Genomic DNA, 122,714 nt, shown 5'->3' with positions numbered 1-122,714 from the left:
AAAATAATTAGGTAAAATGTACTTAAGTAAAAGTGAAATACAGTAATGTGAGTTAATGTAATTTGTTACTTCCACCCTTGGTATCCAGCCAGTGCGATTCCATCAAGATAGTACTTGCTCAGCATTGAGTTTCTTTTCAATAGTCATGCTAATAATTACTGGCATTTAACTGAGAAATTACACATTATAATTACAAACACTCAGTTTTACCAAAAATTGCCAGTTCCTTTCTCATCATTTCTATGTAATTACACAGTAATTACCTTGGAATTTGTGTAACGTACTGTAAAGTGTAAAGTGCTAACACTTTTTTTTAGTTGACAGTGTAATCAATCAATATACTATACATTTATTCTTTCTTGTGTTTATTTTTACCCTTTAGTTCCGTTAAGGTGTTCTTGGTAATTAATAGTTTATATGAGCTGTCTGGGACTGTACATAGCTGACTCTGACTCTCCTGTATCTCGTGTTCCTACACAAGACGCCATAAAACAGGCTACAGTTCACCCTCAGCATTGGGGGAGACAGGGAGGGGGGGGGGGGGGGGGCTAATAAGAACCAATGTTACATAAACACCTGGGCCAGACCTCCCAGTCTTACCAGTCAATCAATCACTAACCGTTCCCCACAGGGATTGCAAAGGGATATCAAACTTGAAGGGGAAACAGGCAGTACCTACTCAACCATCATGACTGGTGAGTTTGCAAACATGATACTTCTTTTCATGTAAACCTATTGACTAGAATTGTACATTTCTCTTTCACTGGGATTTTTTTTTATTTCATGGAACAGTGTTGTAAACTAGTGTCATTTTGTGCACAGATAATGAGGATCCCAAGAAAGGGAAGAGCAAAGGGACGGTAATAGAGACAACTTTAATTGATACTCATGCAGTATATTTCAACTGGTTATTTAGATTTAAATTTATAATAGTTTTAAAAGAATAACAATTTTGGAGCTATTTTTTCTTTAAAGTTATAATTCATATAGACCTACAGTAATTCATAATTCTCAGTATAAATATGACATTTACTGTATTACTGCTACAAACTATGGTGTTGTCTAACCTCTCCATCAGAACATAGTGGTGTGTGGCTACCCCCTCAGCATTTTCTTCATTGTTGTGAATGAGTTCTGCGAGAGGTTCTCCTACTATGGCATGCGAGGTGAGAATATTTTACGCACATTGGCCCAAAAAAGATCAAAGCCGTATCATCAGTCCTTTACAGTCTATTGAACAAAATGATTAGAAGCCTCCTTTCCCCTGCCTGTCCGCAGCTGTGCTGGTGCTGTACTTCAGGTACTTCTTGCGCTGGGATGATGACTTGGCCACCTCCATCTATCACGCCTTCGTGGCCATGTGCTACCTGACCCCCATCCTCGGGGCCATTGTGGCTGACTCCTGGCTGGGGAAGTTTAAGTGAGTGATGGTCTCAAGTTATATAGGTTGCAGTAGATTTAGTGTTTGAAGGTTTGCATTATTTTTCATCTTAAAAAGACATAAGTAACACCAGGATAGAAGAGTGATAGCCTCTTCACCTCTCCCTCCTGCAGGACTATCATCTACCTGTCCATTGTCTACGCAATTGGACAGATTGTGATGGCCATCAGTGCAATCCACGACATTACTGACACGGATAGAGATGGGACACCAGACAACATGACTTTTCACGTGTGGGTTTCTATCGCACTGAAACTGAGTTTATAGAATTGTGTCAAAATCTAGCTGACAAGCAGTTCTTACCACATATTGCTACAGCGCTCTGTGTTCACACAGTTGTTGTTCTCCACATTCAGCTCGTTGTCCATGGTGGGTCTCTTCCTCATTGCTCTGGGCACTGGTGGCATCAAGCCTTGCGTGGCTGCCTTTGGTGGAGACCAGTTTAGGGAACACCAGGTTAGCCCAATTAGTATATACAGTAAATAAGTATATATAAGTATAATATAAGTATTATAAAAGTATTACCTCACTGCTGTTGCTACCTCACTTTGTATCTTTGTGGGAAAAACAAAAAGTACCAACTCTGATTTTCCAAAACCCCTCTGATGTTCTAGCTTTGGTTGTTATTTGCTATGAGTTACATTGGTGTTAATTACTTGACTTTACTGACTTATTTCTATGTGCAGGAAAAGCAGAGGAGTACTTTCTTCTCTGTTTTCTACCTATGCATCAACGCTGGGAGTCTCCTATCAACCATTATCACACCAATCCTCAGAGGTAGATAAGAGTAGGAAACTTGTAAACTTGCAAAATACCAATAGTGCAATAAACATCTGTGCTTGTGATAATGACAAATAACAGCCTGAGCATAAGAAATATTTGATTGCTTTTGACAGACATAATTGTAGTTGAATGATTACCTCTGGTCCTCTTTTCCATTCCCATCTTCAGCCCAGGAGTGTGGCATCCACAGCCAGCAGAAATGTTATCCGCTGGCCTTTGGTGTCCCTGCAGCACTCATGGTGGTCGCTCTTGGTATGGTCACATTAACATTTTCTACACAAGATGACAATTGAGACTGCAGTTCTACTTACAAAGAGTAAAGGTTTATAAAAGCATGTTGATGATGACGTATTGTCTGTGGTGTCCTCACAGTGGTGTTCATCGTTGGGAGTGGTATGTACTACAAAGCTGAACCACAGGGAAATATCATGCTGGATGTGTGTAAATGTATTGGGGTAAGTCTGGATAGTACCATTTGTATTTACAACATTTGCATTAATGTGTATTTTCCAACAATGGCTTTAACTGTTGCTTAAAACATCTTGCTTCTCTCATTCAGTTTGCCATTAGCAACCGCTTCAGGCACAGAAGCCCGCAATATCCAAAGAAGCAGCACTGGATGGACTGGGCTGAAGACAAATATGATGTAAGTTTTTATACATTTTCTATTTTATCATGTTTCCTAGAGTTTTATAATAAGCTGTATCTTAAATGCAATGACAGCAGTTCATATTCTGCCTTTCTGTACTGTAGAAACTCCTCATTGCTCAAATCAAAATGGTGCTCAAGGTCCTCTTTTTATACATCCCACTTCCAATGTTCTGGACCCTGTTTGACCAAAAGGTAACTTAAAGCATTCAAGTTTCACATCATTTATCCAAAATATTGCCAGTGGAAACTGCTAAATTTAGCCTCTTCCTTAAAGGGCTCTAGATGGACACTGCAAGCTACCACCATGGATGGGAATTTTGTAAGTTGTTTTGATAAAACCACTTCATTAACAATTAACAACAAAACAGTTTGTTCAAATTCCTAATCACCTCTCTCTCTTTCTAGGGACAACTTGTTATACAGCCTGATCAAATGCAGGTAAGTTAAAAGAATTTTATTGTGTGAGTTTGGACCAATGTATTGCACTTTATTCAAGAAAAATTCTGACTGTTCAATTTATGTTTGAAAGACGGTCAACCCCATCCTGATCCTGACTCTGGTGCCTATCATGGACAGCGTTATCTACCCTCTGATCAAAAAATGCGGCCTGAACTTTACGTAAGTGCTGCAGGAACCCAGTCAGACAGTTGCAGGGCCTGATTCAGACATTGACTTAAAGGGGCAATAAATTTGATTTTTACTGCACCATAGTACAAAATGGCCATAATACATCTGTGGGACTTTATAGGGTTATTGATCAATATCATTGACACAATAATTACTTTGCCAGGTGCTGACAATGCTGTCTTTCAAAATTCACTCCCCACGTCTGTACTCTGTTTTTAAACAAAAACTCCCCGCCCATTTCAAAACACGTGGAGTGTTCCCACCTACTCGCATTGCCAACTGCTCAGCGATGGAGGACGGTGCTACAAGCGAGCAAATGGTGTCGCAAGACATTTCAGCTATGAAGGCTAATAAGCCTCATTCTCAAACCAAAAAAAGTCTGAATAGGAACAGCTCAAACTTGCGTATCTCAGCCACTTAAGATCCACATAACTTTACAGAGTCTGCATCGGGCCCACAGTGAGCATAGGATGGAGAAAATGTAATGGTTGTGGAAACACAACCATTGATGCTGTAGTTCTGCAAAAAAAAAAACCTTATTGCTGTATTACAATTAAGGCATTTTGCTGTTACAATGTTTTCAAATCTTGAACAAATCAGTAATTGAACTAAATGTTGATTCAACAGACCCCTGAAAAGAATGACAGTGGGGATGTTTCTGGCAGCCATGGCTTTTGTCTGTGCTGCTGTGGTTCAGATTGAGATTGATGTAAGTATTTCCACATAATCTATTATATTATTGTTTCCTTATATATATAAAACACACATTGATTGATTGATTGATTGATTGATTGATTGATTGATTGATTGATTGGTTACAGAATCATAATTAAGGTTAGAATTTTTTTTTTTAGCATAACCATATGAATGTTACATATTTCATAATGACTGACTTTTTATTTTGACTGGAGTTCATAGCAATATGTGCTAATTTCTACATTGTACGACTTTTCAGAAAACACTGCCCACCTTCCCATCAGCCTCCCAGAGTCAACTGAAATTAGTTAACATGGGCAGTAATCCCTTGACAGTAACCCTGCCTCACAACAATCCAGTGCAACTTGGTGCAGCTCAGGTATGTCCCCCTATATTAATAATCATACCACAAAACTTTGCACAAAATTGGTGTTTACAACAAGCTAAAGATTTAGTGCAACTGATCTTCTACTCATAGTCACATACAATCCAATTGCATTTATGTGTATTTATTCTCACCACATTGACTTCACGATAATACCTATTTCTTTGTCTTGCAGGCCAGTGAGAATTACTTTGTATTTGAAGATAAAATGATCACAGTTTCAGCGGGCAGTCCTGCGGTATCTATAAGCCTTACTTTGACCATGGGAAATCGGCAAACACTTCTCATTCCCTCAAACATCAGCAATTACCGGGTGTTGGTGAGTTAGACCTCAAAATCACAAGGGTAAAGACACACAAGGCATTTTAAGGGTAAATTCAGTCTAAATCCATTGGCTCTAATCCTCCATTGCAGATTGGAGATTTAATTGCCAAGCCAGAGCAAGGCAACAATGCAATCAGGTAAGTTGAATTCTGATAAACCTTTAAATAATTACTACATTCATAGGAACAATGCTTAAAAGTGAATGGCATTCATTGGTTGGTTTTAAACAGCTTTTTTTTTATTTTATAGCATGATGTGTGAAGTTTTTGTTCAATATGTAACCATTTCAGATTTATTAATGGAATGAATACGCCAGTGAATGTATCAACTACTGGAGCACAATTTGGAATAATTGCACCATCTTCTCATTCCCAATATTCCCTGATACGAAATGGAAAGTAAGGAATTCTTCTCTCCGTTCTTTTTCATCTTAATTAATTTACTGCTTTTAATATTCACCAAACTAATTAATTTTTGTAAACAATAATGCCTTGTTTTTTCTAATGATCAGGGCCATCTTCACCATACATAATGGTGCACAGTCATGTGAATACTCCAGGGAGTTTGGATTTGGAAGTTCCTTTACTCTCCTTATCCCCAGTTCTTTCACCTTTGGACCCGATGTAAGTTTCACCTCCTCCAATATGTTGATTCTCATCTGGTTTAGGTGTGGGAAATCTGACTACTAAGTTGCATCCATCTATGTTAAATGCAATAGCAACATATGAACTGAGTTGAATCTTTTGAGAAAAAATCACGTATTAAAACATGTAGGCCTCTGCCAAATATATTATGTATATTTATATTGTTTATTTATTTGATGATATTGATATTGAGGAAAATGAAAATAGGTGCATTCATATTTGCAAAGTCCCAAAAACACCCAGCTAGTAGCTAGCTAGTAGCTACAGACTACATGACCCTCTTAATATGATGTATAATGTTGGAGTCCTTGAAATGTCAAAGTTTATTTTTATTTAGAGGAAAAAAGAAGAAAAAAATCCAAGGCACTCTCCTCTGTATTATTCTTGGCTATTTCATGTTAAAATGTTAGAAAACGCACCTAACATGAAATAGTCAAGAATAATAAAGGCTTTTTAACTTTATACAGAGGAGAGTGCCTCTAAAACTGTGGACTCTCCAGTGAACACGTTTGAAGTCCATGCAGCGTTCCTCTTCTGATCAACACAGTTTAATATTATTATTATTTTCATCTGTGATATTTCCAAGGATTCACAGTTGACCCCCGGGTGAAAAACTAATGATTTATGTAAAAATAGGCAATGTTGTCGTTTCCAAGAGCTCCAGCACTTCCAAATTACATGTTCACAAAAGGTCCCAAAATTGCAGAGGAACTGATTTAGTGACTAGTTCCCAATATTCTGTCAGAATTGTCCTGCTTCCCTCTTTTGAATCACATCCCACTGGTTCAGCAACACTGCTCTAAACTGTATTACTTTTACTGTTATTATTTTAGTGTCAGACATCCATTACTGCGATAGAAGACATCAAGCCCAACTCGGTTCACATGGCCCTCCAGATCCCACAGTACTTCCTCATAACTGCCGGTGAAGTGGTGTTCTCTGTCACTGGTCTGGAGTTCTCCTACTCACAGGTAAAGACAACAACATACATATAGACCTTTCTCTACACTTTGTTTCATGTTGAAAGCCATGTTCTTTGTTCGTGACATTGTTCATTTTCACTCATTCCTTCCTTGCCTCCAAGGCACCTAGCAACATGAAAGCTGTGCTGCAAGCTGGCTGGTTGTTCACTGTGGCTATTGGCAACTTCATCGTACTAATTGTCGCTGAGCTTGGACAGATCCCCAAACAGGTACAAAAAATACACTCCCACAAATTTAAAGTTAACTCAACAAATCCAATTTCTGGTGGATTTTTCAGACAGTGTTCGCTGTTTGTGTGCCATTTCAGTGACAGTGATAGTAAAAGAGAAAGTAAAAGCTGATGTATTAATGCAATGTTTTTCTCTCTTCTTCTCTCCTCCCTTTTCAAAGTGGGCAGAGTATCTCCTCTTTGCCTCTCTCTTGGTTGCAGTATGTGTCATCTTCTCCATTATGGCACATTTCTACACCTACATGGACCCTGCAGAAATTGAGGCCCAGTTCAAGAAGAGAGATGATGAATATGAAGAGACTGAGATGGTCAAGAAAAACTCAATTAAACTTCATGATGAAGATAATAATGCCAAACAAACCAAACTGTAAACAAGCTAGAAAGCCTGATTCAGTATCCATAATGGGTTTATAGCTGAACTATTGTCTACTTCTGTGTGTGTGTGTGTGTGTGTGTGTGTGTGAGTGTGTGCGTGTGGGCGTGCAAGAGAGAAAGTGAAAGAATGACAAGTAAGAGAGAGACAGCACACATACCTTTTTTATTGTTAATATTTTGATGTGAAATAACTAGTTTTGACTAGGGAAATAAAGGAGTTCTAAGACATGTTCAATAAGATAAATTAACACACTACCAGCTATAACATAACTACGTTGGACAAATGTAATTGCTCTTTTATATTATGTGTAAGTTATGTTTGAGTAAGCACTTTGAATAAAAATGAATCTTTTCTGTGGTTTTTCTCATTCACAATTCTTGTCATGAGACTTTGCACCTACAACCTTACAACTTTTGCTTCTGCTTTTGCTTTCATTTGATTGTAATTTCCTGCTGCACAGAGCCTGGATCCAAGAGTTAACAATCTTTCACTTTTTTACCATGTAATGTGGTGACCTGCAAGTAATAATCCTGGCTCATAACATTTTCCCCAACTGGTGTCAAATGTGAGTAGTTTTGTTTTTAGCATGCAAAAAATAGAACATGAACATGTGAGGCTAGTACTGAGTATCCTGCACCCGTTTCCTAAAATACTGCCATGTCAAAAGGATGGTAGAAAGGCCCTGGGATTCCAGGGGAGGGGTCCCTAGCTTACCAAATAAGAAATTGTTTCATCTCATCATTATTTAATTTCCTTAGCAGGAGACTATGCATGAGAATGTTGGTTTTGATCTTAGGTTTTATTCTCTACACTGTTGTCTCAGTAGACAGTTACGTAATTCTGCACTAAATCATATCTAACAACAACAACCTCAGATGGAGGTCTCTGGGACAAGATGTCATCCACTGGGGTTTTGCGGTCTAATACAACTCTATTTGGGGGTCTTTGACAAGAAATGCTTTGGCACCCTTGTTAGAAGTTATCACACCGAGAAAAAGCAAGTGTGGGTGTAATGCTATGCAACTCAATAAATAGGCAATGTGCTGGTGTAAAAAATTGACTTTACATTACAGGCATTTTCCTGTGAAACTTCATTAAACAGGACAAATTTTCAAGATTGACACTAAAGTGCACACTTTGGACCTGAAAGACCATGAAAAGGCTGATCGATATCAGTATCACATCAGGTATCACTCAGGATACCAACCCACTCAATGTGGCAAACTTGCAGCTATGAAAAGTATAAACGTATTTTATTTTTCCCAGTATATTTTTTATGCTCTATTGAAAAATATTTCAAATGTAGACAAATTCAACAACATATCATTACAAAATATAGGAGGATGACAGATGGCAGGAAATAAAATACAAAAATAAATAAAAATGAAAACAGAGGTAAACTGAATATAAACCAAAATGAGAAAAAAACGACAAAATAATAAATCTGGTTACAGAGTGACAAATAAGATACAACTGTTCTTTTTCTAGGAAAAACTTTTTCTGTTAATGTGTTAGTGTACGAATGACGACACGTGCACTGTTTTTGATTCCTCTCGATTCTGATTGGTTCTCCTGAAAATGAGAGTGACAGCAACCAAGATGGCGTTGGGCTACAGAGAAAAGTGATGAGGATAGAACAACAACAAACGATACAACTATATTACAGTGTACATTTATTTTTTTCTGCGAACATTTTACCGGAACTCTATTTTAACATCGGGAAGTGGTCAAACTTGTGCTTAGAGACCACATCGTGCTTCTGCGATAGAATTATTTAGCTAACGTTTGCTAACTAGCTGCTAAAGTAGCTAGCGTAGCTAACGTTAGCTAACTGTGAGTCTATCTGCGGAAGGCGAGTGAAGAGATACATTGTGCTGTAAGGCAGCTCGAAGTGCGAGACAACTGAACTAGCAAATTAAGCGAGGTTCCCCATTACTACGTTGTTCCGGCAATTTAAGCCTTACCATTTGCAGTTTGGAGCAGACCACCCTAACCAGCCATCGGTCAGGTAACTACAGCCATTTGCCTCTGATTAGGAAAACTGAACCAGCTGAAGTAAGGCGTCATCTTTGCTGATCTGACGCCATGGCTCACTCCCCTATTCAGAGTGGACTGCCTGGGATGCAGGTACGTAAACTATAAAAGTAAACTATAGAGGCAAGTTGACTAAGTAGCCAGCCACCCCACATTTTACTTACTTGTCACGTTAGGCTCCAAAGTTGAGCTGCCTGTATGTTCTTTCTTTCGTTCTTATCTAATCGCAAACTAGACTAACGTCACATCTAACGTTAGTACCTTTGTTAGCCAGTGATGAATGCACTTATTTGACTTAACGTACAGATTGACTGATTGATTGTCTGTGATGTGTGCCGCCTGTCTTGTTGCCCCTCCTGTACCTACAACCTATTAAATGAAGGCATGATGTTTTATCATGCATCTACTCTTTTTTTCTGATCCAGCTTGCTCCTCAGTTAGAAAAACAACATTCATTGCACTAAACTTTGCTAAAGACCTTCTTTCCTTGAAAAATGCTTGAACCCCATCCACATAATGGGCTAACTCTCACTTATCCCACTTGCATTGTTAAAGTTCATCAACGCCTTAATAGCTATATTACTTGAAGTTCTTATGATCAACTTCATTCTTGTTGAGTTGAACCAGCCATTAAGCTAGCAGTCAATACATGCTGTGATGGAAGAAATGGTATAAACTAGGTCACTTGGTCATTTCCCATTCACACAATGGATGTAAGACTGACAACCTCCTGGGGCGACATAGCCAAGAGCTGTATGAATCGTGCCATGTTTGAATGCACACAGTACCACTCCTCCTGAATGGTGAACCTTCAATTAGGCTACCCGCAGCCAGATATGGGTTTAGAGTGGAAAAAGCAGACCCAGGCCCAGAGGCAACTATGGAGAGGAGTGTTAGGGGCGGGGGGCTGGTGATGAGCCTCAAACCTCCAGGGCGTGGATGACAGTAGACCACACAGTTGTGTGGTGCAGATGGGCGAGGATCAAACACATGCTTTTAGAGGGAGGTTCAGGCAGCTTTAGTTGTTGCACCAAACCTGCTGACTGTGGAAATGGCAAGTACGTTCCCAACATGTGTAGTCTGTGGTCACAGTGCCCTTGTTGTTTTTCCCATTGTTTTTACAGAGGTCAGACTCAACATAATAATTTTCACCTGGATGACTGACCAAACCAGTGTTATGACAGTCTTTTGGTTCTGCTATTTCTACTCTGCTTTATTCTGTACCGCTCCCTCTCTTTGTCTTTGTTGTAAAGACCCTTTGCTATCAAAATTCAGCAGCCCCCTCTTTGCCACTTTTTCAAAGTGCAACAGCCTCTGTTCATCTCCCTCCCCATATAGGTCTACCCACCCTGCATTAGCAGTCTTACAGGAAACCATTCTCTGGGGAGATATGAAAGCAATATGCATAGCTAGCTGACAGATCATCGCCTTAGCGCTGGGTTATCTGGTAAATTTAGTATCATGCTAAATTGCCTTAGTTTGTTTCTTATTAAACCTACTGCAACAGCATAAATGGTTGCATTTTAATTTTTCAGATGAAATACAGTTCAATGCTTCCAATGAAACTAATTAGTCATTGGACTTATTTGTACTGTTTTTGTCATGTAAATTATGGAACTGCATAACACTACTAATGCTTCAGGTAGTTTAGGGTAATCATTGCCACTCGGGAAGGGAAATTGGAATGGCAAGCATGAAAAGCATTATTCACTCCCTTGTGGACCATGGGGAAATAAGCCATTTAGTTCAGTCAATAAGTCAGGGTGTAGTCCTTCAATTTGTAGCCTATCTGCTTCATCTTTATGCTGGAGGTCATTAAGCCTCAGCTCAGCTTGTGTGATATTGTCTCACTATTGAAGTATGGTTATTCACAGCTACTTTGTCTATTAAGCACAATTTGATCAGAAAAGGGTAAAAGACTGGTCTCACACACACAGGCCTAGCTGTTAGCCAGGCTGCAGTACAAAAATATGTAAAGGACTGCTTTGTTTGTCAACAAGGGGGGAAAAAACGAACATCTAAGTGTCGAGCTACTGTACGCTGTCTGTGGCTGTTTTTGAATTCACGATTTGAATTCCACACACCACTTAAAGTTTCTCAGAAGTGAGGATGATGTTATTGGCTTTGGCTTTTGGGTAACACTTACAAGACCTACAGTATAGCACATTCCTCATTAGCTTATACCTTGTCATTGTCCTAGTGAAGCAGTAGAAGATAGTCAAGATCACAGCCAGCCAATGGACTTGCCATAATACAGTGTAAGACAGGCTAGACTGTATGTCTGTGTAGTGCAAAGCTCGGAAGTTGTAACCCAGATCCTCTCCCCACAGCCAAATGAACTCTTGAATTGCTGCCCAACTTTTTGTTCTTGGTCAGCTGGAACCAACTCTGAAAGTAATTAAATGTTCTACTACCTGACCACAGACCTCATAAGCAGCTGATTCAGTGACACCATATCATGTTGGCTGTGCCACTGTCAGTTCCCTGTGGTTCCAAGTTAAATACTTAAATACATGTTGTTCTCTCTCTCTGTGTCTTTCTGTCCCACAGAATTTCAAAGCCGACCCAGAGGAGCTTTTTACTAAGCTGCAGAGGATAGGGAAAGGCTCTTTTGGTGAAGTTTTTAAAGGCATCGACAATCGGACTCAGAAAGTTGTGGCCATTAAAATTATTGACCTGGAGGAGGCAGAGGATGAAATAGAAGACATACAACAGGAAATCACAGTGCTCAGCCAATGTGACAGCCCCTTTGTAACCAAGTATTATGGATCCTATCTCAAGGTAAGCTTTAACCCCAGTTCAAATATCATTCAGTGTGGGAGTTGTAACAGTTTCATGTTAGACATAATGCATATGTTAGTAGTGTATTCCTGCAAGCAACTGTTGGCAAGTGCATGTGGGTCAATAAATTATGCATACGGGCAATGGAACAAGTCTCGCCTGTGTATTATTGCAAAGATTGCCGCAGGACAACCAGAAATAGGCCGACTTTACACGAGTATATGCAGCTAGTATTTGCACTTATACAGACCATGCAAGCTTAGAACAGGAACAATGTGAAAGTCTCAGGTATTTTGGTCTTCCGTAAATGCCTTGTTGACTGTAAGGGATTGCATCACTCAGTTGCAAACCATATGTTGTAAATAGATGTTCAGGCTACATGTGATGGTGCTTAAAGTGCCTCTCACAGAGCATTTAGTGTGAGTGGGTACTTAACAGCAGTAAGGAAAGAGTTAGTGGTCCATTAAGTCAAGTTATGCTGCTGGCTGAAGGAGGGAATCAAGGCTTTTTTTTGCATGTAGTACGTATGCATGGGATTTGTGCCTTGCTCTAAATGTGTGTGTGTTGATCCTCGGTTCTTTTTATTTTGGCAATATTTCATTGCTGTGGTGTTTTTGCACCGCACTTCCCATAGATCATTTGACAGTCAAACAGCATGTCCAGTACTGTGTCTTTTTCCTTGGATTTTATGTCGATGTCTGAGTTTCTGTAGGTGCCGCTCTTTTCTTTGTCTGTTCAGCCATGGTGGCTATTGCTGCTCATGCTAACAACCCAGTTATTGTATTTATTCCAAACAAACTGCTGTTGCTGGTGCTAGAAACAGAAAATGAGCAATCAGCAGTGTAGCAAAACAGACAATTCAGTGAGACATTATTATTTTGGTGTTAAGGCTCTCTTTTGAATCACTCCCTGCGAAGCATAAAGCCAGAAAAAGTGAGAGCAGGAAGCGATTAATTGCAACCCTCCTTGGGGAGCCATAAAGAAACAGAGCCCACAGGTGGATGCTGGGGTGGTAATGGGATGTGAGATGCATAGGTGGCGGCAGCAGCAGGGCGAGCAGCAGCAGAGAATGATTACCTAAGTGAGTTTGACAGCTTAAATACACCGCCCAATTGGCAGTGGCAATACGCAAGCTCAGCTGACACATCAGCTGATCTGGAGCTGTAGCACCACTCAAGTTGTCTGCCTCATTTATTCACTTCATTTATTTATATGAAAATGTTGCAGATTATTACTTTAACATTTCAGCAGGCAGCAGGTGTTACCCCAGGCTTCTGAGCACAACTGGATCAAGCAACTGAGATGTGTCTGGTCTTTCAGACAAGTATACAGCACTGCTCAGAAGCATTCAGCAACAGGGTTCACTCCAACCAGAAAGTCAGTCTGTAGAAGTGTACACTTGCCAAGGCTGTGTAGTTGGAGTGGAAGTTGAATACAATAAAATAAACCACCTGATGTTAGGTGGCTAATTGCTCTCTGTAAAGAGAATGCAGGGAACTATTTTTTTGTCAATATGTCCATTGATTTAATAAAGTGCACCTACACTGTAGCATTTTAACCTGTCTACTGTGATCAATGTTAAATGTAATTGCCTACTTCGTAATTGATGGTTAGTAGTCCCCGGCTGCCAGATAATGGTGCAGGAGCCAGTTTTAACAGTTTATATTTTAGAGAATTAAATACAGCAGTATTGATAGCAGCACCATTGTATATGGTTCTCTGACAGATTCAACACACATTAGCCTGGCCATTGGCTTGAATCCGCTAGTGCCATTTCATTATTTCAAGGCTACCATGAACCAGCCCACTCTAGAAATTAAGTAAGAAAGCCCATGACGATCTAATTGCATTTCTTCCTCTGCATCGCTGCATGAATATTATGTCCACTTACGACCACAGTGAAATTATTTAGGGACAGGCAGAATGAGGGAAATAATCTCCTGCCCTGACATTAGGCAAATTCTCTCTCAAGGCTGCAGCTAAAACTGTTATACAGCAGTTATCATTGTATGATTCAGGAATGATGGAAAACAAGGCTATTTGATTAGCTCTCCTCATTTGGATGGTGACTTACTGTACAATTTTGGGTCCAGTGGGTTTTGGAATATTGTTGACACTGTGACATTACTTGAGGCTTTTGGCTTTGGCTTTACCTTGTTCATTCTGTCTGGGCTGCAGACAAGGCTTTGAATTAAAGCCTGCGGCTATATGGCCATTTTAACTCTCTCACTCTCACACTGCTATACATGATTAGCATTTAAAAAGGAGAAATCAAATCTGACTTGGGGAACACGTCTCTCTCTTGCCAGGCTAATACATACTCTTCTAGTCCCTGTTGTGTTAGTACTGGATTTAAGTTAATGATTTCTGTTTGATACCTCTCCAACCATAGTGCTATTCATAATGAAATTGGATACATTGATATTTGTGTGTGAGCACTAACTGCTATGTCTGTTGCTAAGTCTGAATGTGACTTAATATGTTCTGGGGGTATCTTGAGGATACAGTGATAACCTATTCTGTCTGTTTGTCTGTGAGCCCAAGGGGGGCGTGGCAGTGGACGTGGGTTCTCACAAAAAGGCATATAATTTCAGAGCGGATTCATGTATCTCCATCAAACTTTGTGTGTGCCTATCAGCAGACATAAGAAGAGGCAGACCCTCCATTGTTCGTCCAATCAAACAAAATGGGGGCACTGGAGAGCTCATTTCCGGTTTAGACATAACCGCCCTGCCAGTTTTTCCAAAACTTGATACAGTGGAAGAAGGGCACACCTAATGGCCACTGAACAGATAGAGCTGATTGGCCATGTGGTGTTACAATTGTCGGCTAAAATGCTTAAAAGTGGCAAGAAGTTGAACAGTCATATCTCATGTCCCAATTCAGATACAGTCATGAAAATGTGTGCATCACCTGACATGAAACCAGTTGGTAATAGTGCATGGAAGAAATAATTAACTTTTGGTGAAAATCCGACATGTGGAACTGGCATATCTTGACTTATTGCATAGTGCTGGCAGAGGTATGTGCTCTACTGAGTGCCATCTAGTTTGCATTGTGTCAGCAGTTTACCACAGTGATGTAAGCTGTGCATAAGGTGATAACATTTCAGCTTTCTGTAGCTTGAGCTGTCAGTGTTGTCTTCATACAATACTCTAGGCCATGGACCACTACATCTGTTGAAAGTATGGTGTGCTTCATTCTCCTTTTCAAAGGGCTTTACTAATGTGCTATTGAATTGCACTTAGAATGAATTACTCAGAATTTATTGCCTCACATATCTTTAAGGTGTGGTGTACAGTATTTTACAATCAATAAATGCTTACCACATTAATTTTGCTAGTGCAGTGCCCGTTCACAAAAACAAAACACACAATAGGCGGAGGCTATCAGTCGCTTGCTTTGAGCCCCGCTGCTGCACAGAGTGCTGTTCACTTGTTTATTCAAAGTTTATTAATATTGAATGTGTCGCGTGTCCAATCCGACACTGCACGTCCTTGGGTCCCCAGCAATACACCCATCAAGTGTGAAGCAGATCGGACGAACGGTTCTCGAGATATGCGAAGGACCCACATACAGACAGAGATTTCTTGCTTTATAGTATGATTAATGTAAATGACAACACCATCGAAGATTGGCAGCCTCTGCCACTCTCTATACTGCATTTTACATTGTGTCTCACCAGATCAGATTTTTCTGGAACACTGCTTTGTTGCTTTATGGCACAAATTATTTTTATTTTTATTCCAGTTAAACCATTCTAACTCAACTTCATGTTAGCTTACTTCATTGGAATGCATATTTGCGGTTATAAAGGGCTGTTATCCACTCTTATCCTTCTTGCTTTATAAAAAAAACCCTCATACAGAGCGATGCCAGAGAGGGAGAACAAGTAGAAGTATCCTCTTTGCAGCAGGCAGGAGATTTATGGGAAATGTGGTAGAAACAAAATGCTACAAATAACACCTTTAAGCAACCTAACTGTGCATGTGACTAATTTGATGGTGTGTCTTATTGCATAGTGGTTTCTCTTGAATTAATTGATTTTATGCACTTTTCTGCAAAAGTTGGAATTTTGTATGAAAGGGGTCAAAAGTGAATTTAGACAGTTATTCTGTTTGTAGTGACATCTGACTTGCATCTGTGAACTCTATCTGGTCTAGTATAATGTCAGATTAGCCTTTGGGTTATATCAGTGCATGCCTGAACTCTAATTTAACTGCTGGTTTATTTTTCAGGGTACAAAATTATGGATTATTATGGAATATCTGGGTGGAGGATCAGCCCTAGATTTGGTAGGTGTAAGTTTATGTGGAAATAAAGTAATTGACCCATTTGGAAGATGATCCTACCTTTATTTACAGGCCCATTTATACTTAATGTGTAGGCCTAAATATTATCTAAAACCCATGCCATGTTTCAGAGTAGTCCAAAGTCAATTGATCACATATTGATCACACCACTGACATCCGTTCTTCTAGTTGGAACCAGGTCCCCTGGATGAAACGCAGATTGCCACAATTCTGAGAGAGATCCTGAAAGGGCTTGAGTACCTGCACTCTGAAAAGAAAATCCACAGAGATATCAAAGGTATGAGTGAATATGGGCTTGGTCTTTGCTTTAATGACAGGCCTAAGGCTGCGGCCACACTGATCAGTTGTGTCTGTTTGTCTCCGTTCATTTCAATTAATTTTCAGTGAGAGCTGTCCGTTGTCTGGGCAGCGCTGATGTCGCGTCTGTCTCCATCAGATTTCCGTCTGTTTTTCTGGACAGACGGATTCGTCACTGCAAATCAGAGGTGTTTTTTTTAAAAATACCATTAATGTTCCAAAACAACCCAACGGACAGAAATCTATCCATTAGTAATTCTGTCCGTTTTGTGACGGATCAGTGTGGCCGCGGCTTAAGAGACATACCACAGGAACATGGTATCTTGTTTATGTTGTTGAAGTGAGGCCTTTAGTGTGCACTGGCATCAGTGTTCGCCAGCTGTAGAGGAAATGCTCTCTTTGTAAACAGTAAATGCCATACTGCATGGATCACAGCCACATCCAGCATCTGGAATCACTTAGATTCAGTTCTCGGTGGTTGACGTACTTATTGTTCCTATCTTTCCCATTGGAAAAAATTTAGACACTTTGCATTTAAAAAATCACTATTATCAGTGCTGACAGGGAATGCAGCGCTAAGTTTTCTACAAAGCATCATTCACAAGAATGTAACGTGATGTATCTCATGTTGCTTGTTGACATATGTGTTTTTTCCTCATTGTTTTCAGCGGCCAATGTGTTGCTGTCAGAACAAGGAGACGTGAAGCTGGCAGACTTTGGAGTGGCAGGCCAGTTGACGGACACCCAGATAAAGAGGAACACATTTGTTGGCACTCCGTTCTGGATGGCACCTGAAGTCATAAAGCAATCTGCCTATGATTCAAAGGTCAGAATGATCTCAGCCTGTTTCATTATCGCACTCAAGGTTACTGTAGGAAAGGAGCATGTGTATTATGCCATGCTGGTTTATGGAATTAAAGTTTAAAAGTAGTATTCTATCATGGAATGACACTGAAATTAAAGGTTGTTGTACTTAAGATTAATTCCTCTCCTTTCATTGCTCTTTTGACCCCAATTGACCATATTCACACAGTGGGACAGTTTGAACACACAGAGTGGGAGACTAGTCCAGTGAGAAGTACAGCACAGCTCTGTCCTATTGTTGTATACCAAGATGCACATTATACAGACATTTATCATTTCACAGATTCCCCACTGAACATATTAGAAACAAATTAATTTCATTAATCCAGAGATACACATTTTGCAATATTTGTCCCATTATCGCTACCTGCTGTAGCTCTAGCCTAGGTAGCTAGCTAGTAACTTAGCTAGCTTACTAACTTGTAAGCTTACTAACTCGTAAGCTAGCTAACTAATTTCCCAAAATTCAAGCAGTCATTGTGGTTGTTGCCGACATTACTATCTGATCAGATAACTGGTCTATCTGTGTTGAAGTAATGCTAGTTTTCTCTATGACAGTCTTCTGGGTAGAGTTTCCCACCCTGAAAGTTCAAAATGTCTGCTGTGTGAATGAGGTCAATGTGCTTATTTTGTCTGCCATTTTCTAAGCTCATTTTCAGATGTGTTTTCATGACTAGAAATGACAGTATTTATTTTAGGAACAACCACATGAGTCACTGCAGCTTATCAGCAAAACCACTATGTCATAGTCTGAGTTTGCAAAAGGTTCCTCAAATACACTAATGCTGCTTTAGTCAGCCAGTGTCTCACATGATTCTTCTTTTAACATTATATGCTGTTCAAGCAAGTCCATTTGTGGATAGCTGTGCATGATTCTAATGTTTTAATAAGAAGGTTTTTTTTTGTCCTAAATTGTTTTGTTTTATAGGCAGACATCTGGTCGTTGGGAATAACAGCAATAGAGCTGGCTAAAGGAGAGCCGCCCCACTCTGAGCTCCATCCTATGAAGGTCTTATTCCTCATCCCAAAGAACAATCCACCCACACTGGAGGGAAACTACAGCAAACCACTTAAAGAATTTATAGAAGCTTGTTTAAATAAGGAGCCCAGCTTTGTAAGTTCAAAAGACACTTGCTTATACCCTTAAGAATAGTCCTTAAGTTTGCTCACTGTACAAAACCGAAGCTATGTTTTTAATATTCACTAGTTTCTTTTGTGTGTTTCCTTAGAGGCCAACTGCCAAAGAGCTGTTAAAACACAAGCTGATTGTAAGGCATGCCAAAAAGACATCCTATCTAACAGAGCTGATTGACAAATATAAGAGGTGGAAGGCAGAGCAGTCTCGGGATGAATCCAGCTCTGATGAATCTGACTCGTAAGTTGTCTGCACCATCTCCATCAAGTTCAACGGGAGACAAGACATGGCAAATGTATAATTTCAAAGTAAAATCTAGCAGCTGGCGCAATCCTATGAGGTTCTTAACTTTTTGTGTCAATGTAGGGAGCCAGATGGCCAGGCGTCTGGAGGCAATGACTCTAGCAATGATGACTGGATCTTCAACACCATCAGGGAGAAGGACCCCAAAAAGTTTCAGAATGGGGCACTACAGCCTGCTGAGCTGGAGAGAGAACAGGTAAGACTATACATTAATGTCAAAAAGAAAAAAAAATACAATTATTGTGCACCTTCTCATGTGCAAGAGCAGATCTTCTATGTGTCAAAGGTGTCCCATATTTATTTTTTAACCTCAAAATCCTGCTTAATTTTTCAGGTGCAAGAAAGTCCAAAGAGGCCTTTGTCACAAAGCTTGTCAACAATCTTTTCCCCACTGTTTTCAGAGGTAAGTGCATTCTTCTGTGTTAAATTATCCCAAGTTAAAGTAATTGCGATTGTTGTCTCTGTTCAGATGCAGTTGTCATCGTTGTCATCACCCTACAAATAGAATATTTAGGCAAACCACACTATATCATCTAAAAGCTGTCATTTTTGCAGTTGAAAGAGAAGGGTGAGGCAAGTAATGGCAAGCCGGAGGCTGCAGAGGAGCTGAGGGAAGCCATTTTCCTGGCTGAAGAGGCATGCCCAGGGATCTGTGACTCCCTGGTAACTGAACTAGTGCAGAGACTTCAGAGGTAATGGCAGTTTCCATCATTGCTTTCCACAGCATAGTGAGAAGTCGTTTTTCATTTCAGGACATGTAACTATGATTGAGCATTTTATTTTTAACCAGTGGCCTGTACAAAGGGAAAACTTTTAAGTGTTTTTTTTCTGTTTGTCAGGTTTTCTGCACCTAGGGCCGCCACCTCTCAGTGAGAAGAGTTATGTCCAGCTCTGCTCTCATTCTCCACCCTGATGGCAGCAGTCAGATCATTGCCTCTGACATCCACAGCCGAGATGAAATCTCCCAGGAAGGTCTCCATAACTCATTCGCCTAAAGCAAATCCTGGCCTAATTAATGTCTGTTTATACGCAAACACGCCGCAGAGGGTCCTATTCAGGACAGTCAGTGGCCAATTGCTCAGCTGCCACCATGACTGCCACCTGCTGTAAGATGTCCCTTCTCAATACCTCCTTCACAAATGTTTTATTTTAAGAGTGGAGTTAGCTGTCTTTCTGCAAAGACTCTTGAGTTTTTGGTGTGGCTTATTCTTAAAGGTTTACACTCGGCAACCTTTTGGAGAAAGTATCTAGCATTCTTAATTGTGTGCATGTGTGTGTGGCTGTGCGAGATATCCTGTGAAATGTGCAGTGAAGAGTGATGAGTGGATTGAAGCATTCTATTGAAAACTCAGGTATCCTGCTTTAAGTGGATTGGGTCCTCTGGGAGATGGAAAGAGCTCTATTGGGTGGTTGTACAGACTTGTAAATAAGCTCATTTTTACTGAAAATAATTGAGCGTGCATTAAGGAATCACTGTGTACAAATGGCCAAATTCAAACTGTAGATAATGGTTTAAAGGTAAATATTTTGAGAGACTAAAATGGCCATAATTGAGATTGCCTTGCCTTTATTACTTGTTCTTTTGTATATCAGTCTTTGATTTCTCCTGTTGTAAAACTTTTTTAAGTACTCATCCATTGAATGAAAATGGCTGCCCTCTATCCTATTTTAGTGTTGATTTATTTTGTATTACTTAATGCTCTCTGAGTTTTGGTTTCGCACTCTATGCTGTGGCTGTCATTGTAATGTTGAAGATGTAGAATGTAAAAAATGGCTGGATCACTCAAACCCCCTCCAGTTTTAAACACTGGATACTCTATTCCCAGCCCCAGTTCCATGAGGCCTCGAGTTGTGTTGATTGGTTGGATTTTCCCTCATCCTTTTTTGCCGATTGTGTTTGATTAGTTAGAAAAACTGAGGTTTCGTCCATTCATTCCATTTAGGGCAGTGCCATCATCTAGCTTAATTCATCATCAACAGATTTAAGTCTTCCTGGGAGCTGCAGTGGTACAATCTATTTCCTCAGCGTACCAACAGCTTTAATTGCACTTCGAATATAAATGCCTTTGACCATAAACAAAGTAGCCATAAGACAGTAGCATGAGACTTATTTTGCAGGTATGCGCCATGCTATCTGACAAAAATGTCCAACTGAAGTCTCACAGCTTGGACTCTATGGAGTTGGTCATGCAGTGTAACAGATTAACCTGGCTGTATCTTTCCATCTGGATTTACATGGTTAAGATACAGGTGAGAAGTTGTTCAGTCATACAGTAAATGCTTATAGGCCTAGACTTCTCATGTAGTAGATGACACTGCTCATAGATGTGTACAGTAACATAAAGCCAGGAGCCGTTAAGAGACCAACGGCACTTTTCTACTACTTCTGACTCTGTAGTTTAAATGGAATGTGCATGATATATAACTCCTATGAATTGACCTGCACAGTATGCGTTGTAGCATACTGCTCCAGGACCGGAGGAATGTTGAGTCCTGAACACAGAGTTGAATCAGCCTTAGAATCTTTGTGATGAATGGGGTGAATAGTATCAGCTTTAAAATGTTTGATCAAATGTTATTGTTTTGATTTATTTTTTCCTCTGGAATTAAAATGCATATGCAGCAATACTTAAAAAAAAAAAAAAAAAAAAATCTCAAAAATTATTACTTCCATGTCAAAATGGCATGTGTGAATGAACAAATGGACTCAAATTTGCTTCTTTTCAGAAAAGATGAATTTGCATAATTTTATTCTGTATGTGGTCAGAGGGTACATTGTTTTTGCCAAGTACATTGGGCAAATTAACTTTAGGTGTCCTCTTGGATTTTAATTCTTAAATTGCCCATTTACTTGTCAAGTTTTACCATTTATGTCCAAATACAATTGACATTCTCTGTCCTGCTAGCTAATTGTGGTAGAATACCCTGTTGAAATGAATGAGTAAAATTAGAATTCATTGTTGAGGTGAATAAGACAGTTGAAGTGATTGAGAAAAGGTACCAGACCCGTGTGTCACCCAATGCTATACGAATGATTGCCATTTTCATATTTTCCTAAGTGTTTTCTGCTCTTTTCCGACTTGACCCTTAGCTCTCTAGTCAAACTTCTCATACGTCAAAGTGCCATGTGCCCCGCCTCCTGACACACACAAACAAATTTAATACATAATTTGCACCTTTTAGACGGTCTAATATGACTCTATCTGTGTTGCACACGGATTTAAAGAGAAATGGTACTTAACTAGGCTACAACATGTTGTAATTACTCCAGTTTTTGTGTGTATGGCAATAAAGCAGTGTGATCATCAGGACTCATTTCTTAGCACAGGAAGGCATATATACTATGAAACAATATTTTTATAACCCAAAAGAGCAGTATTATAGAGAGAGTAAAATTTGGTTCTTTGATGTTTATCAATAAACATTGGATAGCTATCACTTAAAATGTACATTTCATTTTGTGTGGCATTGCTGACAGTTTATAGTCCAGTATATACCCTTTGCTCGTTCAGCACAATGGTACTGGACTTCTTGTAAGTTTTCAAATGATTGAGGAAAAATAAAAAAATCTAATACAAATTTGATGGACATTTTTGGTATTGTTTGACCGATACATACATGTACTTGGTTGTGACACCATTCGTTTATGACTGAACAGTGAGTAGTGCCTTCAGAAAGTATTCAACCTTGCAGTTTGTGGTGTTGAAGCCTGAATTCAAGATGTATCAGGATTTTTTTTGTCACCTATGCACAGTAACCTATAATGTCAGTGGATTTTTTAAAATTCACAAATTAGCTAAAATGAAAAGCTGAAATGTTTTGAGTCAATGAATAAGTACTCAATCCCTTTGCAGTGACATTCCACTTAAATTGAGTTCAGGTGCATCCAAATACCATTGAATGTCCTAGAGATATCTATCACCACAACTTGATTGGAGTCCACCTGTGGCTAATTCAATTGACAGGACATGATTTAGAATGAATCAGTTCCTTGGCTGCGAGGGGAGATCTTACCCAAAGGACAAGATCTTCACAAATCTAATCAACAAAGGCACATGACCACACACCTGGAGTTTGCAAAAAGGCACGTGGAAGACTCTTTAAGAGCATGAAGCAAAATATTCTGTGGTCCAATTAAATAATTGAACTCTTAATGTAAATTGTTAAGTCTGGAAAAACGTTGGCACAGCTCATCACCCATCTAACACCAGTCCTACCAGTCAAAATATATGGAATGACTTGAAGACAGCTGTTCGCAGATGCTCCCATTCCAACTTGACCAATGAGCAAATCTGCAAGGAAGAATGGGAGAAAATGTCAAAATCCAAGCTGGGGTTGAATACTTATTTAAATTACATCTCTATATTTAATTTTCAGCAAGTGTGTGAAAATCTCTAAAGAAAGAAAACCCACATGCTTTAACTTGTCATTATGGGGTATTTTGTTCATTGTTGACAAATCTCAATATAATCAATTTTGAATTCAAACTGCAACACCACAAATACAAAATAACTAAAGAGGGTTGAAAACTTTTGAAGGCACGGCATATAGTATTCTACATCATTAGAATTATCCATGTTCCTCCTGTATTTCAGTAGCCCAACTACAATTAACATGAAGCCCAATAATCTGTTAAAATGTGTAATTTAATCTTATTCCAGTATATTTATGTATGATTGAGTATATAATTGTATAGGCCTAACTGTCTACTGTAGATGAGGTGGAGGGCAGAGGAACATCTTACCAAAAGTTATTCTTAGACTTCCTCTTATTGTGCTGATGTCTATTGAGTGACATTTCTCATTTTGCTGACGACCCCCTGAAGATCCCTGGACCCCCGTTTGAACCACTGGGTTTGGGTAGATAATCCAGTTGCTGTTTGCATGTAAACATCTCAATGTCGATGTCTAGGTGCTCTCAAGAACTTATTTCCAGGAGAATGGTGAATAAAAATACTGTGCAACCTATGTCAGCGAATACCTCACAGCAAGTTTTATTTATACATCCAAAAACAAAAGGTCAAATTTGTCACACTATATACAGATATTACATACAGTGTTTATACACATATTACATAATTTGTACACAAGAAAAATATACATAAAAATGTAAACCTTTGTATACAAAAAATACCTTAGACAAATTAAACAAGGACCAATAACAAAAGGTGACTAGAATATTAGCTCATCCTATCATCTTTAAAAACAGTAATACAGTACATTCAATGAGTATAGGAATTTGTCAGCCATCTCTGAATTCAAGCAGTTACAAGTGCCTACGAGCCCTGTTAATTTTGTTCTATGTGGTTGTTGGGAGAGTAAACTGGTGCAGCGACTAATCTCATGCTATGTGAATACAGCAGTATTGCCTTGCTTACTTCAAACTCAAGAAACATTCCATCCTACCTGATTTTTAGGGGCACTGTATTTATGTCTACGAATGACAACACGGCGGTCACCGAGAAGCCCAGCTGTGTCCTGTGGAGCTACGGGTATACACTTCGTAACGTGCCGTCTCTTTGGAACTGAGAGAAAGAACTGGGCCTTCTCACAGCTGGAAGTGGGGTCTGGTGCAGGCTCAATGCTGATAATGATGGCAGCTGTTGCTTCTAATGAGTGTCCAAGCAAAAGGCAAGACAGATGGGGACATGTAAAAGACTACTGGCCTCATTCACTCCTGTGCAAATCTATGTTGAAATACAACAGATCTGGATCCGTTTTTCTCCACAAAAAGAAAAAGAAAAAAATAATGGTACACGATGCATATATTTGGATGTCATTTCATACCACCAAGAATGAAGCCAGTGGCCATAATTTAATGTTGATATTATGCTCTCAAACAAAAGGTTGTTGCCCCATGCAATCTCAGATTTTCAGCAGCGGTAGCTGCTTGCTGGAGTTTAATAGCTATCAAAAATATTGTCCTTCAGAATATTATTAAAAACAAACAAAATGACAGCATACACACAAACATCGATCCCTCCAACTTTATGAAAACTTACAACCATTTTGATAGCCATTAAAAACAAGAGACTCATTCCACAAAACACAGGTTCCACTGAATACGTTGCAAATAACAATTTCAATCCATTGCTACTCAATAATTCACCAATAAACCCCAAGGTAGAGATTGCTACTCTATATACCTAATACTCAACAATGTCCGAGAATCTGTCAATTTCTAATACAGTATCTATCAAAGCCCGTGGTTGTACTGCTGTATGAGAAGTTACCAGACAGGGGAGGAGTTCTCAGTTAGCATAGGCAGAATCCTCATTTTCTAAACGTACAGTTAAGATAGGAATCCAGGTTACCAAGCATCATTGACCTTAAAATTCATCCGATAATTGAGTTTTAGAGACAGACAGTGCTATACCTCAGTCATGCCCATCGCACCAGTTCATACTATGTCACGCAGACAGCTGACAGAGGGCAAAAGATGAATGTCCATATACCATATCACTGTATCCATAAACACCACTAACAACGCTTTCTCTTAGTCATTCACTGGGCAGGATGGCCTTGAATGTGTTTCCTCCCCAGCTGGATTCCTGAAATCGAGTTTGCCTCTCATGAAGAACTACATGCGTCCCTATGAAGACCATTGTATATGGGGACCAGAGAGCACCTTTCAGAGTAGACACTAAAAAGCCACTGGATTTAGCCATCATTACCCTTACCATTACACCGAAGCTCATTTACCTAGCCTTACAAACCCACTCACTATGACCCAAGAGAACTTGGTCTGACCTGATCAGTGGTCTATTTCGGACAAATCTCGAGTTCCTTGTGAAATTATTATTTTTAAAAAAAAGGTTTATGACAGTTATATAGGCCCAAACATATTCCTGGTCCACATCAGCCTGGATCACAAAGTGAAGCTACATTTAAGTGGAGACCAATACAATACCTTACAATACGAGAGTATGTCCATGTGTTTATTGCTTTAAGAAACCATATTTACCTTCAAGTGTCTACTAGGCCACCCAAATGGAGCCCCACAACCAATGGCGAGGTCAAACAGTTCTTGACGTCTGAGCAAACCAATAAAAGAGCAAATATATACACAATATAAAAACAGCTGTTTAAAATTATTTTGGTAAATTCATGTTTCCGTGAAATCTGACTGGATAAGATTCTATTTCATGATAACAGTTAAATAGCTTGAAACATAATGGGTCACAAACATTACAACCTATACTCTCGTGTCTTTCATAGGGTGACTGAAGCAGTGTATGAAACAAGTGGAAAAAATATGCAATGACCATGTGAGCAAGGCAGGACATAGTTGATCGTTTTAAGACAGGACTTAACTGGCGAAGCAAACAAAACTGACTGCTGATTGAGGCTTCTAAGTCGATGAATTCTGAGCACTGTTTTTGTCACTATGATAGAGATAATCTCTCCTAAGGTCCTTCTGCCAGTTTTCACCGGTTCATTCAACTATGGAGCCACCTCCACCACAAAATCTGCCTGACTGTCACCCCCTGCTGGTGAAACCACAGGGCAGCACACAGATCAAACCAGTGGACCCACACTGACTTGAAATCCTGGAGACCATCTGGCTATAGAAAAAAAACTTTTAAATAGTAAGGAAAATCTGAGGTTGTGCAAAATCATATCAAATAGTGCACTATTACCACATTGCACACATGTAGCAGATGAAGAAGGGTGGTCAATCAGAAGCCAGTCAATTGGATTGTAAGTGACTGTGAGTCCACCGACTATCATGCAGCCGCTGCAGGCTGCTTGCTCTCATTTACTTTGAGGGAAAGGGGGTGTGGCGCTGTTGGCACTTGCAGCAGTGGCACTCGCTATGGAGAAGCCTGCGGGGGGTGCTGTGGAGCTGTGGGTGGGCTGCACATCCTTCGGGATGCCGCTGTGGGAGGCCAATTGATGGCCAAAGGCCGCGCTGAACTGAGGGAGCTGCTGCTTGGGCTGCGTGGAGGTCAGAAGATCATGTGATGACGAGGGTGAGAGCGAGGGCGAGGGGGCGGGGGGAGTAGTTAAACCTGTCAAGCCACTCTGGGGCATCACTGAGAGGGCAGCCATGGGCTGCAGGGTCACAGAATGGGTGGTGGCAGGGGGAGTGGACAGCGAGGTGGATATGAGATGACTTTCCGATCCTATGAGGTTGCCAAACTGCGCAGGGTCGGTGAGGGGAAGAGGGAGATTGTTCCACGACGAGCGCGGCGGCCCTGGTACCCCACTAAGAGGGACTTCCAGCAGGAGAGGTGTGTCTGTCTGGAAGGAGCCAGCGTGGGGGGAAGATATGTGGTCACTGTATGGGGATGGCACATGCTCACTGCTGTAGTGGCTGCCTTGTGGAGATGACGTGGGTGCGTCTGACTTGGCCAGCACATGGGATGTGTGCGTCCGGGAGAACGTTCGCTCTGATAGGGGGGTCTGTGTGAGCAGGGCGTTGGTGGAGGAAGCTACTGTAGAGGAAGATGAGGTCAGGTTGGAGCACGAGGTTGGAGGCTGGTTAGCGGGCTGAGATGGCGGCGAGGGGGGAAAGTGACCCCCAGTGGACTGCAGTAGATTGTCCTCCAGTTCCAGGCTGGTGAAGTTCTCTGTAGGGATGCGGCTGTTCAGCAGGTCCCCCATGCCCCCCGGCTGGACCGGCCCAGGGAACACGGCCATGGCTCGGTGGTCCACTCCTTCAGAAGAGGCCAGGTCCCCCATGGAAGTCAAGCACACCAGAGAGTCTGGGTAGGACCCCATAGCCTGCAGCGCACGCACCAGCTCCTCAGCCTCCTCCGTGGTAGGCAGCAGCTCCCCATTCTTACCTACACATGCACACACATATCCAACATGTATCGTTAGCAAGACTGTGTACAAATGAAAGGCATAGTGATGCTTGAGAATGAGATGCATGACAAGAGGCACCTTCAAACAAGTCAAAGTCCTGCAGGTCATCAGGGAGTCTGGGTAACACGTCGGAGAAGTCCTCCTGGTTTAGCTCAAGGTCATTTGGAATGTCTGCCATTTCATTGGTGATATCGTCAGGAAGCTCCTCTGTACTCAGGTCTGGGGTTGAAGGGCTCCTGCCACAAAGACAAGACAACAAAAAATACTTACAAAAGAAACAGGATAAGCCATTATATAGATGGGACTATTAAACATAGCATGTGAATTGAAAGCCTGAGAATTACAGCATTCTCCTTGATTCTAGATCTGCATAGACTACATTTTTCAGCTCTCTGAAAACATCATGGGTTTAAGAGACAGATGAGTAGAACAGACCTGATGCTGGCCTGCGAGGGCATGGTTAGGCTGGTAGAAGGCATTCCCAGGTTCCCCTGGGGCAACGCCGGAGGGATGGGTTTCTGGGGCCTCCGTGGCCCTCTCCTCCTCTTCTTCTTGTGTTTTTTGGTGAGCGCCGGGGGTTTGGTCTTTTTGCGTGGCTTACGCTGCTGCTGTTGCTGGTGCTGCACTCGCCTGTTGCCGTCCCCACGCAGGAAGTTATCCTATGTGGAACATGCCAAAAGAACATTGTATTACGGAGTATGAACAATAACTTAAGACCATGTGAAATCAAGCAGAGCAATCACATAAATGGAACATGAAACAGTGAACTCACCATCTTTTTGGCATGCTCTTCACAGAGTGGTGTCTGGTGCGTGATGTCAAACACGGGGATAGAGCACTGCTGACCATCTGCAAATTTGGCTGTGCAACTAGAGAAGAGCTGCTGGGAACGATTTAACAGGATGTCTATAGGCAACTATGAAGGAAATAATACAATACAGCAGACAGAGGGCAAGTGATCATGATACTCCATTACAAAAGCATACATCACATATAATGTTGGGGAAAAAATCTGTATAACTCCCAATAGACAAAAATATATTCTCAACTAGGTAACAGTGCTGTGCGCCGAGTGTGAAGCTGTGCAAAGGATACGCTGAAAGCAGTGTCGAGTGAAGGGCAGAGCTCTGTTGTTGCAGGCCTGGCCCTTGGTGCTGCCAGTGCAGATTCCTGTCTCTGTGTTCTGCTGCCCTGCTGGAACCACGCTAAAGAGACACACAGACCAGGACTGAGCAAACAGTGACCATATCAACAACACTCCATCTGTGCTTCACATCAGAGCAGTGCCGCTTGTGTTATGTTCTGTACATTTCAAATTCAAGAGGAGAGGACCATCGCTATTGCAGAAAACGAGGACAGTGAGCCCTATCCATACAATGAGTGAGCCCCTCACACAGGCATTTTATTCTATGTTGAATGTCAGTCACAAATGCAGCACATTTTCCTAGTTACACTCTAATATTTACTAATACACTGGGTCTTATGTAACCATCTCTTGTGTTATCTGGGGAAAGCACATATATGGAAACCTGTCTTGGATGTTACGTGGGTGTATGCAGGTATGCCAATGGGTTTATCAAGTGGGCTCCTCCCTTCATAGACGTTTCATTTAGTTAAGCCCACAACACTTCCAGAAACTATCACATTAGTCCTCAGAGATTAATATAGTTTACTGATATGATATTAGTGTGGATACCTTGAGGAGGCCCGAGAGACACTGCGCAGCTCCTGGATGAGCTGCCCAGCAGAGCCGGGGTCTTTACTGGCAGCGTGCAGCAAGGCTTTGCGAAAGGCATAGCGGTATCTCTTCTGGCGGATGCTTGCCCTCTCCTGCCTGCACATGTGCTTGTATTTCTCCTGGAGGTACGAGCAAAGCCTGAGTAGCCGTGTTCTCCGCGAGGAACCACCCTCTTCTTCCAACCTATTTAGTAAATGATCGATAGCAGTCATGACAAGAAATGCAATGTCAAAATTCATGCTCTACTGTTAAGTATGAAGACGCCGACTAACCCGTCCTGCAGCCTCCAAGAGCTGTGAAAAGGAAGATCTCCTTCTGCCTCCTCTTCATCATCTTCTGCGCTGTCCTCTGACCAGTCCAGTCCTGGAAGAGAGCTTGTTAGAGCAGCTCATCTATCTCAGCAGGCTTATATCACAACAGCTATATCCAAAGTATCTTACACAGTCAGTCCTTCAAGAGTCTTGCACATTGACTTACAAGTAAGGATAAATACAAAAAATGTATGTATGGGGTTTGCTATTTGTTGGTAAATGCAGGTAGATGAGGCACCTAAATGAGGGAAGAGGTCTCCATGCTCCTGGTGTCTCTTGGTGCAGAGCTGCACCAGATGTTGCAACCTGGCCAGGCAGGCAGCAGGCGGTGAGAAGGCAGCGGGACGCATGACTACCACATGCCGCTGAGTGTTACTACCACTGTCCCTGCAAGTGGTGGGCAAGTGAGTGGCAGTGAAGGGGGGTTTTCTGCTGAGTGATGGCCCAGAGGGTTGCGTCGGACTGGGTGCTGCGTTGGCGGGCATCCCTGGAGGCAGAAAGTTGGGTGTCTGAGGTGGTGCTGCATTGCATAATAAACCCTGCTGCTGTCCTGGGAAAATGAAGGAAGTCACACTGGAGTGCTGGGGGGGCTGGAGAAGTCCTGACTGCTGACGGGGGAGATGAGTATTGAGCGGGGAGGAGGGGTGGACACGGGGGACAGGGGAAGGGCTAAAGTGCTCAGGAGGTGGCTGGAAGAGGTCAGTGTCATGGTAGAGTTTCTGGTTGAGCACCAGCCGGCTCTGTAGTTTCTTCTTCATGGTGGTGCCCTTCCGAGGAGTACCCGCCTCCTCTCCATCTGTGTCATCCTCATAAAAGGCAAAAGGGTCCAGGAGCTCCCCATCTGGAAGGGGTAACAGGCGTGTACATGGGGGAGAGGGTGGAAGCTCATCCAGACCATTGGGAGCTTTCAGAGCCAGGGAGGGCACTGTTATGTTGAGAGCCACTGACTCCAGGTGAGGCCGCGAGCGCATTTCCTCCAAAGCATCATGTTTCTTTTTCCGTTCCTTCTTGGGGATAAAACCGAGAACCTGCAGGTGACTGTTACAGTATCTGCAAAAAAAAGCATACATCATCAACATACTGTGCACATCTGTGACTGATATCCTTACTTTAAAGAATAATGGAATCTGCCACACACACATACCTGCGGTCCTCAGACTTGGGGATGGGGTTGGTACATCGTTGGCTGTTGTACTTGGCCACATATTCACATTGCTTGAAGGGGGCAGTCTTATCCTCCAAAACGTGCCGGATACAGAAAGCATAGCCATTTAGTCTGCGCTGCTTGCAGAGCTTGGGGCTGTATGAGCACAATGGCTTATTGTCCACCTCCGAGAAGTGTATGTGTTTGCCTTCATACATCACGTGACTCTTGTCCTTGAAAACATCAGCTGATGGGATAAAGTCAGGGAAAACAGAGAATTACACCACTAACACTTGACACCGAGGAAGTGACTCACATGCAGGGTGAAGAGACACAGAAATGTTCCTCCCTACTACAGAACATTGTTTATCCAGTCCTTGGGAATACAGGTATTTAGGGAGATTAAATATTCATGACACCAATTTTATCTAATTCTAGACCATTGTGTACTCAACATGTGAAACATGCATGGCATGCACAAACATACAGCTTTAGACTCTAACTTACTTATTGAATATTTTGATTCCATGTCAAAAACGAAATTCCGACACTTTGACAAGTACTGCATTGCAATATATCCCATTTTGCTCATAAACTAGCACATAAGGAAGTCTATGCTTTCGGTGATCAAGGTTTTAACGTGGCACAAATGTATAAACAATAAGCCAATCTGAATACATTTTGACTGAAAATTCTGACTAGTGTTAAAAGCCACGTTTTCATACCCTCTCATTTTCAATCCCACACAGAAACAGACGGGATGCTGTGACTTCCTGTTGTAAACACACAGCAGCATTTTATTCAAGAATCCATTCAATTATACTTAGTGCGGACACTTGAATGATAATATGATGGTGGTAAAACACTGTAAATCACATGACAGCTGTCTTCTAGTGCACGAAAAGAAGTTAAAAGCAAAAAACAGCATAGCTGGGTCGTGCATACAAAATGAACGTACACGGCTGGCTGAGCACTCATAAATAACTTCGTCAAAAGTCACCCTTTTCGATTCAAATAAAAATAAGCTGCTTTTTGATAATGTGACGCTTCATAACAGACTAGCATTCAAATGGGATGCTACAGGTACACCACAACATAGTTGTAACGTTAGCTGTCCAGCTATAGCAGCTAGTAGCTGTTAGCCAACCAGATAACTAACTTGCAGTTAATTTGTTTGCTTATTTGTTTACAAGTTGGTTCTGACAGCGCTACGGGATTTACATCTTAAGTAACCTAGCTATATGTTAGACACGCAAGGAGACGTTAGCTAGGTACCATCCATGTCAATCGGGTTAACAACTTAAACGTTAGTTAGCTATGTAGAAGTGTCCAGAAAGCTTGCACTGACTAACACTAGCCAACATTAGCCAACTACCGTTAGAGACTGAGGAGTTAGCTAGTCCACCATTAGCTAACCCGCTACCAACTGATAGTTATGGACGTTAATACTATATAATTGTAAACGTCTCCACATGAAACAAGTGTCCTCACTCTAATTCAGAGGCAACTACATAACCCCCCTGTGGTAGAAATACATTTTAGCGAAACAAGCCAGATATGAAGAGGCGGCAAAGACGCTAACTTTAGCTAGCTACCAAAGCTAAAAACACAAATTAGTAGGCGGTAGCTAACCAGGAAACGGAAACATCAGCAACTGACATTATAAACGTACACTTTCATTTTAATGTTATATACAAAAAACAAGTGTATTCATAAAAAAAGTAGCAATAATCGATCGCACTCATTCGTGGAAATTCACAGAATACAAACATTGCACATTATGGTCAAATAGTTCCAGACAAAGGGCCTACAAAGGAGGCTTGGGGCCTGTCCCAGCAGGCCTTCAAAACATCCTTCGATCTGAATAATGATCAATATCATTAAATAATTTTATATTAGCTAGCTAAACGACTTCAAATTGTCAAAAACGTTAAGTTGTTCATATTTAACTACGACATATATGTTATTTGGCTACATCACGAAGACAAAAATAAACGAGTCATCCATAGGCCTCTCAGCTTCGGAAACCAGGGGCCTCTAGTAGACAACGTGTCCGACCAGCGTCTATGCAAAATTGGGCTCTTAGAAATTGAGGTCCAGGCTGTAAACTGTTTCGCTTACCTTGAATTGGTATGGGCTGTGTTAGGTATTCGCTCCAGATAGACGGCCGAAATGTCTATTAGAATCAGCTAGGCTATTTGTGCATCGATATTCGATATTTTAGGCTACCAACAGTGATCTTCATCGAACTCGGTATATCTTGAAATACAGATGCATGTAAATATAGATTATCCACAGCAAATATTAGCAGTAGGAAGGCTGCTGAGGATTTTTGTTGGGTCCACAGCAGACTCCTCACAGCACCACTACAGGCACTGCGGGGACATGACAACAGTCCACTGAACAACAACAACCTCTCCTACCATATTGGAAATTCAACTTTGTAAAAGCCACAGCAGTGCAGAAGTGCAATGTTATCTATTGTAAGGGCAATGACATTGTGTGTGAGCGACAGTGCCGTTTCCATTCTCTACGTCAAAATACTTAGGTTTAAAAAACATGTTGGCTGAGAAGTCTAGCAAGTGTTAAAACTGTGATCCACCTGGACCACGGCTATCATCTTCTGTGTGAATGAGTTATCAACCCTGCCACACTGTTGCCGACTGTTGTTCACTGCTGATGGAGCACGTGCCAATCAGACGTCGGGGCTGGGAAAGTTGAAGCGGAAATGCCAGGACATGCCAGGATTGTATTGGTAAAATTGTCACAGTGCCAGCACACAACTTAATTGTTTTAATCTGACAGCAAATTAAATTATACGACAGCGCTGTTATTGTGATTTCACTAGGTAATTTTGGTACTGGATACAGACTGCAGGGTTTTAAAATAAGAAAAACACAATTAATATCGACTTTGCAAAGATGCATTATCTAAGTAGACTTGCTACAGAAAATAAGTTTATTATCAGACATACTTAAAAATAGCTATTACGACCACACTCAATATTCCTTGACGAAGATACACTCTTTACACTTTTCACATTGGTATATCGACATTATACAGGAGAAGAGGACAAAATACTTCCTTTAGCTCTGAAACACAATGATTTATAAAAATCTGGTCACAAGCATCTACTGGAATGTGGGAGTAATTATAACAGGTGGACATACAATTAACTGTCAGGGATACATCTAAATGAAGGTGCTACAGCAGATAAAGTTTACATCTTCTCGATATTGCAACTGCATAGACATCTTTCTGCAGGTTAGTATGCTAATTCAGTAATGTGTATAATTGGAGAGATACCTATGGTAAAACTCTACTACAAATAAATACGTTTTTATGAATGTGCAAATATAGGAGTTGTGCGTATCAATTTGTGCGCAAAAGCTGGATGGCTATCCACTGAGCTTTAGCATATGGCTGGCTCGTCCACAGCCTGCGCCCCCTCTGTGACTGCCTTCACACACTTCGCCATTGTCTGGGAGGCTCTGCTTATTGGATCTGTGGGTAAAGATTGAGAACAGCTTGTAAATTTGCACATCTGTACTACTGTGAGGAATACAAATAAATATAATCATGTCATTATGTTTAATGTCATGCAGGTGTGTAATGGCCACTTACAGACAACACAATAACTCGTGGGAAAGTACACTGATGACTTTTTTTTATTGTTATTTTACAGTAGGAATTTGACCTCAAAAGATGAATGTGGTAAAAGCTACAGACTACCAGCTTTTGACTGAGTTCATGTAATTGTTGGGATGGATTAACTTTACCGATGTTACATGTAGGATTCTCTTGTATTTGGCTGTGAAATGTATGGTGATTACATATTCTAATGCTAGCAAAAAACTACTTTTGTTACAGAGTTACTAACAAAAAATATGTTTTGTGCTTTAATTTGTTTCAATAAGGGAGTTCCAAGGCTTAATTCCTTTGCACAAGTCCTTTCAAGTGTACAGCGGACTGATAAATGAAGTATCAAAAGCAGTGCGGCACAGAAAAAGATGCAACATGCTGACAGAAAGCGGCTTACAGAGGCTACAAAATGTCACTCCATTGGTCATTATCGCAATGTATTCACTACTTTGGCAGAACAAAAGACACTCAATTATTGTTTGGTCACAGAACCATTATGAAACTGCTCAATCACTGCTTCATATGCCATTCAGAGAATAATATATGCCACTTGCTAGATATTTTTATCCAGTGTGTTTACAGTATCATGACTTACATGTGATCAGTTTGCAGAGACCATACCAATCTGCTCTGTACCAATCAAATCTTGTCATCTTCTTCGGTCATCTTTTAAATCCTTACTTACCTTTTAGAGAAAATCCTTTTTATAATAGTTTTATTTCACTTAACCCATTGTGGTTTTTACTGCGCTTACTTCTTTTGTCATTTTGACTCTGCTTTTACTCTGTTTTATTCTAGCATCTTTTGGCCTTTATTTTTATTTTTCTACCCTGTGCTTTTGTCTGATTATGTTTTACTTTCTTGTCTCTGTGAAGAACTTTGTACCTTTGTTTTGAAGTGCTATATAAATAAAGTTACTGTTTATTATTATACGTGGTGTCATGGAAAGGTTTTGATCCATCAACATCACAATACTCTCAATCTCTGGAAACCTCTGGTGCTAATATGGTTTAACAATGTGAGCAAAAAGGTGCATAATCAGAAATTATGTCTGTACCTTGGTTTCATATTAATTTAATAGGAAATATACAAAAAGGCTACAGTACTGTCCTAATACTCATGCTTTTGTTTATGTGTGTGAGTTATTAGAGTGAGGTGTGTATATTTGTTTGTGTCCAAGTATAATAATTATTTTCAAATTAAAGGAATAGTTCAGTATTTTGAACCCTGGGCCCAAATAACATGTTTTCCGTCATAATCCCTATTAGTAGAAGCCATAACTTCGCTAACACTGGGCGGCTCCCTCCCACTCTACTGCAATAGAAACCCAGGGGCATACGCGACAGTCTTTGAAAACTATGATAAATGTTGTTTTGCAAAACACGATGGTCACAGTATAATCATAAGTATGTAATCTTGAAAAAATTTGTAAAAAAAAAACTAGCTTTCTGTCAGCAGTTATTTTTGGATTCTTCTTGCTCTCATGGAGTTTACACCGGCTTAGAAGGTAGTGTGTCTTTGAGAAAAAATAGTTCCTATCCAAATAGAACACAACTATTGACAGAAAGCTCAGTTTAAAAAAAAAAAAAAAAAATTTGGGGCCCATGGCTCAAAATACCGAACTATTTCTTTGAGGAATTGATAGAATAGAGCAGTGTTTCCTAGAGAATTTTGGCACGATGGAAAGGCTTCTGGAACAACATTTAGATTAGCCTCTCCCTTGAATCCAATAACACTGAAATTCTTTTGAGTGTAATGGCAGTTTCTCTGTGGCAGTGGAGTCTCACTCCACATATTCAATAATAGGGGAAACACTGGAATAGCGTATTGGTGGCCCACCTGTCATATAGAAGTCTCTCACAGTGAGCTGTGAAGGGACTAACGGTTCAGTGAGGACAGCCTGGTTCACTGCCTGAAAGAGACAAGACAGAGATACTACCATCATGGGGAACACAGTGAAGCAAACAGAGATGCTGAATGTAACCTGAAACCTAAAGCTTAAACAGTGCCTTCACTATGATCAACTTTACATGTGTGGGAGGAAAATTATAGCCGACCTTAGACAGTTCATTAGCCTGCTTAAAGTAGTTGGCCTCCTCAACGTCGTCATATCGCACCAGGTTTGGGGAAACCTCAGCCAATCTATCACGCACTTCATCGAGGGTGTCATAGGGCAGAGTCACTCCAGCGAGCTTAAAGGAAGAACAAAAATACACAAAATTTAGTCTAATTTCTTACTACTAACTTACTCACTAACGGTTATCCTTTATTGTAGTTCACCTCAGATATGGCTCTGATGATCTTCCAGTCCTCCCTGGCCATGCCTGGAGCCGTCACAGCCACCCTGGTCTGCTGGGCACGACCCTCAGTGTTCACATAGGTGCTACATTTCTCTGTGTATGCAGCTCCGGGAAGTATGATGTCAGCCATCGGTGCACCGGTATCCCCATGGTGACCTGGGCAGTTATGGAACAGAGCGTTCATATAAATTCACCCTTAACAGGAACATACGTATCATCGCTGTCTGATGAAAACCTTGTACTTCAGAAATGTCAACAAAAACAGCCTTGATCTTAACTTGACCACCATGCATTTTTCAGTTTATCCAGTGGAGGTTTTAAATTATTTCATAAGCCCAAGTGTTGTTAAATTTTCTCAACCCATAGAGGACCATGTACTTCTTTGAATGCCGATAATACATGAAAATCACCAAAACCGGAGTTACAAGTTTTCCCATGACATCAACGATACACACAATATTATTTGCCAGTCATTAGCCTGCCTCATTCAAAAGCCTTATATCAATTAATGTTGTGAATGAGTAATGCTACTAAAGAGCTTCTGCTGTTGTGGAGTAATACTGCTGACCTTGATAAATGATAAAGCTATCCTTAGGGAGGTCTTGGCGAGTGATACAGCCAGCATCAGCGCCTAACAGGAACAGAACTTTAGGTGGGTTCTTCCTGATAGCCTCCACCCCTGGCTTGTACCCAAGATCAAGTGCAGCCACTTGACTGGCAACTCTGTAGAGACAGCCAAAGAAGAAGGCATATTGCTGTGAAAATGCCTGCCAAACATCACAGTGTTATCAAAAGCTTTCCCACTAAATTGCAGAGAGTATGACCTGTGAAGCACATTGAGAACCTTCCAGCTTTCCTCTACTCCGCTGCTGACCCGAGCGTTCTGAGCAATGGTCGACACAGCAGCCATTATCGCAGCCCCATCCTCTCTCTGCAGGGAGCCACTGCCAACCACAACAACGGGGTGCTTTGCTTTAGCCAAGACCTACAAGAAGAGATATTAGACGCAAAGTTAGGTAGGTTCATCCAAGTTGACTGATAATGAACAACGCATTACTGACTGAACTCTTTCAAGCACATAAGATGAATACACAATTACCTGTGAGAAAGGGTGAGTTCCCGATGCAATGTCTCGAAGAACCTTGGCAGACTCCCCAAGATGGTCATAGGTGTAGCTTAGGTCCACCTCCCGTCCCACTAGAGCCACTTGCAGCTCATTGTGAAGCCAGCTAAAGCAGAGATACCAAGCTCATATGAAACACCAGGCACTGCTGTGGCAACACCCCTCAGATTTATACGTTCCTCTTAAAACGAGGCAGTAAATCTGGAGCATGAGGCAATGCAGCAATGACTTATTTCATTTAGATTCAGCCGCCAGAGACATTCACAGCACTTAAACACCCCACTTCAGCCTCTAAACTACCTTTTTCTGATTCGTGCATTAAACAGCGGAGCCTCATAGCGTGGGTTGGTGCCAACCAGAAGCAGCAGGTCAGCTTCTTCAATGCCAGCAATCCCAGTGTTCAGTAGGTAGTTTGAACGCAGGTCAGATCTATAGAAGACAAGGTGAAAATAAGGAGCTTTACATCAGTGCTAGTAAAACTGGCTGTGTACCACATTCATTATTCCTCTTTGAATTAGGGCTGAACGATTTTGAAAAAATATCTAATTGCAATTATTTTGACTGATATTGCAATTGCGATATGATTTGCGATATTAGAGGGAATGATAATTTTTACATCATTATTCTCATTTTCATTGAAAAACGTATTAAAATGATTATGGTGTGATTTTTGTGGGGATCTGTACCAAACAAACAAAGATGTTTTCTTAAGTCTGTAGAATATGATGTATACTAGGCCAGGACATCTCTGCAGCATGAAAATATTTAATTTAAAATGGTATTTTGACACACATTTCGCCTTTAACAAATATTGCGCCTCCTGCGATTTGAAAATTGCAGTAGGCCATATTGCAATTTCGATAAAATTTCGTCTTACCCAGCCCCAATCATGGGGAACACCTCCTCAGTGCACAGGTTGTCACTGTTCAGACGGTTCAGCATGTCTTTCAGGGCAATGAGAGCCTCTGCATCCACCAAGCCTCCGACAACAGCAGCTATATCATTACCCTGAGCACTCTGTATCTGCAAAAGAAAACAGATGCTATTCAGGCCAGACTACACTGAAACCACAGGTTTTAAATTAGCGTAGACTGTTTCGATATCAACAGCAGAGGGAGGTCTAATATTGCGGAAGCCCATTTCATCATGAATCACGTACTGCACCAGCAACTCGAGTCAGCACATCTTCCCAGGAAGTGGCTACCAGCTGCCCAGACTCATTCTTCACCATTGGCTGAGTAAGCCTCTGCCGCTTGAGTCCATCATAAGCAAACCTGCCAGGAAGGAAGAATGCAGGAGTTCAGCAATGATTCAGACATCAAAAACAAATCACATTTATGTATATGATGTAGATTTTGTGTGACTGGAAAATAACCTGGTTTTGTCTGAGATCCACTCCTCATTAATATCCTCATTCAGACGAGGCAGAACTCTCATCACCTCACCACCGCGGGTACTCACCACAATGTTACTACCCACAGCATCAAGAACATCAATAGATTCAGTCTTCCTGCAAAAAACCAAAGATAACACACGGGTAAAAAGGGTAAAAAATAACTCGTGACCCCAAAAAAGCTTCTCAGTTGACTGTATCAAAAGGTCCCAGTGGCACAATATGTAGAGCACAATCCAAAAACCTGGTCTCCCAAGGGCGAGCAGTGAAGGCATATGGTTTGGAGGTCAAAGCCCCCACTGGACAGATATCAATCACATTTCCGGACAACTCAGACATGAACATCTTCTCCACGTAGGTTCCAATCTGCAAGTCATTGCCCCTGCCAGTGGTACCCAGGTCCTCCACACCTGCAATCTCACTGGCAAAGCTGTAGGAAGAAAAAGAAAAATTGCAATTTGATTTCATGCTTAGTTACATGTTGAACTTTACAGGGATTCAACTGACCCTACATATTTGAGTGTAACTCACCGGACACAGCGAGTGCATTGGATACAGCGAGTCATAATGGTTTTGATAAGGGGACCAATGTTCTTGTCTTCCACAGCTCTTTTTCCTTCTGTGAAGCGGCTCCTGTCACTGCCAAACTGCATGGACTGGTCCTTCACACATTAAAATTATTTAAAAAAAATAGAGGCAGTCATATTCACACTCAAACTGATAAACAGTCCTATAACAAACACGGAACAATCTACGGAAGCAAAGTGATTTTCAAAACACAATTATGTGACGTTTACCTGGAGATCACATTCTCCACCCTGGTCACAAATTGGACAATCTAATGGGTGGTTAGCCAGCAGGAACTCCATCACACCCTCCCTGTGGAAAGTTAAACACCATTTTTGAATAAAATTCTGTCATGTTACTCTGACAAGAGGGAATGTGAACTGAGTAACTTTGTTGTTTCCTTATGAGTAAGATAATGTAAAAGGAATAAAAGAGTGAAGGCTACCATATCACCTCAGTTAAAAAAATGCATCTCTGACAACTATGCATAATTACAGGCCAATAATAACTATAACATCAATGTCATAACATGAGTACCTGGCCTTTCTTGTTTTGTCAGAGTTGGTTAGAATGTTCCAACCCTTCATGACTGGCATGGCACATGCTGCCACCGGCTAGAAGATAAATGAAAATGATCTATTACTGACAATGTTATAACTATGCCTACCCAAAGGCAAAGGCTATACACACCTCTGTGGCTATCCAAATATGGGACTGAAACACTTGCAAGGCCACTCAAAGTAGAAACAACACACACATACAGACAACATCATACCTTAGGGACTTTCTCTATCTCCACCAGACACATGCGACAGTTCCCCGCCACAGACAGGCGCTCATGGTAGCAGAAGCGGGGAATCTGCATTCCCACCATCTCACATGCCTATGACAGGATTTAATCATAGTGTTAGATCCAATATTATGACTCGAGATGTCGACAAGAGTTTAACTACCTTGTAACACACAGAATATATGAAAATCCCATGCTAACCTGCAACACAGTGGTTCCTGGCTCCACCATGACAGGCTTCCCATCCACAAACACCTCCAAGAGGTTAGTGGCTGCTGCTGTGGCTGCAGTGCGAGCTATAAAAACAGACAGAAATCATTCTGTGACCCATCCCTTTTGTTCTTATGTGTTGACTGTTCCCATCACTTTTACTATAGACACTTGTAACACTCTTTATCATTCATATAACACCATACATTAAACTGAATTATTGGTATTCCATAACAATGACAGATTCTTGACATTGACTACTAAATTAGACAGATCAGATGTCCCACTTCCAGCAGCCGCCTGGTACCAAATGTGCTACCTGGCAAATCTGTAATCCTGCCTATAATCCAACAGTGGAACAAAGTAACAAGGGCTCCTTGGCCTTAGAATATTTAATGGAATATTTACACTCAATAACAAAATTGATGTTTTGCATAATATGAGTGACAAAGCATGATCAATTGATATAACTGTATAGTATTACCATTATTAGTGGCAGCCGCGCTCGCTTTGGTAAGAGCTACTCCTGAGAGACTCCGGGTCACGACGGGCAAACGCAACATGCTGAAAGAGAGGCAGAAGGTAACATCATTTGCGGCTGGCGAATGGATGGTTACTACTTGCCAAACCCGCTAAAGAAGCATCAACAGAAGGGCTTTAAAATACAGGCTAGCTAGACTTTAAGATAAACAAAGCTGGTGCATCTGTTAGAGCTGTCAAACCACGATACAGCCTTCATCCAACTACAAAAACAATAACAAAAGTGAAGCACGAGTTATCATTGGAGAGCCGACCGATAGCCCCAGACAATCTCTGTTGTGACACATTCAAAGCTGCGGCAAATTTCTCTTACAGTTTAGGTTACACCGTGCAAAGCTTCATGAAGATAACCTGACTCGTTTGACACCCGGCATAACGTTGGATACCCATCGAAACATCAGCCAAACTGTTAGCTGTTACTGCTACCTAGGACGCAATGATGGCCAAATAACGTGCCAAGCTAACGTTACGTTAGCTAAATTAACATTAATAATATATCTTGTTAATTGTGATAGCTGCATCATAGTCATTATTCTCGTTGATAAACACTTAGCTAGAAGAATTAGCAATTACAACAGTGTGAAGCGGCACAGACGCTGTTTAACGTTTTGTAATCACAAACTTGTGTTGATATTAGCAAGCTAGCAAACAAGCTAAAGTGAACGTTAACCTAATTTTAGTTTGGCTGACAGCTAAATCAAATGAAGCAAGCCATTTATACAGTTGGTTTAGTGGTGACGTTCGGGCTATACATGTTTACATATTCGCCTTTTAGTTGGCAAGCCACTTACCTTGCCAGTGTTTGTCCTCACTCCCCTAAACTGAACCAGTGCCTACTACGCAGATTGCGCACTGTGTTGTTTTCTGCTGCGTCACGGATTAGGTAATCCAGTGTACCATAATCCTCATTGGCAGGCTACTTTTTTTTAACTACTTATACTCTACTCTCACAGTCTCGACATTAGCCTATACAGAAGTTAATGTAAGCCCTCCCCTTATCAGAAATGCATCTGTATCAAACTGGTGCAGATGCCCGCGGTGATGTGGCAATAACAGCAGCAGTTGATGTTTCTTCAGACTCAGGTTTTGACTCCACATGTGGATAAAGATAAACACCTTGCCTTTTACAGCAACAGCCTGGAAGTGTAGCTGCAGAAGTAGAGAGGGTCACAGGTATAATCACACCTGGGAGCTGACCAGTACACCCAGTCTTGTAGTGCTGGCCACTGAACAAGTCCACTGGAGTTGTTGTGGGCACAGTGCCTTGCTCAAGGACACCTTACTTTGACTGTAGTTGTTGAGGAGAGTGTGTTTTGCTCACCTCCGTTTCCCAGATGTAAGTTTTTTAGTTGACTGAGGGATTCAACCCAGCAGCCTTCCAGTCACAGGATGTATCTCTAGCCTACCGTGGCCGCAACCTTTTTTGAGTTAGAGTTGACCAGTAGGAAATAACAGGAAATAGCTGCATTTTAAACAGACCCTCAGGAAAACAATGGGAAATGAACATTTGTGTTCATGTCAGGCTCCTGTTTACTTAGTAGGCCTGTGTTAAAAAGAGATATAGGCTTAGATCCTCTAGATCCTAAAACTTTAAACACATTCATTAGGTTACAAAGACAAAATCTGTTAACATCAAGGCGGTCAATAGAAAGAATACATATTCAAAAAAGGTATGCTCAGAAGAACAAATTTATTAAAGTATAGTCTGTTTGTATTTACTTTGAATATATTAGAATAATACATTTACACAACTCTGAAATATTAAAAAAATCTCTCCTAAAGAGACATGACTCTAGCAGTCTGTAGGCCTACAAGAAGCTACAAAAACACAGACAAGTAGAAGACTACAATAGACACCTGCATTGTATCTGATCTGCAAGAGCCATAAGGTATAGAGATTTAATGAGTAAATGCCCTTGATTCAAAAGAGTACAATATAAAATCTGTGAGTATGTAAGATACATTTGAACTTGCATGTTGCTCTGGAGATCGCCTGGGCTATGAAACAAAGTAATTTGTCAAATCATTGGAAAGATACTCATTCCATGTGTAAGTTATGCAGACAGTACTCTGGTTTTCCATTGAGGGTAATTGACAGTCAGTTGAAGTAGGCGTTACTGCTTTCCGCATGAAACAAATAGGAAAATCTTAACACTACAGCTGAAAAGAACAGTTATGATGATCTTCCACATCTGCACTCAAAACAATAGTCAATCTTACCCTCTGTGTATCATGGATAACTAAAAGAGTCTGGAGACTGTTGCAATCATAGAGCAGATGATTCAACAGGCTCCTCTGGTGGACTCTCTTGAAGACCCTCTGGCACAGACATAGTCTCAGTCGCAGAGATTGACTGGTTCAGCTCTCTCAGTGAACTCTTAGTTATGTCCAGGCATGCACGCTTCAGGATATGCCGAACCTTTTTGCCCAGGAGCATATAGAGCAGGGGGTTAATGCAACTGTTAAAGAAGGCTAAGCTGGTGGCAAGAGGAAAGCCAGTTTTCAGTACGTTGTGTAGGTGCAACGAGGAATGTGTGGATAATTCCATCAAGCTAAAGGTGTGGAAGGGAGCCCAGCATAAGAAGAAGGCCAGAATCACAGCAGAAACTGTTTTGGAGAAGCTGGACAGGCGAACCGAACCCTTGGACACATTCACTTTGATTGTCAAGAGTACACCAGTCACACTTATAGCGCTAAAGGGCAGGAGGAAGCCCACGGTGGTGCGGACGGCCACCATTATAATGTGTCTAACGGCCGCTGTGTGTCCATCCTGCGCATAGAAGTTGTTGAAGCACACCACCCTGTCATGTAAGCGCATGGTGTCACGAAAGATGAGAGTAGGACAGCTCAGGCTTGCAGATATCGCCCATGTGCAACCACACACGATCCAGGCTTTCTCTAAAGTGCGATACCTCTGGGACCAAGTGAGGTGGACCAGCGATACATACCTGTCTATACTGAGTACTGTGAGAAAGAGCACACTGGCATACATGTTCATCACAGACACAAATGAGTTGAGTTTACACATTACCAACCCAAAGCCCCAGTGGAAGTCCCGCAGTACGTAATCAATGGAGAAGGGTAGAAAAAGCACAAACACAAAGTCTGCTATTGCTAGATTGAGCAGCCATATGCTGTTCACAGTCCTTTTGCTTTTACACGCTGTCACCCAAATGACAATGCCATTTCCAATCAGACCAAGCACAAAGGAAATGCTATAGATGACTACTGAGATTATGTGCATAGTTTCCCTCTGCCTGTAGTCCACTTTAAGTTCTTCAAAGTCTCCGTACTCCAGGTAATCTTCGTAGGTGTAGTTTCCGTAATCCTCCCCAGAGTCGCCCATTGTTGCAAGGATGTGACCTTTGTGGTGAAGTTGTCTGTGAGAAGGAAAATTACATGATAAGATGCATTCCTTAAGGGGATCCTCATGCACAGTAAGGTTATAATCAGCCTAAAACACTAGTTCTCACCTGTGCTGTTCTCCAAGTCCAGCTGCCTGTCCTTTCAGATCATTCAGTCCTTGTGTTTGGGACTGGGTGTGTCCTGACCCTGGAACAGTGTCACCAGCCAATTGGATCAACAGTGGAGACAGTGAGATTTGCAGTATCTTTACCCTACACACAGGCCGAGAAAGAGAGGTTTCACAATGTCATGTTGTTTATTCGCATCCTGACAACTGTTGCGCAATTTACTAGAAATAGAAATAAAAGCACTATTTTTATTCCACAAGGAAAAAAACTCTTACTCTCTCAAAATGAATCTGCCCCAGGCAAGCCATTACCAACAAAAGCATCTGGGGCAAAGGTTGTATTCTTGCTCATATCAACAACATTATTATCATTATCAAGGCCAGAATGAGTAACATTTAGACAATGCCCACTAGCCTACTACTTTTGCAGAACCTTGACTTATATGACTGAAAAAATGAAATTTAAGGAAGAGAAAGCTGTGACTAAAAACAAATGGAAATCCCTCGTCTGTGGCGAATGTGACGTAGAATACATCGTGAGTTTGAGTCATATATATAATTTTTTTTTTACTCAAAACAATCAGACTAATAAGACTAATTACTAACTTTATACCTTAGTCAGAGATAGACAACAGGTCGGATTATTTATGGTCAAATAATCACTATGCACAAGGCTAGGCTTGCCATTGAATTTTGCTGTTACAGAATAAACTATTTATGAAGATATAATTGCTAACATAAAGAAGATTACATCTTAGGTTGTTATGCATAAATGCTGTCAACTAACGGAAAGAATTATACAAAAACTATTTTAAGGCCACTATATAAACATCACAGAAAAACAATAAACTACTGCATGCTGTATATAATAACATCTATAGGCTAGATAAGAAAATACCATAAAGTTCGAAAAAGTCACCATAAGCTCATTACTGAGTGCCACATACACACAATAAGCCCCTAATGGAATACTGTGGGAACTATTTTTCGTCGGGACAACAGAGAAGAGAGCGCGCATCGCTTACCTTCCTATCGCTGCAGCACTACCCTTTTAGTTTGTGTTTGGATCAAAAGACCGACAGCTTCCATTAGAAAGAAGAGTCTGTTAAGTTAAATGTAGCCCATTAGCCTGGGACGCCTTTTGCTGGGCCTGGTCCGTGAGTTGCAGGCTGTTTCATGTGCAGTCTCTCTGAGTCCATCCAAACTAAACTCCGTTAGGTAAACTGGGTTGAGATGTGCAGTGGGCACGCCTGGCTGACGCGTCATATGGACCACGGAATGAGGAGAACTTATTGGTCACCCTCATGGTATGAAGAATGCTTTCATTCACATGAGCTGCGGCCATCAAAAACAGTGCTTTCAAAGCCTAAACCAATCCCTCTAACCCTCCATGTGTAAACGGAAAGAAAGTTAAAAGTTTAACTCCTCTGTTGTTGACAGAGAAAAATTTTCCACGAAAGCACAGTCAAGCAGTGAGTATAGCCAAACTGTCTCGTCGGTTGGATGACGGACAATGCAGGGAAAGTTGAAGTGGGGGTTGGAGCTCTCTCTTGCCCCTGCATTTGCTTTGGTGTGTCCTTGAGCAAGGCACTGAACTGGAGGAGCTGGTCGGTGGCCATTGGAAGATGACTGTCTTGTAGTAGGGCTAGCTGCTAGCTCCGTGGTGTGAATGTGCATGCAGGCTTGACTGCACTGTAAAAATATTCACTAAAACAACTTAGAAATTCCAATGTTATTTAAAGCTGCACTGTAAGATTTTGCGTAAAAATACTCCTGTCTTTTCAGCCAGGGCTGGATTAACCAACCACAGGGCCCCTGGGCACACATGTCCTATTGGGCCCCCCACCTCTCGGTATGTACCCACACATTTTAACTTAACATACTAGCCTGTTCACAAACAATACAAATGTCAAAGTAATCTGGAACTCAGATTTAGCTATAACAAACTGCCATTCCTTCTATCTAGAGCTCGCTCATTCAATTTGAGAGGGATAACATTTGTCCAACCCCAAGGCAAGCTTCCCTTTGTTTACATTTTGATTGCAGGTTGTGGCTTTAAGGAGGCGAGGTGATAGGTGGCGAGAATGAAGGACCAAAAAAAAATGTTGAAATTTATTGAAAAGATTTGATTAAGGTATCCTCCCCGGGGTGCTGGTAAAGCTGTGCTTGGACCGTGGCAAGAGGCTCTCTTTGGGAACCACAGCCTTCATTTCAGACCAGTAGCTATTGGACGCTTGATGGGCGTGTTTGGAGGCTTTCTCTTTAGTTTATTTTTTTTCCTAGTTAATTTTCATAGTTTGGACCAGGTGGCGTGGCGGCTAGCGAACGCGGTTCGTTGAAGAGCTGGTGGTTGGTACGAAGAGGCGCCGTTCGTGTCCGGCTGAAGCCAACCTACCTCCCGCTGAAGCTAGCCTAGCCAGGAGCCTGCAAAAGGTGGTCTGGCGCTCGCGATTGAGGCGCGGTTCGTGTCCCGCTGAAGCTGAAGCCAACCTGCCAGCCGCTCCAAAGGAGTGGTCTGGCGGTTAGTGATGGCGGTTCGTTGAAGAGGTGGTGGTTAGTGCAGAGAGACGCAAACCCGCCACCCAGTCCAAACTATCAAAATTAACTAGAAAAAAAATAAAATAAAAGTAGCTTCACCAGCTACTTTTCCTGAATTTCCCCAAGGGCATTAATCTTATCTTATCTTATCTTATCTTATCTTATCTTATCTTATCTTATCTTATCTCACCTCTTATCTTATCTTATCTTATCTTATCTTATCTTATCTTATCTTATCTTATCTTATAGGGTTGTAAGCCCTTGTCAAAGTCCACAGTAAGAGCTTTACCAGGGGCTCCAGAGACCGTGCGCTGGGTGCTGCCGCTGCTGCTCCTGCTGCTGCAACAGTACCGTTAAGCCAGGTGGTATTAGTCAGCAGTGGCAAGCAACAACACTGCTGCTGCTGCTGCTACTACTACAGCTGCTGCAGCAGTACAGGCCTAGTAGTGGTAGTTCCAGTAGTTCTCATTACAGATATCTGAAATATTTTAAAGTAGCATTTTGGCTAGTCATAATGTAATGAGAGATATTGTAAATTAGCATTTACGCATTTAGCATTAAGCATCATTACATTACGACCAACCAAAATGCTAATTTAAGATATCTCTAATTACATTATAACCTGTCAAATGCTAATTTAAGATATCTTTTTTTTTAGTCCAGTTTGGGATGAGGTTGACAGTTAAATGTTGAAATTTATTGAAAAGGTTTTACTGTCTGTACCTAGACTCCCCTGCCCCACCAGTATATGATTCGTGCTCTGCACCTTAGCTGGATGATACTCACTAAATGCACTGCTCATAAACATACAAGCAAGAGGTGGCAGTTTAATAATTGTGATTGGGTCCTCCTCTGCATCAAATGTCATTAGAGGCTGTGACTTGGGCCCCCATAATCATAAACTGTGGCCTACGGGCCCCGCCTGACTGTACATTTCAATTGAAATTTGTGAAATGTTGTGAAATGCATTGAACACGGACACGGTACTTAGAATATTTTGGGGCCCCTGGTGGTCTGGGGCCCTGGGGCATGTGCCCTGCATGCCCGGTCAGTGATACAGGCATGTTTTCAGCCGAAATCACAAACTGGGGCTGCAACAGAGAAGAGTGTCCCCCTCCCTCCACCCCCCTTTACTGAAATGTTGTAGATTCACCCCAATAACCCAATTTTATTTTCAGGTGTCGGGTAATGGTCACTGGCCCTCCACCCCTAGCAGCCACTAACGAGAAGAAATTTGGTTGGAGGAGTACACAGGTTACTCAAGTTGCACAATTTCTTGGTAATGAAGTCTTTCAAACTTTCAAAATTGAAACAGTTATCTCTTGCTGCCACTTGGGGCCGCCAAAGTGCAAAGTTGCCTAACGCAGCTTTAACTTTACTTTAAGTTGCTTGAACTTACAGTCCCCTGTTTTGATATTACAACTGTTTCACTAGTTGTTTAATTACTGAGCAAGAAGTAAAACATAATGAAAATCAGTGAAATGCCTTGCCACACTGCTACATGTCATAGTAAACATGTGGTGAGTAAACATGTGAGTTTTACAGTGCATATTAAATATGGAGCACCATGTTATAAAACTGGAAAGGGACCTACCAAATATATTTCATCCTACAATAAACTTTAGGAGTGATGTATAAATTACTGGAAAAAGGATAAAAGATGTTTTTCAAAGCTGCTGCAGGTAAAACTAACAAAGACTTAGTTAGAGCATTCATGTGCTTACTCACCCCCTCTTGTTTCATCAGATAGCCAGACAGCCGTGTCTCAGTTCTCTTCATCTCCAGCGACCCAAAATGACCATCTCATCCCTCTGTGGACCATTCAGCCCTGAGGGGGGAGCTGTCACTTCCTCCAATAGCTCTGTGTGTGTGTGTGTGTGTGATCCGCATAGCTTTAATAATCAGGCCTCAAAGTCGTGCCAGGCACTGATGATAGGCCGTGCCAAACGGTCTTCTTAGAGGATGTTCTGCTGTATCAGAACGGGAGAGAGGACCTTAACTATCTAATGACAACTTAATGGAGGGGTCACTACTCAAACACCAGCATTCAAGTTTTTCCTCACAACAGCCTCAGCAGGCTGGACACAGACCCATGAAGCACTCATTTTCATTTTTTACTTGCACAATTAACCATGGGACTAGGGACTTTTATTCATGTGGCTAGTAGAGGTTTCTGAGGGGCTGTTCGAGCACACAGTCATCAAGAATTATTTTTAGACTGAAGCCGCTGACAGCTGATGTTTTGTGCTGATATTGACTATCTTTAAATCTGACCATCTTCAGTGTTTCCTCTGAATTTTATTCTCGTCAGGGTGGAAAAAGCCTCTGAAACAGCATTTATACAATCATGTGACACTAAACTCTCCACTGAAACCCTAATGAAATTCTGTCAGGGTGGTCAGTAGCTCCATAAGGCAGTTTGACCCACCGCACCTATTCAGTGGTTGGAGAAACTCATTAGGCCTTTCAGTGTAGAATTAATTTGCAAAAAAAATTATTGAACTATTAAATGTGCAAAAGAAAATAACATTTCAGGTTTTACACTCTTTTTATGTAGCTGTGGTCAGGGAGGAACCTCCCTCATATTGGATAACATGACAGGAGATATCCAATATTTAATAAAAGGACAATATTGGCTCGATATATTATTAAACCAATATATCAGTCTAAACCCAGTAGGCCTACTTACTGTATGTGAGAGAAGCACCTGTTTGCTACTGTGTTTGGTCTGGTATGTCATCCAACTCAAAATACAGGTATGTATGTCCAAATGTAAACAAACATTTAACTCATTTTATCTACTGTGAGATTTTGTATCAACAACTCATACATTGAATCTCAGGGTGTCTTCAATCTAATCACCAAGGCAAAAAAGCCAGTGGTGGGATGATGGTGTTTCAACAGCGAGTGTCATTGCAGATTGGGCCTTTAAATTGTATTACATTTCAAATTACACTGAATTACACTCATTTGACCTGAATTCTGGTCAGCATGCATAGCTGCTAAGAAAACTAAGTGGCTCTTTCTCTTTTCTCTGTAAAAAAAAAAAAGAAGAAGACAAATTTAGTCCTTTATGACAGTTGACAGACAAAATAAACATATAATAATTTTTTATTTTTTTTTGAAAATCATAGTCTGTATATCAATAGTTTTTTTTAATTTTTATAGAATTTTCCTTCGGATGGATATAGAAATTACTGCTGACTTATCTATTATTATTACTATTGTTGTTATTACTATTGTTATTATTATTACACCATCATCATCATCATGTGGTCTCACTATAATCCAATAATTTTAAAAAAAAATCCTAATTTTCTGTGCTGAACAAATTAAATGAGGGTCATTTTTTGCGTGTGTGTTGTCATCATGAATATGTTGTATTATGCACGTTTCCTTTTTTTTTTTTTTTCCTTTTTTTCCTTTTTTTTTCTGCCTGAAAGCCATGCCTTTGAAATCACCTGCCTGGGCTTCCTGTGCCCCGGGAGGAGGGAGGACATCTTTGTGCGCGTCGAGGAGGAGTCTGCTGTGCTCCTGGTTTCCAGTAGCTGCCTGGCCACCGCCTTCTTTCTGTCCGTCCCTCAGCCGCTACTGCAGCAGCCCGGCGCCTCCTGGATACATGAAGAAATCCCCCCTGCACGATGGGCCGCAAGCTATTCACTGCGTTGATGTGTTGATATTAAGATATTTCAGTTATCAAATATGAATCATGCATTTGCTTTTTCTGGCCAATTTGCTCGTCAGCATCCTTTCGCCTTGGCTTCATCCATCACTAGCGTCATTCGGTACGTATCGCAATAGCCTGTCTTGGCTGTATCACTTTCATCTGATTGAATCACTGACATTTTTCACTTTTTGTATTTTATTAAAATCGTATCTGCCGATGTAGGTGTAGAACAGCACGTTTTTTTTTTCCAAAAGGGGGATGATTTCTGACAGGAATAGCCCATACTGTATATGCGGAGTGCTTAACGTGATGGTGCATGGGGGCAGACTACAGCAGCTCAGCATCTTTTGTTCAGCATATAAGAAATAATGCACTGCATTTCCTATGATTACTTCAGTTGAATCAACAGTCACTGGGACTTTCCTCACTCAAGCCATGATATTCACCTGCTGTTGTTGCCTTAGGATATTTGGATTGGTAATACAGAAATGTCCTAATGAACATTGCATTTATGGCTGGTGCAGAGTTTCTTACTTTGGCAATAAAAATATGAACGAATTGAAGCATTTTATATTCTATTCTAATTCAGCCTAGTGGCATATATTGATAATATCAGTATAGTACAACATGTAACCAACAGTGGAATCTCACTAAACTGTGCCCTGAAGAATTGCAATGAAGCCATGGCCACTTCCTTCAGTATTTTCAGTGCGTTTCATGAAGGAAGGGATTGACAGCTGGCTCCATATATGTGTATTGGACCGATTTTCACGCTTGTGTGGTGGGATATTCTCTTGCAGTTTCTCAAGGAGTAGAGAACGAGGTTGAGAGGGACGCAGTGCCAGCACTGCTGAAGCAACAGGCAACTGCAGCACCTGCCACAGACAACACAACACACCATGCAGTAGAGCATGTGATCACCTACCCCTCTCGGCTGATCTACTACCTTAACGAGGACTCGGAGAGTACCTACCATGACCTGGACACACGGGCCAAGAACCAAGCCACAGAGGGCCAGGTGAGGCGGCACAGAGGTGGGATGGGCATGCCGGGTTCGGCTGTCGTGTCAGACAGAGTGGGCCAGGGGGTGTGGTTGGAAATTATCTCCTAGAAATACTGGAGTCATCAATAGCAGGAGTGTCTGGACTCTCCGTAGCTTAGTGGACTAAGCTCTGTGCTATGCTCTGTGGTCAAGGCATTATGGGGTTGGGTCCAGCAGGTTAACCCTCTTTTTGCTCTCTTGTCTTTACATACTGTTGACACACACACACACACACACACACACACACACACACACACACACACACACACACACACACACACATAGTACCGCATCTAACCAACATTGAAATTTTGCTGAACTGTGTCCTCAAGTACTGGAATGAAGCCATTTTGGAGGAAGTGATTCCCTCAGTATATTCATTGTGCTTCAGGAAAAAAGGAAGTGTCATGTTTCATTCTTGCACTGTGCTGCAGATGTTGTGGAGGCTGGACTCTGGCAGATGACTGGTGTGATAACTGTGGCTGCTATCTTGCAAACACTTTACATGCTGCCATTTCCTACACTTTACCTAGAATTGCACAGAGTTAAACAAAAATAGAAATTAAAACAGTGATTTGTATCTGTACTCCTTTTCTCTCTCCTATATAGGCGGTCCACCTCGCCCAAGCCAGCTTTCAATTAGAGGCCTTTGGCTCCAGATTTGTTCTGGACCTAACATTAAACAAGTAAGTCTTCCTCAACTCATCTAACTGATTCATGATTGATTTCATAACAAATATCAGCCACTGTTGATTATAGTGTTGCCTTGATTTCATTACAGTGAATCAGATTTACTTGTGATTCAGTTTCATGAGTAATGGACTGTGATTTAACTTTCTAAGTGCTTCCAGTGAGTTGTATGCCTCTCACTACAGTTGTCAAGGTCATGTCAACAGCGATGGGCAGATTCTGCACAGGAGACAGACTCTATGAGCAAGCAATATGTGGGTCATCTTTGAATCAATATTGATAACGTTTGTAGTTGCCGGGTGTTGTAGATGACTTTGTTGATTGTAAATGATATGTATTATATGTCAGGTCAGTGATTAATGCAGCGTTTGTTGAAGATAATTTAGTCAGTGGCATAGTGACCGAAGAGATCAGAGCCCTGGTTTCCAAAATCAACAACAGAACAGGAAATGGACAAAGATAAACATAGTTAGAAAATGCTTTTGGGAAACCAAGTCCATATCTTTAATGAAGCTTAATCAGTTTGTGTCAAACTGTGCAGACAGACTGTCTGTGGTCTGTGATCATTCTGCCCCGTTCTGAGATATGAAGCTCTAGACAGCTCCATATCGATTTGCTCCTCCTACAGAGTGGCCGGTCTACATGTGTGACGCCTTATCCATGTGTAAGGGCAGCTTAATGTGCGCATGTACAAGGACTTTAAAATGCTGATTAAGTCTAAGGTGATGATGATGTGATGAGCTCTTAATGAGCTATACACAGTAAAAGCTCTGTCGTATTATGCAAATATAGAAAGTTGGAGAATGTGGGAAAGGCTCCAGAGATCTTGTGGTAGTTATTGACTTCTGTGTAGCTTGGATTGGAAACCATGTATGAGACTAATGGGAAGAGCAATGGGAGTATGGTGTCATACTTTGCCATGATTGATGCCACGCATTGCTTAATTAATGTCACTCCAGAGGGTCAGATTTTGGTAAATGGCAAAAGTAATCAAGAGGCTTTATGGCTGGGTAGAGCACAGCAACACCTATAAAACACACACACACACACACACACCACACACACAGATCTCCAATCTGTCTGTCTCTCCTCACAAACGTACACTCTTTGTTCTAAATTTAATTTAATTCAAAGTGGTTTTGTTGACATGAGACATCGAGGAATTGAATCGAAATCATTGAATCAAAACATACTGTGAATAATCAACATTTTTAGACAGTCCATCTCGCTTGTATTGCATCCATGTTCGTGTCATGTGTGTGTCTCAATACCTCAAGAGAGGGTATTCTCTCTGTCCCTTCCTCTCATTCTCTCCCCCTTCCTCTCACCCATCCTCTCTCCCTCTCATCCCTCTCTCCCCTCCCCCACCTCTCCATTTCTTTTGCACCTACACACTTACCAACAACACAGCATATGTTAAGTCGCAGAGAGACAGACAGAGATATGAGGACCTGGACACACACCTCTTGTCCAGTGTCTCACTACGTCATTCCCTGCCCCAACCCGCACAAAGAAGACTGACATTTAATAGATGCTGTTCTATACATTGTCCTCGCCATCAGATCATAGAATAACAACTATAGAGAGGCTTGAAAATGTGACTCTGATTGCCTGCTGTTTGTTTGCTTGGTTATCTGTGAGATATGTAATGATCTCACTTTAGTCTGTGCCTTTTTTGTTTGAGTATAGGGGTTTGAATTCTGCTCAGTGTTGTAGCTGCGACAGTACTGATCTAAATATAGATAGGTCTGCAACCTGCCAATGGGTACTACTTTATCTGCTCACTTCTCCTCCTCTTGCTCTACCTGGGATGCCAAACCTGGATAAAGAGGAATTTGTTTTTTCCGCTCTAAAGGTTTCTATTTTGACTCGCTGTTTAGCGTTAATTAAATGAACACAATTCACATTTTGAGAGAAATCTATTTGATGATATTTACTTGGTTCAGTGTTAATGGGACCAGAAACTTCCCTGGAATGGATGTTAATTCCAGGAGTGTTTTTCTTGCTGGGAGTGTCTTAAGTGCTACTGACCCTTCCTCGCATCATCCCTGTTCATTTAGACTCAGAGCAGATTACTTCCATGTGCTGGAGTTATAAACAGTAATGACCGCATCATGTGTCGGCGGGGGATTCGGGGCCGCATTTTATCTGGCGCCAGACATGAGAACCTCATGCAGTTTTTTGGTCCTGCCCCTCTCCCCGGACTCTGCTTCCCTGTCCTCTACCACTGCATTGTGGCACTCGGTCTCCTGTGGACTGAGAGACCTCGGGGCAGGACTCCCTCCTCTTTGCCTCCACGCACAATCACCGCTCTCACACGCGCCGCCCATTAAACACACACACTTCGATACACTCACGTTCCAAGGCTTTCGCCCTCCACGCTCTGCAATGCTGCGCCTCCCTGTCCACACACACACACACACACACACACACACACACACCCACACGCACATAAACACTCATATACTCTCTGCTGTGGTCCACTCGCCTCTCCCTGCCTCATCTGTCAAGCTAAAAATAGCCCCTCACTCAGGAATCTCTCACAGACATTGTGTTGGTGCTTTGACTCTCCTCTCCCAACTGTGCACTTCCTGCTCACTTGCTGAGCATCACTCAAAAATGTCACAGTGGTGTTTTCACAAGACAGATCCTCCCCCCACCCCCCCCCCACCAGCCCACCCATTTTTTTTAACACATTTTCTGCTGCGAAGCCACTACATGTCCATAGATAGGAGGATGTTTTTGAATTACAAGGTTACTCAGAAAAGCGCCATTGTGGCAAAAATTGCAGTCTCTTGAAGCCAGTCGTCAGCTAACAGATTGAGTGTGTGTAATGGTGAGGCGCGCTGACTCAGACGGTGGGAACTGCCTGGAGGACAGCTGTGCTCAAGGTGAAGCTGAGGCCTCACAATCATTTATCACATTAGGCTTCATTGGCAGCCTTCATATGAGGTTACTTGTGTCGGCGCCTGTAATGTGTTCTCATTCTCAATCGGTGATCTAATTTGGGAAAATGTAACTATTTGAGGAAGAGCTGCGCGTGTAAAAAAGTAGATTTAGACATAAGAGCACTTTGCAAAAATATTTCTCTGAGTAACTGTACTGGAGCGTCCATTTTGCACGTTGCTGTGACAGCATTAATTGACAGGCTCTGAAAGGTCTTTCAATAATTAGCCTTTTATCAAATGCAGATTTGTTTGTGCAACCTCTGCCAGTTTGTGATACTTAATTATCCCCATGAGTGAATGCATCACAGTTTGTACAATTTTCCTGGTGGCTGGCACAATTTAACGTGTCCCTTGAACTTTTGAGATGTCATGGGAGTATTTGTGTATGGTTTCTGCGTAGGCTTACCCGGGCACAGCGGTGATGAGTGTTCTTATTTAAATGCTAAGCAAGCAGCACTCACCACCAGTTCAAACCACAGTGTAAACCATGAAAGGTGTGAGTCATAGCAAGACCAGACGGGCCCTTATGTGTTGGCTGTCATTACATCACGTCCTTCCTCCCTAACCATCCGCAATCTCTCTCTTTTGCAGTGATTTGTTGTCTTCAGATTATGTTGAGATCCACTATGAAGGGGGCAAACCTGTTCTATCAAAGGTAACATGTTCTCCGGCTGTGACTAAGTAGAAGCTGTTTAAATACCTGTCTTTGTTTGGTGGAGCCTAATTGGTTCCCTGTGGAAGTTACATGGCCTGCAGCTGGTACAAAGTGCCTTACTGTCTTCGTTCGGTACAATCAAGCAAAATGGTTGGTAAAGAAATAGGCACAAAAATGCTTTGCAGATTTCACTGTACTCAGCCGTCTCACCGCTAGGAGCTAAACTAGTCTTCTTATCTTTAACTGTTAACCATTAATCAGGGTAACGATGCCATTTTTCTAGCATCAGCAGTACAAATGCAATTTACTAGTTACATCAAGATAATCTTTTTTACAAATGAGGAGAAAGAACAAAATGTACGGGAAGAAGATTGACAGTGAGAAATAGATAGATAGATAGATAGATAGATAGATAGATAGATAGATAGATAGATAGATAGAAATACATAATACAGACTAAAATCATATACATAAATACATACTAAGAGAGAAGGAGAGAAACGACTTGGACAGGTTGATTGAAATATGGAAATATAGAATTTTAAGAAAAGCAAGAGGAGAGAAACAGAGGGAGAGAGAAAGAGAGAGAGAAGAAAAGAGGTTGGGAAAGAGAGCTGGCTCCTGCTGCTGCTGCTGTGCCTGCTGTTGCTGCTGATTCAGGCAGAGGGCTGGGCTGGGCATACTGTAGCTGAATCAGCAGGGTTTTGCTCCCCTGCAGCCTCCTGCTGGAACCCAGGTCACGTGACGAGGGAGAGATAGCACTCTGCAGTAGCAATGCAGCGTGGGATGGCTGGAGTGAGTGAGTGAGAGAGAGAGAGAGGGGGGGGGGGAGAGGAGAGAGAGATAGAGAGAGAGAGAGACAGGGAGAATGTCCTCTGCTCACCCTGGGTCTGACAGCTGAGTCACAGATAGTGCCAGGACCCACCTTGCGATGTGTTAACTCAACGTCTTACCAAGCATACATCACACCCCCTGCGGAAAGACATTGTCTGCAAATGTGTAAAATCGCCATCTGTGAGGATGGCTGCTACAGTGTCAGAAGCAGTTGCGAATTCAATCATGTCTTTCAGTTGCAGTAAAGTAAAAAACGGTCTCAAATTTACAACGCACAACAGGCAAAGCTTTATGTTTAGTGTTGCATCGGCTCAAATCTGACAGTATATACACAGGGATATTTTTGTCTGCGGTGTTGTTAGTAATGCTGCTCTGATCTGGGTTTGCTGTGATGTTGCATAAGTGTGGTGCCTGTCTTCCCTCAGGGCGGGGAGCACTGTTACTACCACGGCCAGGTGAGGGGGAACGATAACTCCCACGTGGCCCTATCTACCTGCAACGGGCTGCAGTAAGTGAATAGAGGAGCTCTGCATAATCCTCGCCGTGCTCAGAATATCTGTGGATACACTCATCTCTGCTCCTCGCCTCCTATTGACTCAGTACTGACTGGCTTCTTTCCCTCCTCTTCTCTCTTTGCCTGACAGCGGAATGTTTGACGATGGACTCTATGTATATCTAATTGAGCCCTTACAACAGACTCATTCGATTGTAAGTGATTTCTTTCAGTGAGGACCAAAATATGTGCTACACAAAATCTTTGCCCTACTACTCTTGTAGCATTTGCCGCAGCCACTCACTCATGACCCTCACTTTGTTACTGTACCATTATTAAGCCATCACTCTTAGTCGAGTTATCTATTGAGGATATCCTATTGAATACAAGGACATTCCTGTTTTTAAAGGAAGCACACATTCGATAATGAAGTATGTCTGACCTGAGTTAGCTGGCACACTTCTTTGGCTGTACAAACACGGATTTGGTTGCTTGCTCCACAGAGGTCACGTTCTAAAATGGTTAATGTGGAAGGATTATCTTTTATATGAATTGATATACTGAGGATAGAAAGCACAGATTCTCTTAGCTCCAGATGTCTGTCTAGCTATGTTAATTTTAACTTATGTTTGCACTAATCATATTAATTCCAGTTTGTTAAGCCACATTAAGCAATTGGTTTTGCTCAATATTGCATTCTTGATTGTTTGGTGGTTGTTTTTGTTTTTTCATTATCATTCATATTTGTGGTTGCTGCTGTTTTATTGTCATTATTATTATTATTAGTAGTAGTAGTAGTAGTAGTAATAGTAGTAGTAGTAGTAGTAGTAATAGTATTATTTCAATTTTATCTCACCAAGCCATGCTAAGCGATGTCAACATTATTTGTCCACATTACGTATCACATTTGTATAGTTTATAGACTTATTAAGCCGTTTCCACACTAAACATCTTAGAACGTCCCTCAACACTCCCAGTGCCAGTCTCTGCACCATGATGACACATTTTTCTCTGTAACTCGGCTCCTCTTCCCGCCACAGTCATCATTCACATTTTAACGCTCGGTGGTGTCGCCCCTACAGGATACAGCCGCAAGGCCTCACACGCTAAGGAGAACGCCCACCCTTCAGTGGAACAATGATCCAGAGGAGCAGGGTAAGTGTTACTGTCAGCCATCGTACATAACCTCCTCCATTTGTTCTTCACCTCTGACCTGCACCACTCCCAGGGCCCGTCTGTCCCGGCATGTTAAACAGAAGCTCCCTTACCTTGTCTGTCTGTTCACAACATGCAAGTACAGTGGTGACAGAGCTCCAGCCTGTCAAAGGTCAAGAATTGTAATGGCCATCAAACCTGTGTTTTCAACAATACCATACAAGTTAGATAGATTGTTTCTAACAGCTAATTCTGTGTGCATCCATCTTTGTATGCGTCTTTACCAAGAACGGGGGGGTTCCAAATAGAGGTTTTAATGCAGATACCAAGTTTCAAAGACACTCTGGGAACCCATTAAAATGATAACTTATTACGGGATAGGCCCCCTAGGTTGGTGCATTAACCAACCTAGGGGTTGGTTGTGTGTGATCGTCTGGTTTTGATGGGTCAAAAACTGAAAATGCCTAAAGAATTAACTGTATTGAATTTCATAGTGTTTGAAAATTTATATTTGTCAGACTTTGATGGTTCAGGTGGCAATTAGTTTCATATGCAGATGCCAATTAGTTTCATATTGCATCAATTGTTGCTTTGCAGTTTCATGTAGCATGTAGTACCTCATGGGAAGTTCAGTAAACAATTTTGGGATTTCTGGAAAAGATTACCAGGAAAACACGTCCCTATGGGTTCGAACTCATGAGATGGTACAAGGGCGTATCCTGTTGTACATATTTCAGTTGAAGTAGCAGTGTTTTCCTCAGTGTTTCTCTCCTTGCGTGTGTCCACAGTGGAGGAGGAGCAGCTGCTCTCAGAGCTGGATGACTTGTCCTGGCTGAAGCGCAGGAAAAAGCGAGCTGTAAGTCTCTGACCTCACCGCCCTCTTTAGTAACGCAGCCTAGGTTCATTCACCCTTGCTTGGTTACAGAGTGAGTTAAATAACTTAGCGGTACTATTCAGGGTTTAAATGTAGCTTGTGGTCATTCTGGGGCTGCAAAACATACGGTTGGTACAAAGTGCTGCACAAGGCTGTCATTGTTGATTGTGTCTGGATTTGTTTTGCAGATGCCTCGTAATATATTTGAGGAGATGAAGTACTTGGAGATCATGATTGTCAGTGACCACAGTATGGTATGTCCTAATGACCAACAACAACAGGAAATGTCTGTGGCCAGTTTTGGCTTATTTTATAAATGTCAGTTCATAACTGCTAGTTTCAATATTCATATAAATATTTAAATACTAAAACACTCTGCTTCTTCTTCACTCTCTGTCACTTTTGCCCACAAGAGGGAGCAGTGCCATTGAATGTAGCATATCGACCATTTAGAGTACGCACCGTCAAAACACTGCAGTGTGTTCATCTTTGTCTTTGTTCTTTTTCTCTGTGCCTGCAGTATAAACGCTACAGGACCAAGCAGCACACTAGGAATTTTGCCAAATCAGTGGTTAACCTTGTGGATGCTGTGAGTAAGCTCTTCACTTGCAATTTCAGAAATGTCTACTATGTGCTTCACCCCATTTCAGAATTTACATGCAAAAAAATGAGTTGTTTTAAGGCTCTTCTCCTTATAGCAGAATACAAAAACAGCCAAGTTTGAATATAACTATTTATTCAGAATAAATTAGAACAGGGCAGCCTACTTGTTGCATACTTCCATAAAACATTAAGGCTGTGGACACTGATAACCTCGAAATATGTCATTACAGTGTGTGCCCATTGATATATTAAGGCGCGGCTGAGCACCTCCTCATGTGTCACATTAGAGTACATCTCTTGAACCCTGAGTTGGCCCCATACTTGTCTCTGTGCTGCTCTGATTCTGTCTCAGAGTCATTACTGTGCTGGTGTTTGCTCTGTGTTGTTGTCACGTGCAATAACAGTCCCCTTGTTTCTCCCTGCTCCCAGTGTGCTACATCCCCTCGTCCGTCCTCCTCAGACAGTGTAGATTCTAATTCACACCCAGTGTCGTTCTCCTGTCCCTGTGCTGTTGCTTCTCTCTCTCTCTCTCTTTCTCTCTCTCTCTCTCTCTCTCTGTCTTTCTTTATTCCTCCCATTCATTACATGCTTCAAATGGCAGATCTTCAAAGAGCATCTACATACACGCGTGGTGCTTGTTGCTGTGGAGATCTGGACAGACAAGGATCAGATCCCCATCAGCGTGAAGCCGCTGGAAATGCTGCGAGATTTCTCCAAGTACCGGCAGCAAAGCATCAAGCACCATGCGGACGCTGTGCACCTCTTCTCGTAAGTGCAGCGCGTCCCTCGGGCCCCGGCCTGGCTGCAGCTAACCACATAAGTGCAATAGACAGGGTGTTCACTCACTGTACATATGGCTTTCAACTGTATTATCTCCCTGTTTTTATATCCATTGAACGAATTACTGTCTCTTCAGAATTGACATAATTTACATTTTCCGTCATGAATTGGATTTGGCTTGCATTCGGACTAATCTGATCATCTGTGTTCCTTTTTGTGTTATCGCTCATTTCTGCCTTTTTTTTGTCTTCCAACATCCTGTAGAAATGTGACGTTCCACTACCGCAGAGGCAGCGCCGCGTACTTCGGGGGCATGTGTTCAGTGAGCCGCGGAGTAGGGGTCAACGAGGTCAGATTTGCCGACTATTGTCCAGTATCACGCTGTTCATGTATGGCAAAGTGTGAGTGCAGGTGAATAATCTCTGGTCTCTGCTGCGCCAACAGTACGGCACCACCTGGTCCATGGCAGTGTCTCTGTCCCAGAGCCTGGCGCAGAACCTGGGTATCCAGTGGGACCCGGCGTCCAAGAGAAGTATACATGCAACACACCCCATCACCTCTGCCTCACTGCTACATGGGGTTTAGGGAGGGCAGGTTATATAGGAGTTTAGGAGTCAAAATCACATGAAACTTCACAGTCTAGCGTTACAGTGCTGAACATCTTAATTATATTAAAATAAACAAACTATAGCAAAACTTATTTTCTTCTTTTATTCCTTCAAGCACTGTTAAATCTCCCCCCCTCTCTCTCTCTCTCTTTCTCTCTCTCTCTCTTTCTCTATTTCTCATTTTCAGAGGAGTGCGGTTGCACTGATTCCTGGGTGGGCTGCATAATGGAGGACACCGGGTAATGTCCAACATCCCCCCGACACACACACACACACACACACACAAAAGAGAGAGAGGCAGAGTGTAAGAACAACATTAATGAGAGATGCCATAATTACAGGATCACTGACTATGTTTACATGCGCACATTCATGTAATTATTGATAGCCATTACTAGCCATATAGCCATTACTTTTGAGTATGAGAATAATTCCATTAAACTGTTTAGATGCATGGCAGAAGAATGTTCTGTTAATGTTTCCCATTTTCATTCAGTGTTGAATACTGACATTACTGATAGAATAATTCATGACTTCTACCCAATGTCAATCTTTTCCCTTCTGTAATAGAGCTTACATTGTATTTTTTTTTTGGTTGCCCTCATTTAAGTGTATTGCAATTCATCCAGTACCTATACTCAAGGCTCAAAGGCTAGTTGTACTGTAGATAGCAGCTGTAAAAAAATAACTACCCAAAGTATGTTGGACAAGAGTCATGAAACAAGTTTTTTTTTTTTTGTCCAAACAACCCTCCAATAATGCAGCTAATATCACATTATTCCACGTCTATTATAGTATTAATACTCCTTATTTAGACATCTTTTTTTCCTGACCCATGTTTTGAATGTTATTCTCATAATAGCAACATTCTCATAAGATTGGAGTGTTGGGGTGCATATAAACTTGTAGTCTAGTCACTGATAAATAGCAAACAAAGTGTAATAATAAGATACATGAAGCGCAGACCACCAGAGATTGTGCATCTCTCAGTTGTCACTCCTTAGTATAACCAATATTTGCATGTGAAAGACATCTTGCTTATGTTGACTGTCAGTCTCATTAGGAAAACTGCTCATCACAGAGTGCGTCACATGGGATAAGCAACATATGGAATCTGCTTCCATTCTCAGTGGGCGGAGCTTACAATGCTGGTGCTTGATTATAAAACATGTATCCTCTCCCTCTGCAGGGTCCAACACCCACGGCGGTTCTCCAAGTGTAGCATCTCGGACTACAAGGAGTTCCTTTTGAAAGGCGGAGGGTCCTGTCTGTTTAACAGGCCAACCAAGGTTAGACGCTCACAATACTGCATCACTGTTCACATGTCACATCTGTCATGCGGCAGACATGCTTGGTGAATCCTTTTCACTCTCATGACTTCTCTTGGCAGCTGTTTGAGGCGACAGAATGTGGGAATGGATTTGTGGAAGTGGGAGAGGAGTGCGACTGCGGAGCGAGAGCGGTGAGTTTCTCTCATTTCAGTCATTTTTTTAAAAATGGCGTTGACATGTTCAGATGGATGAAGCCCTTCACCTGTTTGTTTTCAGGAGTGCTACAAGGAATGCTGCAAGAAGTGTTCCCTGGCCAATGGGGCACACTGCAGTGATGGCCCATGCTGCAATAACACCTGCCTGGTATGAGCTTGTCAGTGGCTTACTCTTACTGTACGACTGCACTAAAAACACAAAATATTAATTTCAGATCTACTTCTAAAACATTAATTTACACTCCTGTCTTCTCTCCTTTCCTCGCCAGTTCTATCCACGGGGTTACAGCTGCCGCTACGCTGTGAACGACTGTGATATCTCAGAGACCTGCTCTGGGGACTCTGGACAGGTGTTCTTGTGTAGCACTATTTAATGTTTTGTCTCAAACCATTAATCTATATCATTCTTTGCATATTCAAGATATTGGACATAGTTAAGAAGAAATCTTCCTATATCATTGTTTGCAGTGCCCACCCAACCTCCATAAACAAGACGGTTACCTCTGCCACCTCAACCAGGTAGATAGACTGATGACTTTTTATTGGTCCAGAAGGAGCAGTCATGCAGTAATTTGGGAGCAGTGGAGGAAGAATGAGTTTTATTCTCTCTCTCTCTCTCTCTCTCTCTCTCTCTCTCTCTCTCTCCCTCTCTCTCTCTCTCTCTCTGCAGGGTCGCTGCTACAATGGAGAGTGCAAGACCAGAGAGAACCAGTGTAAATACATCTGGGGGTCAAGTAGGTTTAATATACTTTATGTTCACATCGCTCTCATTACAGTGGAAAGAGTGTAATATTATCACTCTTTCACAGAAATAGAAAGAGAGCCTTGGCTCTGAAGGCATATGTTCTGTAATCAACCCCTCTTCCCTTCTCTTCTCTCTTCTGTTGTCCTCTGTGCAGAGGCAGGAGGCTCAGAGAAGTTCTGCTATGAGAAGCTAAATACAGAGGGGACAGAGAAGGGCAACTGCGGAAAGGATGGAGAGAAATGGATCCAGTGTAGCAAACAGTGAGTCACAGATTATGGAAAAAAATGTACAAAATGACTGTGAGTCATCTGTTGAAGCTCAGGAAGTGGGATCTCCGGGCGTTGACATGTATTTCTGGAGCCAGAGTTTGCAGCATAGAGTAAAAAGGGTGGAGCAGGTGGAGTCATGGAGGGTGAATCCCACAACTGCAAGAAATGCCAACCCATAATGCCTTGCAAGTACATGGCCATAAAGTGCACCCAAGTGTAGCCCGGAGCGGTTGTCATTCCCAAGAACAGGATTATGCAGACACGCCCCTTTACATGCACTGAAATTCACACAGATATCTTCCTAATGGCACAGTTATTTAAAAAAAATCTGCATAGGGGGAGACACTGACAGAAATGAAATTAGCTATTATGACTATAAATTCTTGAAGAAAAAATATATTGACTATATTTCTACATAGAGGATGGGCATTGGTTCAATTCACTGATTTTGCAGCCTGCCAGTAGAGGGCAATAGAGCGAGTATCTCTCACAGAAACAAATTGTTCTCAACAGCAAAGGCCAGTTTTTTAGGATGTCTACCATTGGAAACACATTTCATAATATTAGGTAGCAAACAGAAATCATCCAGTTACTTTCTTAATTTACAAATCTTTCATAATGTATCACCCTTGAAAGCTTGTTTTCTCAGGTTGGTCTCATGTGCTTTTCTGAGAGAAATTCAATGCTGGTTTCAATCCTATGCCTTATGTGACTTAATTGGCCACTGGAAGATGTTCTTTTGTGAGGCACACACCAGAATGAGGACTACCATTTTTTGTAATGTTAGATATATTTGCATAATTTTTGTGTAGTTGTAAAGAAACTGACTGTGAGGTGACTATGAAGTCAAAAGTAATATTAAGAGGAACACGGGTACCTGTACACGATTTTCTCTGCTTGTCTTTGCAGTGATGTGTTCTGTGGGTTCCTTCTGTGTTCAAACATTGGCCGCAACCCACGCATCGGACTGATGAAGGGAGAGATCACCCCCACCTCCTTCAACCATCAAGGCAGGGTGGTAGACTGCAGGTAAACACCTGTTCACCATGTTATAACACCTGTCCATGTCCTGGAAAGTCCTGGAAAGACTACAGTCAATACTCCCCTCTTTCCTCTTGTGTGTTGGTCCGCCTGTACGACTCTTTATCCCTTCTTTCTCTATTCTCTATTCACCTTTGTCCCTTCTCTCCTCTGTCCTTCTCTTTCTTACCCTCCAACTCTCACCATCTTCCTGTCCCGCCCTTCCCACAGTGGTGGCCATGTTCTTTTGGATGATGAGACTGACTTAGGCTACGTGGAGGATGGGACTCCCTGTGGGCCGTCAATGATGTGCCTTGACCGCAAGTGTCTGCCCATCCAGTCGCTCAACATGAGCACCTGCCCCAGTGGACCTAATGGACAGGTGTGCTCTGCCCATGGGGTGAGTCCTGGTATACACATACACACAAATGGACACCTATTAATTTATGAGCATAATTGCTCAGTTTTGAAGATTGAATGTTAAGTCCCTTAAGGCAGTGATACACAGAGCAACTTCTTGGGCAACTCTGATGAGCAACAGTGCCTATGGAGTTTCCTAAACATCGTTGTTTTAGCCACATGCAGAATGGAGTTTTAGTTTTACCAACATTTCTCAAAGGCAGAGCAACTCTGGAGGCAGAAATAATCTTATTGGCTCGTGAAAAGCCAACGGAAGGAGTCAAAGATCCACAGCTTTTGGCAGTACAAGTTAGCTAATTGGCAAACTTCAATGGCAAAGGAGGAACTCTGGTCAAAATATTAATAAAAAATATAAATGGCAGTGACTTCTTTTTTCCATTGCATGGCCATTGCATTTATGATCTTGAAGGTCAGCAGCAGTTAACCTAGATAGCTATAGTCTAAAACTCCAATCTGCTAATCACACAGGAGCGTCTTGTTTCTAGGATGTGATAAAAAAAAAAACGTTCACCCTTTCTGTCTCTTTGTTGCCTGTTGCCGGGGATGGCACTTCAAAAAATTTTGGATGTTTTGGTGAAAAAAGTGGGAACCTCTTTACATACTGAAGTATATAAAAAGGAAACTGATAGAAATACTTTTCTACAATTTAGCAGTTATCATTCACCAGCATTAAAAAGAAGTCTACCATATAGTCAATTACTGAGGATTAAACGCATTTGTAATTCTGATGATTCTTTTGAGTCACATGCTAAAGATCTTTGTGATAGTTTTAAAGTGAGGGGATATGGGGATGCATTACTGGACAATCATCTTAATAAGGTACGCCAAGAGGTCTTCCAACTTACGTGATCTCCTAGTGAAGTCAGATTTGCCTAAGAGGCCCACTCACTTTCTGTCTCAGATCCCTAGTGGAAATTTTCCTTGTCATAATTGTATACATTGTTATTCTATGATTAAGGGTAATCAATTCACCCATCTGAAGTCTGGTGTTGACATCAAGGTTAGAGGCAGAATCACATGTAACACTAGATATGTGGTTTACCTGTTTAAATGCCCATGTAATTTATATTATGTTGGGAAAACAAAACGAGTGTTAAAAACCAGGATCTGTGAACATAAGTGTTCTATTCGTAATCATGATGATAAATCATCGGTAGCTAGGCATTTTAATAGTCATAACCACAGCTTGAGTGAACTACATTACATGGGCATTGAGACAGTGAATATGCCACGGAGAGGTGGCAACAGGGACAGAATCGTTCTTCAGAGGGAGGTGTATTGGATACACTCCCTTGGTACCCTCATTCCCAATGGGATGAATGAGGAGATTTAATTTGTGTGTTTCTTATGAAGTGAACACAATTTGTGTTTTTTGTTTGTTTTCTATCTTCTATTTTTTGTAAAAAAAAGTGTTTCTGTAAAAAAAATTTCTGTATAAATTGTTTCATGGTTGAATAACCTACATCATGTGATTGTGGCTCCCCCTGCTGGGATTTACCTGTTGTGCCAGTGGTGGACATCTATAATTAACCCCACCTGTGTCGATTGATTTTGAGTTTGCCAATACATACGCTGAAGAAGGGCGTCTTGCCCAAAACGTCGTGTGGCAAATAAAAAGTCAATTTGGAGTGCTGTCCTAGTTTCTTTTTCATTATCTACCACTTTAAGGATCCAGCACCCAGTTGTCAGGGTATTATCGTGAGTTGAGCGCGTTGTATCTTATTGTCTTCAAAAATTGCCCCAGTGTATCAGCACCTTTATTTATGGCTCCTATGTTCCCACGTCACTTCGCCTATTTCTGTCTGATCTGTACAGGTGTGCAACAATGAAGCCACATGCACCTGTGATACCACCTGGGCGGGGACAGACTGTAGCATGCCTGACCCGCCTAAGGAGCCCGAGGCCCCTGAAGACGAAGGACCCAAGGGTCGGTTTCCACCTCTTTCCACCTCTGGCGTCCGATAGAATGAATAACACACAAGTTTAAATGCACTCATTCCATTTAGTCAAGATTCACATCGGCAGCATTGTAATATATTGTACTGCAATATTGCAATGTCGCTCTCACGCACACTGCTAGATCTGACTTAGATTATTAGATTTCAGAGAGTATGGAAGATGATTTGAGGGTTGCACAGGTATACTGAAATATGGCTGTAATGATTTTCCATGTAAAATGGAGAAAGATGGAGGTGATAAAAGCAGTCTCATATCTTCCACAGATTAATGTGATTCAGCAGATCAGATGAACACACAGTTATGCCGGACACCTGATGCTTTGTATCTCATACTGTATGTATTCATGTCATCACGAGAAGCAGCGCTGCCAGCTAAACAGATCAACAGATTTCCCATCGGAGGGCAGTGCAGCACCTTTCGAGTACGGGGGGGAAGGGGAAGGTGGCAAAGGAACGGTGTCACTTTAGGGAACGGTGTCACTTTGTCCATGACTCTGAAGCAGAAGCCTGCTGTTTGTTTTTGACAGGGTGGTAATAATGCTCCTTTTCCCTCTGCACAGTGAGCGTGGCCACTAACAGGCTGATAGGGGCAGTAGCAGGGACCATTCTGGCCCTGGGGGTGATTTTTGGAGGCACAGGGTGGGGAATAGAGTAAGCATCTTTAACCCTTTCACAGCTCTTCCTCTCATAGTGGTGCCTCAGTGTGCGGGCGGTCTCGTGAGCCGGCCTGAGCCCGCGTGTGCGTCCCGGTGGCTTTGTGTTTCTTGTGTGTTGGTGGTGACCATATAATTGTCATGTGATTGGATGTTTTCAGTGTTGTGTGATTGATTGATGGATCCCCCTCCCCTCCCTCCCTCCCTCCCTCCCTCCCCCTCCCCTGCCACTTCCCGTTGTTCCCCAATATTATGAGTCTCTTCCCTCATCCTCCCTCTTCCTCTTCTTGTCCCTTTTCTTTCTCTTCTTCTTAGTCGTCATGTGGTTGCTCCTGTGATCCTCTCCTTTCTGGGGCATGTGGGGCATTTAGATAGAAAACGGTCCAGAAAAGTGTCCAGTTAGTGACCTGGCTTGTCAGTCAGTGGTAGGCTGTGTGGTGACTGGGACCCCTAAAGATATTTTCCACTGTTCATACTGCAGACTACATAGATCACCTGTCAATCTCTGTTTAACTCAACCTTTATGGTGATGCACACCTAGGTTCTAGTCTTCTGCACAACCTTAAGAAACAGACTACAGTCCATACAGTCCACTGATAATCACTACCCACTACTTCACCTGACAATAGGTTGACTAAAACATTTCCAAGGCCACCGCTTCATCACATTCAAATCACATTAATAAAATTCACACACTAAGGGGCCTGAAAAGCATGCAAAATACATCTGCAGATTCAATCATTTTACTGTAACAGTATTCTTCTGATATGTTTTCTGTTTCATGTGAGATCGTCATTGTATAGTTACATGTTATTTACACAGTAAGTATAGGAACTCATGTCTTTTTCCCCATAACCCTTTACAGGTCCTAGTGCCACCAATCTAATAATAGGCTCCATCGCCGGAGCCATCCTTGTGGCTGCCATAGTGCTGGGGGGGACTGGATGGGGCTTTAAGTAAGCAACACGCCGCATGTCTCTCCTACTGTAACTCTAGCATCCCTGCTGCTTCTAGACACCAGGGTTTGAGCTCCTGCTACAGAATATAGACCCAGGCTGGTCAACACACACACATAAAGCACATTATATTGAGTCAGCCTTCTTGCACGTGCCGTGTGTTAAGACGCGCATTGAGAGCATGTGCCTGATATGTATGATATTTGAAATACTCAGCTTCATCCAGCATGCACTTGTGGTGTCATGGCTGGCCTTAAAGTTAATTTAAAGTTACTTAAACGTACTTATTCTTACTTATTCTACAGGATAGCTTTTACTTATTCTACAGGATAGCTAGAGTGTAGATGAGGGTCTAGGTGTGTAAGGGTGATATGGAGAGAGGGGGTGAGGGACACTGGGGGGGTCGTCTGTGCGTCTGTAGCAGAACCTCAAACTGATTGGACAGGCAAAGCTCAAAGCTTGACATGCATGTTCAGTACAGGACCTTATAACAGAGATCTTCATACAACAGAGGGGAAAGAATACTTGTAACTGGTCAGCTAAACGATTAACAAAGCTACTGTGTACAGATGGATTTGCATTTTCTTTTTATTAAAATCTTATTTCTCCTCTGAAATCCGAATGTAGGCCATTTAACTATATAGGCCTATGTCTTTTCACTGCACAGCTAGGAAATGTACTGTATTGTACAGTAAATTATGTTGAATAATGTAAGTTCCAATCAACCACTGATTAGCCTGCTGTCTTGAGCAACAGGGGTGTTACACTTCTTAAATCTAAATAGGCCTAAGGAGTAAATGAGAAGTACAATATTGCAGCCACCAAAGCATGCCAGTTAGCAAAGCATCATGGTTGTCGCCAAAAAAAAGAAAGAGAAACAAAACATTTCTGCATGTTGACTTGTTGACTTGGAGGAGGTCAGTTCATTGCACAAAGGCTGAGCCAAACCCAGAATGATTTGGTCCTGGGTTGCCGTGCTCTCATCACTACCATCATCTTTTTCTCAATCCGTTACTGCTCGAGGGTGAGAGTTTAAGTGGAGTGGTGAGAGAGAGAGAAAGAAGCCAGGACCATATTGTTGGCCGCAGCCTTTGTGCCATGGCTGGCCACACCCACCTGGATGGCCAGGCTCCGCCCTAGAGCAGAGCAGGACTCTCGGACCCGCCCACACCAGCTGCCATTGCTGCCTGCTTCACAGACCTGGTACAGACACGGCGCATTGCACTGCATGACCCACGCACAGCAATAGTGCCACCTTCAACTGGCCTACTATTGGGACAGGTGCATGACAGACTGATAGAAGCCCCACAACAAGCCACAGTACGGGGAGGTTATGCATAACTCCTGTTGTTGTATTTGTTGTTGTCCTACTGTTGTAGTAGTAGTTATTGTTGCTGCTGCTGCTGTGGTTGTTGTTTATGTGGTTGTCTCCTCTTTCCCTCCTCTATAGAGTACATTTTATGTTGACTCTTTCCTCCCAGATGGTTATGTTTTGAGTGGAACTAATGTCTTTCCCATCAAAAATGGTAATGAAAGATGTCTCCTACACTTCACCTTGTAAACAGATGTTGCACGCACAAGCTGGTAGGCAATTGTCTGCAAGTGGGCAGTTGAGGGTATTTATAGGCTATTCACAGACCTTCAAGTTCAGATATTATCAACATAATTAAATGTAGAGCTTATCGCACTCATGCCCAATAGACTGGGTCATAGTTTTCATTGAGATCACTTAAGCACTTTCATTGCTCAGTGTCATGAATCTCTCTGTTCCCCTGGCACTGTCACCAACACCGAGAGTGATTAAGCATTGCGGGATCCTTCAAATTATAAGTATGGTGCTAGCATATTTTATCTCTATGACCACAGATAAAAGGGATCCCAATAAAAATGATGTCCTGACATTGGGCTCCAGTAAGGTAATACAATAAAAAAAACAAGCTTGCCACATATCTACATACTTTATCTAATTATTTATATGTAAAATGCTGTGAATGTAAATACCCCTGATTGTCTGTTTGCAGACAAGGCAGAACCAGCAAACAGGGACCAGCCTTTCCTCATCTCAATGTCTTCAGCATTTTATATACTATATTATAGGATCTTCGAAGTACTAAGAAACAGCATACATAACCTCAGAGAATTTTCTCATTTTCCACTCTTAAATAGGCCTTTAACAGTAGCTATAGCATGGTTTCCTGTAGATTAGTTCTGAATTTAGTATAAACCCTATAAGCTGAAGAGATGAGTGTGGTTGCTTGTCCAGGTTGCACTAGTTGTGTTGCAGACATCAATATTGCAGGCAATGACACCTGTTTCTTCTCTCCTCATAAGAAATGTGAAGAAGCGACGATACGACCCCAACGCCTCGGCCATTTAACCCGAGGAGAGACGCGTTCAGAGAGGGACTCCTCCAAGGCTTCCTTAGTTGGCTACTTGACAGCTGGACTGCACTTATTGCTGCTGATCTTTGGCATTAGATTTACTTGAAAAGACATAGTGGACATTTTAACAAATTCCATTGTAGTGGCATAGAAATGCAACCCCACCTCACCCACCTAACAACCCCCACCCTGATCTCTAGAGTGACAGAGCTCCTTTTCCATCCTTTAGTGCCAGTGCACAGGCGTTCAGGCGGAATCCACACCACTCTCTCACCTGGCATGATTATCCGCACAAAGCGTGCTGCTCGCTGGCCCTGGCATGAAGAGCCCTCTCTACAGGACTCTGCATGGCTACGAAAGCTCTGAATATACCGCAAAAAAAATAAAAATAAAAATAAAGACAGAAAAAACTGAATCATCCAACGGAGGAGATAGCCTCGTTAAAAAACAAGCCCAGTGGAAAAGCTCCTCTTAGTTCACTTTTAGGTGCTGTAGATGGTAAGGAGCGAAGGAAGGCTGCATGTAAGGACCCATAGGGGAAATGCAGACCACATACATATTGAATATAAACACACACATACTTACACACAAGTGGCAAGATTGTACATAAAAGAGGAAACAGAGTTCAGGTTCGGAATTACAACATATCATTTTACAGTGACATCAGTTGCTTTTATTTTTATCTTAGCATGTTGTATAGCGGGTGTTTTTGGCAATGTTAATGAAGTACAACGTAATTATGATTTGGGCCAAAATGGTACGAATAACATGACGGTATAATATTCACTCTATTAGGTGTTCAGCAAAGTACTGTAATCACACACGCTACATAGCCTATTGTAATTGTCCGGGCAAGAGGTCAAGGGTCAGATCCAGTACACGGGACGTAGCAGCCGTCGGTGTTGAGGAGTGGGATGTCAGTTCTAGAGGTCCAGGCACAGAGATGAAACACAGACGGAGATCAGATCGGATTAATGTCACAAGGTTCCCCGAAGTACTCTCAATAGTGACTCAAAAGCCAAAGAACCAATCACCTGAACGTATGGATGTTGTCGCACACAGAGCACTTTCCCCTCTGTCTGCATCCAGTGGTGCCTCTCCTAGTGCTGAAGGCATACAGTCTGTCCATGCAGACTCTCACCTGTCCAATCAGGTCTCACTTAACAGTCCTCATCAACACCCACTATACTGGCTTGGCCTTGTGCTCTCATAAACTCTTACTAGAAATCAAGTTCAGCTCTACTGGTACGCTGCATGCAATCACTATAGTGGGCTTATAATTCTATATGGGAGTCCCCAAAATCCGCAAGAAAAATATGCTACAAAAGATAGGTGCATGTCAACAACAAAACATTTAACTTTTATTTACTATGCAAAGAGAGATATTGCACAAACGTATGGGTTAATAATGATATCAATATAAATATGGAAATACAAAACCTCTGCTAATCAGCTAATCTTTTGTATTTGGCCACTCCCACATCTCCTTTCATTTAGCTTCAAAGTACTCAAACTAGGAATGGACAAAAAAACAGAATTGAATTCATATTTCCAATGAAAAGCGAGAGAGCATCCTTTTACATTTGTGGAATTGAAAATCATTTTTGTGTGTTTTTCATCCAATCTGACATTTTTAATCACACACACACACGCTGTACAGTGCCTGTACATATTGAGGCCTGAACAGTTTCCTTGTGCAGGGCTATTATTTCCAGTCCAGCTGATGGTTGGTGTGTTCCAGGTGCTGCCATAGCACTGGCATTGTGTAATCCTCCATGTTACTCATCATTACGTGTCCCTCTCTCACTGCATCATGTACAGTTGGACCGATGAATAAACTACTGACATATTTTAAACAAGGGTCTCTGTCTTTTTGTACACCAAAATCTCACTGAACCGATATTAACTTGTGAAGCATCATTGCTATAAGAATAGCATGACAGAAAATTAAAGGAAACACATTGTGAGGCCACGTCCCAATGGAGCTAGCAATGTATCATTTACTTCATTTTTCTTTACCAAGACAAGCATACATTTACATCTTCACTTGAATGAATTAGCATTGAGAACAGTTAAATATATTGTTTATAGTTGCATATATCTTACTCAGCTATTAGTTTAGTTTACAGATAATATTGACAGCTGCAAGAGCAGTGTCCAATGTGCTGTGCATGTGTTAATAGCCAGAGCTCATTTCCAACACTAGTCCCTTGATGGGCATTAATAGTCCAAGCAATCAATAAAATGTGCATGATTTCAATTTATAATGGCAGAAAGAAAAACACAACAGCAAATAACAAATATGTTTGCAGTATACGCATATGAAGGTTAATTGGTGCCATGGCTACAGAAGAGTAGCCATGGCACTGTTGAACATGTTTTTAACATCTTTGTCTAAATTGACTCATTTTGTAAATGCTAGAGTAAAACAGACTTTCTTGAGTTATGATGAGCTTAGATACTTCCAAAAAGCTTATTATAATTGTGTTAATATATCAAAAAATTATATGGTCAAATAAATTCTAAATTGCATCTTTTGAGTTTTATTGTGTGACATTTTCCCCATGATGTTTTAGTTTTACTGCCAAAATAATGTAAAAAAAAAAAAAAAAAAGCTCATATGTAAAAAACAAATCAGACTCTTGCTCTTCATATCAGCCTTTCTGCAAAGATTGATATGAAATTTCAGCAAACCTTTGGACAGCGGTACATACATTTTTCCATGCACTATGCAAAATGAAAAAATAGTTATGAAGTTAAAGTGCAGACTGTGTGTTAGAAATTGAAGGTATTATCAGCTATAGATGAACAGGCAAAACATTAACAGCCCTTTTTTTCTTTATTCACGTATTCCTATTCAGGTACCGGAGCCTATCCCAACCTATCGCCAGTCCATGACAGGGCTACATCAGATCTTGTGTATTGACAGTAATACTTGCTATAATATAACAATAATATTTACTTGATACTTATGCTTACTAAATTATGTTGAAAAAAGGAAAAAAATACTTTTGAAACTCAAATCTCTGCACATGAACAGAAGGAATTGCCATTTAACATACACCTTATTCTACATTTGATGAAAACAAAATATTGTAGTTGAAATCTTTTAAAGGCACCTTACAATTCATAAAACTCAATACTTAGGTTTTGATACTGTATTATCATGACATAGTGCATCATGTGATGCTTTACAAAAAAGTCACATGTGAAAATCCATGTTAATTCAAAGCACATGTTGGTTTTCACATGTGAGCCATTTTTCTCTCATTGTATTCTGATGTCACATAACATGATGTCATAGATGTAACAATTTCAAGTTCTAGATGAAGTGTTTTTTTTCCACATGTAAACGTTCCTTTTTTTTATATATATATATATATATATATATATATTTTCACCTGCCATTAGAGATGTCATATTTGTTTCACATGTGAAAACTTCATTTCACATGCAAAGTGACAATTCACAGATGAAAATGTCAATGGGAAATTTCACATGTTCACATATGAAAAGCAACATTTGTCCAAAAGGCACATGTGGTTTGAATTCACATGTGGGTTTTCACACGTGACTTTTTTTTAAATAAGGGATTCCAGGAATATTAAGTATTTTTCTATGCTACAAATACAGGGACGTGAATTCCACCAGATGTGTCATTTCTAACCTGGTGTCTTTCATTCAAATCTATCTGCAGGTTATTATTCCGCATAGTGCCTATTAGAGCCTGCGAATGGCCCGCAGTTTCCTGAGAGGAAATCATAATGGGGGTTTAGGGATTTGATTCCCTCCAGCTCGTCCATGCTACCAAGACACCTTAGATAAAAACATTGATCAGTAGTTCATGTTATGACTTAAAGGAAGGGCCAGTAGCTTTTTTTTTCTCCACATGACCAGGCTGATCATGGGTGGTGTGTAGAACAAACTGTGAACTTAAGTTTGGAAATGTCTTTCCCTCGTCGCACATGCACACTAAACAAAACAGAACTGTTATTTGTAACATCTAATTTGTCGTGAACTTCCTGTCTATAAGCACTCTAGCATTACATTGTGAACTTTAATATGAATATTAAAATGGTATTTGCCAGCATTTTGGTCGTGGAGCGGAGAGTCTGTCGTAGCCTATATACTGCCTTCCTGCGTCATCACCAGAATGAATGATTGAGTGAGAAACCAACCCAGCACATTTATCGGTGGCCTCTCCCTAGGAAAGCAATTACATTTTAGATCAGGCATGCATGTGACATTTCAGTAAAAGCATAGAAACACGACTCACGCACCACTCTCAGGTGCACTACTCATCACTGAGCTTGTTTTTCACACATATCAGAACTTCCCAAGATGGTCCAGAGGTCAAATTGCCTGTATTTTCTCCTGTTTTTTTTTTTTTTTTTTTTTTTTTTTTTTTTTTTTTTTTCTTGAACTCAAAAGTTATGTACTGAGAATGCATTCTTCAATTTAGCACAATATACTGTATGGTATAGTACAGTGCAGCTCTGACTGAGGACTCAGTAATCCCCAAAAACAGCCGTAAATGGGAGATAAACTATGGCCAGGAAAATAAAAGGCTGTCTTTTAAGTGAGCCACAAACACAGATTGGTTTTCTTTAGTAACTTCAAAGTAAAGACGGCTTCTTTGACCCAGTGGAGCCCCCACGGGGTCAGAGTCTGTCTCTGTAGCATCAGAAGCAGCTTGATGTAAAAGTAGGCTTCAACTTCTGTTGTTGCAGTTACAAGGCCATACTGCAAAACCCTTCAATTTTGATTTGCTTTTTCTGTAGCATGATAACAGGGAAGCTCCAACCTCCCATTCTTAGCGAGAATCTGGGGGAAGGTGCCCTGCCCATGCGGCATTTCAGCACTGTCTGGTCCAGGGAACTGAACCAGCAACCACTGCCCCCCACCCCCTCCCCGCTGCCCTACTGATTCACAGTTAGTGCCGGTATAAACCAGCATTGTAGTTGAGTATCTCTGTAATTACTGCCCAGACTTGTCTGTGCAAATGTTTTCTATTAGATTTTTTCATAGAAATATTTACAGCATTAAATTGTAGGCTGGTTTAAACGAAATGTGCGTAAATCGAGTGTTGTTTTGTTCATGCAAATATTCATGCAAACGAATTATTAAGCTCCACGGGGAGATTTTGTCTTGAAAATAATAAATAATGAGCTGAAGAGAATCAAATAATTACAGTTACGTAATAATTATCCAATAATTACAAACAAAATAGAATGTAAATTTAAAAGATAAATATTTGTTTGAGTCTGGATCTAAGAGTGTTTACATGGTGATTATGCAGCAAACGCATTAAAGGGTTGCTCTAAGGTGAAAAACAAACAAAAAAAACCCAAACATTATTTAGGTTGCAACAATCAGAAAAGTGGCCATTACTATTGCTCGCTGATGAACCCTTCGCCCGTCCCCCTTGAAAGACTCTGACGTCGATTTAAGACTTAACACAGTTATCAAACTCCCAACAACACAAGTCCTGTTTTTCACTTGTTGTATTCTGTCAGCTTTTATGGTAAGTGTTACCTCCTTCCTCTGGAAGATAGTCTTATTGCACTTTACATATATTTTATATTTACTGGGGGGTCTGCTTTATAGCCTATAGCCATTTGATTGTGCATAGCTGTTGATTGTTCTTATAAAATGTATTTACAGTCTAACCAGTAATGATTAGTACAACTGCTGTCTACGTTTGCGTTTTCTAGTTAATTAGGCCTGCTCTGCATAATTGATTGTGCACAGCTATTGGGTGTTGTTGCTAGTGTTTAGTGTCAGGCGAATTACATTGTAGCCACTAATGTAAATTATCAAATACTAAGACCTGGGCCAATATTCAAGTAGCCTGGTTTGTAGATGTAGTCTGCTGTATTGCATTTCTCTCTATAATTGAGTTTTTATCAAAGCCCAACTAAGTCTATGTATGAGCCTTCAGACTGGCCTCATTGTCTTTCAAAAATATATTTGCATTTTAACCTCGTCAGATAAATTACATAAAACATTAATTCTGTGAAATGTATTCTGAGCCGAGCACATGACTTTCAGCGTCATATACAGTATATAGCCTATCTATCTATAGGCCTAATGAACAAATTATGTATACAGTATAGTGAATATTAATGATAGTGAAGCTCTAGTGTAGAACAGAGTTATTTCTCCTGCTGTGTATTTGTCCCCTGCAGATGGACTCCATGTTGCTGAACATACCTGTGGCCATCGTGCTGCTGAGCTGGCTGTGCGCCGTGCCGCTTCAGGGCCAGAAGCCCGGCCAGGTGGACCCGCTGGCGTCCTACCGGGCTGACCCGCAGTGCTGGGACTCCTCCTCTGTCCTGCTGCTGGAGATGCGCTCCCCGAGGATCGCTGACACGGTGCCCGCCTTCTGGGACCTGATGGTGTTCCTCAAGTCGTCAGACAACAGGAAGCACACGGCGCTGTTCTGGGACCTGGCCCAGGTCTTCTGGAGCATCTATGTGGACTGCGTTCTGTCCAGGACCCACGGCCTGGGGAGGCGGCAGCTGAAACGGCCAACTGGGCAAATCACTGCTGTGCACTCCCTCATCACTGACAGTAAGTGTTGATGAGACTGATGCGGGTCAATCAATATTGCTATTCATCTCAATCTATCATAGGCTCCAGGACTTTATACTCATTTAAAGGAGAATACCGGTGTCATTTAGAGTTATAGCCCATCTACTACTATCTAGTTGACATTTTACAATGCATTGTGTAATTAGATTTTTTTTTTTTAGATTTTTTAACATTTACTGTTTGGGGATTTTTAAAATACAAACTTTATGTATAATTAACTTTGTGTCAAACCTACTTTGAATTAATTGCTTTCTCTGCCAACAAAGACGCTCTAGATAGAAAGACATGGATGTGACAATTAAGTTTGACATGTTTTTGAGTCATTATTTCTTGGGAGTGTCAGGTGACTGGCAGTAGGCAGAGGCTAACCAAAAAAACACCAAAGGGGGTGTAGCAGAAAAGAAACCACTTAAAGATTGGCCAGAGGTGGCGCTCGAGGCACAGTAAATTCATGATGAATTCGTCTCAATGGAGGATTTGTATAAACTCAGAAATTACTTTTCTAAAGAGTGTCCATAATATTCATATGAAATACACCCTAAATTATTGGGATAATAGCGTTTGTATTTACTAAATCATGAATAATTGATGAGGGAATCTCGCTAGTCTACAAGGCAAGGCTTTTGTCTTGTTTGATCTTTTGTGATGATCATTAGGCTAATGCACCTCAAATTTTACTAGAGCTACCAAACGATGACAGTAGAAAGATGACAAGTGATGTTTGCTGCGAAATGATATTTAAAATTCTGTACCAATGTAGAACACAATTTTTATTTACGAGCTACGAGCTTACGAGCATTGGTTAGCTATAATGCTAGGGAAGAATTTGGCCATGCAAGCTATAGTATTCAGAAATGTTCATTCCAAAACCATGGAAACACTGGGGTCTGATAGCTGTATATCTATATAATTTGGCATTTTAGCTATGTAGGCTAGTCCCATTCACACCTAGTCATTTTTTACCCATTTACCCTTACAGCGCCAGGGGGCGCGTATGATCCAGCGGTAACACTGAGAGTATGAAGTGACAAATCTCATCCCCATAATCAAGACTTAATGTTCACTGTGATGGATTATGTAGCTCGGGCAATTTTCATGTCTGTGGAAGTTATTAGGCTACAGTCAAGATATCTCCAACTAAGCTGAAATGAGAGGGGCAACCCAGACAATTTGCACAAACTTAAAAGCAAAAACAAAAAAACACCAGTATTATCCTTTAAAATGACCTATTTTTAATTGGTCCACTGACAATTAAATAATGCTACCTTGACATTTAATTCATTGTAAAATTTATTGTAAATTATGTCATACTTCTAGTCAAATCATGCTCAGTTGTTTGTGTATATATTTGTTTCCTTTATAGAGTCATTCAGGATTAAAAATTCACAAGCGAGCTTCTCCAGGCTGAAGCAGATCTCGCGGGCGTGGCTCAGTGTCAGGGTGCGGCGCCGGGGACACACCAAGACCCTGAAGAGCAAACCCAGACCAACCACACACAACCACTAATACTGTAATATTCCTATATTGTTCCTATAGGGACTATACTTTTTATGTGATATTTGTATATTATTCTTTTAAAATTCATTATAGGATTACTATAGTTTGAAGTAGGGTACAATAAATCCAGATGATCTCTATCCTGGCTTTGAGTTATGTGTCAGTGTCCTGTCAAATCTGAGCTGTTACGTGTATCCCAAAACAGTGGTTTCCACAGTGGGGTCCGGGGATAATTTTATAGAAATGACTGAATCTGTTATCAGTTGTCCAGTTCTGAACCAAATCACATTCAAGAACAAACTTATCAGGTGTGTGTGTGTGTGTGTGTGTGTGTGTGTGTGTGTGTGTGTGTGTGTGTGTGTGTGTGTGTGTGTGTGTGTGTGTGCGCGCGCGCGCGGTCCATGGTCTAATCCTATTATTTACAGTTGGGTCTAATGTGGTTGTATTTGGGGGTCCTTGACATAAGCCTCGTACACGATTGTCATAGCCTACCCTAGTTCCAAAGTTTTCAAATTCTGGGATCTCCTGTATGATACGTAAGGCCACGCGCCCTCCTGGTTTACTTTCGGTTTTTCACTTCCTCTCCAGCAGTCTCGGAAAAAGACGGCGACAGCGTATCAGCATAAAAACGGCTCCAAAGGATCTGTAAAGGATTCGAGTTGGCGATATAACACGATATAAAGTACAAATACCCTTCTCCGAGTATGTTTCACGAGTCGAAGTGGACGCGGTAGTGGCACATCTCAGACCTGTGGGGAACTCAAACAGGTAGCCTTGCGCAAGACGTTTGTTGTTGTTTTTAGGCTAAGTTACTAGAAAAATGTAGTAGCAGCTAAATCAAGTCGAAAAAATCGAGTGTAACCAAGGATATTGTGGCTATAGGCGAGGCTTGCGTTGAAGTAAGCATTGAAGTTACATGTCATGGCATGTTCCACCAGTGGTAGTATTAATAATACAGTTAGAGATCAGGATAATAAAAGTCTATAGTTGTATTTATTAATTAATTAATTTATTTATTTATTTTCATAAGAATCAACGTGCATACATTTCACATGTGTTGTTATGACCATAGAGGCCAGGTTATTCTGGTGAACTTTGAGATGAAGTTGAGATTTGTTGTTTTTCCTTTGGGACGGTTTCAGGGAGCAGTCTGGACTTCCTCTAGGCTTCTTTCTCTCTCTTTCTCTCTCTCTCTGTCTCTCTCTCTCTTTCTCTCTCTCACACGCGCACACACACACACACACACACACACACACACACTCATATGCACATATGCAAGGTATAAGGTTTAGGTAAAATCAGGGGCAAAGTGCAAACAAATTCATAGAAACATGTCCACGATGCAAATCAACAGAGAACATAGATATTAACATAGATATTGGTTGTAACGGTACAAATACGACTATCTCTGGTGGTCCCCACTCATTTGTGGAAGGAACTACAGTAAATAAATGAGGAAGAAAGGGAGGGAGGTGTTGAGTCATGAACTATTGCACAATCTGAATCCATCCATTTTCTATACCTGCTTATTGCTATTCAGGGTCACTGAATATCATCTGAGAGATGTTATGTATGAAATACCTGAATGAGTGTGACGGTACTGGGTAAAAAGATGTGTCATGTTGCTTTTGGTACAGGAAATGGATTTCCAGAAGCGTCTGTTGCAGGTGGGAGGCGCCCTGGGTAGGGATGACACACAAGCTTTAGTGTTTCTTTGCACTGAACTCCTGGACCGAGACCTGAGCTCAGTGCAGTCAGCCAAAGACCTCTTCTCTCTCCTGATGGATCGAGGCTTACTCTCAGCTCAGCAGCAGGACCTGCTGACTGATCTTCTCAGTACCATCAACCGCCACGACTTGGTCCGTAAACACGGTCTCAGCAACCAGATTCTATCTACAACCAGAAGCCACATTTCTCCTTACCGGTGAGAAGCCTAGACTGTTTCACTTCATGAAGCTGTTTTAGTTTGTAGAGAAACTATGTAAGAGAAATTGCTAATGTGGACGAATGTAAGCAAAGATAACATTACAAAAGACCTTAGAAACACCATTGTCTATATTTGCAGGCCTATGCCCAGGCCTCCTTTGAAAATCCACTCTCTCAGATTTATCTATACGCTTTTATTTAATTCCAGGAAGCTGCTATACAAACTTTCTGAGGATATTAATGGAAAGGATTTGCAAGACATCAAGTTCTTGTTGATGGAAAGACTCCCACGTAAAAAACTGGAAGAAAGTGTCGTAAGTGCATCCTCAGAATGTCATGCCTTAAAACCCAGGATAATTTGTTTTTATGAAAGGCAGTAATCACTGATGTAGTTAGTGGTAAAATCAAAGGTCATGTTAAGGCTAATCTCATGTAGCCACAGGGGTGTGAGAATATGTTAATCCAAACAAACATCATCATAAATAAACAAATCATATTTTACAGCAGCACTATAATGTCATAGTACGTTTTATTGTCTTTAAAATGCCTATTTTCATTCATCTTACATGAGGTTGATTTTATTTGTTATAATGTATACTTTTAATTTGGAATTAAGTTTTATATGGTGGTAGATAAACTCAATTTCACAAATTAAAAGGTAGGTAGATGAACTTACTCACCTATACCTAGCTGTAGTTTTCTACTATTGCATACAGTATACATCATAGTGTCTCTAGTGTAACTCTAGTGTACATTTTCTTAATTTCTCAGACTACACTGGAAGTCTTCCTGGAGATGGAGCGGAAAGATCTCTTTAGCAACACTAATCTAGACTTCCTGGAGGAGATAATCACACATGTCTGTCCCATGTTGAAAAAAACGATCAACCAGATTAAGGAACAGATGGGTACATATATTACAAATATTACTATGACTGCTGTGTAATTTGGATATCATCACCATCAAATTTATTATGTTATGATTAAAGATGTGTGTAAATCACTTTACAGTTTATTATTTTATTTTATCTACAGAGACTTACACCGGTCCTATAACCCAAGAGACGTGTGCAAGCCCCCCACGATCAAGATCTGTATCTGATCTTTCTGTGCCAAAGCTGGTAAAATGTTTCACAGTAGTTTGCCTCTCTTTGAGTTGCGTGCTACAATTATACCGTGACAATATCTCCACATCTCTTCATCCTCACATCTCATGTCACTGATACTTTATTCTTTCTGCGATGTCTGCTTCCCTCTCATCCGCCTTCTTTCCTATTAGACTCCTCCACCCATGGTTCCTGGAAGGCCTGCCTCATGTGAAATAGCAGGTAAAGTGAGTTCTTATAAAATGTCTGGCTACTGAGTGTGTTTGCATGCACAGAGTGATCCAGATAGCTGCTCACATCCTGCATCAGTTGTTTATATGAAGGGTTTCATTCCAAAACACTGGAATTTGGGAAAATGTTGCAACCTGAAATTCCTCAGTCAATATTTAAAAATACAGATGATTCTATCCTCAAAAACATAGCAAAGGTATTATGATGTGTAGATATACAGTCATCTTGGTCACAGTATATCTTTACCTTTAACTTTAATAGTGTGCTTTATGCCAGTAATCATTTTGTGAGAGTTGGTGTGTGTTTTTTTTCAAATGATGGATATCTCATTTTGAAATAAACTCTTCATTTGCATGTTAATATCCTGATCACAAATATCCCAGATTCTAATACTTTGAATATGAGCGAATCCCAGCTTTTGTAAATGAAGCGTTACATTTACATGCACCAACTGTTAGAGGGAATTGCTCAATATTCTGCAATATTGACATACACGTCAACCTGCTTATGCTGTACATATGTTGTACTTTCTAAAGGTTTTGATCATCAGTGTTCTTATTCCAATGAAGCTCTTCTTCCACCTTCCTACTTCTCTGCAAATGTGCAGTCATCGGCTCAGGTGAAAATCTGTTAGGTCGCCGGCATAATATTCAACCACTGGGACATATCATAAACAAAAAGGGCAAGGTGTGACATTCCTTCTCATCTTTAACCCTCAGTTTTAATTCCTTTTGTATTCCATACAGTCTTCCATGAATCATTCCAACACCTCTCTGGGTGAGTTTGACATTGGGCTGGTTGTTTTACAGCTGTATCCTGGTATTTAAGTACAGGGCAGTAGATTAATCTATTCTGTATTTGTATCTTTTTTTATTGCTTTCGTAGATTTCCCAAAGGTCTCAGGTTCTACAGATGAGGCACTGCTACATGGACTGAGAGGCACCAAGGGGCACCTAAGCACCAAAACAAGCAATGCTGCTGTCTCCAAAGGTCATTATAAGGATTTCCAGCGCCTAGCTATGGGTGGACCTACATGACAAACCTTGAATATCTATAATTTTCATTCCTATGCAAATGTGATCAATGTCTTTGCATTTCTAATCAGTACCCCTCCATATTCTGTAATCATCTGTCCCATAGAGAAACGTGATGTGGAAGCAGTGTCGACCTCAGAAAACCAGATGACCTCTAAAAACCAGAGCTTTGGCCAAGTACAAACTACAAGTACAAAAGAAGAGGTGGCTGATTTCTTTATGCAAATACCTTTGCTCATGCCTGAGCTTTAGTATGAATACTGCTGAACAAAACAGTGTAATCCTGTCTTATTGTCTTGTTGATTTCTGACTGTAGGGTTTGCGACAGTATCCTATGACAAGTGAACTGAGAGGTGTCTGCTTAGTAGTTAACAACTTTGACTTCAAGGACTCCGTAAAGCAACTCAACAATCGTGAGGGAACCCAGATTGATGAAGGTGAGGCTAATTTCAATTAATTCTGGAAATAATTCCATCTCAAATGTAAAATTTGTGCCAATATTCCATTCCTTATCTGTGTGTACGTGTGCATATGTTTGCTTGCGTGTGCATCCGTGTGTGTGTGTGTGTGTTGTTGTGTCTTCCAGAATGTCTGGAGGGTGTGTTTAAGTGGCTGGGCTTTGAGATGCAGATAAAGAATGACTGTACGAGGGATCAGATCCTGTCTGTGGTGCAGGAGCTCCGCAGCAGGGACCACAGTCAGATGGACTGCCTGGTCTGCTGCATTCTCAGCCATGGCCAGGAGGGAAGTGTGTATGGTGTGGACGGCCAGGCCGTCCAGCTCAGACAGCTCACAGAGCCTTTCACTGGATCGCAGTGCCCCTCTCTGACTGGAAAACCCAAGCTGTTCTTCATCCAGGCCTGCCAGGGCACCGACGAGCAGCAGCCGGTCCACATCCAGACCGACGGCCCTGGACCCAGCGCTGTTTGCAGTGATGCTGTCATACCTAAAGACTCCATTCCGTCTAGTGCAGATTTCTTAATGAGCATGGCCACTGTTCCTCATTTCGTCTCCTTCAGAGACAGGAAGCTAGGCACTTGGTTCATCCAGTCGTTGTGCGAAAACCTGGTCCAGATGGTGCCCAGGTTAGTGAAAAGAAATATCTATATAGATGGATATGCTAAGATGATGTGCATTTGAGTTATTGCTGTGAAATATATCCGTAGTACAGTATATACTATATCTATATACATACAGACATATATATAAGGCTTGGAGCCAGAAGAGCGTAACATTTTGGATATCTGGAGATCTACTGTATACATCAAGTAAAAGCCCTTGAGGAGATCTAGTTTGTAGTGTGTCTCCTTGTGAATTTATATGATGACATTATTATTATCAAAAGATATTTACAACAGTTCAGATCAAAGTTAGGTCCTCTTTTTTGTTTTGGGTCTTATGTAAAGTTTGTAAACTTGCTTACGCCCCTCTGGCTCCAAGCCTTTGATGTGTATTAGAGAATAATTAAATGAATTAGAATTAATTAATTAAAATAATTTATTAATAATAATTACAAGTTACATTGATAGTTTGCAACTCATTATCTCACTAAGTGTTTCATTTTCACCAGAGGGTACGACCTATTGTCTATCCTGACAAAAGTGAATGCGGATGTCAGCCAGAAGACGGACTCCAAGGGTCAGAAGAAGCAGATGCCCCAGCCAATGTTCTCACTCAGGAAGAAAGTGGTTCTTCCAATCCCAGAAGCCTCTGCTCCCATCCTGCCTAATGCATCTGCAGCTCAGGATCCCTGAGAGATGAGCGTCATTCATACACTCACTGTTTACATTTTTAAATCCGTTAGAAAAAAAATTACAGAAATTACAGAATTGTAATACCCAAAATTTTGATATTTTTTTAAAAACGGGGTGAAAAAAAACAAACATGATATGCAATATTTTCTATGAATTGTACAACCCCAATCATGTACATTGATCCAGGATGAAATGCAGCATGCTTCTGATTTTAAAATGTTATTTTTCTTTCATTATGGTATCTAAAAACACATGGACACAACATTATTACTGTTCAAGTTATAATACAACAGAATTGAATTTAGCCATATTCGTATGGTTGTGACACAATTATATGAATCCAAGAAACATTTCAAGCAGCTGAAATACATCAAGTTTGCATCGATCAAACATCAAATCTTGAATAAAACATTTACACCTGGTCTTCCCAAATTTGTTTCAGAATGTTGTAAAAATATTTTGAGATTTAGGCCTATGTCATGTTAATTAAATTTGTTAATGTATGAAAAAATTAAAAACCCATTAAAATCATTGCACTCATAACTTCATAACTTGCTGGATCTTTAACCTACAGGTTTAAATAATCGAATTCAACTCTTAAACATGACAACCTTGAAATTACCTTAATGACTCAATGGTTCTGACACACACACTCACACACACTCTACACATAATCTACAGTTTGGTGCACACCAGAAAGCCATGTTTGTTAAGCACCAAATGCGGCAAATTTGTATTTGTGAATCAAGTAATTTAATAGTAAAGCATCAACTCCTTAAACGGCAGGAAGCTGCTACATCAGTATTGTTTTGTTTTACTCTAATCTTACAATGTAAAGACCTTTATGTTCAAATGGTTCTGAGTAATTCCACAAATAATTTCTAGTAGCATTCGTAATCTGATTGATTCATTTTTACAGTGACTGCAACTGTTAAGTTTTTTTGGGGGTAAAATTGATATTACTGTCACATGTTAGCCTGATCATAGTTAGTATACTAACTAGCCTATGTAATAGCAACAGCACATTTTTACACAGCTTTTGTTAAGCTCATCACCTGATACCAAAGTGAAATACCAGCATCAATAGATGGCAGTAAAGTTTCTTCCAACACTGTGATAAATTGACCCCGGTGGTGACCCGGATGTTGATAAGCTGTCAAGTGAACATCGGCAGCTCCCGGCCCAGCTACAATGAAGAGTTGCTAACATTAGTCCACTTAGTAAAATATCTCAAAGTAGTGCTTGTGTTTTTTTACATTTACCAGCAAAACGATTCTTCAGTTAGGCTGCTAACGTTAGATAATTGGAAACATGTCTCAAGAGGGATATCAGTCAACAGCAATACGAACCACACTCAACACGAGGTTAGACATTTCATTCTACCTGTAGTGTCTGTCCACTGAAACTGAAACAGTACCACTGGTTTAATCAGGGTGTCTCCAGGCCTATAAACTCTGAAAATACGTTCGAGTGAATTATATAAAATCTCGGTCTGAATCACACTGCGATAGGTTTTTAACATGTTGTTTGGTTGGTGTAACTTACTGTTTGTCTAGCGAGAAATAGCATAATATTCTGACAGGTCTGCTTTTTCACGTTTCGGCTTCATCTTTTGTTGGTAAACTGGTCTTCTGTTATTCCAACTGCCACTGAAAGCAATTAAAATGTATCAAATTTAACTTCAGTGACCTGCAGATACCCTGCTAAAATAATGTTAGCATCATTGCAGTCGGTTCACACTAGCTAGCTAACGTTAGAAAGCTAACCAATTTAGCTAGCTAGATTAATTTAGGATAGATGTCCAAACCCTCTGTGTCGGTGTCCTGCAATGCAATGTTAACATGTCCAAATGACTAGCAAAATCACCCCACGTATGTAATTTACGCTGTGTGTATTTGTTTCCGTTGACTAATACTCTTCAGTTTACAGCATAAGGTTATGAGTCTTATTCAGTTTGAGCTGAAGTCGTTCCATACGTTGTAACACGTCACCACATGACAAATTGTCACTCCATATGATAAGTGGGAAGTAGAGTGATGCAAATTTTAGCAAGTCAACCTATAAGATATGCAGTAATTATCCAGTTAGCTAGATAATATCTTAGTTTGGTATGGTAATATCAAGACTGCAGGCTATGGCCATAACCCTCATAAATGAACTACTCCTCCATACAAAGCTGAAATAGTTGTTTATATGGCACTAAAATGTCAATACCTGTGGGGAAAAAAACCCACCATTCAGTTACTAGATGATGTGACACAAATGAAGCTATTTTATCTCCTGTAACTAACATTCTATATTGCCACAATACTCTGAGTTTCAGTTAGTAGTCTTTTTGGAAAAATATTGTCATATGCTGCATCATTTTTCCCACACTATAATTAGCGTTTACCATTTGGCATCTTTTACATCTTGGTTTGTGACCAATCGTGATTTGCGTCTTGGCAATATGTACAACAATTATTTAATGTCAGCCATCCAATCATTATGTTCCTAGTTAACTTTGTGTATGGTTGTTCTTAGCTTGAATACACATCAACCGCAGAGGCCCAGCTCTGGTAAAACACCTATACAAATCCTGCATGAATACGGCACCAAAACTGGTAACCTTCCAGTGTATGTGATGGAGAAGGCTGAAGGGGAGGCTCACCAACCCAGTTTCATCTTCAGTGTGAAAATCGGAGAGGTTAGCTGCTCAGGTATGTTGCAGTCCTCCCTCTGCTGTGTTGATAGCAGCCTGTCAGCTGATGAAACCTTTGATTTTCAGTGAATATCGTGGGCCGCTCATTCAGGACGTTTTCGAGTCCCCATGGTCTTGTGGTGGTGTGGTCAGTTGTGTCTGTTGTTGCAGTATCCTTTCAGGTATATTCACTATATGCCCTGTTCTAATGGGGGTATTTCACTTTAGGTATAGAGCATTTACATATTGAGATATTCCATTTTGGTGTGTTTTTTTTAGCTAATTGTAACAGATTAGATGAAGCAAGCCTTAGACCAGTGCAGGTCCAGAGAAGAGGATGAGAAGAAAACACAACTTCATGAATGTGAAGATTCCCCCTGGCTTTTCCTAGAGGTAGCCTATGTGTTTGTTTATTTTGAAAAATTCACCAAAAAATTGCACAAATAACACAAGGTGGACATGAAAGAGTTGATCACCACACTTGACATGCCAACCAACCAACAAAATCAGTGTGCTCTGAAAAAGGCTTATGGGAACAACTCGCTTCAACAAGATTTCTCTGCATTTTTTTGTGAATTATGTTAAGTCCTTTCCTGTATCCTTTTAGGATTGATCTTTACTAATTTGTCTAGGATGGCACATGCATAATTGATTCAAGAAATCTTGTGTGCCGCCAGAATTCAGATTTCACTTTGGCTTACAGGTATATCTCTGACTGCCATTATGGGAGACATAGTGGCTTGAGATTACTGTACTTTTCATCTGGCTGTAAAATTAGTTCTGTAATACATTATATAATATGAACCATGCGCTTGATTTTGCCTGGTTTCAGGTCAAGGACCCAGTAAAAAAGCTGCCAAGCACCAGGCTGCAGAGGCTGCCCTGAGCGCTCTGCAGATAGACGTTGGAACGGTGTAAGTCGGCTCGAACCCTGTCTGTTATCTAGAACCACAGTGTTGCAATACACACAAACTGCTATGGGGGCATTACTGACAGCCTATAGCGAGTTCACTCGGCAAATTGATGTAAAGTAAGCCTCAGTATAAGTTTTTGCATGTTTGGTCACTGATTTGATCTCATTCCCAACAGGAACCTTCAAATGAAGTCTGAGAGTAACGGTGTTGCAGCAGAACCAAACGACCATCCCAACTCAGTGGGGATACTGCAGGTGTCTGAATCATAGCCATGACTGTCTGTGCTGCTTTTGTGTAATCTGTGTGTTTGTGTGCGTGTGTGTGTGTGCGTGTGTACACATCATTGTGTATATGAGCAGGTGTGTATATTCAATTGTTTGACGCCTTTTCCTGCCAAAATTGAGTTCTAAAAAACCTAAACCATAACTCTGAGGAACTAAATTTATTTACTTCTAGTCCACTTAGTTGCTTTAATTCTACGTGGTTGATAGGCAGCATGCAGCCATACAGAGCAGGTCCTGCATAGGAAAACGGTAACAGTGCTATTACGTAGGTGCTGAAAAAACAATACACTAATACAGTTCTTTACTATCCTCCCTGTGCTATTTTTTTAGTCTCTTAATTTGACCATTCATTTTAGGAGCTAGCGTTGCAGAGAGGATGGCGTCTTCCTGAATACACAGTTCTGATGGAAGCTGGGCCGCCACACAAGAGGGAATTCACGGTCACTTGTCGAATGGAATCCCTGTCAGAGATGGGTACGGATGCATTTGAGACGGTCATATAGAAGGATTTAAATAGATTTACAAGTGTCTGCCATTTCAAATTGTTCAGCTGGTCAATTAGTCAATCTAATGTTTTTGTACAGCTGTGGGAAATTCAAAAAAGGCAGCAAAAAAACTAGCTGCAGAGAAGATGGTGGCAAAGCTTCAGAGTCTGTCAGGCTGTTCTGAAATCACATGGGTATGTCAAATATTTATTATATAACATTGTTTTATGTTAATTAGCCACAAATCTATAATTTACACTTGTTTTATTGTTTTAAATGGACCTTTTCAGACTCCTAAGCCCAGTGTCCGATTTGAGAATTTAAGGAACTCGTCAGCGGAGAAGATATCTTTACTGAGAAGAAACCCGCTGAGCATTCCCAACACAGATTACATCCAGATGATGCTGGAGCTGTCGAAGGAGCAGGGCTTCGAGGTCACATACTTTGACATTGGTAAGATTACACACACACCGCACCTGTGTTTCTCAGTTGCTAAGATGAACACGACATCGCTATGCGTTTGACGTTGGCGAGAACCAAACGACCAGCGCTGTCCCTGTTGTATTGTAAAGTGTGTGATTGTGCTTGGCAGATGAGCTGACGGTGAACGGCCAGTACCAGTGCCTGGCGGAGTTGTCCACCTCCCCGGTCACTGTGTGCCACGGCACAGGCATCTCCTGCGGCAACGCGCACAACGATGCAGCGCACAGCGCCCTTCAGTATATCAAGATCATGGCCTCCATCAAATAAACCATCGCAATCAAAAGCAAGGGATATCATACAATGTAACAACATAATGATGGGGTAGATTGTTTTTTCCCACTAGTCTTCCTATCCATGGACGCTTTGAGGTCAAGATATTTTTTTATAATTATGTACAGTACTGTGCAAAAGTCTTAAGCACCTAAGAGTTTTTATATAAATTAGATGTTTATTCATTTTTTTCTGCATCAGTGTGTCAGTAGACTGCTCTTTATAGTACATTTTTTGATATTTAGAAACTTTTCATTTAATTATTTTTGAAAGCATCTTCGCTTTTCTTTTTTTCTTTTACATGTGCCTAAGACTTTTGCATAGTACTGTATATCATAAAGAAGATCATGTTCCGCAGCTATTGAAGGTGCTTTGACCTGAATCATGCACCTTCTGGAAGAGTGTTTGTGAGGAGAAAAAGTGTAAGTGTAAGAATCAAATCACAAATTGAATTTTTTCATGAAATTGTTAGGGTGCCATCATGTTTTATTTCATATGTCCAAAATGTTGAAGCAAATGTACATGTGTAAATGAAATAGGAACATAAAACACTGTAAAGTACAAAACACTTCCTTACCTTTTTAGATGCTTAGTTCAAGCTATGACAGTGCTTGATTCTTTTTTTTTTCCCTCTATATTTTTTAGTACCATAATTATTACAAAATGGGTGCAGCAGTGATATCTCTTATTTACTCCTGCTCACATGCAGTGATTTATAGCTCAATATGTTACCTTAGTGGAAATGTTTTGGCTTCTGTTTACCTTATTATATTGGGCAGATGAAGAGGTTTTCAGCTTTCAGTGTACTTTCAATGTACTTTTTAGTCCACGTTGTATTTCTCTCCAGCTATGTATTGAGCTGTACGTCATCAGACTGTCGATAGAAAGTGTTCAACTTTGCTTTACTGCAGAGCTTCCTACCTATTTGTTAATCTGGTTGATTAATGAACAAAAGCCACCCATAAGATGTTTTAAAAATACTAAGTTAAATGTGATTGAAAAGGAGAAACAGAAGTTATTATTTTGACATTTTCTTACCTTCTTCTGTTTTTTTTTAATGATGGTCTGCAGTTTGATCTGCAGCTGGTTGGAATGACCCTTCTTTTTTTTTTTTTTTCTTTTTTTTCTTTTTTTTTCCCCCAGTACCTACCGTTCCATCTGTCAGTGTGTGATCTATGTACCCAGCTGTCTTTATCTGGTTGATTTTTCAAAGTAGATAATGACATTTGCTTCATACTTTACTTTTTGTGTGACACTTAATATTACTGCTGATGTATTCCCATTTTGCTGGTGTCATCCCATTATTTGCAGTGTGCCTCATAGTACTTAAAAGTGAAGTGTGTGATATATTTAATAAATTGACTGAACGGTGTCTTCTACTGTATAAAGCGAACCCTTGTAGCAGCAAGAAGATGTATATTTAGGTCTTGTGGTGTTGGGGCCTTATTGAATGAAACATCTAATGAAACCCAAGCCAGGTTTTTATCATCCTACTTAAATAGTACAAGGGACCGCTACACCAGGTTCTGTGTACTGGCAACTGTCTTTAATGTGGGGCGGTCTTGATTTGTGCACTAAAAGACAAATCTTACAAAGCTGGAGACAGCAGAGTCAAGACTTTATGTTATCAAGAGGCAAATACTTGAGTTGATCCTTTGACTGAATATGACACTGACTTTGTGGACACATTGACTGTATATGTGGATGTGAAAGTCCAATCATTTTTTAAGCACACAAAGCCAATCTATAATTAATTGTCGTAAGAGTCACTCTGGGTTTTACTTGTTAATGAGATCATAGATTAGAGTTGGTTTTCTGATTTCTAGTTTTGGGAGAGAGTATGTTTTTTTTATCAATAGTGATTCAGGTTTCTCAGATCATATGAATAACATGAATTGCTTTAAGCACATTAGATGTACCTCTTGATGGAATAAAATGATGCTAGCAATAGGTAGTAGATGGGCTTTAATGACAGCCAGTAGTCCTAAGAGAAGCCACACACTCATCAACCTCAGCTGAGTTTTACAGTTTTATTAGAACAAGCACTATGTAGCAGCAGTGTACAGTGTTCATGGAAAGATATGTACTTATTAAAATTGCACTTTAGAAGGTACCCATTAGCAAATGGATTTAAAGAACTGAGCTGACACAGTGCGTAGTGATGCATGTCAGTCCGAAAACACAAAAAGATGAAAGTCCAATTGAGAAAACAAAACCTTTTAGTAAGGCATTTGCAACATTCATTGGCAGGCTATGTTGTTTTAAACATGCAGGTAGAACAGCTGATGAACTTCTTTAGGAAGGTAATGACGGTCTGTCCTACTGTGATGAAACAAGAAAGCGTCAGGAAGTTTCATGTTTTTGTTTTTTTCCTCTCTCTAATCTACAACACCACACACTACGCAATGCAATGCCCTATCCTCCAGACAGAACTGGTGTAAATCAATTGTGTTTTTTAAAAAAGGAAATCACATTGTCTGTCCACTGAAGTAGGGGGAAAAGGAATCTGCTATTGCAATAGTGACCCATCATGTAAATGTACTGTATTTACAGTGATCACCAAAACGGACATTGGTTACATGTCGGGGTAGAGGAGCAATGCAGAACATCATTAGCGCTCCAAACATTTTACAATCAGATATACAATTATTTCCCTTATCCAGTGTAAAGACATCTCCCTAAAAGACTTACATTAGATGATACATTTTGTCCACAGCTAGTTCCTCATATGCCGTCTATCGCTATGTAACCTGTAGTGGAATCTATGGAGAATGTGCTGGGTTCGACTGTTAATGGCATACCTTCTTCTTGGCATGGGGTTTCTTGTCAGTAGTGTGTTTGTGAGGCATTAATAAATGCGTTAAGGCACAGCAAGTGGAATTGATGCTGACAAGTTGTAGCATTGAGTATGTGAACGGAAATAAAGAGATGCTGTACACAAGTACATCAAAACAAAGGTATATGGGTGCAGAAGCGTTACTACGTTTTTTGGTTTGTAATCTACAGTACTACGTGAACAGTGCACACAAGATGAATTTTGCTTCACATAGTTTTCATTCTACATATTTTCATTGTTCGCTCACAAAGGAAATCATAACTTAAATGTGCTCATCCAAATCTACATGAGTATTTCACTTGTTTGTTTTGGGGTTGATTTCAATCTCTGGACCCTTGAGTGTATTTTCTTACACCGTTACAGAAAAAGTGGACATAGGCTAAAACAGTAAAGCTGATATGCTTTTGCAATGAATATATAAACTTAAAAAAAAAAGTAGTTGGTGCTTTGCAGAGGCCCACATCATAGCAGTAAATTCTCTGGGGAGCTGGACACATTCAAAATATCAGCTTCCATGCTTGTATGAATCTTACATACCCAAAATGTCTTTGGCTTTAACATCTAAAATGTTTAAGAAAAAAAAGAGAGAGAGAGCACATTCGTAAATAGCTCATGAGAAGTTGCTGTTGGAATAACCTCTTGATCTTCTTTGCATAACATGGTATCCTTTCCTCAAAAACAGAAACTGTATTTTCTAGGAAGCAGCTGTAGGTGGCTCTAGTGTTTCAAGATTGGCTAGTTGTATAAGAGTGTTAGTTGGCTGTACAGAGTCGTGTGGCTAGATGACTTTCTGGCCCCTGGAAACATGCGGCTAGTTCACTCCTGTTTCACTGGGTCAAATGTTTCAGAGAGAGTGCATCGTTATACACTGAGACCAAGACAGTTGACTGCACCACATGGTTCACATGAGGAGGGCCGACTCATGGTGTGCTCACTATATATGGAGTGAATTATAGTAATGCAGAAAGTGAAGAGGAGTGGGTCTACGTATGGTTTCGTGTGACCATGTTTAAAATTAGACAGCGCAAGGGGGAGAGTAGGGCCCAGGACTCGTGATTGCAGGGAGGTATGGCTCAGTATCATGGGGGGTTAGGGGTGGGGTTGGGGGGTTGAGGACGTGTCCCTATATTTACACTGTGCCAAAGATTCCATTAACGTCTTTGAGAGATTTTTGCTTCCGAAAAAACAAAACTGACATTTCTATAAAGGTTGGTTGCAAGTGTGTCCTGCATAAAGGGTCGAAAATAGCGAAATGTTCCCATGTCAGGGCCTGCGTACGCTCTCATCGTGTCCTATGTCCAGCACAACTGATGACTTTATGTTAAAGTGGTAATCCGCAAAGACCCTTCGTCTTTTTTTTTTTTTTTTTCATTTTGTTGAAGTTTGAGTTTCTGTAGGTGGCGCTCTTTTCTTTATCTGCATCTGTCATGGTGGCTATCTCTGCTCATGCTAACTACCCAGTTCTTATATTTATTCCAAACATAAATGTAACACGCATCACTTCTTGTGTGCCACAGGATTTTTACCGGGAAAGAACTACCAGACACCTGGAGCAGCAAATGTAAAAGCTTTCATGAACTGGCTGAACTACAGGTTGAATCACTATTGTGTTATATCAATCAGTAATAGAGAGTAGGGAAATTAATTAATTTCTATGAGAAGGTTGCGGATTATTACTTTAAGCTATGAGAGCTACTCTTTGAAAATTACTCATAAAAGATTTCCATCTATGGAAGCGGTACTTCATCTAATGCAGTTAAAATTTATTTTAAATGAATTGTTTCCCAAGAGAGAATACTGCTATGATACAGATTCAACAATATTAAAAGGCAAAAATAAATAAAATCTGCCAATTCACACAATACCCTTTCAGTAAATTCTATGAGTCCAAGATATTTTACAAAAATACCTCTTTTTTTCTACAACAAATGATGATATCATAAATACGGCTTATGCCAGTGAAAGCTGCTCTCTAAACATGCAAAGTACATACAGTAGGTAATCAAAAGGTCTAATTCATAGACTAATCTAAACCAAACGGCTTTCAGAAATCAAATGGCTTTTGCTAAAAAGCGTTAAAATGTGTGACGTGGATGGGTGACTTTTTAAGGCAAGGACATACTCAGAAGTCAAAACGGCTTGGGATAGATCTACGTAAGATTGGTAAGATTGTTGCCCTGACAACCCAGCTTCTGCAAGCACAATGAAGGTGATCCTAGAGGAGGCTTCCATGGATGGATGACCGTGTGGCAACGCCACAGAACCGCAACAGGCCGCCGGGCATCAGTTCATCTCTCAGTTCTGCTTATATCCATGCACACTGACGTTTTGTCCTTAACATGTTTATTTTAACACCTTATTGTGCATAGGTAACAGCTTTCTTGTCTGCGATGACGATATGATGCATGTAGCGATCCATGTGCTACCATAGGCTTAATGTAGATTCCATATTGATGAAGCCAGGGTTTTTGCGAAGCTCCCAGTAAGTGTTGTTGGAGACCCACCTCTCCCTCTGATTGGCATCAACCACTTTCCTAGGAGACGAAAAACAGAACAGCAACAGTCAGTTACTGTAAACAATGAAGCTGCAAGCATTGGGAAAACATTTCCTTGTATTTTACAAAGAAGAAATGGAGACATGGTTGATCTTATCTAGTCTGGTGAACATCCGTAGCCCTGTGCTTACTTGAAGAAGCGGGCCTGGTGTTTGACATTATTCTCCTCGTTCCACTTCCTCCTGGTCCTCTGCAGATCCTCAATGCGCTGCTTCTCAGAGGATGCCAGCTCCACGTTCCCCTCTTCCAGGTACCTGTACGACCAAGACAACACTCATCAGTAAACACACAGCAATTAGCCAGCAATGACAGTCAAACAAAGATCAGCAGAGCAGCAACAGACTGAATTACAGATCTACAATATTCATCCAATTAAGCAGAATCTTTCAATCCGCCCTCATCAGACAAAAACAGTATCACCAGCAGATTAAAAAGGCAGTGACTCACATACCCTGAAGAAGGCAGTTTGCCGACACATTTCCGTCACTTAAACCAAATACAATTATACAGTGCTTTTGCCATAGCCCTTTCAATAAGGGCCTTTTTCATTTGTGCATACCCATGTGAGTGCCAGGTCCTGAATTACAACATCACATTTCGCCTTTGTGGCCATAACTATCCCTCCTTCAAAGCAGATTAACTTATTTGACTTAAATTGCAGTCTAGTTTGTGGTAAATCACTACCACTTTCTCTCAGTCAATGGCAGCAACAAACTGTGTTACCCAATATCATGATGGCATTACAGTCCACACCTCTCTACTGGCTGTACAGAGTGGAGAGGTGATGCTGTACCTTTGATCGGGTCTGAATCGGGCATCTGTATGTGGCAGCGCGTCTTTCAACTCGGGGCAAAGCTCATTGAGTTCAATAGCGAACCTGGTGAAGCCATAGTACAGCTCATAGTCTGTGGGCATGGAGCCTGACAAGGAAAGAACAGGAAGAACATGAGCATCAATCTTGAGCATATAAAATCAATTTATCAATGTGTTACTCCCTATACCATCCACTGAAATGTGTCACAGTATATTGTCATACAATATCTGTCTTCAGGATTCCTCAATTTCACATTTAGGCTGTATCTGGTGATTGTTTTATTAGTTGCTGCATGCCATGCATTATACCATTATTCACTATTCTGTAAACTAACAAACTGAACATCATGAATCAATACCCATCACTCCTTTAAGTCCCTTTTTAGCTTGAAAACTTCCAGTGGATGTTAAGTGGCCAATAACACCAGTAATGAGCACTGGGGAAGTCTTATGTGAAGCCAGTGAAGCGCAGAAGTAGCTGTGGATAAGAAGTCCAGCTCCAACATGACCTGGTATCTGTGTTTTGAGTGTGACTGTGGATGCGGAGCTGATGCCTACCTGGCCTCCAGACACATTTGGCAGAAGGCGGGACGCCACAGTAAAGGCCCTCGTGCCATTTGCCAAAAAGCCTATGGATTACTTTCCCTTCTTGATCCATCACAAATCCTTGAACCTCATTCACATTAGAACTCCAGTAGTTTCCCTAAAAGACAAATACTGTGCAGTTAGCTAATGTGCAGTGTCATAAATAATAAGTTCCCTTTATTATTAAGAGATCATATTACAGAGGCAATCATATTGAAGAAGCAAATTCCATGCTATAAATGATGGTAGCAAGACACGGCTATGTATTCACATCTAAACACACAGTATTGTTTCAGCTATCACTGATTAGCGCTGATTGCCGATTACTGATTGGATGTTTTACCTTGACGAAGGTCAGTTTGCAGAGGCAGGCGCTGCTCTTGGTGTTTCTGATGGTGATCTCCCCGTAGTGTTCGATCCACCGTCTCCCGCTAAGGATGTTGTGTACACAGGTGGTGACTTTGTTCCATTCGTAGTGATCGCCAAACCTAAAAGACACAATGACAGCTAATCAGCTTGAGCTGCTGCTGTTATGGCATAAGCACAGTTGATAACGGGTATTAACAGGCCTTTCCCATGAACCACAGAAGTCTCATAAACAAAGCGGCAGGTGATGAAAGTACAAGAGCAATCTTATTCTGTCAACTGCGATGCCTTCTTCCATTTAATCTAGTTGCTTATTCAGCAGCTCCACAGTTTCAATACATCCCGCCTGAATCATTTTGAGAGGTAAAAATAGAGCAGCTGCTTATTCCTCCCCAACCTTTCAAGGACATTTTTCACAGACTGGAACTCCTTATAGGTTCACATGGCCCAGCAGAGAGCACATTAGCACCACATGGAAGGGCTACGCATTTGCATTTACAATGACAGAGCAGGTAGTGTCTTTCTCAAGGACATTATGACAGGATACATGACGATTGTGGGAAGGGGGGCAGGGAGCTCGGTAGCTCAGTATAGATAACACAATATTGAAGTTTAATGAGGCAAATCATGCTCTAAAGTTATATACATGGATAAAAATCACATTACTAGCTCAGTGTAAGTAATGTAATGTTCACGTTTAACCAGGTAAATCATGCTTTAAAATTGTATACAAACAAAAAACTATGAAAAAGATAATTGAATTTTATTCAAGTGCTGCCTTCTAAATGGGTCAAGGAAGCTTTTCTGGAGCTATCTTGGTACTGCCTGGTAACAGCTTGAGGGTGATATTAACAGTGTGGTACACAGGACATCAGCAGAAAACAAAATATAGCTGAAATTTACCTGGGAAGCATAACATTGACTGTCCCGATTGGTAGGATCTCCATTGATTTTCCCCAGAATTTGTTTTTCCATCTCACTTCTGAAAAACAAAACACCAACAATATTGTCAGTAATGAAAAGCAATGTATGGAACATTCAAATATTTTCTATCTGTCCTCAGCAAATGGTTAAGAATAAGAATTTTCCATCTATGAAATATCAGCTGGATGTTAAGTAGGCTACTTGAGATGTGTTAGATCAACTGCCAAGCCGGTTTTCCCATGTCGAAACCCCCTTACTAATTAGGCAGGTAACTTACCTTGCCAGAAGGTGAAGTTCTTAGACTCACAGTGGCAAGCTGAGATGGGTGGGTGGTGGCTCACCTTAGAGAGAGAAGATCAAATAACCGCAGTCTGACATCTGTTGTTACTGAGACAACCCATCATCGATCCCTGAACACTCTCCATACTGTTCTTTCATAATACATGCTGCAGTTAATCTCTCCTACAGTCATGAAAAAAAGTGTTTTTCGAACATGACAGTATGAAGCTACACATGGGCATACTGTTGTCAGTATCTTACTGTTTCTTTAATAGTTTTCACTTCTTAATAGTGCTCTTGTTCTTAACCATGCAAGCGCACGTTTCTATTGTATTTGGACATGTTCTTATTGTACACTTATTCCACACAATTTCACAGTTTTGCCTATTTTTTTAAGCACAGTACTAAAAGTATGCATTAGAAATATCTTTTTGATAAACTGTGTAGGAAGTAACTATTTACATTTATTTACTTATTTATGTTTTTGTTTTTTATCACTTTGAACAGCTCTCTAGAGGCTACATTGTCATGTTTTAAAATATAGTCTGAGCTCCACTTATTCCTAGTAATCTTGTAAACAGATTTCTATTTTTTTTTTTTTACCTTGTCTTGTTTCACGTGTACAAAAGTGTCCTTTTTATGTCCATGTTTTTATGATCTTAATGTTACTGATGTAAAATTCTGCGGCTTTTTCAGTATACCCTACTGCAAGCAAGAAAGTCAAAGTCAGCCCATCGGTTGTATGTATGTTGTCTATAGTCACTTAAACCAAAACAATACAGTATACAGTATACCTTCAAAAATAAGACAAATATTGTGATATTTTATTCTGGCAACATCATCCAGCCCTACAACTAAGCTGTAAAGGAGATTAAGAAGTTAAAACGGTTAAACCAAATGCAACTGTATTCTCATACTGTCAAAAACCGGAAAAATATTGTGATATTACATTTTGGCTTTATCGCCTAGCCCCACAACTGAGCTGTAGAGAAGGTCAAGACCTTCAGAGAGCAGCAGGGGAACCACTATGGAGACAGGGTCACCATCGCACAGAGAGATAAAGCATGTGACTTCCCTCAGTTGCTATTATCTCTGACAGATACCAAGAAAATGGCTACGGCTCGCACAAGACAGGCACACTGCAAATCCAACAGCTGTTTAAAAGGCTTGCTGCACGTGAGGGAACAACCTGCAGACAAACTTACCTGCTCTGCGAAAAAACAAAGGCCCTTGTCTTCCCGGATACATTCATAAGTCTCTCCAAGTAATGGGTTGAATGGCTTGCTTCCTGCTCTGTAGTAAGTAGATGAGTAGCCTGAGACTGCAAAAGCAGCGACGATGACCTGCGAGAGAGTCAAAACAACACAGTCAACAACACCAAGACGGGATTAACGGGCTTATAATAATAGGCTTTGTAATGAATAAGCCAAACATTAGTATGCGTTGGGTGCTATCCTGAGGACAGGAGACTGATAAAGATAGGAGGATCCAAGGTCGACAGCTGCATCGGAGCGTGATAACGCCTCGCAGCCATGCCTCTGTGTTAGAGACTGTTTACGTCGGCTCGTCACTGGCAATGTCACCTCGCAGACGCACAAAATATAACAGGCAGGGCAGACACAGAAATACAGCGTGGATTTGTGATTTGACTCTAAGATCCGACCTGTGTGTGCCTGGCTGTGTGTCACTGGGCTGAAGGACCCATTCTAAAAAAAACATCTGCTGTACAGAAGGAAACCTTTAATTGCCCAATGAGCAGCAGTAGAGGGAGTCTCAGAGGAAATCTATTGGCATATAGTAGTATTAGAGCACACATCAGTTAATTAGAGCACACCTTGGGGTTACCAAGTACAAGGGAGCCAACACATAAGACCTCTTTAGACTCACAATGAAATGACAAATTTTCCCCTTGTTGGCTAATTTTCCATGCTGTAATATACACCTATTTAACAATAAATGTCCCCCAAAATATAATAATTTCAATTTTCTTGTATTTTTGTATCCCATTACTTCATTATTGTGCACTTTGGTAAAGGAGTCTGAAAATTGGTACAACACAATCTGATTTCAGTGCATTTTTAATGGTTAATGGTTAAATAAAACCTCCACAAATTTTTGAACAATCCCGCCCTTCCGATCAAATAAATCTGCGTTTCTCTTCCTAATATCCCATTGGTTTACACTTTTGAATGATCCCTCGCTGTGTCATGTCCCGCCCCAATATCATTTCATTGTGATTTTAACAATGACCATGAAGCTGCGTGTGCCAGCAGAGAGCGTAACTCCTTAACAGTGAAAACTAAGTGAAATAAGTGTTTATGACTTGATGGGTGTTTACCATGCGTTCGAAGGGATCCTCAGTCTCGGCAGCCTTGTCCAGCAGCTCGCTGTACTCCAGCTCTTCACACATGTGCTGCAGGGTGTTGAGGGGCTCGTTGAGCTCCACGGGCATGGACACCTTGGACAGGTCCTTGCCGATGTTGTTTCTCAGGATGTTCCACAGGTTGATGTTGCTGGTGTCAGGAGAGGGCGCCGGCAGGCAGGTGCGCCGCCCGTTACGGAAGGCACTGCCAGCGAAGTCTCCGTTGGCCACTGGGGCGGAAAGAGAAGACCGGCCCATTAACTATCCATGCCTGGCACAACAGTATCAGTAGTAGCCGCTGGGCTTAGCAATATGCTCTTACTTTAGCTTCAAGGGTGCCTTCACATTTCCCACTCCCTCTTCCATACTTTTTGCAGACCTTAATTCCTTCACTGGATGACTGCCAACTAGGCCGTATCACTCTATAGCTGAAGATTATTCTTCTCAACAGCAAATAGCATAATATGTCAAATGACAGTGGGGCTGCAACTACCTAAGATGTGCGGTCATATTTATATTAGGACTGGACATTTTTTTCCTTACCTGTTCCTTACTTATTCATGCAATTCCTAAATGTTTAAATCACCCGGAAATAATCAATCATTTCCCATACATTTCCAGACTTGCCACACCTATATAGGAACGCTGAGCATCTTAAACACAATGAGGTACTATACGGTTTATCTCTATGTGATATGGGAAAAGGATGGAGGAGGCAGACAGCGTCCCTCCTGCACCTTACACAGATATCTTTCATAACGCCTGAGAGACGCTCTTGGCACAGAGCAGCCCTGCAAAGTCAACTGCCTCTACCTCACTGATAAATTAACTGGTGAGTACAGTGTGTGTCTGTGTGCATGTGTGTGTGTGTGTATGTGTGTGCATGTTATAGAGGAAGCAGGGTTGATCCTCTGCGTGGGATTCCCTCCTACATCATTCTAATAGAAGGCTATGGATGCTGGATGTGGGCTAGTGGGGCTGGAGGAGGGGTCTTACTTTGTCTGGAGACGTTATCGGTCACACTGGCGTTGTCCTCTGAAATGTTATCGCTCACATCGCTGACATATGACTCATCGTCTGAGGCCTGTGACGGGAACAGGGAGAGAGCGGAGTGATTCAGTGCAGTAGAGTACTACACACACTCTGATAGAACAGCAGTCAATAGCGAAACGCCTCGGCCATTCACTCTCTCTCACACACACACACACACACACACACACACACACACACACACACACACACACACACACATATACTGCAGTTTGCCAGTGGCTAGCAAACTGCAGCAGTTGCTGGCTATCTGTCCCACTGCAGTAATCATAAGATGAGACACTGCAGCATTTTCATGCACTTTATTTAGCAAACACAATGAGGCCATTGACGCTGCCAAGGAGGAGCATATTGTAGCTGCTTGCTGTAATAGCTTCTATTAGAGTCGCCTGCTGTTTGCTGGTAAAGGTTTGGCCAGCAGTATCATACTGGTTTGAATGGGCCTGGCGCTCGAGCTGGAGGACACGGGGCTGATGAATTTCCTTGGTGAGTAATCCTTCAGCACGGCTCTATGCATGCCTGCGGAGCAACAATGCTTCATGGCTCCTCTGAGGCCATATTTATTTGGAGCTGGGTATTCATAGGAGTGAAAAGGGGAATATCTGCGGCTCTGGGAGAGACAGCAATCATTGTTTTGAGTGATGGACCAAACTGCATTCATAAAGGAAGGGCTTATCATTGAAAACCTGAAGCTAGAAGTCATGAGGGAGAGTCGGAAGAGAAATGCTATTCTTTTAGGACCCCACTGAACCCATCTGAGGGATTAGGCCCGGGGGTAGATTAAACAGGGGCCCTCCAGTGTGGCTGGCTTTGTTTGAGTTTCCGTTGTGTGCTATCTCTGCCTCTCATGCCGCGCTCATTAATCGCTGACTAACTCCAGCTACGCACACGGCCATCAGCGATGCTTTATCTGAGTTCCCAGCAGCAGGACAAGTTTAACCCCCTCCCCGATGCACTTCCTCTGCAATCTGCTCCCCATGGTCCTACTGCCATCCTCTCTCAGCACCTCAGCAACCACTGTCCACTGTCATACCTCGTTCTTTTTCTTTCTTTTTTCTGGCGTACCTCATTCTCTGATGAGCTGGCAGACAGAAGCACTTCCTGGGCATCAAAGAACTCAGAGACAGACTCCGACATGGAGAGCCGGCTCTCATTAGAGGCCTGTTGAGTAAGAGGTATTCCCATCTGTTCCCCAGCCTGCAGAAAAGTACATGCAAAAACATCAGACTTTCACTGTGCCGTCCTGTGATGAGAGGTTTAAAATCCAAAAAGGGATCTGAACACACACAAACACCGTAACAACACATGGGGAGTTCATTTTGCACCATGTGCATCCTTGCCAGAGGGCAAGCGCCCATCCTTTTCTGATTAGTCATTTTTCCATTAACCTTGATGTCAGGGTCAGCATACACTAATGCTCTTTTAAGCTCACCTGCCAAGGCAGACTGGAAAGACCATCACTCTATAAAAGTGTGGATAAATAATACAGTTGACAAACGCAGGAAGCAAAGACTACAGCTACCTGGCCGGTTTTGAAAGCCTGTTATGTCAATAGAGATGAGTAGGAAATCGGCATTGTCAGTGAGTGAGTCCTCCGTGACCTGAGCACAGTGACCTACCTCATCAGGCGTGGAGATAATGTTCACACTGACCACCTGTTCAGTCAGGACGGACTCAGAGTGGATGCGGTTGAGTCGGGTTCGAAGTTCTGCGTTTTGGGACAGGGCCTGAATAATGAATGATGCCATTAATTTTCCAAATTCAACATGAATATGTTAAATCATTAGGGATGGGACTTCGACACACAATATGGAGTTCGCGATTCGATACAACCACGATGCGATGTAATAAATAAAAGTTCAATGACAACAAAGTATGACTGTGCAGAATTATGTTTATTTCTGAGCCACAAATCTTTCTAGCAATGGCACTGCCTTACTAGAATGTAAATAACAATTTAAAATGTCATTACAAAGTGCAAATAATATAATTTGGACGGAGAGCTTCTGAAGTTGTGATAGGTGAGCCGTCTCATTTGTGATTACTACAGCAGTATAAAATGTAGCTAATACTGCGGTTCATTTTTCTGCCATACAATACATTTTTGTATTGTGATATATTGAATTTCAATATATCGTCCCATCCCTATAAATCATATGTTCATATCCGTGCATAAGTGTTTCCACCATGGTCTCCTACATTAAGGTATGTGGTCCATTGTGTGAACATATTTGAAATAAATTAGTGACAAAAAAAGAGAAAGTTAACAAAAATAAATTGCTCACAGAAATCCACCACAGGGATTAAACATGTGTTGACATCAGCAGTCCCCTCTGTAGCTATTACCACCACGACTTTCTACTATCTACTTGCGAGAGCTTAGCCTTAAAAACCTGACCTCCAGCCTTCACCAGCATTGTCACAAAAACTTCCAATTAGGAACAAAACGGAGATAAAGCAGCTGACACATTTCACCAAAATGATGTCAACTCTTAGCAGAGGCACAGTCCAATTAAATCATCGGGGTAGAGAGACAGCCCCAAGGAGCAGAGTTAATGAACTGTACGGCACGTTTCTCTCTCTCTCTCTCTCCAATTAATGTGGCAAAAGATGATTGGAGTTTCACAACTCACTTGCCTCTGTCCTCATCTCCACACATTTCATTTTTTAACTGTGATTACAGTGACTGCCAGGAGTCAGCCGTGCCTGGTGTGTGTTTTTTCTGATGTCCCATCATCATCACAAGCATATCTTACGGTATGACAAACACGAAATGGGTATAATTCAACAAAAGTAAAGAAACCAACGTTCTCATCAAATAATGACAAACGTTTCCCCTTATCGCTCCAGCTAATGTTACGTTCCATCCACCATTATACCAAGCATTTAGAATATTAAGTAGCCAAATGTCTGACAACAGTTCAGATGAACTATCACTTACCTATAGCAGGAGCTTGGAAAGAGACGTTATGGGAAATGTTTGAAGACAGTTCATTACCTGTGACAGAGACTTCCTGAGGGTGTTGATCTGGGCTGACTGGCCGGACTGCTCCTGGTCAGACAGGATCTGTTTGATCTTTTCTTTCTCTATGGCCACGGTGTTGAAGGCTGACTTTAGCAGAGAGTGCACTGCACAAAGACAGGACACAAGAAGAATAGTATTCTTCCCACTGTGCAATTTATTTAAGGATCACATTTGAAACAAAAAACTTGAGGACATACTGTATCTCTCGTGTTGAAATACATTTTTGAAACGATGAAATACAGTTCATTTGAATTGGCTGTGACCAGCTGGCGAACCAGGAACATGCAGCATGTACCGTGAATGAATATGTTAACGCGCCTGCACTCAATTTCAGCTCGGTCTAATAAGCCCCAGGCTGTAATCATGCATGCTGCCTGCCTACCTTTCTGGGCGATGGTGCAGAAGTCCTCCTGCAGTTTAATGTAGTCACTAGCACACTCTATGCTGTCTGTCAGCCGGGAGACGGGGGTGTGAAAGTCGGCCAGTTCGGCGCACAGGTTGGGGTTGGAGGAGTGGTGGCGGACAGGAGACATGCTGGCAGACAGAGGGACCTGGGCAAGGCAGGAGACAAGAAAGAGAGCCGCTGTCCATCACCGGGAAGGCACAGTGCTGCTGGAGGTGTGTGGCTGACAGGCAGAACCGACTGTGAAGACCAGGAGCCTGTGGACTATTGCTGTGGCTCCAAAAGGCTTGACTAGCTCTGCATGTACATTACTACAGGACCATTCACCCTGTTGAAGGATTTGACATGTCACACCATCATATAATGCTAAGAAGTAAAGGTCCTTCAAGCTAAATTCTCATTCCCTTTCCTGCCAATATCCAATTCTACTCACTTTGAGGAGGACAACTACCAAAAAATAATATCCTCCCCCTTATCTATCTGCACCTGATGAGTCACTCATCTATTGCTGGTATTCTCCCCGAGGTAGTGAGGAGGAATTGGATCCTGCGATAGTTAATTTACCCAAAAACCTTGCAGTGATAAGAACTGAGCATCATGAAGGAAAAGGCTTTTAAACTTTCCCTCCAGCATGGAGGGCAGTTTAAAAAGCAACACAAACACCGATTAACATGTTAAACAGAATGTGGGCAAATTAGTGAAGGTGGAAAATTATTCAGGCCAAGTCACAGCACACCAGTATCAAGTGCCAGTTGCAGTGGAGACTAAAAAAAGAACTGAAACAGCAAAGAAAATAGGAAATACAAAAGGAAAAAATCCTTTTGTCTTCACTGTGTATACTGCAAATGTTCAACTAACCCTTAAGAAAAGGGAAAAAAAACAGTGGGACTTTGGCAAGACATACAGGCTGAAACAGGGATCAAACCTGAGAGTTACAAGATGGTCTATCTGACTAATAGGCCACACTGCAACATGTTTACTTTGAAAGGTCACTGTGCTCTTAGATAGCTCCTCTGTACAATAAGGCTTTTAGCCACAAGGACACTGCATTCTGAATATGTCTGAGAGCTACTGTATACTACTGCTGTGTACTAAGTCTGTGTGTGTGTCTTTATGTGACAGTTACAGAGTGAAAATCGGAAAAGAGAGGTACCTGAAGTTGGAATTTTGCGTCTTTGCCGACACTTTTTGTTCTCCATCTTCTGTTCAAGCGCTTTTCTTTCTTTGACAATTCTACACAATTGGTCTATGTGGCACACGTGGATCAAAATATGCAAAATGTGGTTAATAGGACAAACACTGTCACAAATAAAGCAGAAGTTAGGACACAGCTTGATTGCAGTGAAATGGAAGACAACAACATTCCCACAAATGAGCTGCAAACACAATTTCAAGCCCAATGCAATGTATGTGGTTAAAGAAAAAAAGCCAAATTCAGGCCAAACGATAATATGAAAAAATGCAATTTGATAGATACTGATCAGTTAGAGAGAAGCAGGCAGGTTTTCCTATAAGCAAGGTTGAATGCCGCCATTCTAGAGAGGTAATGAAGGTGACCGCTGACTAAGACATTGGGCCTCTCTCCATCATTACATGGGTAATACAGGCTTTAGGAATCCTGCCCCCTCCCAACACACACACACACACCCTTAACACACACACACACACACACACACCACCCACAACACATTACAGAAACAGGCCTCTGCCCCAGAAACATCCTGAAATTGACACTAACTGAACTAAACTGCACCTAGACACCACTTTCATGAGATTGAACTCTGCCTTGCCCCTGCTCTCTGTATCTGTATCTGTGTGTGTGTGTGTGTGTGTGTGTGTGTGTGTGTGTGTGTGTGTGTGTGTGTGTGTGTGCATGCATTCTTGCGTGTGTGTACATGCGGGTGTTTACGTGCGTGTGTGTTTTACCTGCATGTCAGTGAAGTTGGGTGCTGACTGCGTCCTCTGCAGAATCTCCAGACTCTGCAGTAACCTGCTCAGCTCAATCAGGTTGGACTGGCAGCGTGCGAGCTCTGAAAACACACACACACACACACACACACACACACACACACACACACACAGAGTGTTATGTGTCAGGTAATGGTCATCAATCCACCATTTAGAGATGAGAGAGTTACTGTAAGGCTGAGGACATGATTTACTTCACTACCTTACCTTTACAAATCATATCCTGTGGAATTATCATGACAGCCAAGTGCAGCTTATTGTTAGTTTACTTGGTTAAGAACCTTCTAAAATCAGATTTGTGTCCAGTATATGGAGGCAGATCGCACTCATGCCATTCATATTGGATGAGGCCCTTGTTTGGTAATGGTTGAGGGTGGGGCACTTACCCTCTGCACACTTGTCCATCTCCTCTGACTCCTGGAGCCATGCAGCCACCTTGCTCTGCCCATTACTGTAGGAGGCAGGCAGGCTGCTGCTGCTGCTGCTACTGGGGGCCACTGGCTGCCAAGGCAAGCTGCAGGGCTTGGGCTGCTGAGGGGCGACACGATGACAGACAGAGAGACAGAAGAAAGGTTTACTGTCACATGCTGCACACCTCGGTTTTGTTTAGCGTAGGTTTTAGTGGTAATGTCTGGCTCAGAAGCGGTTTAATCGATTTTGATCGCACTGTTATCACTTATTCAGTTGGTATTGATGTACTGAAAGGAAGGCCTATCCTGGAAATCGCATTTTGGATAAAAAGACATCAGTGATGCTTCAGACACACCTTTTAAATGGATACCTAATACCACAGAGCTCATCACTGGAAGGTTGCTGGTTCAAAGCCCCGGCCTGCTGGGAAAATCTGGGTGGGGAAAGTGAAACCTGAACAACTACCATCAATGTGCCCTTGAGTACGGCACTTGACCCAACTGCTGCAGTGGAGCTGTGCAGCGGCCAACAGTTGAAGACTGGCACTTGAGCTGCCTAATGTCCTGCCATAATCACCCTGATACAGTATATTAAACATAACCAGTTAGGCTGATGAGGCCATTCATTAAGCTAATTATTGCATTCATCAGCAAATATTTCGATGTCAACATACTTGTTTTCACATAACACATGGGTATGATATGAATATGGTGTTGATATGAAATCTGTATCTTAAAGCATTAAGGCATTATAGTAGTTTCAAGAAAATCATGTTTCCTTCAATAATATGCAAATGTATGCAGCAAGGTGCTCCAAAATCTAATCAGATCATCTACTCTATAGGGGGAACCTGTGGTGTAAGTATGACGTTTCTATCATGTATTGTTCATGGTGGTAGGACAGGAAAATTAGTTTAAATAATATCACAGGCTGGATAAAACCATGACAATGAATGTGTCTGAATATAATGTACACAGGCAGCCGTGCCTCAGTTGTCTACAGTCTGCACTGCACACAATACTGGGAAACCTTGATTTTCTTCCTCTGAAAGCAAAGTCTTTGATGTAGCGGTAATTCTCACTCTAAGATTGGAGCTCTTTATTTATCCTGTTCTTCTGGGAGAGCTCATCAGGCTGGAGCCCAGCTGCTCTGAATCCAGATACTTCTGATCACCTCTAATGGCCTGAGTCAGGCGGAGAGCCACCTTCCCAGGAGACTGCACACTGGCTGCCTCCTCACATTTACCAGACACTTTCACGAGGGCCAGGGGTTCACACCAAGCTGGAAACGGTCTAGACAAACATGCCTGTCTGTTATCCTAACGATCTGGATACTATTACCTGTCCAATCTGCATTACTGCATTAGACCTATTTACACTTTCACAGCCAATAGTCTGGTAATTAGGCATGTAATACGGGGGCCAATTCAGAGTCATATTGAAAACGACAATGTGGAACAAATGTACGGATCACATCTAGAAAAACGGTCGCTGGAGACTTCCTCACAAAGCATGCAACGCCTTAGATGTGGACTGTAAAGTACTTGCCATTCTTTAACCTTTTTTTATTGAAAGCGCTCCAGCTTTCTGAGTAATCTGTTTGTCTGGAAATGCAACTGTTACATTAAAGTGCACAGTAAGGAAAATAATAAACGCTGCAAAGTGATAGGTGTAAAGCTGACAGGCCTGGGTAATCAAGGTAGCAAGCACACAAGCAGAGAAAATCTCCTCTGACCATATAAAGTCTGCCTGTCATCACTTGTTCTATGAGCAATATTTCCTCTCTTCTGGATGCAACTTTGGTGCCCCAGCTTCCAATAAAAACTGGTCTAGGCAATCCTTCATTCTCTATGCCACATCCCTCTTGAATAAGTAATTGCACTCTGCTCAGAGCAGAGGCTACTTTTAAGCCTGGTGCATAGTAGTAGTTTGAAATATTTTTAAACTACTACTGTGCAGCAGGCCCACATCACCTTCAAATCTGCAGTTGTAGTGGGTTGTGACCTCTATACAATATGTCAAATATGTATGTACAACATGTAAAATATATTTCTTTCCCAATGCCATTCTAACGAGTAACACACTGCAAGCCAAGGGACCTTTAGTCAAAAGCGAGTTCAAAGAGTTCTCCTTAATTCCCCATCAACTTGAGATGACACGGCTATCTAACCTGAGAAAACAGTTAATAGCACTGTGGTACGAAGGGTGGGGGGGGGCAGCACCTTGGCTTCATGTCCCACAGTGGGGGCTGGCTGGGGGGACTCCATTGCAGCCGGGGGAGGAAACGTTCGCATGGTGGCCTCCCGGGGAGATCGAACTATCTCGTTCTGCCGGTAAAGGCGGTGATGACGCAACTTGGACACCCAGGCGTCAAAGATGTCTTGGGATTTGACCTATGGAGAGGAGCAGAGAGAGAGAGTGAGAGAGAGAGAGAGAGAGAGAGAGAGAGAGAGGAGTCTGAGTGCTGTACCTGAGGTGGGAGGAGTCGTCCCCTGTCCCTCTGTTTATCTGTACTGACATGATAATATTGACTTTCCCTCCCTGCTCACCTTCAGGTGGTAGATATGCTCCTCGGTGTCCAGGTCAATGCGGCGGGCCCTCTTCTTGATGGACATGACCGAGAGCCCGACATCGATGCTGCCATGCAGTTTGCCTTTCTGGATCTGAGGCAAGTGATACAAAACAATGTGAGGGTACATTTGAATTTTGAGCTGAAAAACATAAAGTCATATAATCCCACTTCCAAAACAAAAGTCAAATTCAAGATGACACTAGTATCAGCGTAAGGCTCGACACTACATGGGGACAGGCAATACTGAGCTTTGCAGTTGTTAGTATATATTTTCTCGGGTTAATTCTGTGTGAAAAACAGCATTTTGCCAGTCAATTTTTAGATTTCCCACAAACTGACAGGGTGCGCTGCAACAGAAAGAACAACGTGACCCTCGTTGCGGATGTTTCTGCTGACTCATTGCCATGCCTTGCTGATGCCAGGCCAGGCTGCCCTCTGTCTCTGCCTGTGGGTCCTAGTCAGGGTTACTTACATCAATAGGGGACTTGGAGTACTTCAGGATACCATTGTCCAGAACAAAAAAACGCTGTGGAAAAGATACAAACAAAAATAACGTGTCGGTGAATAACAGGCAGTAAGGTGGGGGCAGAGGTTGCATGTAGATCACATTATCTGAGCAATGGTGTATTTGAATCTGTTTATATTCTACAGTTGTCTACAGTTTATTCTCTCTCTCAACAGTAATTTGCTATATGACACTGACTCTCTGTGGTGTTGTATGTTCAAATGTGTTTAAGAGGCCAAGTGTGGAGGAAGGAAGGTGAAAAAAGACAGAAAAGGAGAACTTCCATTAAGCAATAGCACTTCTCTAGACAGTGGACGGTTTAACATTGCAAGGGTGGCTGTATTTGAAAGTGTTTTCCCACAAGTGATATTGATTCCAGCGTGCAAAAGTATGTGTGTCTCGTTTTTGCCACTGGATCCTACCTTGTGCCAGCCTTTCAAGGGCCATTTCCGCTTCTTCAACATGAAGCCCTCATGTTTATCTGGCCTCTGGACGTTGCTCTGACCGATTTTCAGCCCCTCGATGATTTCCCAGCTGTCTGCCTCCTAGGGTGAAATAAAAATACAGAGCTGTGTCAGAACTAATCCGCTCACTCCTCCAGATCTAGAGGAATAAGGAGAAGCATTTGCTTTATTAGAAAAGAGAGGCTCCCATCTACAGTCTGATAGGCGGAGGAAAACAACAGAAATTCACTTCACAATTCTTCATTCTTTGACCGTACTATACATTTTAAAGAAATACTGCCCCATTCAAATTCCTCTTGCATTCTCAGCATTTCCACTCCATTAGCTTTCTCCTGACTCTGCTCTTCCTGCTTCTGGTGGGTCTGCAAATCAAAGGGAGGCCTCTGGAGTGGAGGGGCGGCGAGGTCAGGTGGGGACAGGTGTGACATCACCATCGTCCCACTGGGGGACTCTGGGAATCATGGCAACACAGCTTGGATGGAAGTTAAATGTCTAGTATCAAGATAATAGTCATTACTACCCTGCTGTACTGGCAGACCTAACAGTGTGGTCAGGTGTGTGTGTGTGTGTGCGTGTGTGTGTGTGTGTACATGGATGTTTCTTAATGCATGTGTGCAGAGAAATCCTCTGTACACTGTTATATATCATCAATCTGTGATGTTCAATATGTTCAATGAGTTATTTTATGATGAAGTGTTGTAATTTACTCTTTTTGGTGTACCCACTTTCCCTCAACCTGCCTCTTCTACTTTTCTCCTACATTTCCCAGAATGCCTTTTGACAAACCCCAGAGATTGGGCGTGAACTTGTTGTATTCAGCTGTGGGTTACAGGAGCTGGGGAAGAGAGCAATAATGATAACGATAGCGGAATGAAAGGTTTTTCCAGTCGAGGGTTAGGGTTAGTCACACCCCTTATTTAAATGTTTTACATGTTTATTTGTCTGCATATATTTTATATATGCTCTTCATTCTTATGTTAATTCTGCTTTTATTCCATTTTTAACTGTGAGCAAGAATATAATAACTCAGCTCAACTCAAAATGCAACATGTCTTATGTCTGCATTGCATTACGGTCTATTGATTGTCAGTGGAGAAATTGATATCTCTTCCTCTTCAACGATGGATTTCTCCCTGTATGATTGTTGAACTTTGATGTATCGATGGTGAGTCTAGAAAGAAAACCCTTGCTCTTTGATTCCGACAGACTGAGACCAAAACCAAAATTTTTTCTGCTATCAAACTCTGCTGTAGCTACACTGGAAATATCTTGATGTGGCGTCTTGTTGTCTAACTTTGGCCAGTTATCCACAGGAATGAGAAAAATACACAATAAAATAGACCCAGAAATGCAAGGTACATCACCAATAGCGGTAATGGTGGTAAAGTGGGGTGGATTTTTCCTTCAATCCCCGAATCGGTAGTGGCAGATCTGCAGAGCCAATAACGCATTACTGTGGGCAACTTCCCTGGCAAAACAAACAACAGGCCGAGGCTCTACGCTGCAGAGTGTGATGCTGCTCCTGTCAAGACAGCTCTCTGAGTGTGTGTGTGTGTGCAGCGGAGGACACCTGACCTTGGTTTGCAGGACACTTAACAAATGGCGACAACAGCTTGTTTAATCTAATGACCAAGCAAGCAGATCCGTCTGGTAATGAGGTCATTCTCCCTCACCCACCGCAACCCCTCCTTTCAGCAGCCCAGCGCAAGTGGGGAAGTGGAGAGTCTCAACTTCATCAGAAAATCTAACTCACCCTCTAAAGCAATCATATCGTAAAAGCTAGCGATCTCCATACTTGGCCTCATTATACTGAGAGGGATAAGGTCACTCTCAGCTGAACAAGTCAACTGTATAATGTTGCCATAATGCCAGTGACTCGATCAATACATCAATACTACTTTATTCATAACACAACAGTCTTACACATGGCGAACCCCGTCCCTAACAGGCAATAACAAGCAGCGGCTTATGAGGAACCCTCCAGACAAGCTTCCAGTGCATTATAAGAGGCATAACAGCGAGAGAGTCAGCTGTCTAAAATTGAAAAATCAATACTGCACTAAATAAAGGATGGCCCGCGCTGCAATACTGGCAATCCAATGCACTTACCTGAGCATCTTTTTAAGATCCTAACCACCAAAAGACATAAATCAACAAATTCTTTACGAGGAACAGTCAACACATCCTCTGGTTCCACTTCGATATCTAAATACCCAACTGTACGCTCAAGTAGAAATTACTGTCTCAGGGTTTGTTTTTGTTATCTGACCTGACAACAGAACTGAATTAAGCAAAAGCGTCTTCCTGTGCTCTGTTCACTCTTCACTGATCTCACTGCAGAGTAATCTAAAGCTGAAAGAGCCGGTCTCTCTGGGTGGGTTTGCACTGTTAATGAAGGATCTTGTGGCAGACTTAATACAGAGCTGTCTGCTTTGTTAAGTCTAGATTTAAATAGGTTTGTTGCATGAGCCCAATAATACTTTGATATTGGATGACTGCCTATTGGAGCAGCTGTATAGGACATTTTTGGTAATTTTTATTGTATTTTGCCTTTGTACATTGTTATGTTATAATCTCAATGTTTGTTTTATGCTTTTATGTGTTTTGTGTTGCTTTCTTTCCCAGATCTCAGAGATCCCAGAGATTTAGGCATAAACACTGTCTCACGCACAGTGTAAACAGGACTGACTCAGTCACAGACCTATAGCCGACGTGTCCGACCCTCTGGCCTGCAACAGAGATCTTGCTAACTGAGGGAGGGGAGGGGAACACTGGCTGTGCTCATTGATAAGTCAGCAGATGGCAAATGCCAGGTTTACATTTACTGAAAACACAGACTGGCCAAAACTAGAATTCATTCACCATTCATTCAAGTAGGTTTTGGATGTACCAAGAATTTGACATGTACATACAAAAAGGTATAGAAATAAAATAAAGTACTTCAACAGGAAGAGCCTTGTAATAATTCCATAATAATCATAATAATTAGTCTGTATTTTTAAGATAAAATCAACAGTAAAACATAAAAAACCATAAGGCAAGCATTTGATGACTGCCTATTGGAGCAGCTGTATAGGACATTTTTTGATAATTTTTATTGTATTTTGCCTTTGTACATTGTTATGTTATATGCTGTCTCAATGTTTGTTTTATGCTTTTATGTGTTTTGTATTGCTTTCTTTCCCAGATCTCCCATGAAAATTAATAAAGGCTAAACAAAAGATTCAATTAAAATAAAAATGCTAAATAATAGAACTGGAGCATAATCCCAATCAAAAGATCAACTAAATCAATCATACAATCTACCTGTGTCAATTTTTGTTTCGGCCAAATCTTATGGGACCCACCACCTGCAGTGACACTCAATACTGTAGGACAGTAGACCTTTTAATGCTGCAATGAATCAAAGTATTGCAGGTAAGGTCTCCCTGAGCAGGAGAAAGGACAAACACTCCTTAGGGACACCTTAGGCTAAATCAGCACTATAAATATCAATGCAGCAGCCCAGTTCTGATGGCATGTTTCTCTTACACATCTGTTTTTCCCATAGAGACTGCTGTGAATGAATGCTGGAGTAACAGGCTCTGCTACAGGGAGGAGGGCGTCAAGGCCTGCAAGGCCCAGGTGGTTGGATCGCAATCATAGAAAAACTACTTATGATGCTATAAATCTTTATTAATAGCTTTATAATCTTTATTAAGGTGTGCTGTATAGACCCACCATAACCACGTTAGAATCAAAAGGTTCTCTATTTCCATTGATTTCTATTTTAGTTTTTAGTTTTTAGTTTATTCCCTCTGCAATAAAACATAGCAGTGATGTGATAAAAACACAGCAATAAAACACAATGGTAATGAAAAAGACACAAATTACTTTTTTAATTTGTGCAGATCTACGGGGCTCATAAAAACATGGGGGAAAAAATAAACAAAGGCCAGATCAAAATGTTCACTCTGAACAACATTCAGCTACAGTTTACATCACCAGTATAGACTGAAGTTGAAACTGTTCTGAAAGCAAGATCACTTCATGTGATATTTTTAGTCTGTGGGTGTTCAGAACTACAAACGAAACGACGACTAATCAGTTTCAAAGCCAGTGATGGTTCCTCAATGGTTCTCCAAAGAGGAACCAAGAACAACTATCATCGGTTTCACCAAAACAACCATTTCTAAGAACCACCTGCTTTATACCAACCATGGAGTGGACTGAGTTGGGAGGCTAACTGGATGTTTGAGGGGGGGCAGGTAAAGGAACTAGAGAGGTGGGGGATGGTCGGGATGATTCAGCTGATTTGTCAATAACGGTTAATCTATGGAGTCTTTAAGTTGATGGTGTTCTGAAAAGCCTCTCAATTTGTTAAACTGTCAAGCTGTCATTAGTTTAGAATTGTTTCTCACCTGCTACAGTCCCAAACTGTATGGCAACCATAGATGAGCTTACTTCACTGTTAAGAGTTAAGAAATCCTGAGTCTCATTACGTGCATATATGTTATGCTAAAACGCTCTTTCACAACTAGCCAACTAGATTGGGTAGCTGTGTGTTTTCCCCATATTACCAATCAGAAGCGCCCATATCCTTTGCAACACGTGGGGCCCTGTTGTCCTTCTAGTGTATCAGGACACTGTGTAAGCTGTCAGCATGTCTTTTGCCCCTGAGACAAATCCCTAAATTCAAGCATCCCAAACATAACACAGTCCTTAATTGAAGAGCAATAACATGCACCCACCAAGTCTGCCACGATCAACACTGAACGATGACTATTTCAACGAGTAATAACCATAGAGATACTGTAATGAGGCTGGATTTCACTGCAGTGTCTGGCTGGCTCAGGAGGGTGGGCTGCCATGCTGATGAGGAGTTAACACCCGGAGAGATTTAGGCATAAACACTGTATCACGCACAGTGTAAACAGGACTGACTCAGTCACAGACCTATAGCCGACGTGTCCGACCCTCTGGCCTGCAACAGAGATCTTGCTAACTGAGGGAGGGGAGGGGAACACTGGCTGTGCTCATTGATAAGTCAGCAGATGGCAAATGCCAGGTTTACGTTTACTGAAAACACAGACTGGCCAAAACTAGAATTCATTCACCATTCATTCAGTTAGGTTTTGGATGAACCAAGAATTTGACATGTACACACAAAAAGGTATAGAAATTAAAAAAAGTACTTCAACAGGAAGAGCCTTGTAATAATTCCATAATAATCATAATAATTAGTCTGTATTTTTAAGATAAAATCAACAGTAAAACATAAAAAGCAATAAGGCAAGCATAGAAAGAGACGCTGAGGACAACTGATTGAACCATTAGATAAAAGCAAGTCTACCAAAGTGAATTTTAAGAAGTGATTAAAAAGATGACACTCATTTAGCCAGCCTAAACTCCCTGAGCAGGTTGTTACAAAGTCTAGACAGCCTGATGGAAAAGGCCAGATCCCCTCATTTTCTTTCTAGGCTTTTGACCAATAAGGAGCAACCCCTGTAGAAAACTGTAGTGCCACGTATGTCAAACCCTTACATTAGACACTGCGATAACCTGGGCAGGGAATAAAGGAGCTTTACTGGACCAACTGAGAGAGGAGGCAGATTTATTCTATTGTCACAGCCAGTCAGTGCCAGCGCTTCATCATTCTTTCATCTCCCATCAGTGCGTTCGGTCATTACCATGAAAACAGCCGCTATCTGATCCTGTAGCGGTGGATAATCGCGTCATTGATTTCCCTACTGTCATAAATCCGGCCAGCTGCTATCAAAGGAACCTTTCCTTGATAAACACGGCGTGTGTTTCGCATCTATTTCCTACTATCTCTAGGCCAAAAACATTACTATCTTATCTGGCCGAGAAATGACAAACAGCTAGAGCACAAATGGTTGGTTGCTGCGACACTCTGAATAAATGCATCATGTCTTGATCATCATCATCAGACCATATCATGATGTGAATCTGTGAGTGTGTGTGTGTGTGTGTGTGTGTGTCTGTCTGTCTGCTTACTGCAGGTGGTGCCTCTAATTGCACTTGTGAGCGTCTCCAGAGCGTACAGTGGATGTCAGCAGAGGAGAAGGCGACACGTATTGATCTGAAAGTGGGGGCTGGGTCTCATTAAGGCTTTCCCCACAAAACGCTCTCCTCTCACTTTTCCTCCAACGCTGAGGCCCAGCTAAGCTCACTAAGGCCTTTTCTCTGCGCCTGCTGTACTTCCTCAGGAGTCCCTGGGGACGATGTATATTTTTCTAGAGCAGAGCCAACAGACGTATCGCCGAAACTCCCTGCACAGGACACACTGATGATGCAGCAATGACGCAGCATAATGCGATCACGCAAGTACACAACGAAATGTGCGTGCATCCACTTTGCAAAATGTCAAAAGAACTCAGAGACACTTGTCTCTGCTGGAGACGTCCGCACAATTAAATTAGCACTGTTTTGAGGGTCACCTGTTGAAACATATTCTGTTTGGTTAGCTTTCCATTGTGGTCACAAAAGCAGACTTTGTGATTTCATCAGAAGGAAAAATGGGAAATGAGATTTTAATGGGTCAGCTGTTAGCATAGCAACAGAATGACACCCAGTTATTAAAATGTGTTTAGAAATATACAGGTGATGTATGGACTTTCTTTGGACATAGGCTACATTGTTATGATGACTGTGACATAAAACTGAGAATACAGCTGAACCGAATAAGACAGGATTTGTAAATCCCCAACTACATTTTTGAATGATACACCTGCCTCCGTACTTGATATATCAGGTATCTGGTGCTTCGCTGCACCATTTAGCAAACGTAGTTCGATCATAACGCAGAACAGCTGCAACACTCAGGAATTAATACCCAATTACATTCTTAATGTGCCGCTGACTGTCTCAATTCACTGCTGACTATATTGCATGTACAAAACAAAGTAAATCTATTGGACAACGACCTCATTTGTTGCTATCTTATGAGCTACCTCTCTGGCTAGTAACTGACTTCATTAAGCACATTAAAAGAGATGAATAGGAAAGGAAGCATCAATAGATAGCCTATTGCTTTCAGATTACGCTGGCTTTGAGATCAGGGAGCGTCTGGGAAATTAAATTCTGAACCCCTCAACCCTTAAAGCCCTTGTTATCTGAAGCGAGTAGGCGACACAATAAAGGAACGATGAAGAGGGGGGCGGAAAGGGTTAACCTCTCCCTCATCGAGCATCAGGCCTACTACTAAGTGCTTCACACAGGCCCCATTTCCCAAACCAAGTCCCTTTGCTCTTCAGAGAGCCATCTCCTATGGATACAGGCCAGGCTCCCACACAGCATACCAGAGTGTGCCACATGTTTAGTGGAGCACCAAGCCTCCGCCTGTCCCTCATGAAATATTCATCACCCAGTACCAACGGAAAAGCTGTGATGTCATAGATTCCAGTGCGGTGTCCTGTTTCTGTATGGCGACGGTGACACAGCAGCCAGTTGAAGTGGGGAGGGTTGGGGGGTGTCTTCAAATGGCCGACTGCAGGGGTTAAGATTTAAACCCTCGCCCTGTAAGCTGCGCTGAAATAAGAGAGTATCTAATTCATTGTCCACTATGCCTCTGCACGGCTTTCATTACTCGACCAGGGAATACAACCGCACACACAAAAACATGCTAAGGGTTTTCAGAGAAAATGGCTCAGAATGGTACCTGACTCTGACAGCTGTATTTGGAGTAATACTTCTGGGGTTGTTCCATTTGTTTAAAACAAAAAAACATGAGAGTAATTTAAATGTTGAGGATGGATGATGGCAGCAAATTTGCTGAGCGACTAGGTCATCACATCACAATAGTTAAGTGATTTTTGTGTTTCACACTTTAAGCACAACTGCTTACTGACTATTTAGTGATTTATTATTTCCTGGCAGGCCCTGTTCCCTTCTGTCTGTCTGTCTGTTTTTGTGATGCAGAAACTGTCTCAGAAGGGCAGAGCTCTGACAGCAGACTGCGGCAACCCAAAATACTATTCACCGTTCCCTAATATTACCTCTGCTGTGCTGTTACATTCATTCAAAGCACTGCTATCCCTTGAAACTAATCCGGGACGGACCTGCCTGTGGCTGGGCGCTTACCTGCCTACTGTCGCGCTGAGATGAGGATGAGGAGGAGGCGCTCTTGTGAGTTGGCGTGGAGGTCTTGTTGACCGGCGTGGAGCTCCTCTCCTCGGAGCTCATGGTGCGGCCGTGGGGGCCTCGCTGGTAGTGTTGGTGGTGGTGAGACATGGTGGATGTTCCGGGCTCCCGTTGGCTCCGCGGTCCTCCCTCAGCAGCACTGCGCCCCGCAGGTCCGGAGCATCCTCTGAGGCAGCTCAGCAGCAGACTTCCTCGCGCTCACTCGCTGCTCATCTGAAACACAATGGCCAGGAAGTTACACTCTCTCATCAACCTCGCCTTCCTCATTCCATCACGGTGCTGCTGTGTATCAACACCAGACGCTAAGCCACACTATCAACGATCAAACAGCGCTCGGTCTGGTTTATCCCTTTGAGAGATGAGTATTTAGGCCTCTCCCAGGCATTCAAAGCTATCCTCACCCATCTCAATGTGTTACTCTAACCCGCAGAAGCTCAATCAAGAGGCCGTAAGCTATTCTTTGAAGCAAAAGTTTTTAATACTCTTCTCATTACAGTGTGCATTACTGAAAAAGCCTTTCATTATGTTTGCCATGAGATCGGTGACACTAGGGATTAACCAACACACTCCATTCAGCAGAGGTATGCACTTTACAGAACGCTTGTTGTCTCCACATCTCAAACCCAAACTGAACCTATATTGACTCACTGAGGCATGCTGACAGTAGCCTCCAGCCAAATGGCCCGCTCTGACAAACAGAAGTAAGTGGACAACACACTGGATGGCTAATGAACAATTCTCCTCCGCTCAACCTTGTTTACAATCAGGCCCTGTTGTGCGGCAGATCGCCATGTCAATTTTTGACCACAGTCTCTGTCTCCACTGCAGAAGATTGAGGTCATCCCAAGGGACTGCGTTTGTAACATAAATCCTTCAACATCTAATTACCATTATGATAATGATGCCAATTGGGTGAGGATACCAAATCAATACAAGCAGCATCTAGGCCTGTATTTGTAGGGTCTGGGACACAGACCAGTGCACACTAGCTTGTACTAGCTTATGCACACTAGCTAACAGTTACGAGATAAGAACACCCACTGGTTTAGCCTATTAAATCTAATATTAATGAATAAATACATTAGCTTTCAAACGTCTGATTAACCTTCTGTCACATGGCATTGGGGAATGCTTGTTGTCATCATCAGTCATATCGCACTGTGTAGCTCCAGACTGACAATCAAAATATTGCCTGAGTGCAGCGTCATTGTGTTAGCTGTCACTAGGCCTCAGCACTGATGCAATGTAGACTGCAAGATAGAAGGAGACAACAGACCCTGTTCAGGTTAATGAGACACTGGGGATCATCACTGGACTAAGTTCTATATAACGTTTCAATGTTTTTTTTCAACTACCAGTAGATGAAACCAAAGACAAAATCCAAAGACTGGTGGAGACGATAGCCTGGCAGCTAACAGCGCGAAACCAGTAGGCTTGATGAGCAACACACCACCACAGGCAGTGATTGGTAGCCTACAGAGTCACCACTCTAGATGTTCAGCCTCCCTGGACTTCAATACAGACTAGTTTGTGTTCATAAGAACAGCTGATTCAGCAGTACCCTCCTGGTTTGACAACAGGATACATCTGTTAAGCTTCCACATGTGTCAGGGAACACACCCTTGAGTCCACGGCATACACACTCTCACATGCAACTATGCCGCATACTCACACACTACAATCTATAATTCAGATCCTTTCACAACGTCATCATCCCTTCCTTAAGCCAACTAGGATCTAAGCTAAGACGAGACGCTAAGTCCATTCAGATTGTGTCTTCCACTTAGCCTATTTAATAGAGCAGCTCTCCTTGACCTAATAAGGAAGAAGACGTGAGGAGTACCTTCAGGCATAAACTTTACCGTCTCTTTTACGACAGTACTGGAGCAGAATAACGCAGGCTAGTGTTTGGGAACTAGAGATGGGAATTAGTTTCAATGGGAAGTGGTTTCAAGGACGTTTAAACAAGGAACATGAAACCAAATAGCAGTCTATCAGTACATAGGCTAAACAGTATGGAAATAGAAAGACGGCAAAACAGATTGAGGCCTAAGTAATACGATGAATTGAACTGAAACTTGCAACCAGGACCAGGGCTCAGAATTATACAACTTTCTCATGCTCTCATTCTTATTCTTGTAATGTTTGACCAGTTTTCACTGATAGCAGAATATATTATTTTACCATTAGCAATTTAAATGTTCTTATGCTGCACTCACATTATAAGAGTCAAAACAATTATGAAAAATAGAAAAATCAATTAATTGTACCAAGATAAAGGTAAAAGAGCCATAAACTGTAGAAATTTGAGAGAAAAGTTAAAGTAGCACAAATGTCAGCATGCAAATTGACCAACTACTAAATTGGCAACTTCTTGTTTGCCCATGACTATTAATGTAAATACTAATCGTTGCTAACAATACATAGGTTTTGCAATGTAAACCAATAGTACACACCTATGCCATAACAGCCAGAAAGATAACATAGTTCCATAGTAAACTTTCAGTCCACAAAGAA

General features: G+C 41.5%; 10 protein-coding genes across 18 annotated transcripts; 6 read left to right on the top strand and 4 right to left on the bottom strand.

Moving 5' to 3' along the window:
- The first annotated feature begins 1,159 nt into the window (after positions 1 to 1,159).
- On the top strand, positions 1,160 to 7,134 carry slc15a1a (solute carrier family 15 member 1a). The gene is made up of 21 exons (XM_071533194.1): positions 1,160 to 1,166; positions 1,279 to 1,420; positions 1,555 to 1,674; positions 1,798 to 1,897; positions 2,128 to 2,218; positions 2,393 to 2,476; positions 2,597 to 2,679; positions 2,784 to 2,870; positions 2,978 to 3,067; positions 3,150 to 3,194; positions 3,281 to 3,313; positions 3,405 to 3,493; positions 4,130 to 4,211; positions 4,458 to 4,577; positions 4,759 to 4,902; positions 4,998 to 5,044; positions 5,198 to 5,305; positions 5,419 to 5,530; positions 6,385 to 6,522; positions 6,636 to 6,743; positions 6,925 to 7,134. The coding sequence occupies exons 1-21, from the start codon at positions 1,160 to 1,162 to the stop codon at positions 7,132 to 7,134; spliced, it is 2,040 nt and encodes a 679-aa protein (XP_071389295.1).
- Positions 7,135 to 8,745: 1,611 nt separating this feature from the next.
- stk24a (serine/threonine kinase 24a (STE20 homolog, yeast)) lies at positions 8,746 to 21,527 on the top strand. The gene is made up of 11 exons (XM_071533546.1): positions 8,746 to 9,266; positions 11,724 to 11,954; positions 16,193 to 16,249; positions 16,436 to 16,544; positions 17,233 to 17,390; positions 18,357 to 18,542; positions 18,658 to 18,803; positions 18,930 to 19,062; positions 19,201 to 19,269; positions 19,422 to 19,558; positions 19,706 to 21,527. Exons 1-11 carry the CDS (start codon positions 9,225 to 9,227, stop codon positions 19,737 to 19,739), a joined length of 1,302 nt encoding a protein of 433 aa, XP_071389647.1. The 5' UTR covers positions 8,746 to 9,224; the 3' UTR covers positions 19,740 to 21,527.
- Positions 21,528 to 23,843: 2,316 nt separating this feature from the next.
- Positions 23,844 to 33,269, bottom strand: ino80da (INO80 complex subunit Da). Of its 3 annotated transcripts, none has more exons than XM_071533484.1 (10): positions 32,991 to 33,269; positions 30,870 to 31,116; positions 29,964 to 30,775; positions 29,687 to 29,777; positions 29,373 to 29,597; positions 28,772 to 28,881; positions 28,449 to 28,582; positions 28,112 to 28,335; positions 27,755 to 27,912; positions 23,844 to 27,654 (listed from the first exon to the last, which is right to left on the bottom strand). In XM_071533484.1, the coding sequence occupies exons 2-10, from the start codon at positions 31,085 to 31,087 to the stop codon at positions 26,621 to 26,623; spliced, it is 3,006 nt and encodes a 1,001-aa protein (XP_071389585.1). In that variant the 5' UTR covers positions 31,088 to 31,116; positions 32,991 to 33,269; the 3' UTR covers positions 23,844 to 26,620. The 3 variants fall into 3 exon arrangements, with proteins under 3 accessions (XP_071389585.1, XP_071389594.1, XP_071389576.1); XM_071533493.1 differs by lacking the exon at positions 32,991 to 33,269 and adding an exon at positions 31,595 to 31,632; XM_071533475.1 differs by lacking the exon at positions 32,991 to 33,269 and adding an exon at positions 31,377 to 31,482.
- A 551-nt stretch (positions 33,270 to 33,820) lies between these two features.
- On the bottom strand, positions 33,821 to 42,289 carry LOC139655897 (NADH-ubiquinone oxidoreductase 75 kDa subunit, mitochondrial). 2 transcript variants are annotated; one of them, XM_071533306.1, is made up of 19 exons: positions 42,226 to 42,289; positions 41,379 to 41,458; positions 40,886 to 40,980; positions 40,670 to 40,777; positions 40,432 to 40,508; positions 40,125 to 40,206; positions 39,859 to 39,989; positions 39,572 to 39,757; positions 39,310 to 39,444; positions 39,094 to 39,208; positions 38,812 to 38,957; positions 38,235 to 38,363; positions 37,911 to 38,040; positions 37,636 to 37,796; positions 37,380 to 37,534; positions 36,792 to 36,967; positions 36,569 to 36,703; positions 36,351 to 36,423; positions 33,821 to 34,373 (listed from the first exon to the last, which is right to left on the bottom strand). In XM_071533306.1, the coding sequence occupies exons 2-19, from the start codon at positions 41,455 to 41,457 to the stop codon at positions 34,282 to 34,284; spliced, it is 2,205 nt and encodes a 734-aa protein (XP_071389407.1). In that variant the 5' UTR covers position 41,458; positions 42,226 to 42,289; the 3' UTR covers positions 33,821 to 34,281. The 2 variants fall into 2 exon arrangements, with proteins under 2 accessions (XP_071389407.1, XP_071389416.1); XM_071533315.1 differs by lacking the exons at positions 40,432 to 40,508; positions 41,379 to 41,458; positions 42,226 to 42,289 and having other exon boundaries at positions 40,886 to 40,904.
- An 854-nt stretch (positions 42,290 to 43,143) lies between these two features.
- cmklr2 (chemerin chemokine-like receptor 2) lies at positions 43,144 to 46,094 on the bottom strand. 2 transcript variants are annotated; one of them, XM_071533575.1, is made up of 3 exons: positions 45,932 to 46,094; positions 44,908 to 45,051; positions 43,144 to 44,814 (listed from the first exon to the last, which is right to left on the bottom strand). In XM_071533575.1, exon 3 carries the CDS (start codon positions 44,778 to 44,780, stop codon positions 43,701 to 43,703), a length of 1,080 nt encoding a protein of 359 aa, XP_071389676.1. In that variant the 5' UTR covers positions 44,781 to 44,814; positions 44,908 to 45,051; positions 45,932 to 46,094; the 3' UTR covers positions 43,144 to 43,700. The 2 variants fall into 2 exon arrangements, with proteins under 2 accessions (XP_071389676.1, XP_071389685.1); XM_071533584.1 differs by having other exon boundaries at positions 44,908 to 44,986.
- A 4,958-nt stretch (positions 46,095 to 51,052) lies between these two features.
- Positions 51,053 to 73,521, top strand: adam23b (ADAM metallopeptidase domain 23b). Its single transcript, XM_071533184.1, has 26 exons — positions 51,053 to 51,229; positions 51,912 to 52,129; positions 52,763 to 52,839; positions 56,383 to 56,446; positions 57,706 to 57,788; positions 57,925 to 57,988; positions 58,856 to 58,928; positions 59,717 to 59,784; positions 59,991 to 60,056; positions 60,323 to 60,391; positions 61,007 to 61,173; positions 61,450 to 61,534; positions 61,630 to 61,717; positions 61,981 to 62,032; positions 62,983 to 63,082; positions 63,184 to 63,255; positions 63,341 to 63,427; positions 63,549 to 63,629; positions 63,748 to 63,798; positions 63,950 to 64,013; positions 64,179 to 64,284; positions 65,203 to 65,322; positions 65,545 to 65,713; positions 67,549 to 67,660; positions 69,210 to 69,300; positions 71,632 to 73,521. Exons 1-26 carry the CDS (start codon positions 51,154 to 51,156, stop codon positions 71,675 to 71,677), a joined length of 2,349 nt encoding a protein of 782 aa, XP_071389285.1. The 5' UTR covers positions 51,053 to 51,153; the 3' UTR covers positions 71,678 to 73,521.
- A 2,942-nt stretch (positions 73,522 to 76,463) lies between these two features.
- On the top strand, positions 76,464 to 79,781 carry LOC139655834 (protein FAM237A-like). The gene is made up of 3 exons (XM_071533206.1): positions 76,464 to 76,544; positions 77,870 to 78,254; positions 79,639 to 79,781. The coding sequence occupies exons 1-3, from the start codon at positions 76,464 to 76,466 to the stop codon at positions 79,779 to 79,781; spliced, it is 609 nt and encodes a 202-aa protein (XP_071389307.1).
- Positions 79,782 to 80,370: 589 nt separating this feature from the next.
- On the top strand, positions 80,371 to 86,501 carry casp10 (caspase 10, apoptosis-related cysteine peptidase). Of its 3 annotated transcripts, none has more exons than XM_071533512.1 (13): positions 80,371 to 80,540; positions 81,410 to 81,696; positions 81,907 to 82,012; positions 82,470 to 82,605; positions 82,733 to 82,818; positions 82,977 to 83,025; positions 83,604 to 83,653; positions 83,781 to 83,811; positions 83,920 to 84,024; positions 84,175 to 84,272; positions 84,385 to 84,505; positions 84,655 to 85,153; positions 85,639 to 86,501. In XM_071533512.1, exons 2-13 carry the CDS (start codon positions 81,413 to 81,415, stop codon positions 85,820 to 85,822), a joined length of 1,749 nt encoding a protein of 582 aa, XP_071389613.1. In that variant the 5' UTR covers positions 80,371 to 80,540; positions 81,410 to 81,412; the 3' UTR covers positions 85,823 to 86,501. The 3 variants fall into 3 exon arrangements, with proteins under 3 accessions (XP_071389613.1, XP_071389606.1, XP_071389622.1); XM_071533505.1 differs by having other exon boundaries at positions 83,571 to 83,653; positions 85,639 to 86,500; XM_071533521.1 differs by lacking the exon at positions 80,371 to 80,540 and having other exon boundaries at positions 81,401 to 81,696; positions 83,571 to 83,653.
- Positions 86,502 to 86,985: 484 nt separating this feature from the next.
- Positions 86,986 to 92,304, top strand: prkra (protein kinase, interferon-inducible double stranded RNA dependent activator). The gene is made up of 8 exons (XM_071533553.1): positions 86,986 to 87,186; positions 88,346 to 88,521; positions 89,335 to 89,416; positions 89,592 to 89,670; positions 90,057 to 90,174; positions 90,285 to 90,379; positions 90,476 to 90,638; positions 90,778 to 92,304. Exons 1-8 carry the CDS (start codon positions 87,134 to 87,136, stop codon positions 90,933 to 90,935), a joined length of 924 nt encoding a protein of 307 aa, XP_071389654.1. The 5' UTR covers positions 86,986 to 87,133; the 3' UTR covers positions 90,936 to 92,304.
- Positions 92,305 to 94,779: 2,475 nt separating this feature from the next.
- osbpl6 (oxysterol binding protein-like 6) lies at positions 94,780 to 120,239 on the bottom strand. 3 transcript variants are annotated; one of them, XM_071533230.1, is made up of 22 exons: positions 120,138 to 120,239; positions 112,014 to 112,136; positions 111,559 to 111,612; positions 111,064 to 111,177; positions 110,737 to 110,907; positions 108,491 to 108,632; positions 108,063 to 108,166; positions 107,290 to 107,382; positions 106,116 to 106,284; positions 105,707 to 105,837; positions 104,328 to 104,435; positions 103,774 to 103,905; positions 102,655 to 102,742; positions 101,635 to 101,888; positions 100,502 to 100,639; positions 99,295 to 99,358; positions 98,997 to 99,075; positions 98,071 to 98,215; positions 97,701 to 97,845; positions 97,123 to 97,249; positions 96,461 to 96,583; positions 94,780 to 96,308 (listed from the first exon to the last, which is right to left on the bottom strand). In XM_071533230.1, exons 1-22 carry the CDS (start codon positions 120,237 to 120,239, stop codon positions 96,197 to 96,199), a joined length of 2,718 nt encoding a protein of 905 aa, XP_071389331.1. In that variant the 3' UTR covers positions 94,780 to 96,196. The 3 variants fall into 3 exon arrangements, with proteins under 3 accessions (XP_071389331.1, XP_071389349.1, XP_071389341.1); XM_071533248.1 differs by lacking the exon at positions 104,328 to 104,435; XM_071533240.1 differs by lacking the exon at positions 107,290 to 107,382 and having other exon boundaries at positions 112,014 to 112,133.
- Positions 120,240 to 122,714: the final 2,475 nt, after the last annotated feature.

The sequence above is a fragment of the Centroberyx affinis genome, unplaced genomic scaffold (assembly GCF_046629955.1).
Source record: "Centroberyx affinis isolate AG114_WGS23_722 - 3 ecotype Tasmania unplaced genomic scaffold, CSIRO-AGI_Caff_v1 ptg000166l_1, whole genome shotgun sequence".
Taxonomy (NCBI): domain Eukaryota; kingdom Metazoa; phylum Chordata; class Actinopteri; order Beryciformes; family Berycidae; genus Centroberyx; species Centroberyx affinis.
This window is presented reverse-complemented; position numbering and strand designations above follow the sequence as displayed.

Excerpts from the sequence above, each read along its gene's own strand:
- slc15a1a (XM_071533194.1), top strand. Across the intron at positions 3,494-4,129 it reads AAATGCGGCCTGAACTTTAC|ACCCCTGAAAAGAATGACAG; the intron begins GTAAGTGCTGCA and ends TTGATTCAACAG. Across the intron at positions 4,212-4,457 it reads TGGTTCAGATTGAGATTGAT|AAAACACTGCCCACCTTCCC; the intron begins GTAAGTATTTCC and ends ACGACTTTTCAG.
- stk24a (XM_071533546.1), top strand. The coding sequence starts at position 9,225 with ATGGCTCACTCCCCTATTCAGAGTGGACTGCCTGGGATGCAG. Across the intron at positions 9,267-11,723 it reads GTGGACTGCCTGGGATGCAG|AATTTCAAAGCCGACCCAGA; the intron begins GTACGTAAACTA and ends TCTGTCCCACAG. Across the intron at positions 19,063-19,200 it reads CTGAGCTGGAGAGAGAACAG|GTGCAAGAAAGTCCAAAGAG; the intron begins GTAAGACTATAC and ends TTAATTTTTCAG.
- ino80da (XM_071533475.1), bottom strand. The coding sequence starts at position 31,461 with ATGAGCAAAATGGGATATATTGCAATGCAGTACTTGTCAAAGTGTCGG. Across the intron at positions 30,776-30,869 it reads CCCAAGTCTGAGGACCGCAG|ATACTGTAACAGTCACCTGC; the intron begins GTATGTGTGTGT and ends TTTTTTTTGCAG. Across the intron at positions 28,336-28,448 it reads AAGAGCATGCCAAAAAGATG|GATAACTTCCTGCGTGGGGA; the intron begins GTGAGTTCACTG and ends TGTTCCACATAG.
- LOC139655897 (XM_071533306.1), bottom strand. The coding sequence starts at position 41,457 with ATGTTGCGTTTGCCCGTCGTGACCCGGAGTCTCTCAGGAGTAGCTCTT. Across the intron at positions 40,981-41,378 it reads CGCGGCTGCCACTAATAATG|CTCGCACTGCAGCCACAGCA; the intron begins GTAATACTATAC and ends CTGTTTTTATAG. Across the intron at positions 38,364-38,811 it reads TTCCCCATGATTGGGGCTGG|ATCTGACCTGCGTTCAAACT; the intron begins GTAAGACGAAAT and ends TGTCTTCTATAG.
- cmklr2 (XM_071533575.1), bottom strand. The coding sequence starts at position 44,780 with ATGGGCGACTCTGGGGAGGATTACGGAAACTACACCTACGAAGATTAC.
- adam23b (XM_071533184.1), top strand. The coding sequence starts at position 51,154 with ATGCATTTGCTTTTTCTGGCCAATTTGCTCGTCAGCATCCTTTCGCCT. Across the intron at positions 52,840-56,382 it reads CTGGACCTAACATTAAACAA|TGATTTGTTGTCTTCAGATT; the intron begins GTAAGTCTTCCT and ends TCTCTTTTGCAG. Across the intron at positions 65,323-65,544 it reads GGCAGGGTGGTAGACTGCAG|TGGTGGCCATGTTCTTTTGG; the intron begins GTAAACACCTGT and ends CCCTTCCCACAG.
- LOC139655834 (XM_071533206.1), top strand. The coding sequence starts at position 76,464 with ATGATAACAGGGAAGCTCCAACCTCCCATTCTTAGCGAGAATCTGGGG. Across the intron at positions 76,545-77,869 it reads CCATGCGGCATTTCAGCACT|ATGGACTCCATGTTGCTGAA; the intron begins GTCTGGTCCAGG and ends TGTCCCCTGCAG. Across the intron at positions 78,255-79,638 it reads GCACTCCCTCATCACTGACA|AGTCATTCAGGATTAAAAAT; the intron begins GTAAGTGTTGAT and ends TTTCCTTTATAG.
- casp10 (XM_071533521.1), top strand. The coding sequence starts at position 81,413 with ATGGATTTCCAGAAGCGTCTGTTGCAGGTGGGAGGCGCCCTGGGTAGG. Across the intron at positions 81,697-81,906 it reads AGCCACATTTCTCCTTACCG|GAAGCTGCTATACAAACTTT; the intron begins GTGAGAAGCCTA and ends ATTTAATTCCAG. Across the intron at positions 84,506-84,654 it reads GGGAACCCAGATTGATGAAG|AATGTCTGGAGGGTGTGTTT; the intron begins GTGAGGCTAATT and ends TGTGTCTTCCAG.
- prkra (XM_071533553.1), top strand. The coding sequence starts at position 87,134 with ATGTCTCAAGAGGGATATCAGTCAACAGCAATACGAACCACACTCAAC. Across the intron at positions 89,671-90,056 it reads ACTCAGTGGGGATACTGCAG|GAGCTAGCGTTGCAGAGAGG; the intron begins GTGTCTGAATCA and ends CATTCATTTTAG. Across the intron at positions 90,380-90,475 it reads GCTGTTCTGAAATCACATGG|ACTCCTAAGCCCAGTGTCCG; the intron begins GTATGTCAAATA and ends GGACCTTTTCAG.
- osbpl6 (XM_071533230.1), bottom strand. The coding sequence starts at position 120,239 with ATGAGCTCCGAGGAGAGGAGCTCCACGCCGGTCAACAAGACCTCCACG. Across the intron at positions 108,167-108,490 it reads GATGGACAAGTGTGCAGAGG|AGCTCGCACGCTGCCAGTCC; the intron begins GTAAGTGCCCCA and ends GTGTGTTTTCAG. Across the intron at positions 101,889-102,654 it reads CGATAACGTCTCCAGACAAA|TGGCCAACGGAGACTTCGCT; the intron begins GTAAGACCCCTC and ends TTTCCGCCCCAG.